Source organism: Rousettus aegyptiacus, unplaced genomic scaffold (assembly GCF_014176215.1).
Source record: "Rousettus aegyptiacus isolate mRouAeg1 unplaced genomic scaffold, mRouAeg1.p scaffold_m13_p_9, whole genome shotgun sequence".
NCBI lineage: Eukaryota > Metazoa > Chordata > Mammalia > Chiroptera > Pteropodidae > Rousettus > Rousettus aegyptiacus.
The window spans coordinates 38718358-38862536 of NW_023416312.1; the positions used below are offsets into that span (position 1 = coordinate 38718358).

Sequence of the window (144179 nt, forward strand, 5' to 3'; positions counted from 1 at the left end):
TATTAAAAAACATTACGAGGAGTGATCAGATAGAAAATACAAAAGAGTTTGGATCAAGATGGTGGACTGCACACAGGCTTTTTCTTCTCCAGTCTCATATCCCTTTAACTGAAAGAAAATAATTTGTATGTACAAATTCTGTGTGTGTGTGTGCTGAATATTATTTTTTAAAGGCTTTGTGAGGCATTCCTGGAAGATAGAAAGCAGATGGAGCGGCTGTGGAGGAGTCTGGCGGGAGGCAGGCGGCCAAAGAGGGAGGAGGGGAGCTGGCCAGTCTGGCTCGGGTTTGAGGGAAGAGATCGGGGGCGCGTGAGGAAATGAAGGAGTGAGGGCCTGTAACTCTGCGGACTGAACACAAGCGCGCGCACTGACCCGCCCTGCAGCTGTGGACCAAGCGGAAGGGAGAATGGTGGAGGGCGGGGCCGAGTCGCAGGCGGGCTCAGAGGGGTCGTGTTCCCGAAGCGGCAAAAACCTAGGCGCCAGAGCTAGGCCGAACAGTGCAGCGCTGCGAACCGGAGGCCGCACAGACTCATCAGAGACCCGCCACCGCGGGTGCCTTTGCCACTGCAGCCATCCCTCTGGTTCTTTGCCTGCCTTTCCCGTCGTCTCCTTCTCCATCGCCATTTCACAGCCGCAGCACCAGCAGTAACAACTAAGCGGTCAGTTCGGGACTTGGGGCTGGAAATCCGGTCGGGAGCCAGGCGCGGGCAGCACAAGAGCGCGCGCCATCTCCTACGGCAACCGCCACTGCTGCAGACACCCCTCCCTGGCGGGATAGGCCCACGCTGTCCCAGTGCCCACGGTGAGAGATAGAGCTTTTCTACCAAGCATTGGTGAGAGCCTTGTGTTCGGTGAAGGGAGGATTGACGGGGAATCAGAGATCACGAAAAAAGAACTCATATTGGAAAGCATTGACTTTTTCTCAGCTTAATCGAGCAAGTGGCAGCTTTGCCTAAGCCGCCTTAAATCTCAAGCTATGTCGCCCCCAACTGTGCCTCCAATGGGTGTAGACGGTGTGTCTGCATACCTGATGAAGAAAAGGCACACCCACAGGAAGCAGCGACGCAAGCCCACTTTCCTCACTCGTAGGAACATCGTGGGTTGTCGCATTCAACACGGCTGGAAGGAAGGCAACGAGCCAGTGGAGCAGTGGAAGGGCACCGTGCTCGAGCAGGTTTCCGTGAAGCCCACTCTCTATATTATCAAATATGATGGCAAAGATAGTGTGTATGGACTGGAACTGCACCGAGATAAGAGAGTTTTAGCGCTAGAGATCCTTCCTGAGAGAGTGCCAACTCCTCGCATTGATTCACGGCTGGCAGATTCCCTGATTGGCAAGGCAGTGGGGCATGTGTTTGAGGGTGAGCACGGTAGGAAAGATGAATGGAAGGGCATGGTCCTGGCGCGAGCTCCTGTGATGGACACTTGGTTTTACATCACCTACGAGAAGGATCCAGTTCTTTATATGTACACGCTCCTGGATGACTACAAAGATGGTGACCTGCGCATCATTCCAGATTCCAACTACTATTTTCCTACAGCAGAACGGGAGCCTGGAGAAGTGGTCGACAGTCTCGTGGGCAAGCAGGTAGAGCATGCCAAAGATGACGGGTCCAAGAGAACAGGCATTTTCATCCATCAAGTGGTGGCCAAGCCTTCTGTCTACTTTATTAAGTTTGATGACGATATTCACATTTATGTCTATGGTTTGGTGAAAACTCCCTAAATTCATTGCACTCTTTGCCAAAATTGTGGAACTATTAAATGTAAAATATGTCGTGTTCATGTAATTGTGAAATTTTGAAAACAGTTTTGGTGTCTGAGATTCAGGAATTTATTATTACTTATTGTGCCTCCAACTCTTACATTGACTAGTTCCACAGTTTTGCCTTTGTATTCTGGTACCTATGATATTGCCTTGTTCTGTAACTGAAATTTTAAATTGGGTGCTAATAGAAAAGTGTTCACGACCATTGGAATAATGAAAAACTAGATAAAGAAAAATTAATGGTGTCACTCTGCACCATGCCCTTCCCCCCATTTCCTTACTTTCCCTCTTCTCTCCAGGTAACAAGTGTTAACAACATAATGTGTGTATACACACACATCCTTCCATGTTTTTCTCATCCTCTTGCAAAATGTTTGTTGTAGTTGTTTCTGTAAAAATGTCAAGCCACATCATTTCTCTGTAATTGCTTTTCTTACTTAGCATATCCATGAAATTCCTTCTGATCAGTTGTTGCGGATATCTCTCCCTCTCCTCTCCCACTGTCTCTTCCCCTTTTCCACCCTTACCCTCCTTTCACTTCCCTCTGGCTCTCTCGTTCTGGAATTTATTTTCGTACATAGTTTAAGATACAGGTCCAATTATACTTTTTGTTCACATTATATACCAGATTATGCCATCACATTTATTAAATCACCCATTACCCTTTCCCTCTGAAATTTATTTTTGTATATGGCATAAGACAGAGGTCCAACTATACATTTTGTTCACATTGAATACCCGATTGTGCCATCACATTTATTAATTATATCACCCACTTCCCTTCTCTCTCTCTCTCCCCCAAAAGGTATTCAACCATTCCATTATTGATGGTCATTTAAGTTATTTCCCTTCTGTTTTTTCACCATAGCACTGTTTTAATACATATTGGTGCTTTTATTTCTATAGAGTAGATACCCAGAAATGGATCTCTAGGTTGTCATATATTTAATTTTAAAAGATATTACGAAATTACCTTTCCAAAAGAAAGTGCTCATTTTCCAGCATCTTCTCCAGCACTCTTAATGTTTGCAAATCTAGAAGGCGAAAAATTACATAGTTTTGTTTCTTTAATCGACAAACTTAATGAGGTCTATTTTGGGGGGATTTTTTGGGAGGAGTGGGTTTTTGCTGTTTGGACTTTTTTTGTGGTTTGCCAGTGTTTATCCTAGGCTCATTCATCTATTGAATCTTTGATATTTTCTTATAGATTTGTAAGAATTCTTACTATATTTGCTATATGGTGCATAGTAATCATTTTAGCCCATATGTGTTATAATTTTTTCCATCCTATCATTAATCTTTATTGATGGTATCTTATTTTACAGGGTTTTTTAAAAATTTAGATAACTACTATTTCCTTTTTGCTTTTTGATGTTCTGTCTTTTTCAGATGAATGCCCCACCCAAGTCATACAAATATTCACCTGCATTTTTTTTCAAAAAACATTAATTTTAAGGTTTCAAATTTTGATCCATCCGGAATTTAGTTTTGTATATGGTGTAAGATAGATGTCAAACTATACATTTTGTTTACATTGGATACTTGATTGTGCTATTACACTTATTAAATAAATCATCCATGTTCAAGTGTCTGGGCCAGGTCATATTGTTTTAACTATAGTGGCTTGACCTTAAATTTTCGACTCTGGTAAAGCAAGTTACCTCTCATTGGTATTTTTTTCTTCTTTTATATAACTTGTCCTAGACATTCATTTTTTCATATGAAAATTAAAAGCATTCTTTCTACATTAAAAAAAATTGGATATCTTATTTAGAATTGTGCTAGAGTTTTGCATATATATTTAGAGGATTGTTTTGATAATATTAATTCTTAACACTCAAAAGTTTGGATACAGCATTAAAATCTTTTGCTTTTGTTTTCATAATGTTCTCCATCTAGGTTCATATTAGATTAAAATTATTTCTAAATATTTTTACAGTTTTTGTCACATTTTGACATTTTGAATTGAGTATTTTTTTTACTGCTCACTTGTAACTTGTTATTTTGGACAATATAGACAAACTATGAATCTTTATTTTTACCTTCAGTTTAATCAATTTACTAAATCCTATAAATTACTCTGGGTGTTTAAAATAGTGTATCTTGGACTTCCTGGATATACAATCACTTCACCTGCCAATAGAGATAATTTTATTTCTTCTAATGTTTATAATGATTATATTACATTAGCTGGATTCTCTAAAACAATGTTGAATAATGATAATGACAGATATCCCTGTCTGGTTCATAGAATTATCTTTAGTATTCCCTATTTATATGACATTTGCTGTTGGTTATTGGTAAATAGTCAGTAACTATTAACATGTTTAGGGAATTTAGGAAGTTTCTTCTATTCCTGTTTTCATAGCATTATTACTAAAAGTGATTACTGAATTTTATCAATTGTCTTTTCAGCATCTATTAGTAAAATTATATGATTTTTCTCCTTAATTCGTTGACATAATGAATTCAAGTGGTAGGTATTTAATGTTGAACCAAGCTTGTATTTCTGGAGTAAATCCTACTTAGTCATGTTGTAATAATCATTTGATTCATTCCTGTATTTTATTTACCCATATGTTATTCAGAATTATTGCATTTACATTTCAAGGTGAAATTATATTTGTTTCTTTCTTACACTGTCTTTATCAAGTATCTTTATTAAAATTGTGCCAGCTTAAAAAATTAATTGGTGAATTTTCAATATTTGTCTGTGGTCTGGAATAGTTTAAATAGCATTGGAATTACTTGTTCTTTAAAAATTAGCTAGTACTGAGTTGTAAAACCATCTAATCCCAGTGATACTTTTGATGGTAGATCTTTAATCAGCTTTCTTATCTCTTCAATGTAATTGGTTTATTTAAGCTTTCTATTGAAAAGGAATACGTAGTCCCAGTGACACACAAACTGTAAAGTTTTCTCTTTTATCGATCTTCAATTGTATTATTTAGATGCTTTATGTCATTATGTGTTGCATATGCGTATGTCCTAGATATGTTAAATTCTGAAAACATTGTAATAAATAAAGTCAGCAGCTATAATGGTGTTTTAAATTCTCTTCATATTTTGCTTTAAAATTTAAAACAATGTAGAAAGTATAAAAGATAAAAAAAAACATTTGTTTAACTACTTAAAATTAACAAATGTCAACATTTTGGCATCTTTGTTTTAGATATAGATTTATATTCTTAAAAAGTCAGAGCATTACAAATAATAAATATCTTTCCCAATACCATAATTTTTCCTTCTTCTGCATTTGGTGTGTCTTGCTTATGTTTTACATATTTACTGCAAATATAACCATAATCAATAATAGTATTGATTTTTGTCATTTTTTTTTTGTATTTCAACATCAGTGGTAAACTTTAAGCCATGCAGAATTTATTTTAGTTTTTGTTGTAGGAATCTTCTTTTATTCCAATTAGGAAACAAATTGCAACAGAAAAAAAAAACAGTGAATAACATTGACCTTAGAAGACTAGTTGCTGTTTTAGGTACTTTCACTACTCTTGACACTCAAGAAATTTGGCCCTAGCGAAAGCGCTGACAATTGACTTAAAAAAAAGACAAAATTTCAGCTCTTGTAGAGATTGTATCTTGGCTGTGGCAAAGTAGATATCTACCACCTTACCCCTGCCTCCAGACCAAAAATAGGTCTTATATTTCCCTATGATAATATTGGGGTTATCCCACATTTTGACACTCAGAGGGAGTCTGGCCCTAAGCTTTGCACTGTTTTAAGAGTTTAGGACACAAAAGTGGACAAAACAAAACCTTCCTTTCTTAACACGTTTTTGTTTGTTTGTTTTAAACCTTCAAGTAGCCTTCAGACCATTAACAAAGATAAAAGGTAAGTATAAAAGTATACATAACAAGTTTACAAGAATGTGAATATCATTAAAAGATTAGAGGGATATGTATGTACTATCACATATGTACTATGTGACAAACTATACACTATATAGTTTGTCTTTAGACAACAAAAAATACAAATGTGTAAACAGTTTAGATAAATAATGCTTTTTAGTTCCTACTCTCCAACTAGGCCTCAAGTCCTCATTGTTTTATATTGTTTCTTGATGACATTAGGCTATTAACACAGTAGGGGAGAGAGGCCCAGTGCTGGTCTAAAATCTGGAGATAGAACAATGAACAATCTAGAAAAAAGATCCCTGCTCTCTAGAAACATATATCCTAATGGGGGTGGTAGGGAGAGCCACCACCACCCTATACACATGGGCCTCGGTCTTCATATTGTTTCATAGTAATTTGGGAATAACCCACAATTTGTTAGAGTAAAGGTTCATCCTAGTTCTAACTCCGTTTTAGAGGTCAAATACATAGCAGTGAGCAAAATGTAGAACTCTGTGTCAGTGGGAGGAAGATAAAAAAATTAATGTAGAATGTCATGCTCACCAGCCAAGTTTCAGATCATTACATGGTAATATTATTGCTTTCTTTGAATCATTGGGGGGCTCAGTCTTGACCAGTGTAACACAGAAACCCCAGACCTGGAACTTGCACCTGGGTTTGGATATTCTGGAAAAACCAGAGGGGTTAGGAATGCCATTTATTACTCATGAGGCGGGGAAGCTTCAGGAGAAAGTAGCTGCTCCTGACCAAGTGCAAGCAGTTTTTTTATGCACACAAGCAGAGGGAGGGGTTATTGCCTTGCGGGAGCAGCCTCCTCAGATAGATGGGAGCAAGATGTGCTGCTTGGTTACAGGAGCAGAGAACGTCCATGGGAGCAGCAGAAAATGTCCTTGGGAGTAGGCACTGCTGAAAATTCCTTATGTACTACCTTCCTTGGCTGTTGGCTGAGCAGCTATCAGTGTTATGAATATGTGGAGGGACTATGTTCTGAGTTAGCCCTACAACCAAGCAGTAAACAAAACTCAAAGTTCTCTATTGTCTTGAAGCTTACATCCTATTGGGAACAGACAGATAGTCATACCTTCTTCCTTGGGCCACCAGTCTAGAATTGGGTCTTATATTGTTTCAGGGTGATATTGGAGTTCTCTTATATCCTAGTGCTAAATCAGAGGCAGGACTGACAGTGGTTATATCACTGTTTTAGGAGAGAGAAATAACCAGAAACGAAGTCCTGTTTCCATAATGCTTACAGCTTATATCACGCAGGGTGGGAACAGATTCCTATCTCCTTTCTCCTAACACTTTATACACATATCAGACTGTGATGATTGCTCTGATAAAAATATAAAGCAGGGTAAGTAAAGTGACAGGTTACTTTGGTTACTTAGATCAATGCTCATTTATTTTATCATTCATTTATTCTTAGAAGTAAACAAAATTTATAAAACATTTTTCTAGAGGTTCTGGGATACCAAGATGAATGCTACATAGTCTTCTATCTTTCAAGTAGCCATCAGACCAATAACAGAGATATAAGGTGGATACAAAACCTTACAAAACAAGAGAAATGTGATAAATACTATTAACAGGTTAGAGGGGTACATATATACTATTTAAATTCAGATGAAGAGACAGTGAGAGATAGAAAAAGAGAGATGGATTATTCCACAGAAATTGATCTTCATTATGCTAAGCAAGTTAGGACTCTTCATATAAACAAACCATAAAGATCAATTAATTAATTCGTTCATTCATTTACACTTTCATTGTAAGAATTGTCTCATGAGATTATGAAGATCAAGAAGTCCCATGACTTTTCTTGGTTGTAAGAGGTCCAGATACAACAACTTCACTTTAAAAGGAGTAACTTTTTTAAGCATTTTATTTTATTATTAGTTTCAAGTATATACTACATTGGTTAGTCATTTATGTAGTTTATACACATATCAGACTGTGAAACAATCCCCCTGATTGCACTATCACCCCTCTGGCTATACACATAGCCATTACATTACTAATGGGATATCTTGATATGTTCCACACCACTCGGACCTTAGAAATTTCAGAGGTAGAAGGCCCCTGAATTTTAATTATGTTTATTTGCCACCCTCTGACACACAAATGTATTACCAATAAGCCTAGAAACTGCTACTTTTCACTCACTAGGTACAATCAACATGATGTCATCAATGTAATGGACCAGGGTGATACCTTGGGGAAGGGAAAAGTGATCAAGGTCCCTGTGAACAAAATTATGACATAGGGCTGGGGAGTTGCTATGCCCCTGAGTTAGGACAATGAAGATGTATTATTGGCCTTGCAAGCGGAAAGCAAACTACTTCTGGTGGACTTTATGGACAAGGATGGAGAAAAAGGCATTTGCCAGATCAATGGCTACATATTAGATACTAAAGAATATGTTAATTGGCTCAAGAAATGAAACCACATTAGAGAAACCAACTTTAGTTGGTATCACCACCTGCTTAAGCTTTATAATAATCCTCTGATAACATTCCTTAGGATATATCTTCTGCACAGGCCAAATAAGAGAGTTGAATGAAGATGTGGGAATTAATATCACTGCACATTTTAAGTCTTTGAGGGTGGCACTAATTATTGCAATCCTTCCAGGAATGTAGTATTCCTTTTAATTTACCAGATTCCTAGGTAAAGGCAATTCCAATAGCTTCAACTTAGCCTTTCCTACTTTTAAATTTCTCACTCTACAGGTCAGGAAATCTATGTGGGGATTCTGCCAACTGCTAAGTATGTCTATTCCAATTATACATTCTGGACCTAGGTAAATAACCATGGGATGAGTTCAGAGACCTACTGGAACCACTGTGAGACAAACTTGAATTAAAACTCCATTGGTCACCTGACCTCCATAAGCCCCTACTCTGACTGAAGGGCCACAGTAATGTTTTAGGTTTCCTGGAATCAGAGTCAGTTCAGAGCCAATGTCCAGTAGTCCTCAAAGGTCTGATTATTTCCTTTTGTTCAATATATAGGTACCCTGGTATAAAGCCAGAGGTTCCTTTGGGGAAGATTAACAGTATAAATTTTTTATAGTGAGTCATGGTGTCACGGTCCGAGGTATTGCTGACCTGACCCAGAAAGTTTGACGGTGTGAGGCTCATTTGGAAGAATGCACAAGAGGCAGACATACGGATGAAACAGCAGGCACCAACTTTATTGTGCGGAGCGCACTTCTGTTGGGAAATGCAGTTCTATTGGGGAGTGCAGTCTATTGCAGGGGGCACGCAGTCTTGCGTGCACTTCTCCTGCTCCCTTTTCTTGTGCTCCCCTTCTTCTCTTCCCTTCTGCTCTCTTCTTCTCTCTGCTCTCCAGGGGACTGCATGGCTCCTCACATAGCAGAGTACAAAAGTGGCATTCAGCCACACACATGTGATACAATAAACTGAAGTATGTTTACGTATTTTCTAAGTCTGTAGTCCTATTCTTACCTGTGGGCCTGGATTACAGCCAGACCTTGGACTAGCCAGACTTTGGGCCAGTCAAGCCTGGTGCCCACACATGGTTTTTCCTTAAGGAGACTTAGCCTCCCCTGGGTTCAAGAGATTCTTGATATGTTAACTGGTTCAATTCTGGGAGTCGATTAAGGGCCTGACACCCTCTGTTTTAATGATTCAGGTTTACTTTTGTTCACTTATCTAGAACTTTTCTGCTTATACAGACTGAGTGAGAATTTAACAGGCTTCCTATCTACTTTACTTTTAGGAAAACCATGATTAATTAGCTGATGCAATAAGTTAGCATGAGTCAGACTATTCCGATTACCGCTTTGACTCTCCCGTCTATTACAGTAATTATGTTCACTTTACCTTTGGTGGCTGAATGTCACCACTAGGCCTCTGACACCCCAATCCAACTACCTCAATTATATTTACATTTTGCAATTGAGTGTCTGTGGTTCACACTGTAAGGTCTGGCCTACAAAGAATGGTCAAGGTTGCAAGGGCTCTCCTCACTGATTTATTTCTCATAGTATTAGAAAAAAGTATGCCTTCTGTACTCTCAATGTGTGTGAATAGGTCTTAAATGACAAATCCGATTTAAAATTCTGATCTACCTATGCCTCTGAATCCCTTCTTCTACACTGAACCAAGGGAGGTTATTTCCAATTCAGTCGTGATAGGCTTCTCTTGGTTCATGTTTTACTCAACTAATCAAATAAACTATTAGAGCCCTTTTCAAAATTCCTAAGCTTCAACATTAAACACAGAATCTCTGCTTAATGAGCCTATATCTATAATTTATTGATCCAACTTTATTTTTCTTCCACCATTGCCCCACACTCATAGTATTTATTCCCCAAAATGTTCCCAGTATTTGTGCTTGTACAGTTAGAAAAATCAAGTAGTTCTTTGTAGTGTAGGACACTTCCTCATAAGTCATACTTTGTACCTCACTTTCAGAAGCCTACTGACACTTGAATGTAGTTGTCGGTCTAGAAGCAAAAGGGGTGGCAGAGGTGAATCCTGAGAAATATTCCATTATTATTTCCTCAGGCAATGCAGGGTAAATCTTTTCAGACAGAGGTGGAAAGGCTGATACCACTCTTAGTGGTAGACTGATACCACTGGGGATGGGGACACCCCTACTAGTCACGGTCAGGAAGACACTTTTACTAAGGTTGTGGAGGCCATTTTTTCTGGGGGTAGAAAAGTTGTGGAGAAACCTCTTCTATTAGCAATAAAAACTCAATAGAATTTCAGTGTTCAATGTCCTCTGCTTCATTAGGATTTTCCCATACATCTCCATCCCAGTTTATAGGATCCCATTCTTTCCCAAATATGTCTGCACATTAACAGTAGACATGCTCAGCAGGTTGGGAGTTCAACTTGCATTGTAATTTACCCCATATAGGATGAGGTTCTACATGTGATTTTCAGCAATTTCAGGCCTGCAGCTACAGGAGATGACTCTTTCAGGAAAAACATAGAAGCAATTAGGTCATTGTGGGGCTTATGAGATGAAATTTGAATCCCTGATCTCATCCTTCTCTTTCACCACTTTATCCAGAAACATTTGGAGCAATTAGTTTTCCAAATGTTTGAAAGAATCACATATAGAGTCGCTTAGCTCCTGGTTTATAATTAACAGTTGATTAGGACTATCTGGTGAAGATATTTTATATATCTCTATAAATAGTTCATATTATAAACTATCACTACTCTTTTTATTACTGTAAATAGTCATTAGCTTATTTAAATCTAATCAGATTGCACAGTCAATTCTAGAAACTCCAAAACTATTTCAGAAGACTCATACTTAAAATTTGGTTACTCTAGAACCACTCTTCATACTAAAATCTGTTTTACTCAAGATCTCCAGAGAAACAGAATTAATAGGATATCTATCTATCTATCTATCTATCTATCTATCTATCTATCTATCTATTTGCCTATCTATCATCTATCTATCATCTTTTTTATGTTGTTGTTGTTGTTGTTGTTGTTGTTGTTGTTATTGCCCTTGGTGTTGTTGTTAAAAAAGAAACATATCCAAAATGAAGTTACTTTTGTTAAGCCCCACCTAAACTTAATATCTAACCTAATTGCAGTTTTAGGCTCTCTGAAGAATGAGATTTTAAACCAATTGGTGTAGAATTTTTTGTCCATCCCTAATGAGGCAATCTGCCTGATAAAATGTCTGCCTCCCTTCCCCCAAAGACAGATGATTTTGCCTGAAACAATCCTTTATTTCCTTTAATTATTTTTCTTGTCCCACCCAGTTTCCTATAAACACTTGCCATTTTGTAAAGTCTCTTGGATTATCTCTCTGCTGGCTAGATGAGATGGTGTCCAATTTATGAATTGTTCAATAAAGCAAATTAGATTTTAAAATTTACTCTGTTGATTTTTTAAACAGATTTGGTGGCAGAAGTGAGATAAAAATGAATTTCTGATGCTATTCAGAGTTAACCAGAAACACAAAAATGGTCCTCATGAATCTCATTTTGAATTCACTGTCTTTTTAAACATTTCTGAGGACCATTGGTAAGTCCCTCTCAAACCAAGCTTCACTTTTTTTGTGTTTGAGCTTCTGATCTAGTTGCCTTTTTTTTTTACAGTGCAGGTCTGCTTGAGCTAGTAGACAGTTCTGCTCAAAGCCCAATTGAACTGGCAGACATTTCTGCCTGGTGTCATGCTCCTACACATTTAGACTGCAATCCCCTGGGTGGAAAACCCAACTCTTTAGCTCTGTCCCTAAATTCCACATTGGGAACTGATGACAATTTAGGCTGCAGTTCCCCATTTGATGGAATCCTTCTCTAGATTCCATATTGGCAGCTGCAGTTCTCCATTTTGTTTGAAATCAAACAGCAGTCTACTTCACTTGGGGTTTGCTGGTTCAATTCTTTCCCCAGCCCAAGGTTTCAACAGAATTGTTGGTCATGTGCACAGGGCCTTCTTGTGGCCAGGATGCAGTAACATTTCTTGGTTACTGCCAATGTATTAAGGGGCACATGTTTGTTTTTTGTTTTCTGTAGATAAAGGTTAGTTTCTAATGAGAATGATGGAAAAAATTACTGCAAAAATTAGTAGGCATGGATTGAGCATTTAAGATATATTTTAGTGCTCGTCACCTAATCCAAAGACTACAGTATTAGGATGAGTTGGTCACGGAATGGATTAAATTGACAATAGGTCACCCACCAACCTCAGGAAAATTCCCACCCAATAAGGTACACTGTAAAACTTTCCACAATTCCTAACATACAGTACATCCCTCTTGAGAATTAGTTTGGCTCTAAGAAACCCAAAGACTTAGCTTAAAAAAAAAGGGGAGTCCTTAAAATCCACAGTTAAGTGTGCCACCTTCCAGGATAACTGTTTCTTTTATTTCTAAAAACTATAGTGCAAGAAACTGCAGCAAAAATGACAGTGTTTTACTAAAAACAACTTAGAATTATAATAAACATTATTGGGAAAGATCTTCATTGAAAGATGCATTGCAAAATACTAATGAACAAAAAGAGAAAAAGGTAGCTCAACAAATCTTTAAGACTGACATAACTCTTATTGCTCCTATCTTCCTTCAGTTGAGAACTGTGGATGAAAAAAGTGGTTCTATGGAAAGTAACCTCACAGAGTGATCTGATCATAAATTTCTAGCTCGGAAGGTCATAGTGGGTAGTAATATACCAGGCATATAACTTATTTAGTAAAAGGTTTATCTTTGCCTTAAGTAAGCCTCATTCATTGTTTCTGTGCATCAAGGTTTAACACACCTTTGAAATAAGCCATAACCACCCTCAAGAGAGCTCATAATCTTTTTAACTATCCTATAATACAATCTCCACTTTGCTTTCTCCTGCCTCCATGTAATCTTTCTTACTTTCCTCTTTTAATTTCAAATGAACAAAATAAATTGCAAAGCGTTATTCTCTGAAGCATTTATCTCAGTCTATTGAGATTTTGCTTCCAGGTGTATCCACATTTTGGCTCAAATAAATTTTTACAAAAATTCTCTACAGGTTTGGACATTCTTACATTGATAGTACTCATTCTAGTAATTTTTTATCTGAACTGCCTTTCCACTCTGAAGACATTATTGAACAATTACCTTTTTAAGAAATATAACTGCCTGCTTGGTCTTGTTCTTATGGCCATTGCAGCGCTTTGAGTTCCATAGAGATAGTGCTGGGGTAAGTGCAAGCTGAACTAAGTGACTCTGTGTTCTCTGGGGAAAAATAATTAAACATGGGCAAGGGAGGTCCTAAGAAGCTGAGAGGCAAAATGTCACTCTTGGTGCAAATTGCCAGGAAGAGAATAAGAAAAAGCACCCAGATACTTCAATCAACTTCTCAGAGTTTCTAAGAAGTGCTCAGAGAGGTGGAGGACTATGTCTATTAAAAAGAAAGGAAAATGTAAAGACATGACAAAGTTGGGCAAGTTCCATTAAGAAAGAAGTGAAAATGGAAAACGAAAATGTTCAAGGATCCCAATGCACCTAAGAGGTCTCCTTCAGCTTTTCCTTGTTTTGTTCTGAGTATTGCCCATAGATCAGAGGAAAGCATACCAGCTTATTCATTGATGATGTTGCAAAGAAGCTTGGAGAGATATGGAAAACACTGCTGCAGATAACAAGCAGCCTTGTACTTAGAAGGCTGCTAAGCCAAAGGAAAACATACATAAAGGATATTGCTGCATACTGAGCTTAAAAGAAAACCTGATGCAGCAAAAAGAAGGTCGTCAACCCTGAAAAAAGCAAGAAAAAGAAGGACAAAAAGGAAGATGAGGAAAATGAAGAGAATGATGAGGAGGAGGAGGATGAAGAAATAGAGATAAGAAGATGATGATGTTGGAGAAAACATAGTTACTAAACTCATGGACCTTGAATTTAGAGAGGATTTTATGAATTTGACCTCAAAGGCAAAGGAAGTAAAAGTAAAAATAAGTGAATGGGACTATATCAAACTAAAAAGCTTCTGCACAGCAAAAGAAACCATCAACGAGACAAAGAGGCAACTGACTGAATGGGAGAAAACATATTTTCAAATTTTGGGGGTAAATACCCAGAAGAGGGCTTGCTGTCATTTGGTAATTATATTCTTAATCTTTTGGGAAAATACCATAGTGTTTTCCACAGTAATTGTATCAATTTACATTCCCACCAGCAGTGTATGAGGGTTCCTTTTCTCCCACAATGTCTCCAACGATTGTTATTACTTGTTCCATTGATGATAGCCATTCTTATAGGTGTAAGGTGGTATCTCATTGTGGTTTTGATTTGTATTTTCCAAATAGCTAACGAACTTGAGCATCTTTTCATATGTCTGTTAGTCATTTGTATGTCTTCTTGGAAGAAGTATCTGTTCAAGACCTCTGCCCATTTCATAATTAAATTGTTCTTTTGTTGTTGAGTTGTATAAGTTCTTTTTATATTATGGATCAGAGGTATTGTTTGTAAATATCTTCTCTCGTTCATTTGGTCCATGCGGTTAGTACCCATGTCTTTTTCTATGTAATGCATTGTTTCATGTCTTATATTTAGGCCTTTGATCCATTTTGGGTTAATTCTAGTTGCATTCTTTTGCATGTGGATTCCCAGTTTTCCCAGCACCATTTATTGAAGAGGCTTTCTTTTTCTCATGCTATGTTTTGGCTCCTTGGTCAAAAATTATTTGCCCATATATACAGGAGCTTATTTCTGGGATCTTAATTCTATTCCATTGGTCTGTGTGTCTGTTTTTATGTCAATATTATGTCATTTTGATTATTGTCACTTTGTAGTATAATTTGAAGTCAGGCTGAGTGAAACCACTGGCCACGTACTTTATTTTCTCAGTATTGCTTTGGCTATTCAGGGTCTTTTGTGTTTCCATACAAATTTAATGATTTTTTGTTGTCATTCTATTTCTTTAAAAAAATGCCATTGGGATTTTGATGGGGATTGCATTAAATTTGTGTAATAATTTAGGTAATAAGGTCATTTTAACAATGTTGACTCTTTCAATCTATGAACACAGAATATCTTTTTATTTCTTTGTGTCTTCTCCAATTCCTTGTGATAATGTCTTACAGTTTTCAGTATATAGGTCCTTCACATGCTTCATTAGGTTTATCCCTACGTGCTTTACTCTTTTTGATGCTATTGCAAAAGGAATTGTTTTTTTTTTTCTTTTTCTGACCATCAATTATTACAGTATAGAAATGCTATGGATATTTGAACATTGATTTGATTTTTGTATCCTGAAACTTTACTGTATCTGCTTATTATTTCTAATAGTGCGTTAGTGGAGTCTTTAGGGTTTTCTATATAGAGAATCATGTCATCTGAAAAAAGTGACAATTTGACTTCTTCATTCCTTATTTGGATGCCTTTTATTTCTTTCTCTTGCTTGATCAATCTGTCTAGGACTCTAGTACTATACTGAATAATAGTGGTGATAGCAGACAGCCTTGTCTTGTTCCTGATCTTAGAGGGAAGGCTTTTAGTTTTTCACCATTAACTATATTAGCTGAGCCCTTTTGTACCTCATGGAGGTAAAATTCACATAACATAAAATTTACTCTTTTAAACATTTTAAATTGTATTTTTGTAATACATTCACAAATTTGTGTAACTATCCCAATACATAATTTCGTAACATTTTTATCAGTTGATGGACATTTAGAGTGTTTCCACTTTTTTTGTTATTATGAATAGTTTTTTGAGTATTATACAATTTTTTTAACATCTGCTTTTGATGATCTTGGGCATATAACTAGGAGTGGAATTTTGGAGTCATAAAGTAATTTCATGTTTAACATATTGGGTAACACCTAAAGTATTTTCCACTTAGCTGCATCATTTTACATTTCCACCAGCATTGTGTGAAGTTTCCAATTTTTTCACATTTTTGCCAATCATTATATTTTACTTTTCTTTAAATTATAGTCATTCAGTGGGTGTGAAGTGGTAGCTTTCTGTGGTTTTTATTTACATTTCCCTAATGATTAATAAGATTGAGCATTTGTATATATTCTTTAGGTAAGTTCATATTCAGATTATCTTGTCATTTTCAATTCATTTGATATTTTTGTTGTTGTTGATTTGTAAGAGTTCTTTACATATTCCAAATACTAAACCTGTATTAGATATATGAGTTGCAAACATTATTGCCTTCTCGCTTTCTATATAGTTTCCTTTAATGCACAAAAGTTTTATATGGCAATTGAGTCCAATTTATCTGTTTTCTTTGGTCGATTATACTTTTAATGTCATATTTAAGAAACTGTTTTCTGGTCCAATGTCATGAGATTTTTGAAGAGTTTTATTGTTTTAATTTTACATATAGGTCTCATATTAATTTTATATGAGATGATAAGTAAGGGTCCAAAATTATTTTTCTGCATTTGTATTGATGTTCCTACACAATATGTTTTAAAAAACTATTGTTTCCCTGTTGAATGTACCTTCGATGAAAATCAATTGATTATACAAATACAGGCCTATTTCTTGAACCTGAGTTGTAGTCCATTAATCTTATCTATCCTTATGCTGGTAGAACACTGTTTTGATTACTGTACTACTGTACTAAGGTTTGAAGTCAGGAAGTGTGGAGCATCAAAATTTGTTCTTCAGTTTCAAGATTGTTTTGGCTATTTGGGGTCACTTGCAATTCTATGTGAGTTTGATAATGGGCTTTTCATTTCCACAAAAAATTAAAAAGGACATTGAAACTAATGAAAGAATCGTAATGGATCTGTAGGTCACTTTGAGTAGTGCTATAATCTCAACAATATTTAGTCTTCCAATCCATGAACATAAGATGCCATGCATTTTATTCAGAAATTTAATATGTTGTTTTTTTAACAATATTTTGCCATTTTCAGTGTACATGTCTTGCACCTTCTTGGTTAAATTTATTTTTAAGTTTTTTTATGTTATTGTAAATAGAAATGGCTTTGTATTTACCTTTTTGAATTGTTGATTGCTAGTTCACAACTAATTTGGGGGCGTTTGGCTTAGACTCCAATTTCACTGAATTTATTTATTAGCTTGAGTGCTGTGTGTGTGTGTTAGAATTTTTTTTAGAGATGAACTCTCCATGGCAAATGGGCTGATGGCTGCTATTCCCAAATCTAAGGCGGAGGACATGGTTACAGAGACAGGTGGAGTATAGCAACATTCCAAGTACAGGAGGCCAGTAGAAGGAGCAGTGAAAGGCAGAGGTGGCAGTTAATACAATGACTCAGTAAAGGTTTGGAACAGCCATTCTCAACAATTTCTGCACACCGGAGTCATTTGAGGAAGCCTCAAAACATCCTGATACCTGAGTCTCACTCCTAGAAATGCTGATGTCATTGGTCTGAGGTGGATCCCAGGCACCAGGACATTCAAAGCTCCCTCAAATGATTCTAATTGCAGCCAGCCAAATCCAAGAGCCATTACTTCAGGGAAAGGGGGATGGGAATATTTAAAATATTTTTTTTCTTCTGTACTCTAAGATTTCTTTACTGAGTGTATCTGCTATACCATAAATTGCTCTAGAAAATTCTCAGTTACTGCTATGTAAATAATTGTCCATCTGCTCACCTTGGAGCCTGAGCCTTCTACTCCCAGTGGGGTCTGAGGACTACCACCACTGATACCACCCCAAAGCTTGTTAGAAATGCAGACTCTCAGGCCTAACCTAGATCCTGAATCATGATCCCTGTGCAATTTGTATTTATTTGAGAAGCTCTGAGTGTAAAGCAGTTCCACTCAACTTAAAACTTGTAATCTGGAGTGTCTGCCTGTGTGGTTGTATCTTAATTCATCTTAATATCAAAGGCACATCCCTAATGGTCAGCAGTCACCCTGGCATCTTACACCTAAGCTCTGCTACCCTGGAGGATGACTGACTATTCCTTGAAGAAGACTCCAGTGTTCACAGGTTGAATTTTTCAAAGACCGGTTAGTGAATATTTTAAGTGAGGCAATCCCAAATTGGTGGAAAATCTATCTAGCTTTGTTCCCCTGATGTGATAAAAGCAGAAAAAACAACAGAAATGTATTTTTATCTGTATGGATGACAAATGATGTCAGCAATGTTTCTTTTCCTTCTTTGTTTTGGATTAAATGAAGAATGTGGGGGAATCAGAAATGTAAGCCCTAAGAGATTAGCCAAGTCATCCAAATGATTTTGAGCCAGGTATAAAATAGTCTGCTATTCCAGTTGTTCCTGGAGAGCTAAAATGGATGAAAGAAGAGAGAGGAGTTAAGTAGAACCCCTCAAGTGCCAGAGGTTAACTTTTAATTGTAAAAGGTTGTATTAGCATATCTAACTCTACCATAATATATGATCACAACCTGCCCCATCAATGAGTATCTTAGAGTTTAAGTCTAAGTCTCCTGGTGTGTGTGCTTGTTACTTTAACAGAAGGATTTAATTGTAAACTTTCCTTACAATGAATAACAAACATACCTAAACAGCTTTATACTTTTGTAATGAGGAGATGTTCTGGATCATCAGCCCTGTTTTTTCCCTCTCCATTACCAAGTTCACAGAAGATCTGTCATTCCAGGATGAACACAAGTGGCTGATTCCCTATTCTATTCTGGTAGACTGCTTGTGCATTGACTCATTAATTAGCTCCCTTGTTCATTCATTCAACAAACACTTATTATCTACTGTTTCCTGGGAATATTATTAGGCATGGGGTGTAAACATGCTTTAGTCTGAAATTCAGAGAAGAATATGGTGGTTAAACTGTTGAACTAAAATATTCTAGGGAGAACTTTGTGTTAGAAGGTGAAACTATAATACACTGTTTCCTCAGTAGAGAATACTAATTTATTAATCTAAATGATAAGATTATTATAAGATGTTCTGGCATATCTATTTTACATAGAAGATGAAAATTTGACTCGTGTATAAATTCAGTCATCCTGAAGACAACTTCTTTTCCTCTTTCCAGAATACATCGTCAGCCCTGAATCTGATGCTGGTAACTTTAGAAGCAATGTAGCATGTCTGGTACCTGCACGTTCCTTTAAAACTCTGCCATCGCAAGTTGTGTCGTGGCATAATAATTAGACCAAATGTGGCCAAGTGGCTGTCCAAGCAGCATAGGATTGTGCAAAAATTGATAAAAACATGCCACCTTGAGGACTGGGAGAGTAATATTAGTTGACAGTGATGCAACAAAAGCCAAGGGAGAAACTTGTGTCTAGTTTTAGTCAGGTAATTACTCAAAGAAATGAAATGGAAAATCAAGGTTCTTGGTTACAAACCAAAGACCCTCTCCTGGCTAGCTTATGCAGGTAAAGAATTCATTGACAATATATTTGGTAGTTCACAGAATCAACAGGAAGTTTGCAGAACTAGGCTTGGAAAATTGGAGGCTAGACAGGGGAAGCCAGTGAGGGTTATGTCTCAGGAGCCATCTGGTCAGCGCATTGCCACTGGTGCTGCTCCCGCCAGAGCCAGTATTTGGACACCAATGCCACCATCACCATGACAACCACAAGTCAAGTCTTTCTAAAGCTCTAGTCAGGGTCATTCAATTAGCCCAGCCCAGGTCACATTTTGACAGACTACATTGCTTCTAAAGTTTGCGGAGAAAAGCATCATTTAGCAAACTCGAGCTAATGCAATAGGAAGTAGTCCTGGTCTCCCACCAAGAGGCATATTCTGGAAGGTTTATTCCCAGATAAGAAAGAGTGTAGGTGCTAGGCAGCCAAAAATATGGCAAATGCCCACTAAAGATGGCAATTTTAAGGTTGTGTTCATCTGAGTTTCCTTATCCCATGCATTTTGCCTGTGGTCAGTCTACAGAAGGTTAGGTACTTCTGGCCTTCTGTACAGGAAAGAGACCTGGAGAAGTTAGTGCATATGGCCAATGTCATGAAACTAGTATGAAAGCAGGTATAGGCCTGGAACCCGTACCCATGACTCTCACCACATTACATTCTCCTGCATCTGTGCAGATAATTGTCCTCTTTCCTTCAGTTCCACAGACCCTGAGTTTCACACCTTCTCTTTATCAGCGCAGGAAGAGATCACACCTTCCTGTGTCCCAAGTCCAGTCTCTCAAGGAAACAACTGTGATTGGCCAGCTTGGGTTAGAGTCACTCCAAGTAGCTCTACCATAACCAAGTAGAAAGGATGAATGAGAGCTAAGGTTTTAGGGACAGAGCAACTGTTTTCAGAAAATAAGGAGGGTTATTGGCAGTCAAACAATTGTTAACTACAAGTTTCAACCTTGCTTCCTGTGTGACTTTTCATTTTTGACTTACTTTCCAGCAATTTAGAAATAAATTTAATTTTCAAAGGCAATGACTAACTCATCCGCATGTCTGGGAACGTCTATTTCTCTGCTCTCTTTTACAGAACTGCTTTCTTCTTTTACTTGTTTATCCTTATTTTTTTTCAATTTTCCTATTTCACACTGAGCTAGACTTTTTGGTAAGTCACTTTAGAGCCTTTATAGGAGATAAGGTATAAATCATAGATTGAAAAAGAAAACGACTACAGAGTTGTACGGTCAAACATAGTACCCCTTAGCCACATATGACTATATAAATTTAAATTAAATTAACTAAAATTAAAATTTAAAATCCATTTCTTAGTTGCACTAGCCATATTCAAAGTGCCTGGTAGAAAGTACAATATAGCTCTATATTTTGGAAGGTTCCCATCATTGCAAAACATTCTACTGGACAGTGTTGCTGTAGAGGTTTCCAACAATGGAGTGGACTGTCTTCTAAAATAATGAACTCTCTAAGGGAAATGGCTTGCTGACCTGGAATGCCTTCAAACTCCCAGGAGCCATGAGCTCTAGTTTTCTTTCCCATTGCTGTGGTTCCTGTTGATTACTTTCTGACTTGATTCCATATTCATTTTCTCAAAGCAAAGATTTACATAACATAAACTTGAGTTATTTCTTTTCTATAGTAGAAAATGTTTACAACTGTAATAGAAATTTCCTGGGCTGGAGGAACATTTGTCACTGATATTGAACTTTTAATGCACTTGCTTAATTGGAGGTGGTACTAAAGAAATGTATGACCTATAAATGCTGGTTAACTAAATGACATGTTTAGCTGTGGAAATGTTTCAATAACCAAACAGCAGAGACTCCATGTTCTCCATGGTGGGAATCTTCCTATTCCTCCTTTTTATTTATAACTGTCCAGAAAAGATGGACTATTCTTGATCAAAGCAGCTTTGAATCTTTAGTATTACCTTGTCTCCATCAGAACAACATTTATTTCCAAACAGTTCCAATCTCAAACTATTTCTACTACCACTTGGTTCTGAGGAGGGTGGTGGGTCTGTCTGAAAGGATTTACAGCTATCACTGTTTACAGTGAATTCACCTCTGGAGTGGGAAGGAAAAGATGTCTCTCTTGGAATTTTTAATATATAAGGCCCTGTCATCTTTGAAGAGAGTTTTATTTTTTATTTGTAGTTTGGACACATTTATTTCTTTTTCTTGCTGAACTATTCTTGCTACAACTGCTAATACAATGTTGATTAGTAGTGATGTAATAAGGTATCCTTGTCTTATTTTTTTATCTTAGGGGAAAATCTTCTAGTATTTCACTACTGAGTATCATCCTGTGCATTTTATCATAAAAAGCTGTTACATTTTGTCAAATGTTGTTTCTGCATATTAAAATTATCATGTATTTTTTTCTTTATTCTATTAATATTGTATGTTATAGTGTTTGACTTTATGTTGAAATACCTTTCCATTCCTGGGACAAATACCATATGGTTTTGGTATACAATCCTTTTTTTCTCTCTTTCTTTCTTTCTCTCTCTCTCTCTCTCTTTCTTTTTTCTTCATTCAGCCATTCTATGTATGTTACCACATATTTGACCCATTTTACACCATCTAATACCCTCCTTCCCCCTCCCCCTACCCTCTGGTAACCACTAGTCTATTGTCCATGTTTATGAGTCTCTGTTGGCGTGGCCTCTTCATTTGTCACTTTTAGGTTATATCCCACATATAGGCGATAGTCTGGTTTTCAAATTTTTCTGTATGGCTTATTTTGCTTAGCATGATTATATCAAGGTCCATCCATGTTGTCACAAATGGCAGTATTTCGCAGTATTTCATCTCTTCTTATTGCTGAGTAAATATTCCATTGTGTGTGTGTGTGTGTATATATATATATATATACACACACACACATACCACAGATTCTTTACCCAATTGTCTATCGTAGGACACTTTGGTTGCTTCCATGTCTTGGCCACCATGAATAATGCGGCTAAGAATATCGGTGTACAAATATCTTTTCGGATATGAGTTTTCAAGTCTTTGGGGTAAATATCGAGTAGAGAGATTGCTGGATCATATGGTAAATCAATTCTTAGTTTTTTGAAGAAGTATTTTTTATAGTGGCTGTACCAACTTGCAGTCCCACCAGCAGTGTATGAGGGTTCTTTTTTCTCCACATCCTCTCCAACATTTGTTATTACATGTCCTGTTGATAATAGCAATTCTAACGGGTGTGAGATGGTATCTCATTGTGGTTTTGATTTACATTTCCCTAATAGCTAGCAATGATGAGTATCTTGTCATATATTTGTTGGTCATTTGTATGTCTTCTTGGGAGAAGTGTCTGTTCAGGCCCTCTGTCCATTTTTTGATCGAATCATTTGTTGTTGTTGTTGTTGTGTCGTATGAGTTCTTTGTATATTTTGGATATTAAACCCTTATTGGAGGCATTGTTGCAAATATATTTTCCCATTCAGATGGTTGTCTCTTTATCTTGTTGACAGTTTCTTTTGCTGAGCAGAAGCTTTTCAGTTTGATGTAGTCCCTTTCATTCATTTTTGCTTTTACTTCCCTTGCCTTTGAGGTCAAATTCATAAAATCCTCTTAATGTCCAAGGTCACTGAGTTTGGTTCTTATGTTTTCTTCCACGCATCTTTTTCTTTCAGGTTTTACATTCAGGTCCTTAATCCATTCTGAGTTAATTTTGGTGTGTGGTGATAGACAACAGTCTATTTTCATTCTTTTGCAGATGGCCTTCCAGTTTTCCCAGCACCATTTATTAAAGAGGCTTTCCTTTCTCCACTGTATGTTTTTGGCTTTTTTTGTTGAAACTTATTTGCCCATATAAACATAGGTTTACTTCTGGACTCTCAATTCTGTTCCACTGATCTTTGTGTCTGTTTTTCTGCCAATGCCATGCCATTTTGAAGTCGGGCAGAGTGATGCCTCCAGCTTTGTTCTTTTTTCTCGGGATGGCTTTGGCAACTGGGGGTCGTTTGTGCTTCCATACAAATCTGATGATTTTTGGTTTTATTTATTTTTAAAATGCTGATGGGATTTTGATAGGGATTGCATTAAATCTTTATAATGCTTTAGGTAATATTGTCATTTTAACTGTATCGATTCTTCCAATCCAAGCACATGGAATATCTTTCCATTTCTTCATATCTTCCTCGATTTCTCTTAATAGGGCCTTCTAGTTTTCATTATATAGGTCCTTCACATGTTTCGTTAGTTTTATTTCTAGGTATTTTATTCATTTTGCTGCAATTTCAAAAGGAATTATTTTTTTACACTTCTTTTTCTGACACTTCATTAGTAGAGTATAAGAATGCTATGGATTTTTTTACATTGATTTTGTATCCAGAAACTTTAACGCATTTCCTTATTGTTTCTAGTAGTGTTCTTGTGGAGTCTTTAGGGTATACGATTCTTTAATATGCTCTTGAATTCAGTGTACTATTATTTCTTTAAGGATTATATCATTTATATTCATAAGAAATATTGGCTTGTAGTATTTTTTCCTGTACTACTTTTATCTAGTTTTGTTATCAGAGTAATGATGGAATTGTATATGTTTGAAAGTGCTCTACTTTTTTAGAAGATTTTTAGAAGAATTTGTGTTAATTTTTCTGTAAATGATTGGTAGGATTCTCCAGTGAAGCATTGAGGTCCTCGTGTTTTATTTATTTATTTTTTCTTGCTGGGATATTTTTAATTACTGATTTAGTCTCTGTACCTGTTATAAGGGTCTGTACTGATGTTTTATTTCATTTTGAATTAATTTTGATAATTTCTTCATTTCTAAGAATTGGCTACCTCATCTAAGTTATATAATTGACTAGAATGCAATTATTTTTAATATTCTTATAATCATAATTTTTAAGTTTTCTGTAAATCAATAATGTTGCTACTTTCATTTCTGATTTAGTTACTTGAATCTTCTTCCATTTTTAATAAGTAAATTTAACTAAAGTCTATAAATTTTGTTGATCTTTTTAAAAAACATATTTTGGTTATATTGATTCTCTCTGTATACATTTTTTCCTCTTTATGTCATTTATAACCACTACATTATTGTTTTATTATTCTTGCTAGCTTTGTGTTTAGCTTGCTATTTCTATAGTTACTAAACATGTAAAGTTATATTTCCCATTTTAAATTTCACTCTAAACACTACATTTAATAAATCCTATAAGTTTTTGGTATAGTTTGTTGATTTTCACTTCTCTCAAAGTACTCTGTAATTCCCCTTGTGATTTCTTTTTTTTTCTTCTTTTTCTTTTTTTTTTACTCATTGGTTGCTGAGGAGTTTGTTATTTAATTACTATACACTTAGATATTTTCTGTAATATATTTATTATTGTTATCTGGTCACAATTTATTGTGTTTTGCATATATAAGTCATAAGTATGATATCACTCATTATAAAGTTAGAAGACATGTTTGATGGCCTGAAATATGGAATTTACTGGAGAATGTTCCATATGTACTAGAGAAGAACGCGTATTCTGCTGTGTTTTAATGGATTGTTTTATATGTGTCTGGTAGGTGTACTTGATACATAGTTTTGTACAACTTCTCTTCTTACTTATTGATTTATTGCATGTATGTTATTTATTATCGAAAACAGAGTGGACTTCACCTATTATTGCAGAACAGTACATATCTCCCTTCAAATCTGTCAGTGTTAACTCCATATATTTTGTGGCTCTGTTGTTTGATGCATAAATGTTTATAATTATATCTTCTTGATTAATAGACACTTTTATCATGATTGAATGAACTTTTGGTCTCATAACAATTTTTGTCTTAAGTCTATTTTGCCTGTTAGTATAATCACTACAGCTCTCTTTGGGATACTATTTCCACAGTATATATTATTCTAACTTTTTACTTATGACTTATTTTTATATTTGGATTGTAAAAGAGAATCTGAGGAATTTTAAATTACACAATTAGATACAAAAAAAGAATTAAAGATCTATAAGGTTCTTTGAAAAAGACAAAATATAATAGTTAGAATTCCAGAAGAAGTTTAGTCAAAAGGTTATATAAATAAATAACTGAAAACTTTCCAAAATTGTAAAAGTCTTGGACATTTAAGTTTACAAAGCTAATAAATTACCTTATGATCCCAATGACAAAATATATTATCCAAGACACATTATAATTGAACTATTATGTATCAAAAATAAAGATAGACTCCTAAAGGCAATCAGAGGGGGGAAAAAGTGTTATTTACAAAGAAACCCCCATTAGGCAACCAGTAGATTTTAGCAAAAACCATACAGATAAGGAATGCGGAATGACATAATCAAAATGTTGAAAGATAAAAATTGCCAGCCAAAATTACTATGTCAGGCATAGTTATCTTTCAGATATAAAGGAGAAATGAATACTTTCAAAGACAAAAATAAGCTGAAGGATTTTATCACCACCAGAACTTCCTTGTAAGAAATACTGAAAGGAGTTCCTAAGGTTGAACTGAAAAGATTCTAATGAAAATATATAAAAGTATACAACACACTAGTAAAGGTGAAATTACACACACACACACACACACACAGAGTCAGATTTAGAAAAGTCTAATTTTATAATAGGATAGTGTGTTAACCTCTTACCTATAGTGTAAGGTCAAAGGAAAAGTATATAAAAATTATACCTACTATAATATGTTAACAAATACACAACATAAACAGAAGTAAACTGTGATATCAATAAAAAATGGGGCAAAGTAAAAGGGTGGCACCTCTATAGTCAGTCATAGATAAGTTGCTATCAGCTTAAAATGGACTATATTGTCTACGAGGTGCTTTATGTTATCCTCATAGCAATCACACAAAAAAATCTAGAATAGACTTATAAACGATACAAAAAGGAAACAAAACATTCCACCATGAAAAATAGCAAATATACACAATACGCAGAAAAAATAAATAAAATAATAGAAATAAAAAACATACAGAAAGCAATAAGATGACTTTAGTAAGTCTTTACGTATCAATAAGTACTCTAAGTTTAAATGAATTAAATTTACCGATCAATGGCACAGAGTGGCAGTATGGACAAAACAAAAATCAACTATGTGCTACCTACAGGAGACTCACTTCAGCTTTATTGATTTATAGACTCCAAGTAAAGGGATAAAAAAAGATATTTCACTTAAATAGAAATCAAAATAAAGTAAGAGTAGCTACTTCCTTATTTTTTTCCTTTCTTTCTTTCTTTCTTTCTTTCTTTCTTTCTTTCTTTCTTTCTTTCTTTCTTTCTTTCTTTCTTTCTTTCTTTCTTTCTTTCTTTCTTTCTTTTTACAGAAGTCTGCATAATATTTCTTATAATACTGGCTTGCTGGTGATGAATTCCTTTAGTTCTTTCCTTTCTGGGAATCTCTTTATCTCACACTCAATTTTAATTGATAGCCTTGCTGGTAATGTACTCTTGGTTTTAGGTTCTTAGTTTTCATCGCTTTAAATATTCCATGTCAATATCTTCTGGCCTGCAAAGTCTCTGTTGGAAAATCGGCCTACATTCTCATAAGAGTACCATTGTAGATAACTAGCTGCCTTTCTCTTGTTGCTTTTAAGATTCTTTCTTTGTCTTTAACCTTTGGGATTTTAATGATGACATGTCTTTACGTGAGTCTGTTTCAGTTCCTCTTGTTTGGGACTCTTTGTGCTTCCTAGACTTATATATTTATTTCTTTTGATATGTTAGGAAAGTTTTCAGTCATTTCTTCATATAAGTTCTTGATCTCTTGCTGTCTCTCTTCTCCTTCTGGTACCCCCATGATGCAGATGTTGGTACATTTGATATTGTCCCAGAGGTCTCTTAAACTTTCCTCATATTTTTTATTCTTTTTATTTGCCCTTATTTTGCTTGGATGTTTTCTGCTACCTTATCTTCTAACTCACTGATTTAGTCTTCTGCTTCATTTACTCTACTGTTGATTCTTTATAGTGTTTTCTTAATTTCAGTTATTGTATTTTTTATTCATGATTGGTACTTTTTATGGTTTTGATGTTCTTTTTTATGCTTACTATCTCTCTCTTGATGTCCTCACTGAGATCATTTATACTCCCCTAAGTACATTGAGTATCCTTATAACCAGTTTATTGAACTCTGTGACTGGTTGCTTGCCTCCATTTCATTTAGAGTCTTTTCTGGAGTTTTCTCCTGTTGTTTCATTTGTGGCATGTTTCTTTGTTGTCTCAACTTAGTTGCTTCTCTGTGTTCCTTTCTAAGTATTAGGCAGATGGGTTATTTCTCCCAGCCTTCTCCAGGTGGCCTTATGTAGTAAGAGTTTTGTGTAGCCCAGTAGCACAGTCTCCCTGATCACCTGCACTGGGGACTCTGAGTGTATTTCTTGTGTGGATTGTACATGTTCTCCTATTGTAGCTAAGTCTTGATTGTTGTTAGCACGTCATTATATGGGACTGGCTTTTTGAGCTGACTGGCTGTCTGCAAAGATTGGCCACACCCACAGGGTATGAACTGCTGTTTGTGGGTTGACTTCCTAAAGTGAGATTTGCCCCAGCAGGCTTGTGTACCTGTTGAGACCACCCTTTGGATGTGCCATTTATAGGGCTAGTCAGGTGGTGCTTTGTTGTGGTCTGATGCCATTTTCCAGGTGTTTGGTTTTGGGGCCTCTTGGGAGAGGCTCTCTAGTATTCCAAATTCAGCCACTGCCTTTGATTGTTTGAGGTTACCTGGTAGAAGCTACAAATTGATCCACAAATGGTTTCTGCTTGTGCTGGATCTGGAGGTAAGTGGGAGAGACCACACCAAGAGTTGAGGTCAGTTACTCTCAGTACCAGGCCTGTGGTAGCTCAGCAAAAGGACCAGTGCATCTCAAGGCCTGAGGCTGTCTGCCAGTTGCCCATAAGTCTTCACAGCTGAAAGAACCCTTGTTCGGTGTGAGAGTTGGGTGAGTCAGGGACCCAGGGAGTCATCAGGGTAAAGCGTGCAAATTTCACCTTACCAATGCAGAATCAGGTTTTGTTCCCATGCTGAATCTGTGGCTCCTATAAAAGTCTTAGATTGCAGCAAGGCCAACTGCTGCCTGCCTCAGGCTTGCTGATACCTGAGATCTGTTAATGAAATACTGTAGGTCAGGACAGGATTTGTGGCCTTCCATAGAAAGTCTCTCCTGGCATTCAGTGACTGTGCACAGGCTGCACAAGCTGAGGGATTTTGTTTGCTATCAAATTCCTGGTCCAGGAGAAGCACAGGGTGGTGCTGGTTGCCTGGCAATGGGTTAGCCATGGCCAACTTGTAGGTTGGGTGGTATAGGGGTATGGGGTCTCAAGGAGATGCAGGATGAAGGAAACCAATTCTGTCAGGCCAATAGAGATTACTGTCAGAATTTAGCTTGCAGGCTCCAGTCTCGATATGGCTTTTTCTCTATATCCTCAGATGTATGTGCTATGATCAGCTAGACTTCAGGTGGTTCTCCAAGTTGTTTGTTTTATCATTTAGTTGTAATTTTAAAGCAGTCTGGTTATTTTGACTATACTTCTACTTAATTTTTATTTTATAGTTGAGTGATTATTACACTATCCTAATATAATTAGTTTTCTAGTTCGGACTATTTTTCACCTTTACAAGTGTTTTTTGTACTTCCATACATTTTCATGTCACTTCTTAGCACTGTTTTATTTCAACTCGAGTAATTCTTACAGTATATCTTGTTAGGCAGGGCTAGTGGTGTTGAAAACCCTCAGCTTTTGTTTAAGAAAACCTTTATTTCTCCTTCATTTATGAATGAGAAATTTTCTGGATAAAATATTCTTGGTCAACAATGTATGTCTTTCAACACTTTTAATATGTCATTCCAATCTCTCCTGGCCTGTAAGGTTTCTGCTGAGAAATCTTCTGATAACCTAATAGGGATTCCTTTGTAGTTTATTTTTCCCTGGATGCCTTAAATATTCTTTCTTTAACATTGATTTTTGACAGTTTTATTATAGCTTGTACTGGAGAAGCTATTTTTACATTCAAAAAAATATAGTGTTCTATTAGCTTTGTAAACTTCTGTATCCAAATCCTTCCCTAGGTTTGGCAGTACTCAGCTATTATATTTTTTAAATAAATGCTCCACCCCCTTTATTCTCTCTTCATCTAAAACCTCAATCATTCTTACATGTGCCTTTCTGATGGATTTTGATAGTTCTCATTGGCTTTCTTTACTCTTTCTTAAGCCTTAGGTCCCTTACTTCTTCTAAATGTATTATTTTTATCCTCCAACTCATTTTTGTCATCTATATGGTCTGCCCCACTGCAGATGATCTCTTTTGCATTCTTCATTTGATTCATAAAAACATTGTTTGGTTTATTTTTATAAATTCAATCTCTGAACAAGAACTTCTGTTTATTAACTTAAAATTTTTTTTATTAACAGTTTTTTGCCTTTATTGAAATATAATAGACAAGTAGTTCCTTGTGTTTACATTGAACAATTCAATTAGTTTTTTTTCAATTATACTTGGCATAAAATAATATACCAGTTTTAATTGCATAGCATAATGATCAGAGATGTACATAACTCACAAAGTGATCATCCCACTAGATCTAGCACCAGTCTTCCTGTCTGGGAAGCTCTTTATCTGTCTACATATTTATTACAACATTATTAACCATATTCCCCATGCTACATTCTACATCTTCATGTCTATTCTGCAACTATCCATTTGTACCTCTTAATCCCTTTGCCTCCCCCACACCCCTCCCATCTAGTATCCCTTTGGATATTCTCTGTATCTACGAGTTTATTTCCACTTTTGTTGTTGTTGATTTCATTCTTTAGATTCCACATATATCCGAGATCATGCAATATTTGTCTTTCTCTATCTGACCCATTCAATTCAGCATAATACCTTCTAAGCCCATCAAGGTAATATATTCTTCCATCCACTTCCTTTCAGTCTGTATGTGTCTTTTAATCTGAAGTGAGTCTCTTGTAGGTAGCATTTTCTTGTTTTCTTGTCTATTTAGGCACTCTATCTTTTGGCTGGAGCACTTAATTCTTTCCCATTTGAGGTAGTCGTTGATAGATATGTAGTTATAACCAATTTTTATTCATGATTTTGATGCATATTTTTTTCTAATTAAAGTAGTCTCTCCAACATTTCCTGTAATACTGGCTCAGTGTTTATAAATTCCCTTAGCTAATTTTTTTCTGGGAAGCTCTTTATCTGTCTTCCACTCTAAATGATAGCTTTCCTGGATAAAGTACTGTGATTGTAGATCCTGGGTTTTCCCCACATTGATTATTTTGTGCCAAGCCCTTCTTTTCTGCAATGTCTCTTTTGAGAAGTCAGCTATCAGTTTTATGGGTACTCACTTGTAGGCAACTAACTGCTTTTCTATTTCTACTTTCAAGATTCTCTCTTTGTATTTAATCTTTGGCATTTTAATAATGATGTGTCTTGGTGTGGGCCTCTTTGGTTTCCTGGTTTTGGGGACTCTATGAGCTTCTTTGGGTTTTATGTCTATATCCTTCACCAAGTTAGGGAAGTTTTCCATCATTACTTCTTCAAATAGCTCTTCAATGTCTTGTTTTCCTTCTGGTAGCCCTATGACATGAATATTTTTACCTTTAATAGTGTTCCATAGGCCCCTTAAACTATTAGTATAGTCTTGGCTTCTTTTTTCTTGCCATACTGATTGAGTGTCCTTGGCTTTCCCATCCTCTATATAGGTCATTTGATGGTCTTCTTTATTCACTTTATTTATTCCATTTAATGTACTCCTCATCTCGGATAATGTTTTCTTCATTTCTGACCGGTTCCTTTTATAATTTCCATTTTATTTTTTATGTTTTTATCTATTTGTTGAAGTTCTCACTGAATTCATCTACACTTCCCCTAAGTTCATTGAGCATCTTTATAACCAGTGTTTTGAACTCTGCATCTGTTAGGTTGCTTGACTCCATTATTCCTGGATCTCTGTTCTGTTCTCTCATATAGGTTCTGCTTCTTTGTCTTCTCATTTTGGCTGCCGTGTGTGTCTGTTTCTATGTACTAAGCAAAGTTCTTAAGTCTCCTGGTCTTATTAGTGTGGATTTGTTTAGTAGGTGTCCAGAGGCACAGCTGAGAGGGATTCAGCTGCAGGCCAAATTTAGCCCAAGACTGTGCCCCTCCAGTGCCACCTGTTAAGATTCAGCAAGCAATCTACAGATGCTGTACTTATAGTTGCCTCAAAAGGCCACACCAGAAACCGAGGCCAGCTGCCACCAGTTTAAGTCTAGGTGCTCCTCAGCAAGGAGCACCTGACTAACTGAGAATACACCTGGATATGGCTTGGGTGGAGCTGTGAGTTGGGAGAGGCAGAATTTCAGGGAATCCTCTGGGTTGAATGACCTCTGTTATCCAGTTTGATGACATCTCCACTATGGTGGCACTGCCTCAGCACACTGGGAATGGGAAGGGCTCAACAGAGGAACAATGTATACTGCTGGCACTTCTGTACAGAGCTAGTCTTGCCTCAGCCCTCGTTCTGACAACTCAGTGTCTCCTTGTAAGTCTCTGGTGCCCCCCAAACAGCTGAACTAGAACTGGTGCTCAAGATGAGCAGGTCTGTCACCACAAAAGTCTGCTTTCAGACATGGCCTCTTTCAGAGGCATCTGCATCTGCCAGGGGGTCCCTGCCACTGCTGCAGCCTCTGTACCACTCAGCTGCTCGGACAGGGCAGCCTCACATCCTCACCCTGTCTTACCTTCTGACACTGCAGAGTGATTTCTTAGATTTCTCCCTAGTCATATGGCTTGTTCATCTAGATCCCAGGTGATTTTTCCTTGCTATTTGCTCCTTATTTCTGTCACAACTTTGATTTGGTCGCCAGAGAGATGAACAGAACCTCCATCACCTATGCCACTTTTTTCTCTCATGCTTATTAATTTTATTTCTGAGTTCATTGAATACTCTCTGAGTTTTCTTGTATATCATTCAATTTCTTCATAACAGCTATTTTGGATTATCATTTAGATTGTAATATTTCGCGCTTTTGATTTCAGTTGCTTAAATATTATTATTTTCTTTTTGTAATACCATATGACTTGATTTTTTATGTCGTTTGAATTTATTCCCTTCTGCTTTTGCCTTGAGGTAACAGTAATTTCCTTAACTAAGTTTTTATTTCTGCTTTGGTTTTTATAATTCACCAGGGTGACTGTTAGAAGCCTTTCTTTTGTATTCCAGAAGGTGGCACTATAGCTGAAGTTTGTGTTTTTCTGTCTTGCCTACTGAAGGTGGCCTATTTTCTGAGCACACTCCCTTAACACTGCAGCTGGCTCCTGCAGATTTCTTTGAGAGTGTGTACAAAGAGCCAGCAGAAGAGTGCCGGAGATGTGCGGAATTAGCACATAGGACTCTAGGGTATGCCCACAGATATGGTGCCGTTTCACCCAGTAGAGTACACTGCAAAACTGTAGTAGCTGGGAAGTTATTGTTTTCCACCTCCTCCACAGGAGAGGTTACGCTTTCTATCTCTTCTGTGGTAGAGGTCGCTGCTGCCCCTGACAGCTTATTCCCGTGTAGTGTGGCCTTGGGGAGGGGGCAGCTCTGACTGAGATCCTCCCTCTCTTCTGCATACAAATTACTCTCAATCCCACTCTGGTGGCGTACTGGAATCTCCCCTAAGGCAGGCCGGACTTCTACAGAATTTCTCTCATCCCTTTGGTACATACCCAGGTCAGTACTCTTCGGTTTTTTTTTCGCCAACCATGGTAAGGGGGTATGGGACAGTTTTCTCAACTCCCTTTAAGCCTTAGCTCTTATCGAGGTCTTGTTTGTTCATTTTTCAGATGCACAATTGAGCAAGAGTCCTCCCAGATCCTTTGGCATAGAATGCTGAGGCATATTTGTTTATATATAGATATCTAATTAGTTGTTTATAAAGGGGGGAGAAAGAAAGGACAAACAAGTTAAGTCACCAAGATGCTCTATTTGTCTTATTAAAAAATATATTTAATGTGTAAAAATGTGATTTTGGTGCTGTCATATTTTTGAGCTCAGTCCCAGCTTGCAGTGAAGAAATAAACAACCTAGAAGTCAATATGCAGAGGTCATCTTTGGCTAAATTATATTAAAATCCACTCTTTTACCACAAGTTTTTGTAATATAAATTGTATTTTATTTCATAATGCCTCAGTTTGGAGATAGCGAATTAATTATTTTCAAGTCTCAAAATCATATAAGTACACAAATTAGGATTTCAAAACCAATTTCCAACCAGCCTCTTCATTTAATGGGGAAAGCCAGGAAAATAGAGCACAAATATACTAATTTTGATTTTTCCTATTTGTTTAGACTGTAAGGTAAAATCATGGTTCCTTTGGAGCATGTTTCTGGCTATCTGTAAAACATGATGAGTGTTTTCTACACACACACACACACAGCAGTTTCGTTAATAAGTGCATGAAACCCTCCTTTAGCAGCCAGTACCTAATCTAAGGCTGGGCTGATATATTTGAAGATATGTTAACACTGGCAATGTGTCGGTAATGGCAAGGGTAAGAACTTCTCAATTAAGAAAGAGGCACAGAAACAGTGTAGGTGTTAATGTAAGTAGGTATCACCTACAACTGGAAGTAGAGGTCTGATTATAACATGGGCATTTAGTTCCATCTCCTGGATGTTGGGAGCAGGTCCAGGTTTGTTCCACGGTACCTTTAATGGAGCAAAGTACATGAGAATTAAATAAGAATACCTCTCTCCTATTAATGTGTTACTAATTAAAACATGTTAGTGAAATCTATAACTTCAAAAACTTAAACACGTTGTTTTTTAATGGCATCTATTAATGTAATAGTGGTAGAAGTACTCTAATAAATGAAATAGTCTTGTTTAGCTCCCTACAGTTTATAGTTAGAGTGTATTCATTTGTAGTGGCATTAAGCATACAACATACCGGATGATTGAAAAGTGAGATGGCAGCAATCACTACTCCTTTTTCAAGTTACTAAGTGAAAAAACTAGAGTCTCAATTTAAAAAATGAGCTAAAGACTTTAATAGGCATTTATCCAAAGAAGACATACAAATGACCAACAAATATATGGAACAGTGCTCATTGTCATTAATAAGCAGGGAAATATAAATCAAAATCACAATGAGATATCACTTTACACCTATCAGGATGGCAATAAATGACAAGAACAACAAAAGATAAATGCTTGCAAGGGAGTGCAAAAGTTGAAACCCTTGCAAACTCTTGGTGGGAATTCAAAATGCTGCATTTCCACTATGGAAATTAATATAGAAGCTTATCCAACAAAAAATAAAACTACCATATGATCCAGCAACCATAAACCATTTATTTCTGGGTACCTATGGAAAAGTATTAAAATCAGGAAGTTGAAGAGATATCTGCACTTCCATGTTTATTGCAGCACTATTCTCAATAGCTATAATGTGAAAACTACCTACATTTTCATCAATGGATTAATGAATTAAAAAATGTGGCATGTATTTACAGTGGAATGCTATTCAACTCTACAAGGAAAAAATTCTATAATATGTGACGACACAAATGTATATTGTGGACATTGTTAAGTGAAATAAGCCAAACACAGAAAGACAAGTACTGCATAATTCTATTTACATGAGGTATTTAGAAGAGTCAAATTTATACAAATTGAAGCCTAAAATTATTGTTACCAGAGGCTTGGGTGAGGGAGAAAGGAGAAGCTATTAATCAGCTGGCATAAAGTTTTAGTTAAGCAAGATAAGCTTTAGAGATATACTGTATCACATTACATCTATACTCAACAATAAATTTTGTTAACAGGCTAGATGGCATATAATTATTTTACCACAATAAAATATAAATATTAAAAAAGTTACCAAAAATCCATGGTCTTTCCACTAAACTGAAACATGGAAGACAGTTCCTAAACTTACTCATTGAAGCAATTGTTAACTTAATACAAAACCTGAATAAAGAAATCACTAGAGAGACATCAGAAACATGTAAGACATTCCTTGTTTATTTCCCCCTTTTTGATCAATAAATTACATATTCATACAGGAACAAAAGAGCCTTGGTGTGTGTTTTAGTACCTAGCACCTTATGTCAAAGGGACATTGAGTAATCTCTCCTTCCAGTATTGATAAGAGACAGAGAAACTTCCACATGGACTGCAGAGCTAGTGAAGACAGCAAAGCCACCAAGACACTTCTAGCCACTGTTGGGGCAGGGAGGAGGATATCAGGTGAGTATTCTCCAGGGCAGTCACTCATGCATAAGAGAACTTCCAGAAATCCAGGCTTCCCTAGAAAGGAGATTCTTGCCCACCATCGGAGAAAAACATAAAAGAAATATATGACTTTTGGCATAACAAGGGAACTACATCTCCCCCTAATTTATCTGGGGGAGGCAAAATTTCCCACAAGAAAAAGGATAGTGATGAGTGAGTGTATGGCTATCTTAGCTGGGCATAATACAGTTAGAGAAAACGTTTTTTCTTTATGACTACCTGGAGTACTAAGGTGAGACCTCTCCACTGGGGGCGGGAAGATATTGAGAAATAAGCAGATAAGAATTTTAAAAGGCAGAGCAAAGACAAATGTCATAGATGATAGAGGCTTTGTTCATCTGCTCTTATGACTACAGCGAAGTTGAGACAGAAACACAGAGCAAACAGCAAGCAGAGTCACCTGTGGTCTAGATAAATAAGCCTTATAACTAGGTAGATAAATAAGAAATCACCATGAAACAGGAAGAAGTAGGACGGGGTGATAATGCAAAGTTGCCAAGTCCTGAGTGGCTGAGTGGGACAGAAGCTGCAGCAGCTGGCAGCTGCAGACATTCCTCTTAAAGGGTCCATGTCTATGACCAGACTTTTGCAGTGATATGCTCACTCACTTTGAGCACCAGTGCCAAGTGGACTGCTCAAGTGTCATCATGGACTTAAAGGGAGATGCTGAGTAGTTGGAGTGAGGGCCAGAGGTGAGGCTTTCTTCCAAGCAGAAGTGCTGGCAGTATCCATTGTTCCTCTGTTGAGGCCTCCACCAATCCAGTATGCAGACACAGGCACCACCATAGATGAGAAATCATCAAACTGGATAACAGAGGGTGCTCCACCCACAGGATTCCCTAACACTTGGCCTCCCCAACTCATAGCCCTACCAAAGCCACAACCAATTGTGACCTTGGTGAGTCCTGTGCAACTTGTTGAACAAGCTCTAAGACCAACACTGGTGGCAGCTGGCCCTGGTTTCTGGTGTGGCCTTTTGAGGCAACTATAAGCACAGAATCTGTGGATTGCTTGCTGAATCTTAACAGACTGGGATTAATGTGGTCTGCTGCTGAGCCTCTCTCAGGACTATGCTCCTGGACACCTACTATACAAAGTCATGCTAATAAGACCGGGAGACTTAGGAGCTTTGCTTAGTGCATAGAAACAGACACAGAACAGCAATCAAAGTGGGAAGACAAAGAAGCAGAACCCATATGAGAAAACAGAACAGAGATCCAGGAATAATGGAGTCAAGTAATCTAACAGATGCAGAGTTCAAAACAGTGGTTATAAAGATGTTCAATGAATTTAGGGGAAGTGTAGATGAATTCAGTGAGAATTTTAACAAAATGATAAAAAAAATACAAATGGAATTGGAAATCATAAAAGGAACCAGTCAGAAATGAAGAATCCATTATCTGTGATGAAGACCATATTAGAAGGAATCGATATAGTGGAGGAAGAAGAAAATTGAACCACCGATATAGAGGATGGAGAAGCCAAGACCATCTAATCAGAGTGGCAAGAATAAAGAAGCTAAGACTATAATAATAATTTAAGGAGTCTTTGGGACAAAAGTAATTGTAAAAATATCCGTGTAATAGGGGTACTTGGAGGAGGAGAGGGAGAACAAGAGGAAAAGCTATTTGAAGAAATAATGATGGAAAACTCCCCTAACCCGGTGAAGGAAAAAGACACACACCCTCAGGAAGCTCAGAGAGTCCTAAGAAAGTGAATCCCAAAGAGACCCACACCAAGACACATCATCATTAAAATGCCATAGGTTAAATACAAAGAGATAATCTTAAAAGCAGCAAGAGAAAAGCAGTTAGTTACCTACAAGGGAGCACCCATAAGGCCGGCAGCTGACTTCTCAAAAGAAACATTGCAGGACAGAAGGGCTTGGCAAAAATATTTGATGTAATGAAAACCCATGATCTACAAGCAAGAATTCTTTATCTAGTAAAGCTATCATTTAGAGTTGAAGGGAGGATTAAAAGCTTTCCAGAGTAAAACAAGCTAAAGGAATTTATCAACACTGAGCCAGTATTATAGGAAATGTTGGAGGAACTTCTTTAAGAAGAAAAAACATGTATCAAAATCATAAATAAAAAATGGTTTATAACTACATATCTATCAAAGACTACCTCAGATGGGAAAGAATTAAGTACTCCAACCAAAGGATAGGGTGGCTGAACAGATAAGAAAACAAGACCCCTACATATGCTACCTACAGATGACTCACTTCAGATTAAAAGACACATAGACTAAAAGGAAGGAGGTGGAAAAATATACTGCCTCAATGGACCTAGAGGATATTGTACTGAATGAAATGGGTCAGATTGAGGAAGACAAATATCACATGATTTTGTGTACATGTGAAATCTAAAGAACAAAATAAACAACAATAACAACAAAAATGGAAACAAACTCATAGATACACAGAATATTTTGAGGTCTACTAGACAGGAGTGATGTTTGGGGAAGTGGTAAAAAAGGGCAAAGGACTTAAGAAGTACAAATGGATACTTACAAAATAGTCATGGAGATATAAAGTGTAGAGTAAGGAAAATAGTCAACAATGTTGAAATAAATATGTAAGGGGGAAGAGGAGTAGTAGATTAAAGTGGTGATTACTTGCTCTCTAATCACTATGCTGTACAATTGAAACTAATATATTATTTCATGCCAACTATAATTGACTTGTACGATGTAAATATGAACAACTAATTGTCTATTATATCTCAATAAACCTGGGGAAGAAAAAGAATTTAAAATGGCATTAAAGAGATTGTGCTCAACAGGTCTACTCAGGTACCTCTGGGAGTACCATCCCAATGCACTGAATGCTAAACACAGACTTCCCTCTATTCTGCTGCCCACTCATTCTGTGTGCTCCCAAGTGCATCCAGGAGAGCAACCTCAGGGAGCACTCTTAGAAAACAGGCCACAGTCATTTAGTAAGAAATAAACCACAAACATGAACTATAGTGCCACATCTGGAAAATAATAGCCACAAGATGTAAGAACCAGAGGCAACATAAAAGCTTAAAAATTGGGCCTCAAGAGAGCAAAAGAAGTGAAACAGGTCTACCTTCACATCAGATAATAGCAGTACCATAGAACATAACATAACGTCACATCTACTGAAGGCAAAGAGCAAAGAGTGTAGGAGATATCTGCTATTCAAAAGCAAAAACACAAACACATAACTATGTTGGGAGATAAAAATTGCCAGCCAAGAATAGATTATCCTACCAATATATCCCATAGATATGAAGTGACAAATGTTTACTGGAATTGGGAGGGAGGGGTTAATCACATTGTAAGGTATAATATGTTGAATCACTATATTTCCACCTGAAACTAATATAATTAATATACTATTGTATACCAACTATTCTTAAATAAAAAAGGAAGAAATAAATACTTGCCAAGACAAAAGCCGAGAGACTTTACCACCACTAGGCCTGCCTATTATGATATACTAAAATGAATAGATAATAATAATAGCATGAAACATATAGAAATACATAATGCACTGTTAAGGATATAAAATATACAGTCAAACTTAGAAAACTGAAAATCTATATTAAGATGGAAAATTAACCACTCAACTATAATATAAAATTGAAAGGAAAAATTAGTTAAAGTAACAACATGTACCATAAATAGTTAACTAATATTCAACATGAAAAGAGGTAATAAAATTAAAAGGAGGAATAAAAGGGTAGAACCTTTATGGGTGAACAAAGATAAGGTGCTATCAACATTAAGAGGACTGTTTTATCTATGAGATGTTATATGTAAGCTTCATGGCAACCTCAAAGCACAAATCTAGAATAGATATGCAAAACATTTTTAAAAAGGAGAAATAGAGCATACCACCATGGAAAATTATCAAATCAAAAATGTAGGCAGAAACAGAGAAAAAAATTAAAAAAGGAAAATATAAGACAACCAGAAAACAATAAGGTGGCATTCATAAGAACTTATCAATAATTACATTACTCTAAATGTAAATAAATTGAATTTGCCAATCCAAAGGCACGAAGTGGCTAAATGGATAAAACAAACAAATAAATAAACAGAAACAAGAGCCAACTATAAGCTGCTTACATGAGACACAATTCAGCCTTAGGACACACATCGACTCAGTGAAAGAATAGAAAATGATATTACATGAAAGTGAAAAATAAAGAAAGTGTAAGGAGTTACACTTATACCAGAAAAAAATTATTTTAAGCCCTAAATGGTAACCAGATACAGGGAATATCATTATATAATAATGAGGGGGCGAATCCATCAAGAAGATGTAACAATTGCAAACATATTCATATCCAGCATTGGAACACTTAAATATATTAAGCAAAAGAAAACAGATATGAAGGGAGAAACAGACAATAATACAATAATACTAAGGGACTTCACTATCCTACTTTAAATGATAGAAAAATGATCCAGACAGAAAATCAAAAAGGAAACGATGTACTTGAGCCATACTTTAGACTACTATTGGGTAAAATGTTCTATAGATGTGTTAGGTTAATGTATGTTTCAAGGCCATTTCTCTTTATCTTTTTTTAAAATTTATTTTTATGGTGACATTGGTTAAAGAAATCCAGTAAGTTTCAGCTGTACATTTTAACAGTAAGGCATAAATATATTTACATTGTGTGTTCACCTCTCATAGTTAGATTTCATTCTGTTACCACACATCTGACTACTTTAACCAGATCTATCTCCTACTTTCCCCCTTCCTCCTCCTCTCTGGTAACCACTAGTCTATTGTCCATGTCCATGATTCTCTGTTGGTTTGTCCTCTTCATTTGTTGCTTTTAGGTTTATACCCCATGTATAAGTGATATCATGTGATTTTCAACTTTTTTTGTCTGACTTATTTCGCTTAGCATGATTGTCTTAAGGTCCATCCATGTTGTCACAAATGGCAGTATTTCATCTCTTCTTATGGATGAGTAATATTCCACTGTATATATGTACCACCACTTCTTTAGCCAATCATCTACCATAGGACACTTGGGTTGCTTCCATGTCCTGGCCTCTGTGAATAATGTTGCTATGAACATCGGTATGCAAATATCATTTCGGAAATGGGTATTTAGGTCTTTGGGGTAAATACCCAGTAGAGGAATTGCTGGGTAATATGGTAGATCAATTCTTAGTTTTTTGAGGAACTTCCATACCATTTTCCATAGTGGCTATACTAATTTGCAGTCCCACCAGCAGTGTATGATGGTTCCTTTTTCTCCACATCCTCTCCAACATTTGTTATTACTTGTACTGTTGGTTATAGCTATTCTAACAGGTGTGAGATGGTATCTCATTGTGGTTTTGATTTGCATTTCCCTAATAGCTAGCGATGTTGAGCATCTTCCCATATATTTGCTGGCCATTTGCATATCCTCTAAGGAGAAGTGTCTGTTCATGTCCTCTACCTATTTTTTGATTGGATCCTTTGGTTTTTCATTGTTATTGAGTCGTATGAGTTTTTTGTATATTTTGGATATTAGGCCCTTATTGAACATGTTGCTTGCAAATATATTTTTCCATTCAGATGGTTGTCTCTTTACCATGTTGAAGATTTCTTTTGCTGAGGAGAAGCTTTTTTAGTTTGATATAGTCCCATTCATTTATTTTTACTTTTGCTTCCCTCACCTTTGAGGTCAAATTCATAAAACCCTCTTTAAGTCCAAGGTCCTTGAGTTTAGCTCCTATGTTTCCTTCTATACATTTTATTGATTCCAGTCTTATATTCAGATCCCTAATCCATTTTGAGTTATTTTGGTGTGTGGTGATAGACAACAGTCCAGTTTAATTCTTTTGCAGGTGGCTTTCCAGTTTACCATTTATCGAAGAGGCTTTCATTTCTCCACTACATGTTTTTGGCTTTTTTGTTTCAAATTATTTGCCTCTATAAACATGAGTTTACTTAGGACTTTTGATTCCATTCCACTGGTCCATGTGACTGTTTTTCTGCCAATACTACACTGTTTTGGTTATTGTCACTGTGTAGTATAATTTGAAGTCAGGCAGAGTGATACCTCCAATGTTATATTGAATAACAGTGTCCATTAGGGGAAAGCCTTGCCTTGTTTCTGATCTTAGAGGGAAGGTTTTTAGTTTTTTATCATTAAGAATAATGTTGGCTGAGGATTTGTCATAGATGGTCTTCATTATGTTAAGGTACTTTCCTTCTATACTGATTTTGTTAAGTGTTTTGATCATAAATGGATGCTATATCTTGTCGAAAGCTTTTTCTGCATCTATCAATATGATCATATGATTCTTATTTTTTAATTTGTTTATGTGGTGTATCACATTAATTGATTTGCATATGTTGAACCATCCCTGTGCTTCTGTTATGAAGCCCACTTGATCTTGATGTGCAATCTTTTTAATTTGTTGCTGTATTCGATTCACTAGTATCTTATTTAGGATTTTTGCATCTGTGTTCATGAGAGATATTGGTCTGTAGTTTTCTTTTTGTGTGTTATCTTTACCAGATTTTGGTAGCAAGGTAATATTGGCCTCATAAAATCAGTTGGGAAGTACTGCCTCCTCTTCAATTTTTTGGAAGACTTTGAGGAAAATAGGTATTAACTCTTCTTTGAATGTCTGGTAAAATTCACTGGTGAAGCTATCTGGTCATGGACTTCTACTTTTTGGTAGGTTTTCGATGATTGTTTTAATTTTCATACTGCTGATTGGTCTATTTAGGTTTTCCAGGTCTTCTTGGTTCAGTGTAGGAAGACTGTATTTTTCTAAGGACTAGTCTATTTCTTCTAGGTTATTAAATTTCTTATTATATACTTTTCCATAGTATTCTTGTAAGATCCTTTGTCTTCCTGTGGCATATGTTGTAATTTTCCCTCTTTCATGCCTGATTTTGTTTATTTGTGCCTTTTCCATTTTCCCTTTAATGAGTCTAGCCAGAGTTTATCAATTTTATTAACCTCAAAGAACCAGCCCTTTTTGCATTTATTTTTTCTATTGTATTTTTTGGTCATTTTCAATTTCATTTATTTCTGCCCAAATTTTGATTATTTCTTTTCTTCTGTTGACTTTAGGCTTCATTTGTTCTTTTTCTTATTTTTCTCTTTTTTTATGATGAAGTGTTAGGTTATTTAGGCTCATTCTTGTTTTTAGAGATAGGCTTTTAATGATATGTACTTTCCTCATATAACTGTATTTGCCAGTCTCAAAAGTTTTGATATGGTGTACTACCATTATCATTCATTTTTATGTTCTCTTGATCTCTCTTTTTATTTCTTCTCTGACCCAGTTATTCTTCAGTAGCATGTTGTTTAATCTCCATGTATTTGTGGTTCTTCCTGCTTTCTTTATATGGTTGATATCCAATTTCGAAGCATTATGATCAAAGAATATAGTGGGTGTGATTTCACCCCTCTTATATTTGTTGAGGCTATCTCTGTATCCCAGAATGTGGTCGATTCTTGAGATTTTAGTACCATGTGCACTAGAGAAGAATGTATAAGCATCTGTTTGGGGATGGAAGGCTCTGTAAATGTCATTTATGTCCGGTTGGTCTAATGTGTCATTTAAGGATGTCATTTTCTTATTGATTTTCTATTTGGATGATCTGTCCACATTTGACAGTGGGGAATTTAGGTCACCTACTACAATAGTGATTTGGTCTTTTTCTCTTTTTAGTTATGTTAGTAACTGCTTTACATATCTCATCACTCCCTGATTGGGACCATAGATATTAACAAGTGTTATGTCTCCTTGGTGTATGATTCCCTTTATCATTATGAGGTGTCTCTCAGTATCTTTCTTTACCTTTTTTACTTTGAAGTCTATTTTGTCTGATATTAGTACCCTTACACCCACTTTTCTCTGAATGCCATTTACTTGAAATAGCATTTTCCACCCTTTCACTTTGAGTCTATATTTGTCTTTGGAGTTGAGGTGTGTCTCCTGGAGGCAGTATATGGTTAAGTTTTATTTTTTAATCCATTCTGCAACTCTGTGTCTTTTTATTAGTGAGTTCAGTCCATTTACGTTTAGTTTTATTACTGAAATATGAAATCTTCTTATAGCTGTTTTATCTTTTGCTTTCTCATAGCTTGGCATTTCCATTGCTTCCTCATCCTTGTGTTTCTTTTTTTTTTCATTTTGGTTGGGTTTTGTGGGCTTTCCCTCTGGTCCTTTTTGTTTTATGCTATATACTTCAGTTCTGAGTCTTTAGCGTGTGGTTACCATTATGAGCATATAGAGGATATATAGAGGATAGCTATATATACATTTTTTTTCTTCTGCGTGTGCCTTGTATCCATTCTGCTTTCTGAATCTGAATATTTGGATCCTCCCCTTTTCTGTTATTGTTGTCTTAATCTCTCCCTATGTATACTGAACATTCATTACTATCTTGCAATAGCATATCTCTTCTTATGATTAAACTTATAATGCCCTGTTCTTAGTAAGGATTGCACTCCTCTTCTAACTGCCTGCTAGTCGCCTTGCTCCTAGTTAAGTATTTCTTTTGTCATTTTATTTTAGGTGAGCTGATCCCTTTTAGTATTTTATTTAATACAAGCCTCATAGTAGAGAATTCCCTCAATTTTGGATGTCTGGAAAGGTCTTTATTTCTCCTTCATATCTTAAGGAAAGTTTTGCTGGGTAAATTATATCCTGGTAGTTTCTTTCATTTAATAGTTTGAATATTGGATCCCACTCCTATCTGGCTTTTAAAGTTTATGCCGAGAAGTCCAATGATAAGTTAATGGGTTTTCCATTATAAGTTACCATCTTCTTTTCCCTGGCAGCCCTGAGAATTCTGTCTTTGTCATTGATTTTGGACCATTTTAATACAATGTGACTTAGAGAAGCCCTTTTTGGGTGAGATAATTGGGTGTTCTGTTGATTTCTTGAATTCCAAGCTCCAGTCCATTCTTTAGATTTGGGAAATCCTTGTCAATTATTTGTCTGAAAATGCTTTCTAGTCCCTGCTCCTTTTCCTCACCTTTAAGAATGTCCTTTTTTATTATGTTTCCTCTCCTGCTGTTATCAGCTTATTCGTGTATATCCATTTCATTATTTTTCATTCTTTAGTTTCGTTCTGCTTCATTCTGATTTTTTTCTAGATTTCTGTCTTCAATATCTCTGATCCTTTCCTCCATTTGGTCAACTCTATTTCCCAAGCTTGCTATTTCATTTTTCACTTTTTTCAGTGTGATCTTCATCTCCAGAAATTCTACTTGGTTCTTTTTGAGGTTTTCAATCCCCTTGGTAAAGAACTCATTCTGCTCATCTAGTTGTTTTTTTCAATTCCTGAAATTGTTGATATGGGTTTTTTTGGATCTCATTGAGTTTTTTCAGAAGTACCATCCTAAATTCTCTGTCTTTTAAGTCACATATTTCTATATTTTTAGGCTTATTTTCTAAAGATTTTTCTCTTTTTTTCTGAGCTGCCTCGTCTCCTTGTTGTTCATGGTGTTTAATGGACTATTTCTCTGCTTGGGCATCAATAGAAATATATACTGCTTTTTCTCCAGAATTAAGATTTATTATATAAAGATCTCTTTTTAGCCTGTTGCATAGAATGTGTCTTTCTTTTGGTATCCAGTAGGTGGCATCTTGAATCCCTGATTTACATAAAACCTTAATGATGACATTTTTTTCCTTATAGATATCTAATTATGCTCACTACTCTCAGTCTCAGTCAGTGTCAGTATTAGTAACAATTTTGGTAGTGTTTTCTGAGATTCCCCTGGAGCTTGGCAATATGTGGTCTTGAAGATATGGAAGAAGGAGCCCTCTGGGTTTGTGGATGGGGCCTGCCGCTCAGCCTTTCATTTTGCAACTGTGGCATATCATAAACAACTGTTGTTTCTCCACCATTCCCACTTCTCTGCTATCTTCCATGATTCCTGGGCACAGCCACTGGCTTCAGGGAGCTCACAATTCCCCCAGGCAGGGTTGTTGAGGGAACACACTGTACCTTCTCTCCTCTTTTTCCTTCTACAAGGTTCTCCAGCTGTGAGATTCAGCATCTTTGTTTCTCCCAGTCAACTGCCTGACTCCCCAGATTCTGACCTGTGGTAGCTCTTATGCACAGATCCCATGCTCAGATATGCTAGTGTGCATTTGGGGTGTTTTTTGTTGAGTTTTAGATGTTTGGCTTATTGTTGTTTTATGGAGAAAGATTTGGGAACATTTCTCACTTCACCACATTTCTGAAGTCCATTTTTTTCTGACAACAGTCGGATGCAACTAGAAAGCAATATAAGGAGAGCTTAAAAAAAACCCTGCAAATATGTGAGAAGTAAACAACACATGCTTGAACAACCAATTGATCAAAGATATAATAGAAAGGGAAATAAAATATTATCTCAAACAATTCAAAATTGTAATGCAGCATACTAAAACATATCAGATGCTGTAAAAGGAGAGAGAAGTTTATAGTCATAAATGCATATATTAAGAAATGAGAAAGTTCACAAATAACCCAATTCTTCACCTCAAGGAACTAGAAAATGAAGAGCAAATTAAATCCAAAGTTAGCAATAGACTGAAAATAAAGATCAGAATGGAATTAAAATAGACAAGAAAAACATTTTAAAATGTCAATGAAACTAAAAGCTAGGTTGTCAAAAAGATAAACAAAACTGACAGACCTTTAGCAATACAAAGTATGAAAAACAGAAAGGGTCAAATAAAATCAGAAATGAAAGTGGAGAAATTACAACTGACACTACAGAAATAGTATCATAAGAGACTACTATGAAAAGTTATACACTAACAAATTAGGTAAGATGCAAGAAATATATAAGTTCCTAGAATTATTCAACCTACTGAGACTGATTCAGGAAGAAACAGAAAGTCTAAATAGACCAATAATGAGTAAGGGGATTGAATGATCAAAAACCTCCCAGTAGAGAAAATTCAAGGAATAGATGGTTTCACAGGTGAATTTTATCAACCATTTAAAGAAAAATTAATGTCAATCTTTCTCAAATTCTTCCAAAAAACTGAAGAGAAAAAAAACCCTTTAAATTAATTATGCAAGGGAGCATTACCCTGATACCAAAGCTGGAGAAGGAAACTGTAATAAAACTATAGATCATTATGCCTAAGGAACATACATCCAAATTTTCTCAACATAATATTAAGAAACTGAATTCATGAATTCATTAAAAGGTTTATACACCATGACCAAATGGAATTTATTCCTGGGATGCAAGGATATTTCAACTTATGGATATCAGTAAATTTGATACAGAACATTAATAAAATGATAAAAAATCATGTAATCCGATCATGTAATCAGTTAATAGATGCAGAAAAAGTTTTTTTCTGGTTTTATTGAAATATAATAGAAAATTAGTGGCTCATATTTATATTGTACAACTCAATGAGGTTCTTTTTTCAATTAAGTTGGCATATAATAATACGCCATTTCAGTTGTATAGTGTAGTGATCAGAGATCCACATAATTCGAAAGTGATAACCCCACTAAATATAGTTCCCCTCTTCCCCCTTACATATTTATTACACTAGTAACCATCTTCCCCATGCTACATTCTATATCTCCACATCTATTCTGCAACTATTTATTTGAACCTTATAATCTCTTTGCCTTTTTTTCGTCATCCCCCAATCTCTCTTCCATCTAGTATCCCTTTAAATATTCTCTGTATCTATGAGCTTGTTTCTGTTTTTGTTGTTATTATTGTTTATTTTGTTCTTTAGATTCCACATGTATGTGAAATCCTGCAATATTTGTCTTTATCAATCTGACCCATTCATTCAGCACAATATCCTCTAGGTCCATCAAGGCAATATCTTTTTCCATCCCCTTCCTTGTAGTCTGTGTGTATCTTTTAATCTGAAGTGAGTCGCTTGTAGGCAGCATTTGTAGGGGCTTTTTTTTCTTATCCATTCAGCCACCCTTTCCTTTGGCTGGAGTACTTAATTCTTTCCCATCCGAGGTAGTCTTTGATAGATATGTAGTTATAACCATTTGTTTTATTTATGATTTTGATACATGATTTTTCTTCTTAAAGAAGTCCCTCCAACATTTGCTGTAATACTGGCTTGGTGCTGATGAATTCCTTTAGATTATTTTTGTCTGGAAAGCTCTTTATATGTCTTTCAACACTAAATGATAGCTTTGCTGGATACAGTATTCTTGGTTGTAGATTTTGGGTGTTCGTCGCGTTGAATATTTTGTGCCAAGCCCTTTTGTCCTGCAAATTTTCTTTTGAGTAGTCAGCCACCAGTCTCATGGGTGCACCTTTGTAGGTAACTAACTGCTTTTCTCTTGCTGCTTTTAAGTATCTCTCTTTACAGTTAACCTTTGACATTTTACTTATAATGTATCTGGATGTGGGCCTCTTTGGGTTCCTGGTTTTGGGGACTCTCTAAGCTTCCTGGGTTTTTATACCTATTTCCTTTATCAGGTTAGGAAAGTTTTCCATCATTATTTCTTCAAATATATATTCAACTTCTTGTTCTCCTTCTCCTTCAGGTACCCCTATGACCTGGATGTTTTTACATTTAATTTTGTCCCATAGGCTCCATAATTATTATTATAGTCATGGCTTCTTCTTTCTTGCCATTCTGATTGGGTGTCCTTGGCTTCCCCATTCTCTATATTGGTGGTCCAATCCTCTTCTTCATCCACTCTGTTGAGTCCTTCTAATATACACTTCATCTCAGATAATGTATTCTTCATTTCTGACTGGTTCCCTTTTATGATTTCCATTTCCATTTTTATGTTTTTTTATCTTTTTGTTGAAGTTCTCACTGAATTCATCTACACTTCCCCTAAGTTCATTGAGCATCTTTATAACCAGTGTTTCGAACTCTGCATCTATTAGGTTTCTTGACTCCATTATTCCTGGATCTCTGTTCTGTTTTCTCATATAGGTTCTGCTTCTTTGTCTTCCCATTTTGGCTGCCATCTGCATCTGTTTCTATGTACTAAGCAAAGTTCCTAAGTCTCCCGGTCTCATTAGTGTGGATTGGTTTTGTAGATGTCCACAGGCACAGTTGAGAGGGGTTCAGCTGCAGGCTAAATTTAGCCTCAGCCTGTGTCTCACCGGGGCCACCTGTTAAGATTCAGCAAGTAATCCACCGATTCTTTGCTTATAGTTGCCTCAAGAGTTAATTCCAGATGCCAAGGCCAGCTGCCACCAGTGTGGGCCTTGGAGCTGCTCAGCAGGGAGCACCTGACTTACTGAGGATATAACTGGATGTGGCTTGGCTAGGACATTGGGTTGGGGGAGGCAGAGTTTTAAGGAATCCTCTCAATGGAGCAACCATTGTTATCCAGTTTGATGATGTCTCAGCTATGATGGCATTGAGTCACACGGTGGGAGTAGGGAAGACTCAACAGAGGAATAATGGATACCTCCAGCACTTCTGCACAGGAGAAAGCCTCACCTCCAGCCCTCATTCCAACAACTCAGTGTCCCCTTGTAAGTCCCTGGTGCCCCAGAGCAGCCGACCAGGTTCTGGTGCTCAGAGTGATTGAGTCTGTCACTGCAAAATCCAGTTGCGAACACAGCCCATTTAAGAGAAGTCTGAAGTTGGCAACTGCAGCTGTCCTAGCTGCTGGCCCACTCAGCTGCTTGGAACCCGGTAGCACCATGTCTTCTCTCCCTCCCACCTCCTACTTTTGCAGAGTGATTACTTATTTCTCTCCCGAGTTGTAAGGTTTCTGTTCATCTAGACGCCAAGCAACTCTGCTTTCTGTTTGCTCTGTATTTCTGTCATAATTTTGATGTGGTCACAGTAGGGGATGAACAAAGACTCTATTGTCTATGCCATTTTGCTTGGGCTCTAAAAGTTAAAAAATTTTAAAGATATAAAGCTTGGCATCTATTACAAATATTTAAGAGGGTAAAATTATAGTTTTTATATGGGATTAAAATTAATTTGTTACCAGCTTAAAATAGACTGTTATAACTATAAGATATATAAGTGTCAGATATATAACCTCAAGAAAATAAGTATAAAATATGCATGAAAGGAAAAGAGAAGTGAATCAAAGTACATCACTACAAATGTTCAAGAAATCACAAAGAAATACAGCAAGAGAGGAAAATGGGTACAAAAGAACTATATGATCTATATAGAAACAATTAACAATAATTACTTTAAACCTAAATTATTAAACTCCCCAATCAAAATAGAGTCACAGAATGGATAAAAGCAATGAAAAGAAAAACACAATTCCTGCAAGAATCAACCACCTACTGTCTAAAAGAGATTCATTTTAGATTTAAGAATACACATAAGTTGTAAGTGCAGGGGTGCAAAAATAATGAACAAAAGAGACCAGGGATGTTTATGCTTATATTAGAAAAATTCATCTTTAAGTCAAAAATGATCACAAGTGGCAACAAAGATCACTATGCAATGGGAGAAGGAAGACTTCATCAAGAAGATAAAACAATTGAAAATATATATGTACCCATGTATATTACCCAAATCTGTAAAACATTGACAAATCTTAAAGAAAAAAAGTAGACATTAATAAAATAATAGTAGAAGTCTTCAATTCTTCATCTTCAACAATTGATAGACTATTCACTTAGAAAAATATATCTAGAAATAACACAGGGATCTAAGAGGACTACAAAGAACATTCCACAAAACAGCAACAGAATATATATTCTTCTGAAAAATATAGGGAACATTCTACAGAATAGATCACGTTTTAGGCCACATACCAATCTTAACACATTTAAAGATTGAAGTCATACCAAGAATGTTTTGTGAACACAATGAAATAAAACTAGAAGTCAATAACAGGAGGAATAGTGGGAAATACACAAATGTGTGGAAATTAAGCAACACACGCTTGTGCAATCAATGGAGCAAAGAAGAAATCAAAAGTCAAATCAGATAACATATTGAGACAAGTTAACATGAAAACACGATATACCAAAACTTATGATATGCTGCAAAACAAGTTCTAAGAAGAATCTCTACAGTAATAAACACCTACATTAAAAATATAAATATCAAATAAACAACCTAAGCTTACACCTCGAGGAACTAAAAAAGAACAAACTAAGACCAAAGTTGTCATAAGGAAACAAAATAATAGACATGAGAGCAGAAATAAATTAAAGAATAGAGAAGCAAAATAAAAATAATTGTTGAAACTAATAGTTTTTTCAGTTTTTTTTTATGAAGAAGAAAATTGACACACCCTCAGCTAGACTAAGGAAAAGAAAACAGAGAAGACTCATGTAAAATGAGAAACGAAAGAGGAGACATTACAACTGATGCCACAGAATTATAAAAGATCAAAAAATTTACTGTGAATAATAAAAGAACAAAACAATTGGATAACCTAAAAAAATGAATAGATTCTTAAAAACATACAACCTACCGAGACTGAATCATGGAGTAACATATCTGAACAGAACTGTAACGAAGAATATTGAATCTGTAATCAAAACCTTGCCAACCCAATGACATCAGCTAGATGGTGGAATAAGAAGTCTCCTGTTTATGTCCCCGTCAACAACAATAATTTGACAGCCATTCAGAGAAAAAAGTGTATTTATGGGAGCGTTGAGAGCAAGGTGGGAGATTGTAAAGCTCAGGTAGAGCCAAAAAATGGAAATCCACCCCCAGGTGACTGACTCACTGATTGTGATCCTGGCTACAGATCTGGAAACTGTTCCATACTCCTGTAGACTCAGCTTGGGAAGAGTTATGTCCACTAGTGTATAGGGTGAGTAGCTGGAAGACTTTGGGTCCTGGGAGTGTACCGTGAAGTGGCCTGTGAACCAGCTCTAGCCCCTCATGGCTGCAGTTCAGGTGGAGGTAAGCTCACTAATTATGGTCTGACTGCAGATCCTGAAAGGGTCCTGTAACTTGGCTCATCCCCCACCATCTATAGTCAAAGAGTAGTCCTGCCTGCTCAGGGACCTGATGGGAGCCACACCTCTTAGCTCACCTGGCCACAGATCTACATTCAAATAACCTGATTGCAGTCCCTGAAATGAACACTTGTCCAAGTGTCACCCTAGTGAACAAAGTCATGGAGGCACTCCACTCAAACCAGGGAGTAGACAAGATCTACACCTGTACAATTCCCTGCTAAGAGGTTTGCAAAGTATGAAACGCACTTCAGATGCAGTAACAGTCTCATGACCAACCCAGTAAAACTGCAATTTCAGAAAGAATCCTCTTAACTCAGGAAACTGAGTTGCCTGCCCAAACCAGTTTGTAAAGACTAGAAAGGATGTTTCTTCCTTCAAATATGCAGACACCAGTGGAAGTCTGCAAGGATCAAAAAGAACTGTGAAAACAAGACACCACCAAGGGAAAATAATACAGCTCCAGAAATACAGCACTAAAGAAATGAATGTATGTGAATTATCCAACAAATAGTTCAAAATAATTATCTTAAAAACTCAATGGAATAAAAATGAATACAGATAGACAAACAAAAGCAGGAAAACAATGCATGAACAAACTGAGATTTTAATGAAGAAATAGAAACCATAGAAAAAGAACCAAACAGAAATCCCGGAGCTAAAGAATACATGGAAAGAACCGAAAGGATATATAAAATTAGTTACTTAAAAGAATAAAAAAAGAAAGAAAAAACTATAAAGAAGAGTAAAGAAAGCCTACATGAATTATGAAATACCACAAAATAAATAAATATTTGCATAATGGGAGGTGCAAATGAGAAGAGAGATAAAGGAGCAGAAAGCTTATTAAAAATAATAGTTCAAACTTATAAAATATTGGAGAGATATGGATACCTAAGTACATGAAGCTCAAAGGATCCCAAGTACGACCAACCCAAATGAGATTACCTGGAATATATTATACTCAAAATGTTAAAAGTTAAAGACAAAAGCAGAAATTTAAACAGAGCAAAAATAAAACAACTTACCGCATGCAAGGGAACTCATACAAAGCTTTCAGTAGAGTTCTCAGCAGAAATCTTGCAGGCCAGGAGGGAGTAGTATTGTGGGGAGAAAAAAGGGGCTCTTTAATAAATCTTACAAGTCCAGTGACCAAAAATAACTTCACAAGGTGATCTGATTAGAAATTCCTAACTGGGCAGGTCCTGGTGAGTAGTCACACCCCAGGCATATAACTTCTTTAGTAAAGCTTTATCCTTGACTTAAGCAAGGCCTGTCCATTGTTTTTGTGCATCTAGGTTATCACACCTTTGAAATGCCTCCTTTTCAGATCCCGAGGTAGCATAACCACTCTCCAGAAAGAACATAATCTTGTTACCTTTCCTATAATTCAATCCCAGTCTTGTTTTCTCTCACCTTCATGAAATCTTCCTTCTCTTTTTAATTCCAAATTCATAAAAGAAACTTTAAGTTGTCATATTGGGAAGCGAAAATATATTTGCAAGCAACGCCTCTGGTAAGGGCCTAGTATCCAAAATATACATAGAACTCATACAACTCAATAACAAACAATCAATCAAACAAACAAACAAACGATCCAATCAAAAAATGGGCAGAAGTCCTGAACAGACACTTCTCCCAAGAAGACATAGAAATGGCCAACAAACATATGACAAGATGCTCATCATTGCTAGCTGCTACTAGAGAAATACAAATCAAAACCACAAAGAGATACCATCTCACACCTGTTAGAATAGCTGTTATCAACAGGACATGTAATAACAAGTGTGGTAGAGGATGCATAGAAAAAGAAACCCTCATAAACTGTTGGTGGGACTGCAAATTAGTACAGCTGTTATGGAAAACAGTATGGAGGTTCCTCAAAAAACTAAGAATTGATCTATCATATGATCCAGCAATCTCTCTACTGGGTATTTACCCCAAAGACTTGAAAACACATATCCAAAAAGATATTTGCACACCGACGTTCATAGCAGCATTATTCACAGTGGCCAGGACATGGAAGCAACCAAAGTGTCCTACAATAGATGATTGGATAAAGAAGCGGTGGTACGTATGTACAATGGAATATTACTCAGCCATAAGAAGAGATGAAATGCTGCCATTTGCAACAACAGGGATGGACCTCGAGATAATCATGCTAAGTGAAATAAGCCAGACAGAAAAAGCTGAAAACCACATGCTATCACTTATATGTGGGCTATAAACCTAAAAGCAACAAACAAACAGGACAAACCAACAGAGACACATGGGCATGGACAATAGACTAGGGGTTACAAGCAGGTGGGAGGGAGGGAGGAGGAGGGATGTAGATGGGGTAAAAGGGGTCAAATATGTGGTGACAGAAAAAAATCTAACTATGGGAGGTGAACACACGATGTTTATATATATATATATATATATATATATATATATATATATATATACACATACATACATACATACATACATATATGCCTTACTGTTAAATTGTACACCTGAAACTTATCAGATTTCATTAACCAATGTCATCATAAAAAGAAAGAAAGAAAGAAAGAAAGTTAGTTATACAACACAAAAATAAACAAAAACAATATGTGCAAAGGGGAAAACAACAACAACAACGACAACAACACTCCATTGCCCTCCTGTGACTGCTGTGTCAAGAGAATGGCACTTTGTAGATTATCTGAATCACTTCATGGATCCCCCTTCGCGTGGGAGGGCACACAACCACAGGTGCCAATTGGGATTTCTTTTTCCTCTTCTGTATTTGGAGCTATCTGCTCCCACACTATTATTGATTGTTTTGAAAAATTCTGTTATTTTGCTTTTTGTTTCTGGGTAGAGGCAGAGAGCATTTGGATTGCTGCGACATGTTTAATGAGGCTTTAATTACCCCCAATTTTGCAAACATGTTCTCTTCTGCAATAATTTTTGGGATTAATTTTGTTTGTTTCAGACCCAGGAAACTAGTGTCAACCTACAAATAAAAGGACTTTCAAAGTGAGAGGCAAGGATCATTTATGTGAGGTTAAAAAAAGAAAGAACACCTGCTCGGGAAGCACTGATTCAGGCAGAAGCCCAAATAGTGTTCTGATTAGGAGATAAAGGCAAGGGGTATTTATGAGAAAGGGAAGGGGGAAAATTACATGAATAGAAGGAAGGGATTTATTCTATTGGTGCACATGAGCTACCATGGCGATGCTAATTCTAAACAATATAAATTTAAAAAAAAATTTCAGTCCGGTAACCATCAGTCTGGTAGTCATAACATCTGTTTTTTTGTTGTCTTTGCAAACAGTTCTTTGGGACATAACGTCGTTTTAGGCACAAGCCAAACATTATTTTGTTCTGTTTTAACATTCCAAGGCACTTCCTCTGGGGTGGCAGCTCTGGCTCCATTTTAAAGTGGTTCCATTTATATTATTATTATAAATATTACTATTATTATTATTATTCTAATTTTTTCCCCTTTAGATCAAGATCTTTCCTTGAAAGCATCGCTGATCAATCATTGGAGAGCAGCATTGATCAGTTATTAAAAGCATCATTGGTCTTTCATTGTTGGGATGGCTCATTCAGGGTGTGTTATATCCTCATCGGTCCTTTGTTGTCAGGAAGGTTCATTTCTGGTATGTCATGTGCCACACAAGAGGGGAAGTGGTTTTCTTGGGAAGTGGGAGCCTTAGGCCACATTTGAACCACAAGAGTGCCAGAACAGAGGAAGGCTTTATTATCATGTTTCTTTAAGGGCAAACACCTTCTGTAGTTTCTTGAGGCTTCTCATATGAAGCCTCATAGGCCGTAGTGATCATCTCAAAATGTTGAGCAACGATTATTAGAGTAGCGCCTTTATAACATCGAGCTATGCAAAACAAAGTTTTATAACAGCAACAAATTTCTATAATAACAAACAAAATGCTAAGTCCAATTTACAGAATGGATCTGAACCAGTAGGCAATACCTGAGGGCAGTATTAAAGAATCATGAGATGTCAGCGGACATTGTATTTAATCATTTGGTTTGTGCCAGATTTTATTTAGTTCCATCTTCATTTCACCAGAGGTGTTTTATCTGAGCACAGCAAGAAGTATTAACAACAAAGCAAGTCCCACCTTGCTTAGCTAGGATATGGTCAATCAAGAGTAATTTTATTGTCTAATATAACTCGTGCCAGAAAATTTAAATACTTTTCCTGGCTGGCTATTGCAGTGGTAGTCCTTGCAGTACCGCTAAGGTTTTTGAAAAGTTTCTAATCATGTATTTATTCATCGAAATGTCTGCCCAAGAAAAAAGTATGGTTTCAAATCTGGTACCTTTACTGGGTTTGACATCACCAGATTGAGTTATTTTTTTCCTGTCAGAAATTAAGGGGGGGGGGTGGGGGAGAGAAGAAAATAATATTTATTTTAAGTGTGTGGTTGGCCTCTCATATTATTTGTGAGATTGGAAGCAACAGAAGTAAAGGGGGGGGGAAGGAATAATGAAGGTGTAGGTTATACAGGACTGGTCTGGAATTTGGAGTTAGTTGTCCACAACAGATGTTATCTGCTTCAGTTCCTAGTAAATTTAAATTTCAAATCTTCTGTTGGTTGAACAGCCCAGTTGGGTTCAAGAGCTCTCTTTAAATGGGAATCATGAATCCAAGAGTTCACATTTTTAAATTTAGTCATAAATGGCTTAGTTACGATACCTGAAATTTTGGAGTTTTCGACTCCAGGGGCTCCCTGGAGGCCTGAGTGAATGGAGTTGCAGCAGGCACTCCCTGAGTCGGCCTGGGGCACAAGGCTCTCGGGGCACCCTGGGGACTGGCAGGCTGGTGCTACAGCTAATGCTGGGTGCCCTCGTGGGTCGGCTGACTGGTGCTGCAGCTAATGCAGGGCGAGGTGGCCCGGGTGCGGGTGCGCTGTGCAGGGTGGCTGGAGCACTGGGACTAGGCTCCCATAGCGCTATCTAGGTGGAGGAGGAATGTAGACCAGGGCGTTTGCCAGCTTCTCAGATCCAGGAGAGTTCCCGCAGTATCCCACACATTTGGCAGGCGCTTTGGTGTTAGAAAATGGATTGTTTTCACATATAGTCTGGGTGCCCTTTAAATCACTGTTTTATTACTGTGCCTCAGCAGGCAAGTCTGGCCTGCGTGCCCCTCAATGATATCCCTCCCCACTGCAGCTTTCCCCATAGGGGTGGGGTTCCCGTGGCTACCTCATTTCAGTCTAATATAATACTCCTGTCCTTCTCTATGTGGTCCCTCTCCAGTTTGCAGTGCAGAAGCTGTTCAGTGTGTGTGTGTGTGTGTGTGTGTGTGTGTGTGTGTGTGTGTGTGTGTCAGTGGAAGAGGTGAGCTCAGGGTCTTCCTACCCCACCATCTTGGACCCAGCTCCAAGACGTTATTTTAAATTCAGGTATCCAAGTACTGGTTCCTTTAACCGGGAGCCAACCCCATCATTATCTAGGTCACCTGTGTTTCCTCTCTCAGCAGAGCACTCACTCCATTGTGCAGTCATTGCCAGTTTTGTCTCACTCTCCATTAGATTGTGGGCTCCTTGAGAGAAGGGACCATCTTCTTCGCCATGATGCAACTCCTTGATAAAAGAAACCATCTTCTTCACCATGAGTCTGGCACAAACGGGCGCTCAAATATTTGCCGAGTGAGTAATCTCTACTGCTTCTGCTCCAATCGATTGAGGATATTTAGCCATACTGAATGATTGAATAGACACTTTTCAAATCCCTTATGCTAGTCGATAACATGGTTTAATTTGCCTCAACATTAAAACAAGAATATTACTTTGATTTTGCTATTGTTAATCTAATTTCCTTAATTTGTAAAATGAGGTTTTAAAGACCCACATTGGCTTCAAATTTGTTAATTACCTCCCCCCTCCCCCGCAAGCCCAACCCTTGCTTCCCATCCACAACCCCCACTACATGTTCAAATGAAAAACCAGGATAGGGAAGTCAGAGCTTCTTTGATGGGAAAGGGCCAGAGTTGGGCTGAATTTCACTTGCTCGGCCTTCCAGGAATCCTCCACAGACCCCCTGAATGGACTCAGCATAAAAGACAGATGGTACCTGTGGTCCAGATGTTTCCTTTCAGCTCCAGAGACACTCATGACAACAATTATACCTGCTTCCATGCCCATTTTCCTTTTTTCCCTTTTCACCCCCGTTTTTTCCCCGGCTTTATTGAGATATAATTGACATATAGCGTATAAATTTAGAATGTACGATATGGTTTTTTTGATGCATGTATTTACTGTGAAATGTTTACCAAGATAAAGATAATTAACACATCCTATACCTCATATAATTACTATTCTGCTGTTGTTGTCATGGTGAGAACATTGAAGTTGTACTCTCATGGCCACTTTTGAGTATGCAAAACAGTACTGTTAACTATAGTCGCCATGCTGTACATTAGGACCCTGGAACTTATTCATCTTATAACCGAAGGTTTGTGCCTTTGACTGACATCTCTCCATTTCCCCCATCCTCTAGCCCCTCATGTCCATTTTCTTTAAAATACTTAAATGGTATTATTGAAAGAAAAAAAATTAAAAGGCAAAATCTGTTTCCAGAGAGCCAAGTTTTCTTGCTTGTCATGGTGTTTTGCTCAGTTTTTTTGTGTTTTGCCTCAGAGAGTACCTAAGCAGTAAGTGTGGGTAGATGGGCCCACCCTCCAGACTTATTGCTCAAATGGCAGGACAGGGGAAAAGGATGAGAAAGAAAACGATGGGGACACTTCTTCTCTCTGTGTGTCTTCTAAGCCTTTAGAATAACTTGAGAAGTTCAATCCATAAGCCCGGAATTAGTCTTAAGTTTGTGACTTGTGAAAAGAAGAAGAGGTATGATGTTTGCGAAGCCCAGTTCTGGTGGGAGGGGGGAAGGGGGGAGTCCGAACGGACTGTCTCAGTACAATTATGTGCTGGCAGGCTTTAAAAAATCAGACAACTGCGATAACAGAAAAAATCACTGCGAAATGATTTATTGAGAAAATGACCACTTGGGTGAGTAACATCACACGGCAATGTCAGATAATCTTTGTTTTTGCATTAAATATAAAAATATGTTTAAAAATACTTCAACTAATTCACCTGGGGATGCAGAACAGCTGTGGTCCTGGTCAGGTGTTTAAAAAGAATAGATTCAGAGGCATGTGTGCTTGTCTGGATGTGTGCGTGTGAGAGAGTGTGTGCACAGAAAGTACTGAAGCAGCTGGTAAGAGGGAGTTTAGATATAGATGTTGTAGTTTACCCCCAAACCTTGGGGCAGGGGCATGCAGTTTTTTCTCAGGGCACAAGTCTGACAATCAATAATGGATGTTTGGACTGCGTAGTGCCAAGGGGCACCATCTCCTCAAGGGGACATCGCCTGCAGCCCAGGCCAGGGAGTCCCTGGGGAGGGAGTCGGGCTGTTACTCCGCCTGAGCCGTGGCGGGGGCATCCACGACTGCGGGGCTGCTCTTCTTCTTGGCAACACGAGCGGGTGCAACGCGAGCTTCGGCAGGGCCCTGGCGGATCTTGCCCTCTGCTCCTTCCGGGATGGGGAGGCGGGATCCGCAGCATGGCGGGGGCCTCTGCTGCAGGCCTCCAGCAACGCGGCCGCTCTCCTTGTCCTTTGATGTCAGCTCCTCGGAGATGCCGGGTGAGGGTTTAGGACCAGGAGCGCGGCCTCGGCCCCTAGGGCGACTCAGCCGGTAGCTGAGGCCGGGCCTCCGCGCCGGCGGTGCGCCCTGGGGCCTTGCGGCAGGGGCGGGCCCAGGCAGGTGGGCGGCCTGCAGGCCGCGGTCGGGAGCGAGGATCGAGGGGAGGCCGGGCACGGCCTGGGCCCTGCGGAAGGGCGAGCAGCGCCGCCGTTGGTCTGGGGAGAGGCTGGGCAGGCGGCGCCTCGGACCCCGGGTCACGGTGAAGCCGTCGCCGCCGCCCTCGCCTTCATCGACGTCGTCCTCGGCGCCCTGGTGACGGCGAGGCTGAGGCGTGCGGCGGCAGATGTAGAAGCCGCGGCGGACGCCGGAGCGGTTGGCGGCGAAGCGGCTGCCCTCCACTGGGGCGCCCGCTGGCCCGGTCACGTTAGCGGCCTCGGTGCCTCGCTCGCCCAGCACCACGTCGAACTCCACCGTCTCGCCGTCGCCCACGCTGCGTTGGTACTTGTGAGGGTTGTTCCGGGCGATGGCCGTGTGGTGCACGAACACGTCCTCCTCCCTATCGTGTCTGCGGATGAAACCGTACCCTTTCTTCACATTAAACCACTTCACGGAGCCACGCACCCCCTTGGAGACGACCTTCTCGGGCGCCTTTTTCCTGGCGCCCGCCGCCGTGGGGGCCTCAGAGGTCGCGTCGCCGCTGAGGTTGCTGGCCACCACGGCCCGGGGAGAATCTCCACTTCCCAAGGGCAAGTGATCTTTCCGCGTGGCTTGAGGGGAGACTGAGGTGGCCCCCTTCCAGAGGGTGGCCTCTCCTGCTTCACTCATGAGGCCTTCTTTTCTCTTATTTCTCAAAGAAATATGCGGGAACTCTGTCCCGGGGCGGGGCGTGGGGGGGGTTGGGCGGGGTGGGGATTTGAGGGAGGGGATAGTTCTGCAGGCGGGAGCCTAGCTCTGGGCTGAGGCGTCTCCTGGGGCAACAGGGCTGCTGCGGTGACGTCTCAATGGGGGGGGGGGTGGGGAGATGGCGGGGGAGGGGAAGGTCCTGGACCGGGCTTTAATGGGGACGGAGCAGGTGGGCTCTGCCACGTACACCTGGCACTACGTCACAGCACCTCTTGGTCCCCCATTGGAGAAGGGGCACACACGAAGCTCTAGCGAGTGGTCTTCTTGAAGACCCTGTTGCTTGCTTGAGTGGATGTGAAAGAGGACACACCTTCCATCTCTCTCCCTTGGTTGGGGAGATTCACAACCTCCTAAGGGCACTGTCTCACAAAACCCTGGTCCTCTTCCAACCCCTTGTGTGCAATCTATATGAGTGAGACATTTTGTGTCACTTGAGACAAAATAACAACCATGTGAAATTAAGACCCAATTAAAGAAGCCAGCTGTGTTTTATTTTTGTTTGTTTCTTTGTTTTGCTTTCCTGCAGAGGGACAGAGGAAACCTGCCAGGCCTAGAACGCTAGTACTGAGAGGACACTAAACTAGCGCAGGTTTATCTAGACTCGTGTCAGGCTTGTAAAATAGCGAAGCTGAGTGAGAACACTGCAACTACAATGTTCTGAAAACCCTGTTGAACTCTGTGTTCTTGCCTACATAGAGCAAATGATCAGGAAGCATAAAACGGAGCTCAGGCAATTCGCCCTTGTGTTTACCTGTAGATCCCTTTTTAAATAAATTTTTCACATAGCTCTAACCCTGTGATCTTCATCCTAAATTGGGGTTCCGATTTAATTATATACAAACCGTGAGAATTCAGCCCTACTTCCCTGCTGATACTGTGCTAAGGTACGGCTAGTTCTTTGAAGTATAGTCTTCCTGAAGTGATGATAGAGCATGCTAAAGTGGTCGATTGTATCTGGTCAGAAAACTGGTTTTAATGTATTAATAACGGAAATAAGCTAAGTTGGCCTACCATTTTAGAGTTCACAGAAACCTTTCACGTGTTATGCATTTGATCCTTGCAACAACCCACTCTATGAGGAAGTGGGTCAGGTGCTGTTTTTACTTCAGTTTGACAGATGAGAGGTCCTGGGCCCAGAGATAGGACGTTGCTTCCTTATGTTCACATATTTAGCATGGTGTGAACCCTTAACTCTCATCGCAGATAAATGTCACTCCGGGTCCAGGTCTCTTTCCACCACACCTCACTGGCCTCTATGTAGAGTTCTGTCACTTGCTTCATCTGATGTCAGAGTCCAGCGACCTCTTTCAGAGAGGTCATGGTCTCATACAGCCCAGCAAAGAATCCGGGAAACATTTCTCCATGGCTGATCTGTCTCTCCGGTGTCCAGGCTCCTAGGCCTGATACTTTCCAGGAGTAAAACTTGCCTTTGTATCAGTTAATCAGCACCCCCTGTCCCCGACGCCCACTAACCTTCTGCCTGCAGCCAACCGGAGAGCAAAACCTACTTATTGTAGACTTGGGAGCCATTTCTTCACCATGTTGCTGTAATACAAAATGGAAAAAGGGGTCTTAATTTTTATTTGACTCTTTAAAGAAACACTTCTCTGGGCATCATCTCTTATAGTTTTTACAACAAACGTGGGAGAGCAGCAGGCTACGGTCAGTATCCTCACATAACAGCGAGTAAGCAAGAGCAGTGAATAAGGGCAGGAAGCAGCTAACCAAGCTATCCAAGGCCACCCACGTAGTAAGTGCAGAGCCAGGATGATATCTCTGGGCATCCATGCATTCTGATTCCCAGTCCACTGTGCCCTCCATGGCTCCATGGGGCCACTTCTATGATGCCAGCAACAGTTCTTTCTTTCATGTCCCAATTACTCTCCTTGCTGCTTCCCACGTTTGCCATGCCCATTCCGATCTCTCTGCCTATGTTCGCCTTTTTCTCATTCTCCTAGGAACAGTTTTTCTCCTCTCCTCTGTCTGTATAAATCTTGCACGCCCTTCCAGTCCCAGTTTTGCAATCCTCTCCTACCTCCTTTCCAGATGCTCTAGTCCACCTCAACCTCTGTCTTCTCAGAAACCAGTTGCACATACAGCCTGACTATGAATGGCTACTCTACCTCTTTCCTATGTGTGAGGTTTTCTGTCTCGCTGTTATTCCCTACTGGGTTTTAAGGTCACTAATGAGTGAACACTTTAAGTTTCTTCTCTCAGTTTCCTCTCTGGGTACCCTAGTGCCTGGAACGATGCCAGCTGTATAAAGGGCCACCGCACATGCGTGCTTGTGGATTAAGTCTATGCCTCTTCTTTCCCCTCGACGTGGCTACGTCCTTGAATTCCTTACAGTTGCTAGCACAGTGCCAGGCACGAACAAGATTCATTAAGCTGGACCGAATATGTCCTCTTGAATCTCCTAGTGTTTCCATGATACGCAGGAAAGTGCTTTGGATCCATCATGGAGATCTATTAAACTTTCCTAGTTTGTGTGTATTTATTTTATGCAAGAAGATAGGCTTTGTCAAAAAAAAATATGCCATGAATTATTAGTTCAAGCTCAAGGTTTAATTTTCTGAGGCCATTGTATTATTTTTATTGAACCCATCAGTTTCTGTATATCTCTTTTTCTTTATTTTGCACTTCTCTCCATCCATCCTGGGAAGCGTATTGTTTAATTCCTATTACTTAAGAACTCTCAGTAAAATGGAGATTAATTCAGGTTTAAGGTATACCGTCCGACCGATGAGATTATCATTTAAAAATAAAATCTGCCTGCTACTTCAGCCACAGAATGGGGCTGAACCCAAGACAGCAGAGTCCATCCAGGCCCAGGATGGCAGGTAATCACATTATCTGAGCTGTGGCGTAAGCAACTGGGCAGCCTTATGAGGGGAGGAAAATATTCCAGGCCCTCTTCTCTTACCAATTCACTCATGGTTCCTGTTTGAAAGGTCAATGGGCTGAATGGAAAGGAGAAGCTTATCCATCTTGCTCCTTCTAGAACCACACTGTCAATTCCAGCATCTCCTGAGTGCCTCTTACTGTCCAAGACAACAGAATGCTAATATAATACATGCAGAAATAATGAAAGGAGATATAGAAAATGGCACTGAGAATGGAATGCCTACCCTTGCCCCGCACCATTGCAAATGACACATCATAAAAGCCAGGGTGACTCCTGGAATACTATGGATGTCAATAAGTGGTTTAAAATGTGGGCAGTGTTGCAATCTTCTGTGCACTGTCAGCTGAGGTTTGGAGAGCTAAAAATCATTCAAAAGATCCAGGATTCTTAATTCAGAATGTCTGGTTTGACTCCTGAAATGGCCAAATTTTGGCTGTTTAGCCTTGAGCAAATCACGTTGCCTTTCTGAGATGTAGTCTTTTCGCAAGTAGAAAGGAATACAAATGTTTTCCCTATCTAGTTCATAGAGTTCTGGTACCAATTACATAGAATGACGGTATTCAGACCTGAACTTCAGCCTTGGCTCTCCCTCCAGTCTCCAGCCTGTGAGTGCATCCTGTAGATTTTGGACTTGTCAGTCTCCATAGAAGCATGAGCCAATTCCTTGAATTAAATCACTCTGTCTCTCTATTGCGCTCCCTCTGCGCGTGCGCGCGCACACACGCGCACATACACACACACTCATACATCTTATTGGTTCTGTTTCTCTGGAAAACCCTGACTCGTGCAACCTTTTGTAACAGGGCTGGTTCTAAAGAGCAGACTCTTGGGGATGAGTTTTCTGAATGGGTGTGGATTTTCTGGATTTGACTCTTTAATTTGATTATATTTAAAGGCACTAATGACTGTTTCCAGTAGTAAAGAGCACCCTGATAGACCATGATGTGATGTGGCAATAGAGATACACAGAATCTCACCACTGGATACTCTTAATCAAATACTTATAAGAGGAGAGGATCTGGGTGACCATGCATACAATACCTTCAAACATTTTTGTCAAACTAAAGGGTACAATGGGAATTTATGGTTGTTCCTAATGACAATCAGCAAAATGAGAAAAGAAAAGGATGGCTCAGAGATTTCAGTTCCCTGCTCAAGCACTGCATAAATGACCCGAAAGCTTCTATGTCTGCCTTGAAAGAGACCCTTCTCATCCGTAGCCAGGGGGGCTGAAGTTGCTGAAAAGAAAACATGGAGTCTCATGCTGTGATTCTGGCTGAATTACAAAGCAAATTGAATTCCCCACCTCACTGCATATATCTACCCTTAAAGTGAAGGCACTGATTAAGAAGGAATGGGATTCTGACTGTTGGAATGGGAACATGTGGGAAGACCTTGATGAGGCTGGGAACATTGAGCCCCTAAACACTTATAAGTCACCTACCGAATCAAGCAGAAGCAGCCTCTCCACCCCAGGCTGTGGAGGTTAACCCTGCCTTGCCCAAGGAAGGTGTGGTGGCCTCCCCTGAGGAAATGTCCCTGAGAGACACTCCTCAGGTCCCGGCCCCACCACCCGTCTCTTCCTCTAGACCTATAACAAGACTCAAGTCTCAGCAGGCCCCTTAAGATTAAGTAAAAAGTGTAACCCATGAGAAAAGTGTGCTGCACTCCAAAATAGCTACTAGATTTTCCTACTTTATACAGACAGAAATAGAGAGATGTGTGGGGATGGATCTCAAGGGTGTGGGGTAACAGTGGAAGGAAACGTAAAGTTGGATCAGTGCAAATATATTGATGTGGCCCCACTAAGCAGAGATCGTGCATTTATTGTTGCAGCTTGGAGAGTTAGAAAGGGCTCTAGGAGTTTGTTTGTTTGTTTGTTTGCTTGCTTGCTTGTTTGGCTAACACATGGCCCAAAATGTGGTCCACAGCAAGTGAGCTATAGATCACAGACCTTCCCTTGGTTTACTGTAGAAGAAAGGGTTTGAAGGCTTAGGGAGACTTGAGTGTTAGAATGCATTTGTTATTTAAGGCCTTCTCACCCACCCTGGGAGGGTCTGCAGGACATACCCTTGGCACCTGCTGTGAGGAATAAATTTGCGAGGGGATCCCCAGCATCCTTGAATATCTCCATGATTGCTCTTCTCTGTAGACCAGAACTTACAGTGGAAACCTAAAGGCAGTAGGAGTGATATAGGGAAGAGGCACGAGAACTACACAAAGTAACTAAATAGCAAACCAGGTTGTATTCAGAGCCTGCTAAGTGCTGCTGGAAATGGAAACCTGGTTGATCAGCCATATGGCCAGACCAGGAGGGACCTACAAAACAAAGGACGATTCCTGAGGAGACTACTAACAACTGTTTACCCATCATACCATTAATGATGATCCATACTGTAAAAGGAAAATGAAGCTGTACCTTATACAAAGATAAACCTAACCATTCATTCCATTCTTTACTCCCTGTAATCAGTAATTTTTCATAGAAACTAAGAAGCAGGTATAAACCCAATTGCTCAAATATTCAAAGTCTCATTCTCTGACTCTGAGAGGAGACCATGCTCTGTCTATGGAGTGTTATTCCTTCTCTAATAAACTTTCCTTCATCTCTAACTCTGGCCCTCTCTTGAATTCTTTCCTGTGTGGAAGCCAAGGACCCTCTCTCTCTCTCTCGGCGTAGGACTTGAGTCCCCATTTGGGGGATTCGCCCCATCCTGTACCAGGAGTAAATTGTACCCCCAGGTTGGCAGGGACCAGCCAAGTGGCGTCACTCAAACTCCAAAGGTAAGGTGGGCATGGTTACCATAATGGACAGCAAAGTCAAAGCAGCAAGCAGAATAGTCTGACTCCCAGAGACCCATGGAGTTGGCTAGTTGATCATGATGTTGTTCCTAGAAGAGAAATATATAGGAAGCCTACTAAATTATTACTTGATCTGCATAACCAGAAAAATTCTAGGTCAAGTGAACAAAAGTCTAATTTGGAAGACGAATAACCAAAATCACAGCCCCTGAATCAATTCCCAGACTTGAGTCAGTACACTAAACCCAAAACCTCTTGAATGTAGGGGAGGCTGGGTCTTTGCAAAAGACCTTTTGGAGACTCAGTTACAGAGCCAGCTAGGTGGCAATACCTTGCAGGGCTGGGGCAAGGTTCTCCGGGAGGCTGTATATACTCTGATTCGTCATCCCATATGCGGTGCTGTCTCTCCCATAGCTAGGGTTCACAGGTCCAGGAATCAAGGGGTGCAAATGGGTTTGGGACTGCTCACTGACCACTAGCACATGCTTCTCATGCCTGTGAATCAACAGGCAAAGAAGGGAGTTACTGTGCTGGCTGAAGTTTTCTATCTTGACCACCATGGGGAAATAGGACTGCCAGTCCACAGTAGAGGTATGGCAGAGTATTTCTGGAATACAGGAGATCCCTTAAGGCACCCCTTAGTAATAACATGCCCTGTGATTAAACTCGGTGGAAAAGTATAACAATCAAATTTAGTCCAGACCCTTCAGAAGTGAAGGACTGGGGCACCCTACTGGAGAAAGAACCGCAACCAGCTGAGGTGCCTTGCTGAGGACAAAAGGAATATGGAATGGGTAGTAGAAGAAGGTAGCTATAAATACCAGCTATGAAGGGGTGACCAGCTACAAAATGGATGATTTTAATTGTTATGAGTAGTTCTTCCTTGTTTTGTTATGAACATGTTCCTATACCTATAACCTGCCTGTCTATCTAATAACTTTTCCTTCCCTCTGTTTCCCCCTATCTTGTAACATAAGGTCTATTGACTTGGTATCATATTATTTAAGCATGGTCAAACTTGCACCAAACTTGCACTTTGCATCCTCTTGTGGTGAAAGAGTTAGGGTATTTTCATTGGTACGCAGGATAGTTGTGTCATCATAGGTGCAAGTATGCCTTTGTCATTGTCTTTGTTTGGAGATTAAGTACAGTTTAAGGAGATACATATGGGTACCAAGATGACAAGGGGTGAACTTATGATAGTTAATCTTGTATGTCAACTTGGTCCCTAGATATGTGGTCAAACTTTATTCTGGATGTTTCTGAGAGGAAATTTTGGATGAGATTTAACACTTAAATAAGTGGAACTTGAGTACTATAGATTGCACCCCTTAATGCATGTGGGCATCATCCAATCAGTCGAAGGCCTGAACATACCTCCCCCCGATCAAGATGGACTCTGCAGCATCGGCTCTCCCCTGGTCTCCAGCCTGCCAGCCCACCCTACAGGTTTTGGACTTGCTGGTCTCCTGTTTAAAAAAATATGCCCAGGATTTGTTTTAATTAGGTATGATAAGATGACAGAAAGGAGGACAACTGCCTTTGAAAGAAGAGTTTATTACTCACAGTTCCTCAGAGGATGGAAGGCATGGCACACCACCCACTGCCACATGGGATCACTCGCATGGAGAGGCAGAGAGAGAGGAACTTGGACAAAGCCTTTATTACTATGGTAGCAGGGAGTAGCTAAGTGGAGATGTCCCCTATTGGGCAGGAAGCCAAACACAAATGTCGAAGGCTTGTGGATGGAGGGTTTGTAATAATAAAGGTTTTTACACACCTGCAAGGACATTGGAGTGGCACAGGTGCGAACAGCCTTGAGCCATTAGCACAGCCACATGACCCCAAGATGCCAAAACATCAATTACAGAATATCGAAAGTAGTTATCACATCCTCATAAATGTGTGAGCCGACCATGTAAACCTCTCAGTCTCTCTTTCTCTCTCTAGACCTATATCTATCTTTATCTCTCTCTGTTTCTATCTGGGGCTCTCTCTGTGCCTCTGTCTTAAATATATATGACTTCATATATATAAGGAATGAAAGAAGAACAGTAGTAGGTGCTGTGGCATAGAGTTTTATATAAATATAAAGACAGCTGGAGAAATGTGATTCCAGTATTAAATCACCTATCTATAGTAGGTTTAAATTACTTTATTTCACCTTATTGACTTTATATACATGGTGGCTATTCAATTCTACCATTTTCCAGTAAGGGTGATCAAAGAATCATCCATAGGACTAATCTACTATTTTGCCAAATTCTAAAATGTTGCAAATAAGGTCAATGCAAAATTACGCCTTTTTCCTCCCTTTCCTTTCCTTTTCTTTTTTTACAATTGGGAAGAAATTCTACAAGTTACTTTCAAAGCACACACAAAAGTGTGTGTTTATTTATGCAGCAGGGATATGCTAGAGCTGGCTCAAACCAGCTGATGATAGTCCATCATTAAAATTTTAGAAAATTTTGTGAGCCAGTTAGTAAGCATACCATTAGTAAATATGAATTATATAAAATTACAATAAAATAAATTACCTTAAAACTGTGTACTCTCTGAAAGAAGATATGTACTAAGAAGGGCTCCCGGTGGGTAACAGGGCTCAAATTTAAAAACAGCCTAGTAGCCATTTCAAAACAGAGGCCTCTCATGCAAGCCATGCTTTATAGGGAGAAGCCTGCACTAAACTGTCTGCCTCACACATTGAACTGCCCGCCTGCACTGTGTTCCTGTGGTCGGAACTAATCCTTACAATGGAGTTCTTGGAATTATATTTCAACCAACAGGACTGAGGCTTTTCCCATCCAGTCGGACCTACACAACTGTTCCGTCAGCATCTCCGCCAATCAGAGCGGCTCCATTCTGATCAATCAGGACAGCATCTTTTGAACAAGTCAAACTGTGAGGATTTGGATCCCTCATTTGCATGAGGACAGACACCAGAGGCGGGGACCTCTGTCTACATAAATCAGCTCCCTTCTGGTTCAGAGGGTGCATTTTCCCTTTCAAACAAAGGCAGAAGACGGTGTTTCCCCAGCTGGAGCTGTCACACCAAAGAAATCTCCCTGGACCAGAGCAGAGAAGACCAGAGCAGGTGGAGCCCACCTGAGCAGAGCAAAGCTACCTCTTTCTCCAGGGCAGCCTCGTCCCAAGACCACCTCTCCCCAGGGCCATCTCACAGCCTCACAGCCATGCTGTATCACAATTGAGCTGTTTGCACTGAATAAAGTTTTCTCCTTCACTGCACCCCAAGTTGGAGGTTACTGTTGGTGGTGAATGGGGTGCAAATGACCATTGGCCGATCAAACCAAAGTCAGTAAACACTCAAAACATGGTTTTCCTGGTTAATTTACTACATTTTACTATTAAGCTGTGCCGTTGGGGTTATTTTCATCTACTGTATCTGTGTGATGAAAAAAACAATAAGTGGCATTTTACTGCCCATCTCTTCCAAAACTCTGCATTCAGTGACAGCACATTTGTAGCTTGAAATCAGTCGTGGTGGGAGAAATTAGATCAGAGAAATTGGTAAGCGTGTGCTGCAAATTTGCCCCTCCTCCTACAGAGTTGGTTGTTAAACATTAACAGCACACCATGTATGTATGTATGTATGTATGTATGTGTGTGTGTGTGTATGTACATGTTTATATATGTATGTAGACATACTTCTATTTGCGAGGGGGCAGAGGATTTAACTGAAGTCACAGAAAGAGCTAGCTCAAGAGATGAGAAAAGGAAGGTGGAATAATGAAAAGAGCACTCCTGTGGTAGTAAGGTGGCTCAAGTCTTAGTTGTCAGACCCGAGGCAAGTCCTTTCACGATTCTCCCTGTAAACTGAGAAGTTCACAGTCAGTAATCACAGTGCTCCATCCATCTCTAATACTGTATGAATCTCTGGTCTACAATATAACTCTATAGTTATAGTTAAATGAAATATATATATATATATGTATATATAATTTTCATGATTTAACATGTATTTTCTAAATGTTTTACACATGGAAAGGTATACATTGTAATTTGTACATTAATCAGGCATAATGCGTGATTAATGTACATATTACAATATAATTTTATTATACTGCCTTCCATAAGGACTAGAATTTTGTCAGTAGGTGGGAGGCACTGTTGTTGTCCCACTTCATTGACCTTTCCTTTCACACACACACCCTCCAAGGGATAACTACTAATGTGCTGTTTCGCTGTAATAAATTTCCTTGTCTTGCTCCTTTGTAATCTTTGCCCCCAGTGACTCCTAACTCCTACCAGTCCCCAGGTGATCTCTGGCCTGCTTTCTGTCAATATATATTAGTTAGCATTTTATGGAATTTTACATAAATTTGATCATAGAGTATATACTCATTTTGTCTGGCCACTTACACTCCACATACTGAGATATTTTTTAAGTTGTAGCATTCCCGTCCATGAATTCCCGTCCATTGCTAGGTGTATTCCATTATATGGAAATACCACTTTTTTTTTAGTTTTAATTTCTCAATTACAGTTGACATTCAATACTATTTTATATTAGTTTCAGGTGAACAGCATAGTGGTTAGACACTATGTATCTTTTCATGTGTCGATGGACTTTAGGGGTGTTTCATTATTTGGCCATTACAAATAAAGCTTCTCTGAACATTCCAAATACAAGTTTCTGTCTGTACATATGCTTTCCATTCTCTCGGGCAAATTCCTAGGACAAGCATGTCTGGATTGTATGGTAGATGTATGGGCAATAGTTTAAGAAACTGCCTGCTATGATCTGAATGTTCGTTTCCCTCCAGAATTCTTATTTTGAAATCCTAATGTTCCATGTGATGGTATTAGGAGGTGGGGCCTTTGGGAGGTGATTAGATCATGATGCAAAACCCTCACGGATGGCATTAATACCCTTGTAATAGAGACTCCAGAGAGCTAGCTCACCCCTTCCATGATGTGAGAACGCGGTGAGAATGTGCCTGGCACCAACCAGGAAGAGGGCCCTCACCAAACCGCGACCATGCTGGCTCTTTTATCTTAGACTTCCTGGTCCCCAGAACTGTAAGAATACATTTCTGTTGTCTATCAGCCACCCAGTCTGAGCTATTTTGTTACAGCAGCCTCGATGGACTAAAACTGATTGCCAAACACTTTTACAATGTAGTCCTGCCATTTTACAGTCCCGTCAGCAGTTTAAGTTTTAGTTCCTCCACATCCTTGCCAGGACTTGATAAAATCAGCATTTTAAACTTTAGCCATTCCAATAGGTGCGTAGTGGTACAGTGCACTTTAAAAATTTAACCATTAAAAATATTTCTTTTCAAATTATTACACTGTAAAATGCATGCTTTTTTTTTTGCATAGTTGTATGAGGTTTAACAAAGGTATAGGTTAGTGTAACCATCACCATAACCAGGATATGGAACTGTTCCATCACACCACTACCTTGGCCCCAAATCTCGGCAACCACCAATCTATTTTCCATCAGTATAATTTTGTCATTTTGAGAATGTTATATAAATGAAATTATAGTGAACCTTGTAATCTATCCAAGTTGTTGCATGCATCAACAGTTCATTCAATTTAAACGTATGAATGTACCATGGTTTGTTTTATCCATTTATCTGTTGAAAGACAGTGTTTGTGAAATATGCATAGACCTGTCATAAACATTTGCATACAGGTTTTTTAGTAAAAATAAGTTTTTAATTTTTTAGGTTAGATACCCAGCAGTTGGATTGCTGGATCATGGGAAGTGTAGGTTTAGTTTGGAAGAAGGATTTCCAGTCGAGGTGGCAGAGTAAGTAAATGCTGTGCTTGCCTCTGCTCACAGCCACACCAAAATTACAACCGAAACACACAACCACCATCATTGAGAATCACCTGATGTCTAGTTGAGCAAAAGTCCTACGACTAAGAACATATGGAAGAAGCCACCTCGAGACTGGTGGAAAGGTGGAGATGAGGAACAGGCTGGCCCCACACTCGCATGTGGTAGTTAAAAATCAGGAGGGATCTCTCAGCTGCGGAGTGAGGTGTCCCAGCCCCACAGCAGGCTCCCGAGCCCAGGGTTCCAGCGCCTGGAAGAGAAGTCCCCACGACATCTGGATGTGAAAATCAGTGGAGATTGTGTCTGAGTGAGAACCAGGGCTGCGGGAGTCCCAGGCCTTTCTCTTAAAGGGCCAGTGCACAGATGAACCTGCTGAAGAACTCATTCGCTCTGAGATCCAGTGCTGGGGCAGCAGCTCAAAAGGTGCCAGGGCCATACACAGAGGAACTGAATTGTCTGGCTTCAGGGCGAGGGCTGGAAGGGCAGCCTTCTTCCAGACAGAAGTGCTGGAAGAGGCCACTGTTCTTTTGTTGAGCCCTCCCCCTCCACATACAGTGATCAGGCCGCCTCGATATCTGAGTCTCCATCAACCTGACTAACACTGGTCACCCAGCCCTGGTGAAATCCTGAGACCCCCACCCTACCCAACTTGCAGGCCCACCCAAGCCACTTCCAGTGGCTTTTCCATACAAACAGTCTGTTTCGGTTCATGCTGCGGACTTCCCTAAAAATCTCTCAAAGGTTCACAAAACCCAAACACACATCATCTGGCCTGGCATGTGCCCTTAACCTCATGCTGTGCAGCCCCGAGTCCGGCGCTAGCGGCAGTAAGCCTCAGTTCGAGGCTTACCCTCTAGAGGCCCCTCCCAAGCACAGTGTGGGTGGAGGCTATCTGAAGATTACTTGGTGGCTCATGCCAGGTAGCCCCGGACAGGGTACAGGCTGCGACTGAACTTGGCCTGAGGCAGGGTCCGTCCCAGGAGGTCCCAGGGCCAGCACGCCCAGTGGCTGGCTTTGGACGCAGCACCAAGGGGCTGCATCCGAGGATGACACACCCAAGGGGCAGACTGGGAAAGCACCAGAGCCCTGTTTAAAGCAAATCCTTCCCTGTGGGGTCAGCCCCTGCACAACAGCTCCTCCACTATAGTCAACAGCCAGTCCTCACAAACAATCAGCCTGAGGGTCAATCCCTTGACATGCAAACAGCAACCAAGGCACAACTACAGCAAGAGGGCACACACAACCCATACAAGGGACACACCTGGAGCACCTGGCTCAGGCGATCAGGGAGACTGCGCCACTGGGCCTCACAGGACACCTACTACATAAGGCCACTCTTCTAAGACTGGGAGTCATAGCAGCCCTACCTAATGCATAGAAACAAATACAGAGAAGTGGCCAAAATCAGGAGACAAAGACACATGTCCCAAATGAAACAACAAACAAAGCTCCAGAAAAAGAACTAAACAAAATGGAGACAAGCAATCTACCAGATGCAGAGTTCAAAACACTGGTTATAAGGATGCTCAATTAACTTAGGGGAAGAAGAGATGAACTCACTGAGCACTTTAACAAAGAGACAGAAAACATGAAAAAGCCAGTCAGGTGTGAAGAATACAATAACCGAAATGAAGAATACATTATAGGGAATCAACAATAGATTAGATGAAGCAGAGGATCGAATCAGCGATTTAGAAGATAAAGTAGCAGAAAACACCCAAACAGAACAGCAATAACAACGACAAATTCAAAAAATTGAGGATAGTTTAAGGGGCCTCTGAAACAACGTCACACATATACCAACGCTCGCAGCATAAGGGTACCAGAAGGAGAAGAGAGAGCGAGCAAGGAATTGAAAGCCTATTTGAAGAAATAATGATGGAAAACTTACCTAAGCAGGAAAAGGAAATAGACATCCAAGCCCAGGAAGTGCTGAGAGTCCCAAACAAGATATATCCAAAATACATTCAGAAGACATGTGCATTCTTATGTCCATTGTAGCATTATTTACAATAGCCAAGATATGGAAGCAATCTAAGTGCCCATCAATAGATGAATGGTTAATGAAGTGGTACATATATACAATGAAATATTACTCAGCCATTAAAAAAAATGAAATATTGCCATCTGCAACAACAACGATGGTCCTCTAGGATGTTAGGCTATGTGAAATAAGTCAGACAGAGAAAGGCAAATGTCACGTGATTTCACCTACACGTGGAACCTAAAGAACAAAATAAACAAACAAAACAGGAACAAACTCATAGATTCAGAGAACAGTTTGTTGGTTGCCAGATGGGGGCAGGTGGGGATGGGTGAAAAAGGGGAAGGGATTAAGAAGTATAAATTGGTAGTTACCAAATAGTCAAGAGGATGTAAAGTATAGCATAAGGAATATTGTGATAAATATGTATGCTGTCAGATGAGTACTAGATCTATCAGGGCGATCGCTTCATAAGTTATATAAATGTCTAATCACTATGTTTTACACATGAAACTACACCTAATATAATATTTACATATAATATGATATAATTAATATAATATAAAACATAACATAACATGATATTGTATAATATGATATGATATAATGTATGCCAAGTGTAATTGGAAAATAAATATATATATATATATATATATATATATATATATAGCTTTTAAATAGATAGATAGATAGATAGATAGATAGATAGATAGACAGACAGATAAATTTGGAAGAAATTGCCAAACCACTGTCTTCCAAATTTATTTATTGCTAAAAGTGGTTCCAACTTTTAGCATTCACATCAGCAATGTCTGAGAGTTCCAATCGCTCCACATCATCCCCAGCACTTGATGAGGTGTGTGTGTGTGGGTGGAGGGGGAGTGTGTGTAAGTGTGTGTATATAATTTTAGCCATCTGAATAGGTGTGTATTAGTATCTCAGATTTGTTTGGATTTCCTAATAGCTAATGATGTTGAACACTGTTCATGTGCTTGTGTGCCATCCTTATATCATCTTTCTTGAAGTCGCAGTGTCTGTTGCTCACATTACAACTAGGTTGTTCATTCACTTACAGAGTTCTGAGAGTTGTTTTTCTGTTTCTCTTTCATTTGCTTTTTTTTGAGATTTATTTTTTAAATAATTTTCTTCAATTACGGTTGGCATACCATATTATATTAGTTTCGGGTGTACAACATAGTGATTAGACATTTACATAGCTTGCAAAGTGATCACCTCAATAGCTCGAGTACCCATCTGACACCATACATGGTTATTACAATATTATTGACTATATTCCTTATGCTATACTTCACATCCCCATGACTATTTTGTAACTACCAATTTGTACCAAGAGTTCTTTATATATTATGAATACAAATCCTGTTTCAGATATTTGAGTTGCAAACATTTCCTGGGCTGTAGCTTATTCTTTCCTTCTTTAATAGTGTCTTTAGAAGAACAAAAGTTTTTAAATTTGAAGTCCAACTTATCCACTATCTTATTTATGGATCATGATTTTAATGTCATATCTAATAAGTCCTTGCCAAACCCTAATTTATAAAGATATTCCCTTATGCTTTTTCTCAAAGTTTCATAATTTTACAGTTTACCTTTAGACCTTTTATCCACTTTGGGTTAGCTTTTACATAAGGGGTCAGGCTTATGTGGAGGTTCATTGTTTAGCATACAATTGAACATTTCTAATGCATAGATATAAGTTTGATTTTTGTGTGCTGACCTTGTATTCTGCTGCCTTGTTAAACTCCCTTATTGGTTTTAGAGGTTTTCTTTTATAAATTCTTTGCGTTTTCATACGTAGACATTTATGTTGACTGCGAGTAAGAATTATTTTACTTTTTACTTTCCAAGCTGCATATAAACTCATTTATTTTTCTTGCCTTATTTCATCAGCTCAGACTTTCAGTGCGATGTTGGTATAGAACTTCATTACATGGTACCTGATCTCAGGGGAAATGCTTTCAGTAATTCAACAGTAAATATAATGTTGGCTGTAGGTTTTGTTTTTGTTTTCTTTTTGTAAATGTGTTTTATCTGTTTGAGGCAGTACCAGTCTATTCCTACATTTATGAGAGTTTTAATCATGAGTGCATGTTGGACTTTGTCAGAATGCTTTCTTTGCATCGATTGTGATGGTCTTGTGGTTTTTCTTCTTTGTTAATATGGTGGATTACATTGTTTACTTTCCAAATGTTGAACCAGCTTGGCATTCCCATGATCTATTTCTCTTGATCAGGGTGTATTATTCTTTTTAATATGTTGCTGGACGTGATCTGCTAATATTTTCTTCACAATTGTTTTTCATCTATGTCTTTTAGGGGTATTGGACTGTAGATAACTTTTTCAGTAATGTCTTTATCTGGTTTTAGTGTCAAGGTAATCTCAGCCTCATAACATGAGTTGTGGAATTCTGAAGTATTCCTTCCTCTTAAATTTTCTGCAAGAATATGTATACAGTGTAAATTATTCATTCTTTAACTGTTTGGAAAGATTTTCCAATGAAATCACAAGTACCTGGAGATTTTCTTTTTGGAATGTTTTTGACTACAAATTCAATTTATTTAACAGTTATAAGGATATTCACACTGCCTATTTAATCTTAGGGGTATTTCTTTTTTTAATAATTAGTCTATCTTTACCTAAATTGTCCAGATTTCATCATAGAGTCATTTGTACTATTTCATTTTAACTAAACAACAAAAAAAATTTTTTTAGGCCAGGCAACCCTTGGTTGACCTCACAGATTGCAAGGACCTTGTCAGCTTACAACCCCTTACTTTTTTATATTTTATGTCTACAGCACCTGGTCTTCTTGGGTGGTCTTCCATCCAAGTACTAACCAGGCCCGACCCTGCTTAGCTTCTGACATCAGACGGAATCGGGCTTGTTCAGGGTAGCATGGCTGTAGACTTAACTAAACAAACTCTTGATCAGCAAAATCAGAGAATTGGTGAAAAAAATCTAGATAACATGGATTAATGTCTTGTGGCCCAGTGTTGTCTGTCCTTGGCCATTAAGGGTACTGAAAGGGAGAAAAACAAAAACAAAAACTTCTGACATCCAGGCTAGGACTTGCCATTCTATCATTGGACATTTAAAAAATCTCACAGAATGCCAACTTCAGATGAGGTCATTCTGAGGCCACGATTAAGTGAGACAAAACAAAGGCACATCAAAATTTCTTTTCAAAGCACAGACAAAAGCAAGACCACTGTACAAGCCACCACGCACCCCTTTCTTAGCTTATATGAGTGACTGCCAGTTTTGTTTTTGCTTTCTTTGATTCATTGTTTTTAGCAGTTACATCTTTAAACTCTCTCTAATCTGTTCTCTCTATACAAGAGGGTTATTAAGATACTCAGTGACAGGCATGCTTGCTATTCCTGACAGCATCCAATCCAGATCAAAACTCTGCTTCCTTAAACCCTCACCCAAATCACCTAACACAAACCCAAATCCTTTAATATGCCTTTCCATCACCCTCTTACTTATACTGCCCATCTTTCCCCATTGTGTGCATGTTCCCTCATGGCAACAAATGATAAATCCAACTTGTTCAGTACAAATGTGTTCCTGGTGGTCTTTAGCTAGAAGGCATTGACATACTGTATCACATTAAACTTGATGACAAACCAAAACGAAGAATCAAATATGATTACTACAATAACCCCATATGCTAATATTTATAAAGTAATTTTCAGTTCACAAAGACATTTATTTTGTATGCTTTCAACCAACAATTCCAAGGCCTTGAGACTGAGAAGAGGGCCAACATAATGGTGGTGATCTTGACAATAAAAAGAGCGAAAACCAAACATAAAATATATTGAAAATGGATTTCCATGCTAGTGGAACAGGAGAAGAAAAGCAAAGTTGTGTTTTAGACAATGAGTTTGAGATGAGGACCTGACAACCAGGTGATACCCTATGGGCTACAGAAGGCAAGTCCCAAATTCTTCAAGTTCCAGAGCATAGGGCTTCCGAACAAACCATCCCTTTGGACTGTTACCAAACTTTCCCAAGCCCAGTCCCTAGCCTCCACAATGTTTCAACAAGCATAATGAGACTAATGAGACCCTATAAATCTAAATGTGACCTCTGTGTACTTCTATTTTTTTAACTCCTCCCCACCACAACAGACAACACCAACCCACTTAGAGGTTATCCAAACGATCTATATATTCGGAAGTAGAAGGAAAGGTAAAATTCACTCGAGGGAACTGATTACAGAACAGCACTATCTAACAAACAGCACTACCTAACAGAACTCTGCACTGATAGAAATGCTCTGTATTTGCGCTGTGAACAGTACAACAGCTGCTATTCACATGTAGCTCTTGAGCACTTCAAATGTAGCTGGTGAGACTGAGAGACTGAATTTTCAATTTTACTTATTTTTAATCTATTTAAATAGTCACATATGACTAGTGGCTACCATATTAGAGAATGCAGCTCTAGCAGAAGTCTCCTCTCCTACTGGTGGACCAGACTCAATCACGTGTCTTCACCACCAAACGTGACTGCTTGGAAAATTTTAATTCACTTAGAGCCACAGTTCTTCATAAAGTCCCACATACTTCAAACATGCTAATCGAAAGCAATAGTTGCTTTTAGTTTCTTATTTTACCATTGCCTTCTTTTATTTTTAATAATTGACAGGTATTGCCGATGTATTGCATTGTGCCTATGTGATGAATGCTTCTCAGAGAATTAAGGATCTTTCGAGGGAAGGGCATGAAGGCCCACGTAACTGATCTTAGCATGAATTTGTCCAAGTCGTTTTCATCCTTTCCACTGTGTCGTGTTACCCTGATCCTAGGCCTTAAGCCAAATTCGATAGTTGAATTTTGCTAGAATATGGAGTGAATTCATCCTGTGGTGTCTAACCTGGGGATATAATCACAGCAATTGATGTGGAAAATGTTTTCACAGTCAAAACCAAACTTTCCCCTGCACCGTTAAATCAAATCATTCCTAAAGACTGTTCCTATATCGATTAGTTATTTATTTTCTAAATATGAAGTGAATTTCAGTTCTCTTGCCTACTGGAAAAAAATGCTGCTTACCTTCAGAACAGCATGAACAAATATTCCTCCGCCCCTGATATATTTCTACACCCTATAAGGCATTAGATGATCAGAAAACATATAGAGGCAAATTTTATTTTTGAAACACACACACTTGAGGAAGTATAGCTTTCTGCAAACATCTCAGTTATTATCCCTTTATCACTATCAATGTCTTTCTACTCACTTGTTCAAATGAAGGAGGAAGCTACACTTATATTAAAATTTGTTGCCTGGAACATAAATTCTATTTTGTCCCTTTGTAGATTGTAGCACCTTTGAGATTTCCGGGTTGTGGAGCAGACTGTTGGATATAGGTCTGGGGTCAAAAGAGGACTGTGCATGGGATATGAATTTCAGTGTCTATAGCATTTAGATGGTGACTGCAGTTAAGCAAGTAAACCTTGGGATATTGGGAAGATTACACACCCCCTTCAAGTGATTCGCCTTGAATAAAGGGAAGGGCATGAAGGCCCACGTAACTGAGCAGATAAGAAAAGGGCGGACTCTTATGCGGGCTCATAAAATACAAATGTCTTAGGAGTCATGTCCCTAGCTGAATAGGTGATGACATTGAAACTTTGGGTTTTGCTTCAATGTGTTTTTTAAAGACCCCAATTTAGTTTTTGTCATGCACTTATAGAATAGGTACATCTTACTATTTTAACCCTCATAAGGCATCTTTATTTCCAACTCTGTGGTTGAGACATGCTGAGCACCTTCCTGGAGACCTTATGGATAAACACTTCCCCATCTTCTTCTTTTCCTCTTAAAAAGATGCTTTTCTTTTTCTAGCACATTGATTGACATTTCATCAAAATTCCAGTGTCATCTTTGTGTTGTTTATATATAGACCCCTTCCACAATAGCATACTTTACACTTGTCTGCTGTTTGTGTCTACCACACCTATATCCTTGGGACACCTATTTCTCCTTCATAGGCCATTGTTTATTTAGGTCTCATATCTTTGAACGTGTGCCCTAAGACAGTTAACCTCTCTTTTCTTACAGACTACTGAATCTTTCTCAGGGTCACGAATGAAAGGGAACATAACAGAAGTATTTTGTGTACTAAATCGTAATCACATTTCAGTCCTGCCTCCTTAAGACAGGCAGAGGATAGAGACAGAATAGCAAAAGATCTAATAGAACCAGAAACAGAAACAGCGGGAGACAGGACAGCCTGACAGACTGGCAGCGGGTTGGACAGACAGAGAAAGGCCAAGAGATGGACAGAGCCAGATATAAGCCCCCTCCCTCCACACACAGAAAAGACAGGTAGACAGGGATACACAGAAAGAAAAGGCAGATCTATAGATAGATGATAGATTGATGATGATGATGATGATGATGATGACGACGACGACGACAGATAATAGATAGATAGAGACAGAGACAGAGATATAGTGAGACAGAGAGCAACAGAGAGACAGGGACATGTACAAATGAGGACAGACAAGGGCAGTTACCAATAGAGACAGGGAGACAGGCAGAGGCTGACAGACACAAGTAGGGAGGACAGAGACAGACAGACTGTGAGGCAGAGACAGTAAAATACAAACAGAAAGAGAGAGACACACAGAAAGAGAGGTAGAGGTAGTGACATAGGGGGCATGTGTGTGTGTGTGAGAGAGAGACAGACAGACAGACAGACAGACTGAGACAGATACAGACAGAAACAGAAAGAGAAAGACAGAGACAGACAAAAAGAAAAAGAGGGACAGAGCCACAGAGAGATACAGGTAAAAACAGGCATAGTCAGAAGCCATAGAGAGACAGAGACAGAAAGATAGAGACCCAGACAGACAGACAGACGTAGATCGACAGAGATAGAAACAGAAAGAGATGATAAGACAGAGACAAAGAGTGACAAAGATAGACAGAAAGAGACAGAGGTAGACAAAGACAGATGGACAGAGATAGACAAGGATGCAGACAGAGACAATAGAGACAGAGATTGGGAATGACAGAGAGACTGTGACAGATACACAAAGAGAGAAAGACAGAGACAGGGATAAATCCTCATCATTGTCAAAGACTGCATGGCATCTCATAAAGGTACCCATCCTTTGGCGTGCCATTTAGTTTGTAGTCACTTAGTCACTTAGTCTGATTGTTTCCTGTAGCATTTCCATGACCATACATCTTGTCCTTCCTCCCCTTCTCCCCATTCCTTTATCGGGAAGCTGTAAAACAAAGTGAGTGTTAATGTGGGAAGCTCTGTCTCTATTGTCTCTGTCTGCATCCTTGTCTATCTCTGTCCACCTGTCTTTGTCTACCTCTGTCTCTTTCTGTCTATCTTTGTCACTCTTTGTCTCTGTCTTATCATCTCTTTCTGTTTCTATCTCTGTCGATCTACGTCTGTCTGTCTGTCTGGGTCTCTATCTTTCTGTCTCTGTCTCTCTATGGCTTCTGACTATGCCTGTTTTTACCTGTATCTCTCTGTGGCTCTGTCCCTCTTTTTCTTTTTGTCTGTCTCTGTCTTTCTCTTTCTGTTTCTGTCTGTATCTGTCTCAGTCTGTCTGTCTGTCTGTCTGTCTCTCTCTCACACACACACACATGCCCCCTATGTCACTACCTCTACCTCTCTTTCTGTGTGTCTCTCTCTTTCTGTTTGTATTTTACTGTCTCTGCCTCACAGTCTGTCTGTCTCTGTCCTCCCTACTTGTGTCTGTCAGCCTCTGCCTGTCTCCCTGTCTCTATTGGTAACTGCCCTTGTCTGTCCTCATTTGTACATGTCCCTGTCTCTCTGTTGCTCTCTGTCTCACTATATCTCTGTCTCTGTCTCTATCTATCTATTATCTGTCGTCGTCGTCGTCATCATCATCATCATCATCATCAATCTATCATCTATCTATAGATCTGCCTTTTCTTTCTGTGTATCCCTGTCTACCTGTCTTTTCTGTGTGTGGAGGGAGGGGGCTTATATCTGGCTCTGTCCATCTCTTGGCCTTTCTCTGTCTGTCCAACCCGCTGCCAGTCTGTCAGGCTGTCCTGTCTCCCGCTGTTTCTGTTTCTGGTTCTATTAGATCTTTTGCTATTCTGTCTCTATCCTCTGCCTCTCTTAAGGAGGCAGGACTGAAATGTGATTACGATTTAGTACACAAAATACTTCTGTTATGTTCCCTTTCATTCGTGACCCTGAGAAAGATTCAGTAGTCTGTAAGAAAAGAGAGGTTAACTGTCTTAGGGCACACGTTCAAAGATATGAGACCTAAATAAACAATGGCCTATGAAGGAGAAATAGGTGTCCCAAGGATATAGGTGTGGTAGACACAAACAGCAGACAAGTGTAAAGTATGCTATTGTGGAAGGGGTCTATATATAAACAACACAAAGATGACACTGGAATTTTGATGAAATGTCAATCAATGTGCTAGAAAAAGAAAAGCATCTTTTTAAGAGGAAAAGAAGAAGATGGGGAAGTGTTTATCCATAAGGTCTCCAGGAAGGTGCTCAGCATGTCTCAACCACAGAGTTTGGAAATAAAGATGCCTTATGAGGGTTAAAATAGTAAGATGTACCTATTCTATAAGTGCATGACAAAAACTAAATTGGGGTCTTTAAAAAACACATTGAAGCAAAACCCAAAGTTTCAATGTCATCACCTATTCAGCTAGGGACATGACTCCTAAGACATTTGTATTTTATGAGCCCGCATAAGAGTCCGCCCTTTTCTTATCTGCTCAGTTACGTGGGCCTTCATGCCCTTCCCTTTATTCAAGGTGAATCACTTGAAGGGGGTGTGTAATCTTCCCAATATCCCAAGGTTTACTTGCTTAACTGCAGTCACCATCTAAATGCTATAGACACTGAAATTCATATCCCATGCACAGTCCTCTTTTGACCCCAGACCTATATCCAACAGTCTGCTCCACAACCCGGAAATCTCAAAGGTGCTACAATCTACAAAGGGACAAAATAGAATTTATGTTCCAGGCAACAAATTTTAATATAAGTGTAGCTTCCTCCTTCATTTGAACAAGTGAGTAGAAAGACATTGATAGTGATAAAGGGATAATAACTGAGATGTTTGCAGAAAGCTATACTTCCTCAAGTGTGTGTGTTTCAAAAATAAAATTTGCCTCTATATGTTTTCTGATCATCTAATGCCTTATAGGGTGTAGAAATATATCAGGGGCGGAGGAATATTTGTTCATGCTGTTCTGAAGGTAAGCAGCATTTTTTTCCAGTAGGCAAGAGAACTGAAATTCACTTCATATTTAGAAAATAAATAACTAATCGATATAGGAACAGTCTTTAGGAATGATTTGATTTAACGGTGCAGGGGAAAGTTTGGTTTTGACTGTGAAAACATTTTCCACATCAATTGCTGTGATTATATCCCCAGGTTAGACACCACAGGATGAATTCACTCCATATTCTAGCAAAATTCAACTATCGAATTTGGCTTAAGGCCTAGGATCAGGGTAACACGACACAGTGGAAAGGATGAAAACGACTTGGACAAATTCATGCTAAGATCAGTTACGTGGGCCTTCATGCCCTTCCCTCGAAAGATCCTTAATTCTCTGAGAAGCATTCATCACATAGGCACAATGCAATACATCGGCAATACCTGTCAATTATTAAAAATAAAAGAAGGCAATGGTAAAAATAAGAAACTAAAAGCAACTATTGCTTTCGATTAGCATGTTTGAAGTATGTGGGACTTTATGAAGAACTGTGGCTCTAAGTGAATTAAAATTTTCCAAGCAGTCACGTTTGGTGGTGAAGACACGTGATTGAGTCTGGTCCACCAGTAGGAGAGGAGACTTCTGCTAGAGCTGCATTCTCTAATATGGTAGCCACTAGTCATATGTGACTATTTAAATAGATTAAAAATAAGTAAAATTGAAAATTCAGTCTCTCAGTCTCACCAGCTACATTTGAAGTGCTCAAGAGCTACATGTGAATAGCAGCTGTTGTACTGTTCACAGCGCAAATACAGAGCATTTCTATCAGTGCAGAGTTCTGTTAGGTAGTGCTGTTTGTTAGATAGTGCTGTTCTGTAATCAGTTCCCTCGAGTGAATTTTACCTTTCCTTCTACTTCCGAATATATAGATCGTTTGGATAACCTCTAAGTGGGTTGGTGTTGTCTGTTGTGGTGGGGAGGAGTTAAAAAAATAGAAGTACACAGAGGTCACATTTAGATTTATAGGGTCTCATTAGTCTCATTATGCTTGTTGAAACATTGTGGAGGCTAGGGACTGGGCTTGGGAAAGTTTGGTAACAGTCCAAAGGGATGGTTTGTTCGGAAGCCCTATGCTCTGGAACTTGAAGAATTTGGGACTTGCCTTCTGTAGCCCATAGGGTATCACCTGGTTGTCAGGTCCTCATCTCAAACTCATTGTCTAAAACACAACTTTGCTTTTCTTCTCCTGTTCCACTAGCATGGAAATCCATTTTCAATATATTTTATGTTTGGTTTTCGCTCTTTTATTGTCAAGATCACCACCATTATGTTGGCCCTCTTCTCAGTCTCAAGGCCTTGGAATTGTTGGTTGAAAGCATACAAAATAAATGTCTTTGTGAACTGAAAATTACTTTATAAATATTAGCATATGGGGTTATTGTAGTAATCATATTTGATTCTTCGTTTTGGTTTGTCATCAAGTTTAATGTGATACAGTATGTCAATGCCTTCTAGCTAAAGACCACCAGGAACACATTTGTACTGAACAAGTTGGATTTATCATTTGTTGCCATGAGGGAACATGCACACAATGGGGAAAGATGGGCAGTATAAGTAAGAGGGTGATGGAAAGGCATATTAAAGGATTTGGGTTTGTGTTAGGTGATTTGGGTGAGGGTTTAAGGAAGCAGAGTTTTGATCTGGATTGGATGCTGTCAGGAATAGCAAGCATGCCTGTCACTGAGTATCTTAATAACCCTCTTGTATAGAGAGAACAGATTAGAGAGAGTTTAAAGATGTAACTGCTAAAAACAATGAATCAAAGAAAGCAAAAACAAAACTGGCAGTCACTCATATAAGCTAAGAAAGGGGTGCGTGGTGGCTTGTACAGTGGTCTTGCTTTTGTCTGTGCTTTGAAAAGAAATTTTGATGTGCCTTTGTTTTGTCTCACTTAATCGTGGCCTCAGAATGACCTCATCTGAAGTTGGCATTCTGTGAGATTTTTTAAATGTCCAATGATAGAATGGCAAGTCCTAGCCTGGATGTCAGAAGTTTTTTGTTTTTGTTTTTCTCCCTTTCAGTACCCTTAATGGCCAAGGACAGACAACACTGGGCCACAAGACATTAATCCATGTTATCTAGATTTTTTTCACCAATTCTCTGATTTTGCTGATCAAGAGTTTGTTTAGTTAAGTCTACAGCCATGCTACCCTGAACAAGCCCGATTCCGTCTGATGTCAGAAGCTAAGCAGGGTCGGGCCTGGTTAGTACTTGGATGGAAGACCACCCAAGAAGACCAGGTGCTGTAGACATAAAATATAAAAAAGTAAGGGGTTGTAAGCTGACAAGGTCCTTGCAATCTGTGAGGTCAACCAAGGGTTGCCTGGCCTAAAAAAATTTTTTTTGTTGTTTAGTTAAAATGAAATAGTACAAATGACTCTATGATGAAATCTGGACAATTTAGGTAAAGATAGACTAATTATTAAAAAAAGAAATACCCCTAAGATTAAATAGGCAGTGTGAATATCCTTATAACTGTTAAATAAATTGAATTTGTAGTCAAAAACATTCCAAAAAGAAAATCTCCAGGTACTTGTGATTTCATTGGAAAATCTTTCCAAACAGTTAAAGAATGAATAATTTACACTGTATACATATTCTTGCAGAAAATTTAAGAGGAAGGAATACTTCAGAATTCCACAACTCATGTTATGAGGCTGAGATTACCTTGACACTAAAACCAGATAAAGACATTACTGAAAAAGTTATCTACAGTCCAATACCCCTAAAAGACATAGATGAAAAACAATTGTGAAGAAAATATTAGCAGATCACGTCCAGCAACATATTAAAAAGAATAATACACCCTGATCAAGAGAAATAGATCATGGGAATGCCAAGCTGGTTCAACATTTGGAAAGTAAACAATGTAATCCACCATATTAACAAAGAAGAAAAACCACAAGACCATCACAATCGATGCAAAGAAAGCATTCTGACAAAGTCCAACATGCACTCATGATTAAAACTCTCATAAATGTAGGAATAGACTGGTACTGCCTCAAACAGATAAAACACATTTACAAAAAGAAAACAAAAACAAAAACCTACAGCCAACATTATATTTACTGTTGAATTACTGAAAGCATTTCCCCTGAGATCAGGTACCATGTAATGAAGTTCTATACCAACATCGCACTGAAAGTCTGAGCTGATGAAATAAGGCAAGAAAAATAAATGAGTTTATATGCAGCTTGGAAAGTAAAAAGTAAAATAATTCTTACTCGCAGTCAACATAAATGTCTACGTATGAAAACGCAAAGAATTTATAAAAGAAAACCTCTAAAACCAATAAGGGAGTTTAACAAGGCAGCAGAATACAAGGTCAGCACACAAAAATCAAACTTATATCTATGCATTAGAAATGTTCAATTGTATGCTAAACAATGAACCTCCACATAAGCCTGACCCCTTATGTAAAAGCTAACCCAAAGTGGATAAAAGGTCTAAAGGTAAACTGTAAAATTATGAAACTTTGAGAAAAAGCATAAGGGAATATCTTTATAAATTAGGGTTTGGCAAGGACTTATTAGATATGACATTAAAATCATGATCCATAAATAAGATAGTGGATAAGTTGGACTTCAAATTTAAAAACTTTTGTTCTTCTAAAGACACTATTAAAGAAGGAAAGAATAAGCTACAGCCCAGGAAATGTTTGCAACTCAAATATCTGAAACAGGATTTGTATTCATAATATATAAAGAACTCTTGGTACAAATTGGTAGTTACAAAATAGTCATGGGGATGTGAAGTATAGCATAAGGAATATAGTCAATAATATTGTAATAACCATGTATGGTGTCAGATGGGTACTCGAGCTATTGAGGTGATCACTTTGCAAGCTATGTAAATGTCTAATCACTATGTTGTACACCCGAAACTAATATAATATGGTATGCCAACCGTAATTGAAGAAAATTATTTAAAAAATAAATCTCAAAAAAAAGCAAATGAAAGAGAAACAGAAAAACAACTCTCAGAACTCTGTAAGTGAATGAACAACCTAGTTGTAATGTGAGCAACAGACACTGCGACTTCAAGAAAGATGATATAAGGATGGCACACAAGCACATGAACAGTGTTCAACATCATTAGCTATTAGGAAAATCCAAACAAATCTGAGATACTAATACACACCTATTCAGATGGCTAAAATTATATACACACACTTACACACACTCCCCCTCCACCCACACACACACACCTCATCAAGTGCTGGGGATGATGTGGAGCGATTGGAACTCTCAGACATTGCTGATGTGAATGCTAAAAGTTGGAACCACTTTTAGCAATAAATAAATTTGGAAGACAGTGGTTTGGCAATTTCTTCCAAATTTATCTATCTGTCTGTCTATCTATCTATCTATCTATCTATCTATCTATCTATTTAAAAGCTATATATATATATATATATATATATATATATATATATTTATTTTCCAATTACACTTGGCATACATTATATCATATCATATTATACAATATCATGTTATGTTATGTTTTATATTATATTAATTATATCATATTATATGTAAATATTATATTAGGTGTAGTTTCATGTGTAAAACATAGTGATTAGACATTTATATAACTTATGAAGCGATCGCCCTGATAGATCTAGTACTCATCTGACAGCATACATATTTATCACAATATTCCTTATGCTATACTTTACATCCTCTTGACTATTTGGTAACTACCAATTTATACTTCTTAATCCCTTCCCCTTTTTCACCCATCCCCACCTGCCCCCATCTGGCAACCAACAAACTGTTCTCTGAATCTATGAGTTTGTTCCTGTTTTGTTTGTTTATTTTGTTCTTTAGGTTCCACGTGTAGGTGAAATCACGTGACATTTGCCTTTCTCTGTCTGACTTATTTCACATAGCCTAACATCCTAGAGGACCATCGTTGTTGTTGCAGATGGCAATATTTCATTTTTTTTAATGGCTGAGTAATATTTCATTGTATATATGTACCACTTCATTAACCATTCATCTATTGATGGGCACTTAGATTGCTTCCATATCTTGGCTATTGTAAATAATGCTACAATGGACATAAGAATGCACATGTCTTCTGAATGTATTTTGGATATATCTTGTTTGGGACTCTCAGCACTTCCTGGGCTTGGATGTCTATTTCCTTTTCCTGCTTAGGTAAGTTTTCCATCATTATTTCTTCAAATAGGCTTTCAATTCCTTGCTCGCTCTCTCTTCTCCTTCTGGTACCCTTATGCTGCGAGCGTTGGTATATGTGTGACGTTGTTTCAGAGGCCCCTTAAACTATCCTCAATTTTTTGAATTTGTCGTTGTTATTGCTGTTCTGTTTGGGTGTTTTCTGCTACTTTATCTTCTAAATCGCTGATTCGATCCTCTGCTTCATCTAATCTATTGTTGATTCCCTATAATGTATTCTTCATTTCGGTTATTGTATTCTTCACACCTGACTGGCTTTTTCATGTTTTCTGTCTCTTTGTTAAAGTGCTCAGTGAGTTCATCTCTTCTTCCCCTAAGTTAATTGAGCATCCTTATAACCAGTGTTTTGAACTCTGCATCTGGTAGATTGCTTGTCTCCATTTTGTTTAGTTCTTTTTCTGGAGCTTTGTTTGTTGTTTCATTTGGGACATGTGTCTTTGTCTCCTGATTTTGGCCACTTCTCTGTATTTGTTTCTATGCATTAGGTAGGGCTGCTATGACTCCCAGTCTTAGAAGAGTGGCCTTATGTAGTAGGTGTCCTGTGAGGCCCAGTGGCGCAGTCTCCCTGATCGCCTGAGCCAGGTGCTCCAGGTGTGTCCCTTGTATGGGTTGTGTGTGCCCTCTTGCTGTAGTTGTGCCTTGGTTGCTGTTTGCATGTCAAGGGATTGACCCTCAGGCTGATTGTTTGTGAGGACTGGCTGTTGACTATAGTGGAGGAGCTGTTGTGCAGGGGCTGACCCCACAGGGAAGGATTTGCTTTAAACAGGGCTCTGGTGCTTTCCCAGTCTGCCCCTTGGGTGTGTCATCCTCGGATGCAGCCCCTTGGTGCTGCGTCCAAAGCCAGCCACTGGGCGTGCTGGCCCTGGGACCTCCTGGGACGGACCCTGCCTCAGGCCAAGTTCAGTCGCAGCCTGTACCCTGTCCGGGGCTACCTGGCATGAGCCACCAAGTAATCTTCAGATAGCCTCCACCCACACTGTGCTTGGGAGGGGCCTCTAGAGGGTAAGCCTCGAACTGAGGCTTACTGCCGCTAGCGCCGGACTCGGGGCTGCACAGCATGAGGTTAAGGGCACATGCCAGGCCAGATGATGTGTGTTTGGGTTTTGTGAACCTTTGAGAGATTTTTAGGGAAGTCCGCAGCATGAACCGAAACAGACTGTTTGTATGGAAAAGCCACTGGAAGTGGCTTGGGTGGGCCTGCAAGTTGGGTAGGGTGGGGGTCTCAGGATTTCACCAGGGCTGGGTGACCAGTGTTAGTCAGGTTGATGGAGACTCAGATATCGAGGCGGCCTGATCACTGTATGTGGAGGGGGAGGGCTCAACAAAAGAACAGTGGCCTCTTCCAGCACTTCTGTCTGGAAGAAGGCTGCCCTTCCAGCCCTCGCCCTGAAGCCAGACAATTCAGTTCCTCTGTGTATGGCCCTGGCACCTTTTGAGCTGCTGCCCCAGCACTGGATCTCAGAGCGAATGAGTTCTTCAGCAGGTTCATCTGTGCACTGGCCCTTTAAGAGAAAGGCCTGGGACTCCCGCAGCCCTGGTTCTCACTCAGACACAATCTCCACTGATTTTCACATCCAGATGTCGTGGGGACTTCTCTTCCAGGCGCTGGAACCCTGGGCTCGGGAGCCTGCTGTGGGGCTGGGACACCTCACTCCGCAGCTGAGAGATCCCTCCTGATTTTTAACTACCACATGCGAGTGTGGGGCCAGCCTGTTCCTCATCTCCACCTTTCCACCAGTCTCGAGGTGGCTTCTTCCATATGTTCTTAGTCGTAGGACTTTTGCTCAACTAGACATCAGGTGATTCTCAATGATGGTGGTTGTGTGTTTCGGTTGTAATTTTGGTGTGGCTGTGAGCAGAGGCAAGCACAGCATTTACTTACTCTGCCACCTCGACTGGAAATCCTTCTTCCAAACTAAACCTACACTTCCCATGATCCAGCAATCCAACTGCTGGGTATCTAACCTAAAAAATTAAAAACTTATTTTTACTAAAAAACCTGTATGCAAATGTTTATGACAGGTCTATGCATATTTCACAAACACTGTCTTTCAACAGATAAATGGATAAAACAAACCATGGTACATTCATACGTTTAAATTGAATGAACTGTTGATGCATGCAACAACTTGGATAGATTACAAGGTTCACTATAATTTCATTTATATAACATTCTCAAAATGACAAAATTATACTGATGGAAAATAGATTGGTGGTTGCCGAGATTTGGGGCCAAGGTAGTGGTGTGATGGAACAGTTCCATATCCTGGTTATGGTGATGGTTACACTAACCTATACCTTTGTTAAACCTCATACAACTATGCAAAAAAAAAGCATGCATTTTACAGTGTAATAATTTGAAAAGAAATATTTTTAATGGTTAAATTTTTAAAGTGCACTGTACCACTACGCACCTATTGGAATGGCTAAAGTTTAAAATGCTGATTTTATCAAGTCCTGGCAAGGATGTGGAGGAACTAAAACTTAAACTGCTGACGGGACTGTAAAATGGCAGGACTACATTGTAAAAGTGTTTGGCAATCAGTTTTAGTCCATCGAGGCTGCTGTAACAAAATAGCTCAGACTGGGTGGCTGATAGACAACAGAAATGTATTCTTACAGTTCTGGGGACCAGGAAGTCTAAGATAAAAGAGCCAGCATGGTCGCGGTTTGGTGAGGGCCCTCTTCCTGGTTGGTGCCAGGCACATTCTCACCGCGTTCTCACATCATGGAAGGGGTGAGCTAGCTCTCTGGAGTCTCTATTACAAGGGTATTAATGCCATCCGTGAGGGTTTTGCATCATGATCTAATCACCTCCCAAAGGCCCCACCTCCTAATACCATCACATGGAACATTAGGATTTCAAAATAAGAATTCTGGAGGGAAACGAACATTCAGATCATAGCAGGCAGTTTCTTAAACTATTGCCCATACATCTACCATACAATCCAGACATGCTTGTCCTAGGAATTTGCCCGAGAGAATGGAAAGCATATGTACAGACAGAAACTTGTATTTGGAATGTTCAGAGAAGCTTTATTTGTAATGGCCAAATAATGAAACACCCCTAAAGTCCATCGACACATGAAAAGATACATAGTGTCTAACCACTATGCTGTTCACCTGAAACTAATATAAAATAGTATTGAATGTCAACTGTAATTGAGAAATTAAAACTAAAAAAAAAGTGGTATTTCCATATAATGGAATACACCTAGCAATGGACGGGAATTCATGGACGGGAATGCTACAACTTAAAAAATATCTCAGTATGTGGAGTGTAAGTGGCCAGACAAAATGAGTATATACTCTATGATCAAATTTATGTAAAATTCCATAAAATGCTAACTAATATATATTGACAGAAAGCAGGCCAGAGATCACCTGGGGACTGGTAGGAGTTAGGAGTCACTGGGGGCAAAGATTACAAAGGAGCAAGACAAGGAAATTTATTACAGCGAAACAGCACATTAGTAGTTATCCCTTGGAGGGTGTGTGTGTGAAAGGAAAGGTCAATGAAGTGGGACAACAACAGTGCCTCCCACCTACTGACAAAATTCTAGTCCTTATGGAAGGCAGTATAATAAAATTATATTGTAATATGTACATTAATCACGCATTATGCCTGATTAATGTACAAATTACAATGTATACCTTTCCATGTGTAAAACATTTAGAAAATACATGTTAAATCATGAAAATTATATATACATATATATATATATTTCATTTAACTATAACTATAGAGTTATATTGTAGACCAGAGATTCATACAGTATTAGAGATGGATGGAGCACTGTGATTACTGACTGTGAACTTCTCAGTTTACAGGGAGAATCGTGAAAGGACTTGCCTCGGGTCTGACAACTAAGACTTGAGCCACCTTACTACCACAGGAGTGCTCTTTTCATTATTCCACCTTCCTTTTCTCATCTCTTGAGCTAGCTCTTTCTGTGACTTCAGTTAAATCCTCTGCCCCCTCGCAAATAGAAGTATGTCTACATACATATATAAACATGTACATACACACACACACACATACATACATACATACATACATACATACATGGTGTGCTGTTAATGTTTAACAACCAACTCTGTAGGAGGAGGGGCAAATTTGCAGCACACGCTTACCAATTTCTCTGATCTAATTTCTCCCACCACGACTGATTTCAAGCTACAAATGTGCTGTCACTGAATGCAGAGTTTTGGAAGAGATGGGCAGTAAAATGCCACTTATTGTTTTTTTTCATCACACAGATACAGTAGATGAAAATAACCCCAACGGCACAGCTTAATAGTAAAATGTAGTAAATTAACCAGGAAAACCATGTTTTGAGTGTTTACTGACTTTGGTTTGATCGGCCAATGGTCATTTGCACCCCATTCACCACCAACAGTAACCTCCAACTTGGGGTGCAGTGAAGGAGAAAACTTTATTCAGTGCAAACAGCTCAATTGTGATACAGCATGGCTGTGAGGCTGTGAGATGGCCCTGGGGAGAGGTGGTCTTGGGACGAGGCTGCCCTGGAGAAAGAGGTAGCTTTGCTCTGCTCAGGTGGGCTCCACCTGCTCTGGTCTTCTCTGCTCTGGTCCAGGGAGATTTCTTTGGTGTGACAGCTCCAGCTGGGGAAACACCGTCTTCTGCCTTTGTTTGAAAGGGAAAATGCACCCTCTGAACCAGAAGGGAGCTGATTTATGTAGACAGAGGTCCCCGCCTCTGGTGTCTGTCCTCATGCAAATGAGGGATCCAAATCCTCACAGTTTGACTTGTTCAAAAGATGCTGTCCTGATTGATCAGAATGGAGCCGCTCTGATTGGCGGAGATGCTGACGGAACAGTTGTGTAGGTCCGACTGGATGGGAAAAGCCTCAGTCCTGTTGGTTGAATATAATTCCAAGAACTCCATTGTAAGGATTAGTTCCGACCACAGGAACACAGTGCAGGCGGGCAGTTCAATGTGTGAGGCAGACAGTTTAGTGCAGGCTTCTCCCTATAAAGCATGGCTTGCATGAGAGGCCTCTGTTTTGAAATGGCTACTAGGCTGTTTTTAAATTTGAGCCCTGTTACCCACCGGGAGCCCTTCTTAGTACATATCTTCTTTCAGAGAGTACACAGTTTTAAGGTAATTTATTTTATTGTAATTTTATATAATTCATATTTACTAATGGTATGCTTACTAACTGGCTCACAAAATTTTCTAAAATTTTAATGATGGACTATCATCAGCTGGTTTGAGCCAGCTCTAGCATATCCCTGCTGCATAAATAAACACACACTTTTGTGTGTGCTTTGAAAGTAACTTGTAGAATTTCTTCCCAATTGTAAAAAAAGAAAAGGAAAGGAAAGGGAGGAAAAAGGCGTAATTTTGCATTGACCTTATTTGCAACATTTTAGAATTTGGCAAAATAGTAGATTAGTCCTATGGATGATTCTTTGATCACCCTTACTGGAAAATGGTAGAATTGAATAGCCACCATGTATATAAAGTCAATAAGGTGAAATAAAGTAATTTAAACCTACTATAGATAGGTGATTTAATACTGGAATCACATTTCTCCAGCTGTCTTTATATTTATATAAAACTCTATGCCACAGCACCTACTACTGTTCTTCTTTCATTCCTTATATATATGAAGTCATATATATTTAAGACAGAGGCACAGAGAGAGCCCCAGATAGAAACAGAGAGAGATAAAGATAGATATAGGTCTAGAGAGAGAAAGAGAGACTGAGAGGTTTACATGGTCGGCTCACACATTTATGAGGATGTGATAACTACTTTCGATATTCTGTAATTGATGTTTTGGCATCTTGGGGTCATGTGGCTGTGCTAATGGCTCAAGGCTGTTCGCACCTGTGCCACTCCAATGTCCTTGCAGGTGTGTAAAAACCTTTATTATTACAAACCCTCCATCCACAAGCCTTCGACATTTGTGTTTGGCTTCCTGCCCAATAGGGGACATCTCCACTTAGCTACTCCCTGCTACCATAGTAATAAAGGCTTTGTCCAAGTTCCTCTCTCTCTGCCTCTCCATGCGAGTGATCCCATGTGGCAGTGGGTGGTGTGCCATGCCTTCCATCCTCTGAGGAACTGTGAGTAATAAACTCTTCTTTCAAAGGCAGTTGTCCTCCTTTCTGTCATCTTATCATACCTAATTAAAACAAATCCTGGGCATATTTTTTTAAACAGGAGACCAGCAAGTCCAAAACCTGTAGGGTGGGCTGGCAGGCTGGAGACCAGGGGAGAGCCGATGCTGCAGAGTCCATCTTGATCGGGGGGAGGTATGTTCAGGCCTTCGACTGATTGGATGATGCCCACATGCATTAAGGGGTGCAATCTATAGTACTCAAGTTCCACTTATTTAAGTGTTAAATCTCATCCAAAATTTCCTCTCAGAAACATCCAGAATAAAGTTTGACCACATATCTAGGGACCAAGTTGACATACAAGATTAACTATCATAAGTTCACCCCTTGTCATCTTGGTACCCATATGTATCTCCTTAAACTGTACTTAATCTCCAAACAAAGACAATGACAAAGGCATACTTGCACCTATGATGACACAACTATCCTGCGTACCAATGAAAATACCCTAACTCTTTCACCACAAGAGGATGCAAAGTGCAAGTTTGGTGCAAGTTTGACCATGCTTAAATAATATGATACCAAGTCAATAGACCTTATGTTACAAGATAGGGGGAAACAGAGGGAAGGAAAAGTTATTAGATAGACAGGCAGGTTATAGGTATAGGAACATGTTCATAACAAAACAAGGAAGAACTACTCATAACAATTAAAAATCATCCATTTTGTAGCTGGTCACCCCTTCATAGCTGGTATTTATAGCTACCTTCTTCTACTACCCATTCCATATTCCTTTTGTCCTCAGCAAGGCACCTCAGCTGGTTGCGGTTCTTTCTCCAGTAGGGTGCCCCAGTCCTTCACTTCTGAAGGGTCTGGACTAAATTTGATTGTTATACTTTTCCACCGAGTTTAATCACAGGGCATGTTATTACTAAGGGGTGCCTTAAGGGATCTCCTGTATTCCAGAAATACTCTGCCATACCTCTACTGTGGACTGGCAGTCCTATTTCCCCATGGTGGTCAAGATAGAAAACTTCAGCCAGCACAGTAACTCCCTTCTTTGCCTGTTGATTCACAGGCATGAGAAGCATGTGCTAGTGGTCAGTGAGCAGTCCCAAACCCATTTGCACCCCTTGATTCCTGGACCTGTGAACCCTAGCTATGGGAGAGACAGCACCGCATATGGGATGACGAATCAGAGTATATACAGCCTCCCGGAGAACCTTGCCCCAGCCCTGCAAGGTATTGCCACCTAGCTGGCTCTGTAACTGAGTCTCCAAAAGGTCTTTTGCAAAGACCCAGCCTCCCCTACATTCAAGAGGTTTTGGGTTTAGTGTACTGACTCAAGTCTGGGAATTGATTCAGGGGCTGTGATTTTGGTTATTCGTCTTCCAAATTAGACTTTTGTTCACTTGACCTAGAATTTTTCTGGTTATGCAGATCAAGTAATAATTTAGTAGGCTTCCTATATATTTCTCTTCTAGGAACAACATCATGATCAACTAGCCAACTTCATGGGTCTCTGGGAGTCAGACTGTTCTGATTGCAGCTTGGACTCTGCTGTCCTTTACAGTAACCACGCCCACATTACCTTTGGAGTTTGAGTGACGCCACTTGGCTGGTCCCTGCCCAACCTGGGGGTACAATTTACTCCTGGTACAGGATGGGGCGAATCCCCCAAATGGGGACTCAAGTCCTACGCCGAGAGAGAGAGAGAGGGTCCTTGGCTTCCACACAGGAAAGAATTCAAGAGAGGGCCAGAGTTAGAGATGAAGGAAAGTTTATTAGAGAAGGAATAACACTCCATAGACAGAGCATGGTCTCCTCTCAGAGTCAGAGAATGAGACTTTGAATATTTGAGCAATTGGGTTTATACCTGCTTCTTAGTTTCTATGAAAAATTACTGATTACAGGGAGTAAAGAATGGAATGAATGGTTAGGTTTATCTTTGTATAAGGTACAGCTTCATTTTCCTTTTACAGTATGGATCATCATTAATGGTATGATGGGTAAACAGTTGTTAGTAGTCTCCTCAGGAATCGTCCTTTGTTTTGTAGGTCCCTCCTGGTCTGGCCATATGGCTGATCAACCAGGTTTCCATTTCCAGCAGCACTTAGCAGGCTCTGAATACAACCTGGTTTGCTATTTAGTTACTTTGTGTAGTTCTCGTGCCTCTTCCCTATATCACTCCTACTGCCTTTAGGTTTCCACTGTAAGTTCTGGTCTACAGAGAAGAGCAATCATGGAGATATTCAAGGATGCTGGGGATCCCCTCGCAAATTTATTCCTCACAGCAGGTGCCAAGGGTATGTCCTGCAGACCCTCCCAGGGTGGGTGAGAAGGCCTTAAATAACAAATGCATTCTAACACTCAAGTCTCCCTAAGCCTTCAAACCCTTTCTTCTACAGTAAACCAAGGGAAGGTCTGTGATCTATAGCTCACTTGCTGTGGACCACATTTTGGGCCATTGTGTTAGCCAAACAAGCAAGCAAGCAAACAAACAAACAACAAACTCCTAGAGCCCTTTCTAACTCTCCAAGCTGCAACAATAAATGCACGATCTCTGCTTAGTGGGGCCACATCAATATATTTGCACTGATCCAACTTTACGTTTCCTTCCACTGTTACCCCACACCCTTGAGATCCATCCCCACACATCTCTCTATTTCTGTCTGTATAAAGTAGGAAATCTAGTAGCTATTTTGGAGTGCAGCACACTTTTCTCATGGGTTACACTTTTTACTTAATCTTAAGGGGCCTGCTGAGACTTGAGTCTTGTTATAGGTCTAGAGGAAGAGACGGGTGGTGGGGCCGGGACCTGAGGAGTGTCTCTCAGGGACATTTCCTCAGGGGAGGCCACCACACCTTCCTTGGGCAAGGCAGGGTTAACCTCCACAGCCTGGGGTGGAGAGGCTGCTTCTGCTTGATTCGGTAGGTGACTTATAAGTGTTTAGGGGCTCAATGTTCCCAGCCTCATCAAGGTCTTCCCACATGTTCCCATTCCAACAGTCAGAATCCCATTCCTTCTTAATCAGTGCCTTCACTTTAAGGGTAGATATATGCAGTGAGGTGGGGAATTCAATTTGCTTTGTAATTCAGCCAGAATCACAGCATGAGACTCCATGTTTTCTTTTCAGCAACTTCAGCCCCCCTGGCTACGGATGAGAAGGGTCTCTTTCAAGGCAGACATAGAAGCTTTCGGGTCATTTATGCAGTGCTTGAGCAGGGAACTGAAATCTCTGAGCCATCCTTTTCTTTTCTCATTTTGCTGATTGTCATTAGGAACAACCATAAATTCCCATTGTACCCTTTAGTTTGACAAAAATGTTTGAAGGTATTGTATGCATGGTCACCCAGATCCTCTCCTCTTATAAGTATTTGATTAAGAGTATCCAGTGGTGAGATTCTGTGTATCTCTATTGCCACATCACATCATGGTCTATCAGGGTGCTCTTTACTACTGGAAACAGTCATTAGTGCCTTTAATATAATCAAATTAAAGAGTCAAATCCAGAAAATCCACACCCATTCAGAAAACTCATCCCCAAGAGTCTGCTCTTTAGAACCAGCCCTGTTACAAAAGGTTGCACGAGTCAGGGTTTTCCAGAGAAACAGAACCATAAGATGTATGAGTGTGTGTGTATGTGCGCGTGTGTGCGCGCGCACGCGCAGAGGGAGCGCAATAGAGAGACAGAGTGATTTAATTCAAGGAATTGGCTCATGCTTCTATGGAGACTGACAAGTCCAAAATCTACAGGATGCACTCACAGGCTGGAGACTGGAGGGAGAGCCAAGGCTGAAGTTCAGGTCTGAATACCGTCATTCTATGTAATTGGTACCAGAACTCTATGAACTAGATAGGGAAAACATTTGTATTCCTTTCTACTTGCGAAAAGACTACATCTCAGAAAGGCAACGTGATTTGCTCAAGGCTAAACAGCCAAAATTTGGCCATTTCAGGAGTCAAACCAGACATTCTGAATTAAGAATCCTGGATCTTTTGAATGATTTTTAGCTCTCCAAACCTCAGCTGACAGTGCACAGAAGATTGCAACACTGCCCACATTTTAAACCACTTATTGACATCCATAGTATTCCAGGAGTCACCCTGGCTTTTATGATGTGTCATTTGCAATGGTGCGGGGCAAGGGTAGGCATTCCATTCTCAGTGCCATTTTCTATATCTCCTTTCATTATTTCTGCATGTATTATATTAGCATTCTGTTGTCTTGGACAGTAAGAGGCACTCAGGAGATGCTGGAATTGACAGTGTGGTTCTAGAAGGAGCAAGATGGATAAGCTTCTCCTTTCCATTCAGCCCATTGACCTTTCAAACAGGAACCATGAGTGAATTGGTAAGAGAAGAGGGCCTGGAATATTTTCCTCCCCTCATAAGGCTGCCCAGTTGCTTACGCCACAGCTCAGATAATGTGATTACCTGCCATCCTGGGCCTGGATGGACTCTGCTGTCTTGGGTTCAGCCCCATTCTGTGGCTGAAGTAGCAGGCAGATTTTATTTTTAAATGATAATCTCATCGGTCGGACGGTATACCTTAAACCTGAATTAATCTCCATTTTACTGAGAGTTTCTTAAGTAATAGGAATTAAACAATACGCTTCCCAGGATGGATGGAGAGAAGTGCAAAATAAAGAAAAAGAGATATACAGAAACTGATGGGTTCAATAAAAATAATACAATGGCCTCAGAAAATTAAACCTTGAGCTTGAACTAATAATTCATGGCATATTTTTTTTTGACAAAGCCTATCTTCTTGCATAAAATAAATACACACAAACTAGGAAAGTTTAATAGATCTCCATGATGGATCCAAAGCACTTTCCTGCGTATCATGGAAACACTAGGAGATTCAAGAGGACATATTCGGTCCAGCTTAATGAATCTTGTTCGTGCCTGGCACTGTGCTAGCAACTGTAAGGAATTCAAGGACGTAGCCACGTCGAGGGGAAAGAAGAGGCATAGACTTAATCCACAAGCACGCATGTGCGGTGGCCCTTTATACAGCTGGCATCGTTCCAGGCACTAGGGTACCCAGAGAGGAAACTGAGAGAAGAAACTTAAAGTGTTCACTCATTAGTGACCTTAAAACCCAGTAGGGAATAACAGCGAGACAGAAAACCTCACACATAGGAAAGAGGTAGAGTAGCCATTCATAGTCAGGCTGTATGTGCAACTGGTTTCTGAGAAGACAGAGGTTGAGGTGGACTAGAGCATCTGGAAAGGAGGTAGGAGAGGATTGCAAAACTGGGACTGGAAGGGCGTGCAAGATTTATACAGACAGAGGAGAGGAGAAAAACTGTTCCTAGGAGAATGAGAAAAAAGGCGAACATAGGCAGAGAGATCGGAATGGGCATGGCAAACGTGGGAAGCAGCAAGGAGAGTAATTGGGACATGAAAGAAAGAACTGTTGCTGGCATCATAGAAGTGGCCCCATGGAGCCATGGAGGGCACAGTGGACTGGGAATCAGAATGCATGGATGCCCAGAGATATCATCCTGGCTCTGCACTTACTACGTGGGTGGCCTTGGATAGCTTGGTTAGCTGCTTCCTGCCCTTATTCACTGCTCTTGCTTACTCGCTGTTATGTGAGGATACTGACCGTAGCCTGCTGCTCTCCCACGTTTGTTGTAAAAACTATAAGAGATGATGCCCAGAGAAGTGTTTCTTTAAAGAGTCAAATAAAATTAAGACCCCTTTTTCCATTTTGTATTACAGCAACATGGTGAAGAAATGGCTCCCAAGTCTACAATAAGTAGGTTTTGCTCTCCGGTTGGCTGCAGGCAGAAGGTTAGTGGGCGTCGGGGACAGGGGGTGCTGATTAACTGATACAAAGGCAAGTTTTACTCCTGGAAAGTATCAGGCCTAGGAGCCTGGACACCGGAGAGACAGATCAGCCATGGAGAAATGTTTCCCGGATTCTTTGCTGGGCTGTATGAGACCATGACCTCTCTGAAAGAGGTCGCTGGACTCTGACATCAGATGAAGCAAGTGACAGAACTCTACATAGAGGCCAGTGAGGTGTGGTGGAAAGAGACCTGGACCCGGAGTGACATTTATCTGCGATGAGAGTTAAGGGTTCACACCATGCTAAATATGTGAACATAAGGAAGCAACGTCCTATCTCTGGGCCCAGGACCTCTCATCTGTCAAACTGAAGTAAAAACAGCACCTGACCCACTTCCTCATAGAGTGGGTTGTTGCAAGGATCAAATGCATAACACGTGAAAGGTTTCTGTGAACTCTAAAATGGTAGGCCAACTTAGCTTATTTCCGTTATTAATACATTAAAACCAGTTTTCTGACCAGATACAATCGACCACTTTAGCATGCTCTATCATCACTTCAGGAAGACTATACTTCAAAGAACTAGCCGTACCTTAGCACAGTATCAGCAGGGAAGTAGGGCTGAATTCTCACGGTTTGTATATAATTAAATCGGAACCCCAATTTAGGATGAAGATCACAGGGTTAGAGCTATGTGAAAAATTTATTTAAAAAGGGATCTACAGGTAAACACAAGGGCGAATTGCCTGAGCTCCGTTTTATGCTTCCTGATCATTTGCTCTATGTAGGCAAGAACACAGAGTTCAACAGGGTTTTCAGAACATTGTAGTTGCAGTGTTCTCACTCAGCTTCGCTATTTTACAAGCCTGACACGAGTCTAGATAAACCTGCGCTAGTTTAGTGTCCTCTCAGTACTAGCGTTCTAGGCCTGGCAGGTTTCCTCTGTCCCTCTGCAGGAAAGCAAAACAAAGAAACAAACAAAAATAAAACACAGCTGGCTTCTTTAATTGGGTCTTAATTTCACATGGTTGTTATTTTGTCTCAAGTGACACAAAATGTCTCACTCATATAGATTGCACACAAGGGTTGGAAGAGGACCAGGGTTTTGTGAGACAGTGCCCTTAGGAGGTTGTGAATCTCCCCAACCAAGGGAGAGAGATGGAAGGTGTGTCCTCTTTCACATCCACTCAAGCAAGCAACAGGGTCTTCAAGAAGACCACTCGCTAGAGCTTCGTGTGTGCCCCTTCTCCAATGGGGGACCAAGAGGTGCTGTGACGTAGTGCCAGGTGTACGTGGCAGAGCCCACCTGCTCCGTCCCCATTAAAGCCCGGTCCAGGACCTTCCCCTCCCCCGCCATCTCCCCACCCCCCCCCCATTGAGACGTCACCGCAGCAGCCCTGTTGCCCCAGGAGACGCCTCAGCCCAGAGCTAGGCTCCCGCCTGCAGAACTATCCCCTCCCTCAAATCCCCACCCCGCCCAACCCCCCCCACGCCCCGCCCCGGGACAGAGTTCCCGCATATTTCTTTGAGAAATAAGAGAAAAGAAGGCCTCATGAGTGAAGCAGGAGAGGCCACCCTCTGGAAGGGGGGCCACCTCAGTCTCCCCTCAAGCCACGCGGAAAGATCACTTGCCCTTGGGAAGTGGAGATTCTCCCCGGGCCGTGGTGGCCAGCAACCTCAGCGGCGACGCGACCTCTGAGGCCCCCACGGCGGCGGGCGCCAGGAAAAAGGCGCCCGAGAAGGTCGTCTCCAAGGGGGTGCGTGGCTCCGTGAAGTGGTTTAATGTGAAGAAAGGGTACGGTTTCATCCGCAGACACGATAGGGAGGAGGACGTGTTCGTGCACCACACGGCCATCGCCCGGAACAACCCTCACAAGTACCAACGCAGCGTGGGCGACGGCGGAGACGGTGGAGTTCGACGTGGTGCTGGGCGAGCGAGGCACCGAGGCCGCTAACGTGACCGGGCCAGCGGGCGCCCCAGTGGAGGGCAGCCGCTTCGCCGCCAACCGCTTCCGGCGTCCGCCGCGGCTTCTACATCTGCCGCCGCACGCCTCAGCCTCGCCGTCACCAGGGCGCCGAGGACGACGTCGATGAAGGCGAGGGCGGCTGGCGACGGCTTCACCGTGACCCGGGGTCCGAGGCGCCGCCTGCCCAGCCTCTCCCCAGACCAACGGCGGCGCTGCTCGCCCTTCCGCAGGGCCCAGGCCGTGCCCGGCCTCCCCTCGATCCTCGCTCCCGACCGCGGCCTGCAGGCCGCCCACCTGCCTGGGCCCGCCCCCTGCCGCAAGGCCCCAGGGCGCACCGCCGGCGCGGAGGCCCGGCCTCAGCTACCGGCTGAGTCGCCCTAGGGGCCGAGGCCGCGCTCCTGGTCCTAAACCCTCACCCGGCATCTCCGAGGAGCTGACATCAAAGGACAAGGAGAGCGGCCGCGTTGCTGGAGGCCTGCAGCAGAGGCCCCCGCCATGCTGCGGATCCCGCCTCCCCATCCCGGAAGGAGCAGAGGGCAAGATCCGCCAGGGCCCTGCCGAAGCTCGCGTTGCACCCGCTCGTGTTGCCAAGAAGAAGAGCAGCCCCGCAGTCGTGGATGCCCCCCGCCACGGCTCAGGCGGAGTAACAGCCCGACTCCCTCCCCAGGGACTCCCTGGCCTGGGCTGCAGGCGATGTCCCCTTGAGGAGATGGTGCCCCTTGGCACTACGCAGTCCAAACATCCATTATTGATTGTCAGACTTGTGCCCTGAGAAAAAACTGCATGCCCCTGCCCCAAGGTTTGGGGGGTAAACTACAACATCTATATCTAAACTCCCTCTTACCAGCTGCTTCAGTACTTTCTGTGCACACACTCTCTCACACGCACACATCCAGACAAGCACACATGCCTCTGAATCTATTCTTTTTAAACACCTGACCAGGACCACAGCTGTTCTGCATCCCCAGGTGAATTAGTTGAAGTATTTTTAAACATATTTTTATATTTAATGCAAAAACAAAGATTATCTGACATTGCCGTGTGATGTTACTCACCCAAGTGGTCATTTTCTCAATAAATCATTTCGCAGTGATTTTTTCTGTTATCGCAGTTGTCTGATTTTTTTAAAGCCTGCCAGCACATAATTGTACTGAGACAGTCCGTTCGGACTCCCCCCTTCCCCCCTCCCACCAGAACTGGGCTTCGCAAACATCATACCTCTTCTTCTTTTCACAAGTCACAAACTTAAGACTAATTCCGGGCTTATGGATTGAACTTCTCAAGTTATTCTAAAGGCTTAGAAGACACACAGAGAGAAGAAGTGTCCCCATCGTTTTCTTTCTCATCCTTTTCCCCTGTCCTGCCATTTGAGCAATAAGTCTGGAGGGTGGGCCCATCTACCCACACTTACTGCTTAGGTACTCTCTGAGGCAAAACACAAAAAAACTGAGCAAAACACCATGACAAGCAAGAAAACTTGGCTCTCTGGAAACAGATTTTGCCTTTTAATTTTTTTTCTTTCAATAATACCATTTAAGTATTTTAAAGAAAATGGACATGAGGGGCTAGAGGATGGGGGAAATGGAGAGATGTCAGTCAAAGGCACAAACCTTCGGTTATAAGATGAATAAGTTCCAGGGTCCTAATGTACAGCATGGCGACTATAGTTAACAGTACTGTTTTGCATACTCAAAAGTGGCCATGAGAGTACAACTTCAATGTTCTCACCATGACAACAACAGCAGAATAGTAATTATATGAGGTATAGGATGTGTTAATTATCTTTATCTTGGTAAACATTTCACAGTAAATACATGCATCAAAAAACCATATCGTACATTCTAAATTTATACGCTATATGTCAATTATATCTCAATAAAGCCGGGGAAAAAACGGGGGTGAAAAGGGAAAAAAGGAAAATGGGCATGGAAGCAGGTATAATTGTTGTCATGAGTGTCTCTGGAGCTGAAAGGAAACATCTGGACCACAGGTACCATCTGTCTTTTATGCTGAGTCCATTCAGGGGGTCTGTGGAGGATTCCTGGAAGGCCGAGCAAGTGAAATTCAGCCCAACTCTGGCCCTTTCCCATCAAAGAAGCTCTGACTTCCCTATCCTGGTTTTTCATTTGAACATGTAGTGGGGGTTGTGGATGGGAAGCAAGGGTTGGGCTTGCGGGGGAGGGGGGAGGTAATTAACAAATTTGAAGCCAATGTGGGTCTTTAAAACCTCATTTTACAAATTAAGGAAATTAGATTAACAATAGCAAAATCAAAGTAATATTCTTGTTTTAATGTTGAGGCAAATTAAACCATGTTATCGACTAGCATAAGGGATTTGAAAAGTGTCTATTCAATCATTCAGTATGGCTAAATATCCTCAATCGATGGAGCAGAAGCAGTAGAGATTACTCACTCGGCAAATATTTGAGCGCCCGTTTGTGCCAGACTCATGGTGAAGAAGATGGTTTCTTTTATCAAGGAGTTGCATCATGGCGAAGAAGATGGTCCCTTCTCTCAAGGAGCCCACAATCTAATGGAGAGTGAGACAAAACTGGCAATGACTGCACAATGGAGTGAGTGCTCTGCTGAGAGAGGAAACACAGGTGACCTAGATAATGATGGGGTTGGCTCCCGGTTAAAGGAACCAGTACTTGGATACCTGAATTTAAAATAACGTCTTGGAGCTGGGTCCAAGATGGTGGGGTAGGAAGACCCTGAGCTCACCTCTTCCACTGACACACACACACACACACACACACACACACACACACACACACACACTGAACAGCTTCTGCACTGCAAACTGGAGAGGGACCACATAGAGAAGGACAGGAGTATTATATTAGACTGAAATGAGGTAGCCACGGGAACCCCACCCCTATGGGGAAAGCTGCAGTGGGGAGGGATATCATTGAGGGGCACGCAGGCCAGACTTGCCTGCTGAGGCACAGTAATAAAACAGTGATTTAAAGGGCACCCAGACTATATGTGAAAACAATCCATTTTCTAACACCAAAGCGCCTGCCAAATGTGTGGGATACTGCGGGAACTCTCCTGGATCTGAGAAGCTGGCAAACGCCCTGGTCTACATTCCTCCTCCACCTAGATAGCGCTATGGGAGCCTAGTCCCAGTGCTCCAGCCACCCTGCACAGCGCACCCGCACCCGGGCCACCTCGCCCTGCATTAGCTGCAGCACCAGTCAGCCGACCCACGAGGGCACCCAGCATTAGCTGTAGCACCAGCCTGCCAGTCCCCAGGGTGCCCCGAGAGCCTTGTGCCCCAGGCCGACTCAGGGAGTGCCTGCTGCAACTCCATTCACTCAGGCCTCCAGGGAGCCCCTGGAGTCGAAAACTCCAAAATTTCAGGTATCGTAACTAAGCCATTTATGACTAAATTTAAAAATGTGAACTCTTGGATTCATGATTCCCATTTAAAGAGAGCTCTTGAACCCAACTGGGCTGTTCAACCAACAGAAGATTTGAAATTTAAATTTACTAGGAACTGAAGCAGATAACATCTGTTGTGGACAACTAACTCCAAATTCCAGACCAGTCCTGTATAACCTACACCTTCATTATTCCTTCCCCCCCCCCTTTACTTCTGTTGCTTCCAATCTCACAAATAATATGAGAGGCCAACCACACACTTAAAATAAATATTATTTTCTTCTCTCCCCCACCCCCCCCCTTAATTTCTGACAGGAAAAAAATAACTCAATCTGGTGATGTCAACCCCAGTAAAGGTACCAGATTTGAAACCATACTTTTTTCTTGGGCAGACATTTCGATGAATAAATACATGATTAGAAACTTTTCAAAAACCTTAGCGGTACTGCAAGGACTACCACTGCAATAGCCAGCCAGGAAAAGTATTTAAATTTTCTGGCACGAGTTATATTAGACAATAAAATTACTCTTGATTGACCATATCCTAGCTAAGCAAGGTGGGACTTGCTTTGTTGTTAATACTTCTTGCTGTGCTCAGATAAAACACCTCTGGTGAAATGAAGATGGAACTAAATAAAATCTGGCACAAACCAAATGATTAAATACAATGTCCGCTGACATCTCATGATTCTTTAATACTGCCCTCAGGTATTGCCTACTGGTTCAGATCCATTCTGTAAATTGGACTTAGCATTTTGTTTGTTATTATAGAAATTTGTTGCTGTTATAAAACTTTGTTTTGCATAGCTCGATGTTATAAAGGCGCTACTCTAATAATCGTTGCTCAACATTTTGAGATGATCACTACGGCCTATGAGGCTTCATATGAGAAGCCTCAAGAAACTACAGAAGGTGTTTGCCCTTAAAGAAACATGATAATAAAGCCTTCCTCTGTTCTGGCACTCTTGTGGTTCAAATGTGGCCTAAGGCTCCCACTTCCCAAGAAAACCACTTCCCCTCTTGTGTGGCACATGACATACCAGAAATGAACCTTCCTGACAACAAAGGACCGATGAGGATATAACACACCCTGAATGAGCCATCCCAACAATGAAAGACCAATGATGCTTTTAATAACTGATCAATGCTGCTCTCCAATGATTGATCAGCGATGCTTTCAAGGAAAGATCTTGATCTAAAGGGGAAAAAATTAGAATAATAATAATAATAGTAATATTTATAATAATAATATAAATGGAACCACTTTAAAATGGAGCCAGAGCTGCCACCCCAGAGGAAGTGCCTTGGAATGTTAAAACAGAACAAAATAATGTTTGGCTTGTGCCTAAAACGACGTTATGTCCCAAAGAACTGTTTGCAAAGACAACAAAAAAACAGATGTTATGACTACCAGACTGATGGTTACCGGACTGAAATTTTTTTTTAAATTTATATTGTTTAGAATTAGCATCGCCATGGTAGCTCATGTGCACCAATAGAATAAATCCCTTCCTTCTATTCATGTAATTTTCCCCCTTCCCTTTCTCATAAATACCCCTTGCCTTTATCTCCTAATCAGAACACTATTTGGGCTTCTGCCTGAATCAGTGCTTCCCGAGCAGGTGTTCTTTCTTTTTTTAACCTCACATAAATGATCCTTGCCTCTCACTTTGAAAGTCCTTTTATTTGTAGGTTGACACTAGTTTCCTGGGTCTGAAACAAACAAAATTAATCCCAAAAATTATTGCAGAAGAGAACATGTTTGCAAAATTGGGGGTAATTAAAGCCTCATTAAACATGTCGCAGCAATCCAAATGCTCTCTGCCTCTACCCAGAAACAAAAAGCAAAATAACAGAATTTTCAAAACAATCAATAATAGTGTGGGAGCAGATAGCTCCAAATACAGAAGAGGAAAAAGAAATCCCAATTGGCACCTGTGGTTGTGTGCCCTCCCACGCGAAGGGGGATCCATGAAGTGATTCAGATAATCTACAAAGTGCCATTCTCTTGACACAGCAGTCACAGGAGGGCAATGGAGTGTTGTTGTCGTTGTTGTTGTTGTTTTCCCCTTTGCACATATTGTTTTTGTTTATTTTTGTGTTGTATAACTAACTTTCTTTCTTTCTTTCTTTCTTTTTATGATGACATTGGTTAATGAAATCTGATAAGTTTCAGGTGTACAATTTAACAGTAAGGCATATATGTATGTATGTATGTATGTATGTGTATATATATATATATATATATATATATATATATATATATATATAAACATCGTGTGTTCACCTCCCATAGTTAGATTTTTTTCTGTCACCACATATTTGACCCCTTTTACCCCATCTACATCCCTCCTCCTCCCTCCCTCCCACCTGCTTGTAACCCCTAGTCTATTGTCCATGCCCATGTGTCTCTGTTGGTTTGTCCTGTTTGTTTGTTGCTTTTAGGTTTATAGCCCACATATAAGTGATAGCATGTGGTTTTCAACATTTTCTGTCTGGCTTATTTCACTTAGACTGAATATCTCGAGGTCCATCCTCGTTGTTGCAAATGGCAGTATTTCATTTCTTCTTATTGCTGAGTAATATTCCATTGTATTTCATTATCCAATCATCTATTGTAGGACACTTTGGTTGCTGCCATGTCCTGGCCATTGTGAATAATGCTGCTATGAACATCTGTGTGCAAATATCTTTTCAGATATCAGTTTTCAAGTGTTTGGGGTAAATACCCAGTAGAGAGATTGCTGGATCATATGATAGATCAATTCTTAGTTTTTTGAGGAACCTCCATACTGTTTTCCATAACAGCTGTACTAATTTGCAGTCCCACCAACAGTTTATGAGGGTTTCTTTTTCTATGCATCCTCTACCACACTTGTTATTACATGTCCTGTTGATAACAGCTATTCTAACAGGTGTGAGATGGTATCTCTTTGTGGTTTTGATTTGTATTTCTCTAGTAGCAGCTAGCAATGATGAGCATCTTGTCATATGTTTGTTGGCCATTTCTATGTCTTCTTGGGAGAAGTGTCTGTTCAGGACTTCTGCCCATTTTTTGATTGGATCGTTTGTTTGTTTGTTTGATTGATTGTTTGTTATTGAGTTGTATGAGTTCTATGTATATTTTGGATACTAGGCCCTTACCAGAGGCGTTGATTGTAAATATATTTTCGCATTCAGATCGTTGTCTATTTACCTTGTTGACTGTTTCTTTTGCTGAGCAGAAGCTTTTTAGATTGATGTAGTCCCATTCATTTATTTTAGCTTTTACTTCCCTTACATTTGAGGTCAAACTCATAAAATCCTCTTTAAGTCCAAGTTCCATGAGTTTAGTTCTTATGATTTCTTCTATGCATTTTATTGTTTCAGGCCTTATATTCAGGTCCCCATTCTTCTGCAGGAGGCTTTCCAGCACCATTTATTGAAGAGGCATTCTTTTCTCCACTGTATGTGTTTGGTCTTTTTGTTATTGGAGTTTCTGCCTCAGGTTCTCGACCCACCTTTTTCTTAGGAAAGTGAAGAATCTCATCCCCTAACTTGATACTCAATTATAATAGGACACTGGGGTTTCTGGGATAATGCTTTAATGTGCAAACAGCATTCCTACCCACACTGTCTGGAACATGCCCTGCCAATCAAGGACATCCAAGGAAACCTGCTCTTATTAAAGTCTTTGGGATGGAGCATGCCAACTTTCAATGACCTAAACAGAGATCATTGCTAAAGTCACATTTTCCAGCCAAGAACACCAAGTCATATCTGCTACATGCAGTGGGCAGGAAAGAGGGGAAAGAGGATTAGCTCAGAGGATATAGGAGACAGTTCAGAAATCTATCTGTTGTGTCTTAGGTGATGCTCTCTGGTTTATGTTTGGCTGTTGGAGTTGCCTTTAATTAAGTATGCCTAAATCCCAGAGCAGCTGGAAAACAACAGAATATTCCTGCTTTCAGTAGGATATATTCACCCCCAGATATGCGCTTCTGTGACCTGCCTCTGTATCCTTCAGTCTCCCTCCCCTAGCCAGCAATCACCTGGTCAAGTCCATTTAATGGATCCTGTTAGGCACCTATGTGAGCAGGGAATATTCCAGGTCCCTTAGTCTGGCCCTTGATGGTCTCCAATCCCCCAAAGTGAAACCTCCATGGACAGGCTGAGCAAACCACTGCCTTCTGATACATACATGTCACACAGCAGAGAGAAAAATGGGAACCCGACTTCTTTCTACAGAAAACACTTCCCCTCTACATATCCATGCTTGACGTTGGGCAGGAAAAGGCATCTGGGAGGGATCTGAATTATTTACTAATCATTTCAATTTTGGTTTGACTTCAGTTCTTCCCCATTTCCTCTTGGTGCTGTGTTTCAGTATGAATTCTTAGGCTTAGTGCTTTGTAGTGCACTCTATCAGTCTATGAAGTCAGCTGATATAGTGGGAAGTACACTGGACTAGAAATCTGAAGGAACAACTTCTAGCTGTTATGTTAAAAGTAAATATTTTCAGATCTGAGCTCTAGATATAATTGCTAGATATAATTTCATTTTTAAAATTTATTTTGCATTAAAATATAGTTGGCATACATTATAATATTAGTTTTATGTGTATAACGTGGCGACTCTACATTTATTTGCCTTAAGATATGATCAAAAGTCTATTGACCATCTGTCATCATACAAAGTTACTAGGATATTATTGACTATATTCCCTGTGCCGTACATTATATCCCTGTGACTTATTTACTTTATAACTGAAAATTTGTAACACTTATTCTTCTTTGCCTTTTTCACCCATCCCCCGACCCCTTCCCTTCTGGCAACCATCAATTTGTTCTCTGTATCTATAAGTCTGTTTCTGTTTCTTTTTTTTTTCATTCGCTTTTTTTTTTTTTTATTCCATATATAAGTGAACTCATGTGGTATTGGGCTCGTGTTAGGTGATTTGGGTTAGGGTTTAAGGAAGCAGAATTTCAACCTGGATTGGATGCTGTCAGGAAAATGGCCATGCCTATGATTGAGTGTCTTAATATTCTACTTGTATGGAGAGAACAGATTAGAGAGATCTTGAAGCTGCAGCTCGTAAAAACGAAGAAACAACAAAGTGAAACCAAAACAAATCTAATCTAGCAGTCACTCATATTAGTTATCTTTCTAGTTTCTATTTTAAATCATATGTTTTAAAACTTTAAATTCCAGTTGTTTATTGGTAGTAGATTGGAAAGCAATAAACTTTTAAATAGACATTGGAACTTGAAATATTGTTATATATGCTCATTAGCTACAGGAGACTTTTTATACAATCTTCATGGTTTTCTACATAGATGATATATAATATGTGAATAAAGAGTTTTATTTCTTTTTCTATAACTTCTATACCTTGGATTTCATTACCTTTTCTTATTACAGTATGTAGAAGTCATAGGGGAGAGAGAGAGAGAGAGAGAGAGAGAGAGAGAGAGAGAGAGAGAGAGAGAGAGAGAGAGAATGAATGAATGAATTCTTAGATTTTCTACCATAGGAGGAAAGTTCCCAGTCTCTCAGCATTAAGTATTATGTTAGTTCTATGTTTTTAGTAGATGCTCACTATCAAGTTGAGGAATGTGTCCTCTGTTACTAGTTTGGTGAGAATTATTGATGATGTTAAATACTGATAAATGGCTTTTCTGCATTAATTGTTGTTTCTTTAGCCTGTTGCTATGTTGGATTATACTGAATGATTTTTCCATTGTCAACTCAGTCTTTCATACTTGAAATAAATACCAATTGTTCATGGTGTTTAATTATTTTTATACATTGTATTCAATTTGCACACATTTTATTGAAGAGTATTGCATCTATATTCAAGAAAGATACTAGCCTGCACTTTTATTTTCTGGTAATTTCTTTTTTACTGAGGTATAATTATGTATAACATTGTATAAGTTTAAGGTGTAGGCTATATTGACTTGATACATTTATATCACAATATGATTGCCATTGTAGCATTAGCTAACACCTCTATCATGCCATATAATTATAATCTGTTTAATTGTAATTTGTTCTAGTGGTAGAAACGATTAAGATCTAGTCTCTTGGCAAGTTTAATATTTATAATTTTGTTGTCTATAATCACTGTACTGTGTATTAGTTCTCCAGGACTCATTCATCTACTGGTTGCAGGTATGGACCCTTAAACAACATCTCTCTCATTCTACCACTCCCAAGTCCCTGACAACCACCAATCCACTGGTTTCCCAGGGTTTTTTTCCAGATTCCATGTGTAAGAGATATCATATAGTATTTGTCTGCCTCTGTCTGACTTATCTCACATAGCATAGTTTCCTGAAGGTCCTTCCATTTGGTCACAGATGGCAGGATTTCATTTTTCTCTCATGGTTGAATAGTATTCCATTGTACACATATGCACCGCATCTGCTTTAACCATTCTTCCACTGATGGACCCTTAGTTTGTTTCCATATCTTGGATATTGTGAATAATGTTGCAATAAACATAGGCGTGCATATATCTACTGAACAACTTGTTTTCATGGATATATACCCATAAGTGAGAATGCTGGCTTGTACGGTAATTTTCTTTTTAATTGCTTTTTGTGGCCAGCTGGGTTTGTATGGACAGACTTGTCTATCTGTAATTTCATTGAGTGTTGGAATATGTACTATTTTATTATTTTTGTTATTTTTAATTTTTAATTTTTCAATTACAGTTGGCATACAACATTATACTAGTTTCAGGTGTGCAACATAGGGATTATAGATTTATATAACTTATGAAGTGATCTCCCTGATAAGTCTAGTACCCGTCTGGCACCATACATAATTATTATAGTATTATCGAGTATATTCCCTGTGCTGCACTTTATATCGCCATGACTATCTTGTAACTGACAATTCGTATTTCTTAATCCCTTCACCTTTTTCACCTTGCCCCCCACCACTCCTTCCACCTGGCAATCATCAGTTTGTTCTCTGTATCAATGTTTGTTTCTGTTTAGCTTGTCCATTTATTTTGTTCTTTAGATGTCACAATTAAGTGAAATAATGTGGTATTAGTCATTCTCTGCCTGACATATTCCACTCAGCACAATACCCTCTAGGTCCATCCATGTTGTTGCAATTGTAAGATTTTATTCTTTGTTATGGCTGAGTAATATTACACTGTATATATTCACCACCTTTTCTTTATTCCGTCATCTATCTATGGGTACTTAGGTTGCTTCCATATCTTGGCTATTGTAAATAATGCTGCAGCAAACATAAGGGTGCATATACCTTTTCAAATTAGCGTTTTGGATTTTCTTGAATAAATACACAGAAGTGGAATTGCTTAGTCATGTGGTAGTTCTATTTTAATTTTTTTGAGGAATCTCCATACTGTTTATCCTAGTGGCTGCACTGATTTGCCATCCCACGAACAGTGCATGAAAGTTCTATTTTCTCCACACCCCTGCCAACACTAGTTTGTTAATTTATTGATCATAGCAATCAATTAACAGGTGTTGATCTGACAGGTGTTTCTCTGATGATTTCTGGGATGTTTAGTGATGTTGAACATCTATTCATATTTCCATTGGCCATCATTATGTTCTCTTTGAGAAATGTCTCTTTGGTTCCTCTGCCCATTATTTAATTGGATTGTTTGTCTTTTCAGTGTTAAGTTGTATGAGTTCCTGATATACTTTGGATATTAATCTCTTATTAGATGTATTATTGGAAAACATCTTCTCCCAATCGGTAGGCTGCCTTTTCATTTTGTCAGTGATTTCCTTTACTGTGCAAAAAAAAAAAAAAACAAAAAAAAACAAAACGAAAACCAAAAAACAACAAAAAAAAACCCTTTAGTTTGATATACTCCCATCTGCTTATTTTTTTCCTTTTATTTCCCTTGCCCGAGGAGATAAATGCAAAACAAAACAAAACAAAACATGTCTAAGAACAATGTCAGACAGTTTACTGCCTATGTTTTCTTCTAGGTGTTTTATAGTTCGGGGTCTTATATTTAAGTCTTTAATCCATTTCAAATTTATTTTTGCATATGATGTAAGAAAGTTGTCTAGCTTTAATTTTTTTTTGCATGCGTGTGTCCAGTTTTCCAAACACCATTTGTTGAATAGACTGTTTTTACTCCATTGTGTATTCTTGCCTCCTTTTTCATAGATTAATTGGTCATATAGACATGGGTTTATTTCTGAGCTCTCTATTCTGGTTCATCAAATCTATGTATCTGTTTTTATGCCAGTAATGTTTTTTTTTTGTTTACTTTAGCATTGTGGTTTAGTTTGAAATTGGGTAGAGTGATACCTCAGACTTTGTTCTTTTTCAAGATTTCTTTGGTTTTTTTTTTTTTGAGGTCTTTTGTGGTTCCGTATGAATTTTAGGGTTGTTTGCTCTATTTCTGCAAAAAAAAATGCCATTGGTATTTTGATAGAGATTGCATTCAATCTATGGATTCCTTTGGTTAGTATGGTTATTTTAACCATGTTAAGTCTTTCTATCCATGAGCATGATAGATGCTTCCAATTATTTGTATCTTCTTCAATATTTTTCTTCAATGTTATAATTTTCCAAGTGCAGGTTTTTCACTTCCTTGGTTAAATTTATTTATAGGTATCTTTTGATGCAATCGTAAATGGGATGGTTTATTAATTTCCATTTCTGATAGTTTGTTATTAGTGTATAAAATGCAACTGATTTTTTAAATATTAATTTTGTATCTTTCTGCTTTGCCAAATTTATTAATGTGTTCTAATAGTTTGTTTTTTGGTGGACTCTTTAGGGTTCTTTGTACATAGTATGTCATATGCAAATAATGAATGTTTTCTTTCTTTCCAATTAGAATGCCTTTATTTATTTTTCTTGCCTGTTTCCTGTGGCTAGAACTTACTACGATGAATAGAAGTGGTAAAAGTGGGCATCCTCATCTTTTTCTTGATCTTAAGATAAACATTTTTATGTTTTCACTGTTGAGTATAATATTAGCTGTGAGTTAGTCATATATGACTTCTATTATGTTGAGTTATATTCCCTCTATCCCCACTTTGATGAGAGTTTTTATTATAAATGGACGCTGGATATTGTCGAATGCTTTCTTTGCGCTTACTGATATTTATCATTTGACTTTTATTCTTCCATTTGTTAATGTGGTCTATCACATTAATTGATTTGCAGATATTAAATCAACCTTGCATACCTAAAATAAATCGCAGTTGATCATGGTTTATGATCTCTTTAATATATTGCTGAATTTGTTTTGCTGATATTTTGTTGAGGATTTTTTCATCTATATTCATCAGGGATATCAGCCCATAATTTTTTTGTAATGTCTTTGTCTAGTTTTGGAATCGAGGTACTGTCGGCCTTATAAAATTATGTTGGAAGTCTTATATCTTCTTGAATTTTTTGAAATAGCTTAAGAAAGATAGGTGTTATTTCTTTTTTGAAGGTTCAGTAAAATTCACCTCTGAAGCCATCTGGTCCAGAACTTTTGATGGGAGTCGATTACTAATTTTATTTTATTAGTAGTAATCTATCTGTTCAGATTTTCTGTTTCTTCTTGATTCTGTCTTTATCTATTACTTCCAGATTGTTCAATTTGTTGGCATATAAGGCAAGAACAGCGTTACCTTCTCCACCATCTTGCCTGTATCTCTTTTGATCTTTTCTATATTTCTTCTTTCATCCAGTAATTGATGTTATTTAATCTTCACACATTTCTTTTTTGCACTTGATTTCCAGTTTAAAATCATTGTGGTCAGAGAATATGCTTGGTATGATTTCAATCTTCTTAAATTTGTTGAGAGTAGTTTTAAGCCCTAAGATAGGGTCTATCCTTGAGAATGTTCCATGTGCACTAGAGAAGAATATATATTCTGGTGTTCTGAGATGAAAAGATCCATAAATATCAATAATTATGTCCATTTTGTTTAATGTGCCATTTAAGGCTGATATTTCCTTATTGATTTTCTGTCTGTACAGTCTATCTATTGCCGTCATTGGTATTTTTGTTTCCTGTTATAATTGTTTTAGTCTCAGCTTCTCACTTTCGTTCTGTTAGTAATTGTTATATATTTTGGTGCTCCACTGTTTGGTGCATATATATTGATGTTATGTCTTCTTGATGTACTGTCCTCTTTATCATTATAAACTGTTCATCTTTGTCTCTTGTTACCTTTTTTTTTTACCATGAAATCTATTTTGTCCGATATTCGTAAAGGTACGTCCATTTTTTTCTGGATGTCATTTCCTTGGAGTATCCTCTTCCACTCCTTCACTTTGAGTCAATTTGTCTTTGTAGCTGAGATGGGTCTCCTGAAGACAGCATATAGTTGAGTTTGACTTTTCATCCATCTTACTTTTCTGTGTCTTTTAGTTGGTGAACTCAGTCCATTTACATTTAGGGTGATTTTGGGGTATGAGGATATCCTATAGCCATTTTTATTTTGTTTTCTGGTTTATCAGGTTCTCCACTGTTTCTCTTTTCATGTGTTTCTGTGTGCGTTTAGCTTGGTGGTATTTTATGAATTTTCTCCTTGTTTCCTCTTTTTCATGTTATGTGTCTCAGTTATAGATATTTTTTTGAGGTTACAATTATGTTTATTCAAACAAAAAAAAAGGTTTTGTTCAATAGTCCTTTTTCTTCTGATTGCATTTTATCTTCATTCATCCGTACAAGTGCAGTTCCTTCCCTCCTCTCATTTTATGTTTTCGTTGTCACAAATTATCCCTTTTTATGTTGTGCACTCATTTCCAAATTGCAGTATCTACTGCCTTCTTTTTAAAAATGTTTTACCTCCTTTAAACTTTATGATATATGTAAGCTTTTAACACCCTATTGTGAAGAAGAGTTGCAATTTCCTACCTGTTTGTTATCTTACTCAGAGTTTTGTATTCTTTTGCCTTTTTCTTTTTGGCAGAAGAGCTCCTTTTGTTGTTTTTTTGGTAATGCACATCTTGTGGTGGTAAATTTCCTAAGCTTCTGTTTGTCTGGAAAAGTCTTTATTTCTCCATCATATCTAAAGAATAACTTTGCTGGATATATTATATTGATTGGTAATTTCTCTCTTTCAATAGTTGGAATATTTAATTTTACTCTCTCCTAGCTCATAAGATTTTTGCCAGAAGATCCAATGATAATCTAATGGGGTTTCTTTTATAGGTTACTGTTACTGAATTCTTTTCCCTGGTTGCCTTGAGAATTTTTGGTCATTAACTTTTGACAGCTCTAATATAATGTGCCTTGAAGGTCATTTTGCATTGAGATAATTAGGTTTTCTGTTAGCTTCTTGGATTTAAGGTTCCACATTTTGCATATACTTGGGAGATTCTCATTTATTATTTGTATAAATTGGCTTTCTGTTCCCTTCTCCTTCTTTTCCCCTTCTGGTATACCCATTATTCTTCGATCATTCTTTCTCGTGGAGTCAGATAGTTCTCATAGACTTCTCTCATTTTTTTTTACTCTCAAATCTCTTTCTTCTTCCATCTGAGTCATTTCTACTTATTTTTATTTGATATCACTAATTCTTTCCTCCATCTGGTCTGCTCTATTTCCTAAGCTCGCTAGTCTATTCTTCATCTCATTTATTTAGTTATTTGGCTCCAGAATTTCTGTTTGGTTCCATTTATAGTTTTAATCTCTTTAGTGCAGTACCCCTTTTGTGCATTGATTTTATACCTGAGCTCATTGAACTGTCTTTTTGAGTTCTTGTATCACCTTGTTGAGTTTTTTTTCAAAAGAGCAGTCTTGAATTCTTTCATTTAAATCAGTCTTACATTTCTTTAAGTGTATTTTCTGGATATTTTTCTTTCCTTTTTGAGCTACCTTGTTACCTTCATTATTCATGATACTTGATAGTTTATTTATCTGCCTGAGCATTTGAGGGAATGAAATGTTTTGTTTTATTTTGTTTTGTTTAAGTAATTTCACTTTTAATTGCTTATCAGGTTGATAAGGAGAAGCCTTTCTTTTCTTTTTCAAAAGGTGGTGATATAGCTCAAGTTTTGTTTTCTCTTATCTGGACTACTGGGACTTCTGGGATCTGTGTGTCCTCAGTCATCAAAAATACAATTAAAAATCTGGAGGGATATATCAGCTTCAGAAGGGAGCTGAATGAGGGGACCCAGCCCCACACCAGGCTCCCCAGCCAAGGGCTCCAGTTCTGGGAAGAGAAATCCCCATAACTTTGGCTGAAAAATGGAGGTGATTACAGCTGAGGGGGGTAAAGGGCTGCTGGAGTACAAGATTTTCCTCTTAAAGTGACAGTGCACAGACTCTCTTACTGAAAAACTTACTTTCCCTGAGCACCAGTAGTGGGGCAGCAGCATGAAAGGCACAAGGGACATATGAGGAGGAACTGAATTTTTTGGTGAGGGCGAAGGGCTGGAGGGGCAGCTTTCTCTCAGAGAGGAGTGCTGACAGATGCCATGGTTCCTTTCTTTGAGACCTTCCCTCACCCAGGCTAAACATTCAGGTGTGCTTCATATCTGAGTCTCCGCCACCCTAGCTCACATAGTTCCATCAAATGATTCCCTGAGACCTCGCCCTACCCAACCTGTGGGCCCACCTGAGACACTTCCAGTGACTTTTCCATACCAAAGACCTGTCTTAGATCATGCTGCAGACTTTTCTAAAATCTCTTAAAGGTTCATAAACCCAAAACAAGGAGCATCTGGCTTCAGCATGCCCTGTACCCCTTGCTAAGCAGCCCAAGACAAGCTCTAGTGGCAGCCGATCTCAGTTCACAGCCCAACCTCACCTAGGCACTACAAGCTCACCACAAGTGGCAACCATCTGGTGATCACTTTGTAGCTCATACCAAGTAGCCCAGAGCAGGGCACAGGCAGCAGCTGACCTTGGCCTGCATCAGACCCCCTTTCAAAATACCTCAGAATCAAAACACATGGTGGCTAGCTTCAGACAACACCAGAGTACCACCCAATCACCTCTACAAATGGCACACCCCAAGGGCAGACTCAGCAGGCATGAGAGCCTGCTAAAGCAAATGCTGCTCGATAAGTTCAACCCCCGCGCGACAGCTACTCCACTGGTCATGGCCAGTTATCATAACCAATCAGCCTGAGGGGCAATCTCTCCCATTGATGTGCAAATAGCAATCAATGCTCAACTACAACAGGAGAGTACACACAACCCACACAAGGGACACAGCTGGATCACCTGGCTCAGTTAACCAGGGACTACTCCACTGGGGCCCATGGGACACCTACTACATAAGGCCACTATACCAATACCAGGAGACATAGAAACTTTACCTAATACATGGAGCAAGCACAGAGAGGTGGCCAAAAAGAGGAGACAAAGAAAAATATGCCATTAAACATAATGTAGACAGCCAATCTATCAGATGCAGAGTTCAAAACACTGGTTAGAAGGATGCTCATTGATCTCAATGAGAACATCAACAAAGAGATAAGAAAAAACATAAAAATAGAAATAGACACAAGAAGTAGTCATAAATGAAGAGTAAAATACCTAAAATGAAGAATACATTAGACCAGTAATTGACAGTAGATTAGATAAAGCAGAGGATCAAATCAGTGACTTAGAAAACAAGGTAGTAGAAATCACCTAATCAAAATAGCAACGAGAAAAAAGAATATAAAAATGAGAATAGTTTAAAGGACCTCTGGGACAATGTTGAATATAAAAACATTCACATCATAGGAACACCAGAAGGAGAAGACAGCAAGGGATTGAGAACCTATTTGAAGAAACGATGACTAAAAACTTTCTTACCTTGGTGAGGGAAATAAATATACATGTCCAGGAAGCACAGATAGTCCTAAATAAGATGAACCCAAAAAGGCCAACACCAAGATACATCATAATTCAAATGCCAAAGGTTAAAGATGAAGAGAGAATCTTAAAAGCAGCAAGAGAAAAGCAGTTAGTTACCTACAAGGGAGCTCCCATTAGACTGTTAATTTATTTCTCAAAAGAAACTTTGCAGGCCAGAAGGAATTGCCAGGAAATATTCAAAGTGATGAAAAGCAAAGACCTACAACCAAGATTATTCTACCCAGCAAAACCATCACTTAGAACCAAAGGACAGACGAAGAAATTCCCAACACAAGAAAAAGCTAAAAGAGTCTATCATCACCAAGCCATTATTACAGGGAATTTTGGGGGGACTTCTTTAAGAAAGACAAATTTTTAATTAACAAAATGGCAATAACTACATATCTAGTAACAATTACTTTAAATGTAAATGAATAAACGTTCAAATCAAAAATCATAGGATGGTTGAATTGATAAGAAAGCAAGACCCTTACACATCCTACTTACAAGAGACTCATCAAATCGAGAGACACACACAGACTGCATATGAAGGGATGGAAAAAGATATTTCATGAGAATGAAAACAAACAAAAAATCACTGGCATAGCAATACTTTTACCAGACAAAAATGGATTTTAAATGAAGGCTATAACAAGAAGCAAAGAAGGACCCAGATATCCCTTTTTCAGGCATTTATCCAAGAAACTCAAAACACTAACTTGAAAAGACATATATTCGTTGCAGCATTATTTACAATAATCAAGATATAGAAGCAACTTAAGTGTTCATCAGTGGATGCATGGAGAAAGAACAAGTGATGCATATATATAATGGAATAACTCAGCCATAAAAAGAATGCAGCCTTGCCATCTGCAACAATATGGATGGACTTAGAGGGTATTATGCTAAATGAAAAAAATGAGACAGAGACAGTATATGATTTCACATATACATAGAATCTAAGAAAAAAGAAACAAATTCATAGGTACAGAAAACATTTCGGTGATTGCCAGATGGGAAATTGTTGGGAGATTTGGATTAAAAAGGGAAAGTGGTGAATAAGTACAAATTGGCAGTTAAAAAAATAATCATGGGATGTTCAGTATAGCATAAGGAATGTAGTCAATAATAGTATAATAACTATGCATGACATCAGATGGATACTAGATAACTTCCTAACATATAAATATCTAATCACTATGTTGTACACCTGAAAGTAAAATAGTGTTCTATATTGACTGTTGGGAGACATTTTGAGGAAAACAAGAGTGTTTGTTAAGCAGGATGTTTTTGCGAAGTTGGCTAGCTATGCAGTGTGCTGACTCAGGAGGAAGTGCACCTGGTGTGGGGGCGGGAAACAGAATGTTACAGAGTTTCCATGATTGGTTGTTACTTAGAGGTGTTTTGCTTCTTACGCACTCAGTAGGGTATAAATATGCGTTGCAAAATAAACTCGGGCCTGCTGCAGTATTGACTGTGAGTCCTCCCGAATCTATCTCTTGTCTGTCTTTTTCTTCAATCCTCACTCCCCATCTCGGATGCTGTTCGACCTAGGCCGGCTGGCTCTGGCAGGTGGCGCCCGAACAGGGACCTGAGAACTGGGGACACAGTGGAGGACACCGTGTTAAGTGAGCGCTCAGAAAGGTAAAGGTTTCAGTGAATAATCTTTGGGAGAAGAGGAGAGGAGAGGAGGGGAGGGGAGAGGAGGGGAAAGGAGAGGAGAGGAGAAGGAAAAAAAGAAATAAAATAATAATAATAATAAATAAAAGAATAAAAGAAAATGGGGAATGGAAACAGTCACATGCTTTTTGACAGTTTTGATCCTAGGCATGAGAGAGAAAATCGGGGGGCAGCCCTTAGATCATACAAAAGAAAAGAAGGGGCCAAATTGTCCGGGGGATGCCCCGGCAGTTTGGAAAGAAAGTGTGGAAAAGAAAGACGAAATCTTAAATAATCTTAAATGATGTAATGTTTAAAAAGTTAAGGTTTTTATTTTTCCTTTTCTTCTGGTTATAATGAGAGGGCCCCAAACCTCTATAGTTCCAATTTAAAATATGTTATTTCTGTTTACTATGTGTAAAGTTTGTATTTAATGAGGAGATTCTTTACACTGTACTGTTTGGTGTCTTTTGGAAAAGTTACATTTAGATCTATTCTGTTTACTTCACTACCTCACAGATGTGTGTTATGCATATTAAGTTCCATGGTTTGATAAAATTGGAAAACTTAACGGTTGACACCTACTCAGAGTTTATTATAGCTACTGCTCAAACTGGAGAAGCTACTAAACACGTTATCTCTCACTGCCTCCAATGCTTCGCTATAGTAGGTCAACCCTCGATAATAAAAACTGATAATGGTTCAGGGTATACGAGTCAAGCATTCCAGCGCTTTTGTTCTCAGCTCTCTATAATGCATAAAACAGGCATTCCAGATAACCCTTAAGGTCAAGGAATTGTAGAGCGAGCCCATGGTGCTCTTAAAAATCAATTACATAAAATAAAAATGGGGGAGCTGTACCCTACTTCCCCACAAAACAGTTTAAATCATGCTCTTTTTATTTTAAATTTTTTAACTGTGAATGCTCAGGGACTTTCTGCTGCAGAGCGTTTCTGGCACCCAAAGACTCAGACTACATATGTGCAGGTGAGGTGGAAGGACCCCCCTCACAGGCTCATGGAATGGCCCCGACCCGGTGTTAATATGGGGATGAGGGCATGTTTGTGTTTTTCCACAGGATGCTGAAAATGCCAGGTGGCTGCCAGAAAGATTGGTTCAGTTCGCAGGGTCCTCCCCTACCACAAAGGCTGCTCCTGATGATGATGCCAATAGGCCATCTTCTGATGGTTGAAGGAGAGCTGTATTGGGCCTATGTACCTGCCATATGGGAAGGTCTAGAAATTATGGTGAGAGTAAATGAGATCACTCATTGATGGGAAAAATGCAAGAACAAACTGAAAAAGGGTTTAACTATACAGGCTCTGGAATCAGGCTACCAATCTGTTTCTCCAAAAATGAGACAACACCCGGCTGTTTAAATGTTTCTAGGATTTCTTTATCTGAAGGAGCTCAGGTCGTGCACCTTTGTGCACCAGGTGAAGGAGAAAAAGTTGAGGAAGCCCTTCCCCACTCCACAGTCACTCTCCCTGTGCGGGAAGAAGACACATGTCAACAACAAGACTCTGTTATGGAGGAACTGTTATATGGACAAACCAGTCAGGTATAATGTGTCAGGGGCAGATCGACATGTTATAGACTGGTCTAGGAACCAGGGTAACAGCACAAGGGAAAAGAGTCTGCCGGTTTATGATGGACAGATGATGTACTTCCACAGACTTACATATGGAAGCTTGTCGCTGCTATGGGCATGGTTACTTGTAATAACTGTACTTTGACCAATTGTGTTTCTTCTGTTTTTGATGAAACTACTGTAATGATGCTCCATCAACCCTCTTTTGTTATGCTTCCAGTTAATGTCACTGGGCCTTTGTTTATGTCTGCTTCCTCCTTTGTTAAAGTATTTCCTCAACTCCTTCTTGAGGATCCATGCAGAAATGCATGGTCTCAGGCTCCAAGCTCAGGTTTGAGCAGGATTGATCTCCCCGCTAGCAGAGGCTGGTAGTCAGTGATGGGTAAGAATCCTCCAGGGCTGGGACCAACCTAAGACAGGGCATGGATGCGAGAGATTCATGTGCCGATGACGGGTAAGGCTCAGGCCTGTGGAGGGTCGCCTAAGGCAGGCACAGTCTATCTGCTCCATAGCCGGGAAGGCTATGGCATTTATAAAATAAAAAAGTGGGAGATGTCGGGAGCCATTTTGAGGAAAACAAGAGTGTTTGTTAAGCAGGATGTTTTTGCAAAGTTGGCCAGCTGTGCAGTCTACTGACTCAAGAGGAAGTGCACCTGGTGTGGGGGTGGGAAATGGAATGTTACAGAGTTTCCATGATTGGTTGTTATTTAGAGGTGTTTTGCTTCTTACGCACTCAGTAGGGTGTAAATATGCGTTGCAAAATAAACTTGGGCCTGCTGCAGTATTGACTGTGAGTCCTCCCGAATCTATCTCTTGTCTCTGTCTTTTTCTTCAATCCTCGCTCCCCATCTCGGATGCTGTTTGACCTAGGCCGGCTGGCTCTGGCAATTGACTATAATTGAAAAAAAATTTAAAAATATATTAAAAATATTTTTTTAATGTATCAGGCAACTCCATCTCAGAAGTAATTGATGGGTGCTTGAAGCAGGTAAGTGTGTTGGAAAGAGATTTAAAAATAATAATAAATAAAATACATATGTTCCTTTTGAATTTTCAGCCTAAATAAGATAATATCCTTGTCTTGTCTGGGCAGTGTCCTTCTATGGCAGGGCATGATTCTCTTTATAACAGACACCTAGAAGCTTTGACTGCTGGGGAAGCCCAGAATCTAACTACATAGCACTTTTAAATGGGGACAGACTATCCCTGGTTTAGGGAAGTCTCTCTTCACCTTTTTAGGCTGGGCAGGTTGTTGGAGACTGCCTATAGCTTTCCTACTCAGAGGGCACCACCTGCCAGAAAATCACAAATTGAATGTGCTCTGCACATGTGTATGTTGCCTGATATTATGGTAACTGGGATCAGGAACAATAGGCAGGTATTGGGAAAGTTCAGGAGTCCTAGGCCTTGGCATTGGAGTACAATGTAGATACCTAATTTTATGCCCTAACCTATTCAAATGTACATGTTCCTTATGATGTCTGAGCTAAAACACAAAGTAAACATATTTGCCTTGCCAGGGCAAGGCATTTTGGCTGGCATCCATGGCTCCCTCAATAAAAGACACCTGAATATATTGACTTCTGGGCAAGCCTGGGACCTTACCACACAGCACTTCCAAATGAAAACTGACTATGCCTAGATGGGCAAAAAAAAGCTCCCACAATTCCTGGGAGTTGTGCCAGTTTTTAAAAACCACCTCTATCTCCCCTGCCTAGAAAGCACCAACTGCCAGAGGATCATTTATGGAATGTAAATTGTGCATCCCTCTGTTACCTTGAGTCAGGCAACCCAGGACCAACAACAAGAGGTAGATATTGGCAGAGGCTGGGGTTCCCAGACCATGGCTTTTCAAGGACAATGCAGATGCCTAAATTAAAAGCTTAATTGATTCAAATGAGCATATTTGAATATGAGCAAAAACCAAAATATTCTTGCTTTGTAAGGATGGGGCCTCTTTGATTCCCTGGCATGTTTTTCTCAATAGAAGACACCTAGGCATCTTAAATGTTGAAGTCTAAGAACTTACTGGGCAGAACTTCCAAATAGGAACTATATATAAGTTGGGGAAGGATTCATCCAACACAGGAAGCTATGCTGGTGGTTAAGGACCATTCCAAACTCCCTGCCTGGATACTTAGCCATGGATACTGTTGATGTAAAAAATGTCCAAACATGTAGAGAATTTTATTGAGTTTATTTGAGCCAATCTGATGACAATTTCCAGGGAGCTAAATCTCAATGGATTAAGAAAATGGTTGAGAGAACAGCAGATTTGCAGCTTATACAATAGAATCAAAGGAGGATACATAAGTAGGGTTCATTGGTGGTATTTTAAGGGGGTGGGTACTAGATGTATTGGGATGATCATTTTACAAGTTATGTGGATCTCTGATCACTATACTGTACAACCAAAACCGGTATATTATTATATACCAACCATAATTTAAAAAAATCTTATTGAATTGTATAATGTGAATAAAAGCAATTATCTATTATGTTTCAATAAAGCCAAAAAAAGAAGAGGGAAAATAAATAAATACAAATAGGAAAACAGCAACAACTATGTACCTATCAGTAATTACTTCAAATGTAAATGTGTTAAATACTCCAATCAAAAGACATAGAGTAGCTGACTCAATAGAAGGACAAGACCCGTACTTTTGCTGTCTATAGGAGACCCACTTGAGATCAAATAACACATATAGACTAAAAGTAAAAAGAATGGATAAAGATATTTCATGCAAATGAAAAATTTTAAATCAGCTGGAAGAACAATACTTATATCAGACAAAATAACTTCAAAAAACAGAGGCCATAGTAAGAGACAAAAGGACATTACATAATGATAAATGGATCAATACAACAATAGGATATAACCCTTGTAAACATATATGGACCAAATATAGGAGCACACACATATATAAAGCAATTATTTACTGACATATAAAGAGAGAAAGATAGTAATACACTCATTAACACCTCATTGACACCAATATATAGATATTTTAGGCATAAAATCAACAGGGAAACAGCATCCTTAAATAACACATCTGACCAGTTGGATTAATTGATATTTTCAGAGCATTTCATTCTAAAACAGTAGAATATACATTTTTCTCACGTGCACATGGAACATTTTTCAGGATGGACCATATGTTAGGCCACAAAAGAAGTCTTAAAAAAATAATAAGACTGCAATTATAGCAAACATCTTCTCTAACCGCAATGGTATAAAGTGAGAAATCAACTACAAGAAAAAAACTGCAAACTACACCAACAAATGGAGGCAAAATAATATGCTATTAAACAATAAATGGGTTTACAATAACAACAAGGAGGCAATCAAAAGATACCTAGATACAAATGAAAATGAAAACACAATGACTCAAAATCTATAGGAGACAGCAAAAGTTATCCTAAGAAGAAAATTCATAGCAATACAGGTCTATCTCAGACATAAGAAAAATCACAAATAATCAATCTAGTTTTGCACTTAAAAGAAATAGAAAAGAACAGAAAACAATACCCAAAGTGAGTAGAAGGCTGGAAATAATAAAACAAAACAGAAATATATGAAATAGAGTCTAGAAAAATAATACGAAAAAATCAATAAAACCAAAAGTTGTTTTCTTGAAAAAAGTGATAAGTTGATAAACCTTTTACCAGAATTCTCAGGAAAAAAGAGAGAGGATCCACATAAATAAAATCAGAAATGAAGGCAGAGAAATAACTGTGGACTTCATAGAAATACAAAGGATCATAAAAAAGTATTACAAGCAATTGCATGTCAACAAATTGGACAATCTGGAAGAAATAGATACATTCCTAGAAACATACTATCTCCCAAGACTGAGTCAAGAAGAAACAGAAAATCTGAACTGCCCCATTATCACCATCAAAATCAAATCAATAATCAAAAACTCCCAAAAAAACAAAAGTCCTGGACTAGATGGCTTCATAGGTGAATTTTATCAAACATTCAAAGAAGAATTAACATATATTTTTCTCAAACTATTCCAAAAAATTTATGAAGAGGGAAGGCTCCCTTACTCTATTTACAAGGCTACCGTTACGCTGATTCCAAAACCAGACAAAGATATTACACACACACACACACACACACACACACTCACTCACTCACTCACACACACAACAACAACAGAACAACAACTATAAGATGGTGTTTCTTATGAACATTGATGTAAAAATGCTCAACAAAAATTAGCAAACCAAATTCAGCAATACATTAAAAATATCTTACACCATGATCAAGTTGGATTTATTTCTGGGATGTAATGTTGGTACAATATCTGCAAATCAGTTAATGTGATACACCACATTAACAAATTGAAAGATAAAAAAAACATGTGATAATATCAATAGATGCCGAAAAAGCCTTCGACAAGGTATAGCATCCATTTATCATCAAAACACTTAGCAAAATTATTATAGAAGGAAAGTGCCTTAACATAATTAAGGCCATATATGACAAACCTATAGCTAACATCATACTCAGTGGAGATAGGCTAAAAGTGTTTTCATTAAGATCAGGAACAGGACAAGGATTTCCACTTTCACCACTTCTATTGAAAATAGTATTGGAGGTCCTAGCCACAGCAATCAAACAAGAAAAAGAAATAAAATGCATCCAAAATGGAAAAGAAGAAAGAAAACTGTTGTTATCTGCAGATGACATCACTCTCTATATAGACAACTCTGAAGATTTCAACAGAAAACTGTTAAAACTGATAAATAAATTCATTAAAGTAGGCAAACACAAAATTAATATTCAGAAGATGGTTGTATTTTTATACACCAATGATGAATTTTCAGAAATAGAAATTAAGAAAACAATCCCATTTACAATTGCATAAAAAAAACAATAAAATACCTGGGAATAAAATTAACCAAGGAGGTAGGAGAACTCTTCTCAAAAAATTATGTCATTGACTAAGAAATTGAAGAAGATGTAAAGAAATGGAAGCATATGGTGTGCTCATGGGTAGGAAAAATCAACATCATTAAAATAGCCATACTACCCAAAGCAATCTATAGAATCAATGCAATCCCTATCAAATAACCAATGGCATTTTTCAGAGAATGAGAAATATATATATATATATATATATATATATATATATATATAAATTTATATTTAACTATAAAAGACTCTGAATATCCATGACAGTCTTAAGAAAGAAGAACAAAGTTGGAGGTATCACATTATGATATCAACTGTCCTACAAGGCTATAGTAATCAAAACAGCATGGTGCTGGCATAAAAACAGATACATAGATCAATAGAACAGAATAGAGAGCCCAGAAATAAATCCACACTATATAGTCATTTAATCTATGACAAAGGAGACATGAATATACAATGGGGTAAAGACAGTCTCTTCAACGAATGGTTTTGGGAACACTAGACGGATACATGGGAAAATGAAACTGGACCACCTTCTTACATCATATACAAAAATAAACTCGAAATGGATTAAAGACTGAAATGTAAGACCTGAAACCATAACATTTCTAGAAGAAAATATAGGCAGTAAACTCTGATATTGCTAATAGTAATTTTTTTCTGATATATTTCCTAGAAAAGTGAAACAAAAAATAAACAAATGTGACTGCATCAAACTAAAAGTTTTGCATAGAAAAAGAAACAACAAACAAAACTAAAAGGCAACCTAGTAACCTACTGAATGGGAGAGGATATTTGCCTATGATATATCTGACAAGGGGTTAATATCCAAAATTTTTAAAGAACCCATACAACTCAACAACAGAAAAACAAACAATCCAATTAGAAAATGGGCATAAGACATGAATAGGCATTTCTCTAGAGGAAATATATTGCCAATAGACATGAAAAGATGTTCAAGGTCACTAATCAACAGAGAAATGCAAATTAAAACTACAATGAGATACAACACATCAACCTGTCAGATTGACTATTATCAATAAATTAAAAAACAACAAGTGTTAGTGAGGATGTGGAGAAAATTGAACCCTCATAGTGTTGTTGGGATTGCAAATTAGTACAGCCATTATGGACGACTTGGTGGATCTTCAGAAAATTAAAAATAAAACTACCTTTTGACCCAGCAATTGCAATCTTGGGTATTTATCCAACCCCCCCCCCCCGCACTAATTCATAACTTCTATGCACTCCTATGTTCACAGCAGTGCTATTTACAATAGCCTAGATACAGAAATAACCCAAGTGCCCATCTATGGACGATTGCATAAAGAAGTCATGGTACATAAATACAAGGGAATATTAGTCAGCCATAAAAATGAAATCTTACCATCTGCAATGGCATGGGTGGGTAGAGGGTGTTATACTGAATGAAATAAATCAGAAAAAGATAAGTAGAATATGATTTCACTTATATGCAGAATCTAAAGAACAATAGAAATGAATAAACTAAACAAAAACAGACTCACAGATACATAGAACAAACTGGTGATTGTCAGAGGGGAAGGAGTTGGGAGGCCAAGCGGAAAAGGTGAAGGGATGAAGAATTACAAATTAGTTACAAAACAGTCATGGCAATGTAGAGTATAGCATAGAGAATATAGCCAATATTATTGTAATAGCTGTGTGTAGTGCCAGATGGGTGCTAGAGTAATCGGGGCAATTGCTTCATAAATTATATAAATGTCTAACCATGTACTGTATACCTGAAACTACTATAAAATAATTTTTAAAAGAGAGAGATACCCGGACATATTGACTGCTGGAGAAGCCTGAACCTAACCAACAGCACTTTTAAATGGGGACTGACTGTCCCTGGGTTGGGGGAAGCTCCCTCCACCTTTCTAGTCTATGAAAGTAGTTAATGATTGCCCCTAGCTTCCCTGCCTAGAGGAAATGGCTTCCAGAAGATCACTGACACTAAATTTATCAAGGATGTGCATGCCACCTGGTATCACGGTAATTGGGACAAGGAACAACAGACAGGTGTTGGGAGAAGCTGGGAGCCCCAAGCCCTGGCTTTTGGAGTACAAAGCAGATGCCTAATTATAAGCCCTTACCTACTCAAATTTTCATAGTCACCCTGAGGTCTGACTTAACAAAAACCATATGTGCCTTGCCTGACTGGGGAGGGGGGTCCTTTTGGCGGACCTTTAATTTCTCCCTCATACATGGATGTCTTGACTGCTGGAAAAGCCTGAGAACTTACCAGACAGCGCTTTCAACTGGGACTGACTACCTCTGGGTGGGAGGAAGCTCGTGTGATTTCTTGAAACTCTGGGATTTTGTAAACTTCCCCAGCTCCCTTCCCTGGAGGACACAAGTTGACAGAGGATCACTGAGGGAATGCTTATTGAGCTAGTGGGTGCTATCTTGGGTCAGGCAACTCAAGACCAAGAACAAGAGATAGGTCCTGGGAAAGACAAGGGTTCACAGGCCTTGGCTTTTTGAGTACAACACAGATGCCTAAATAAAAGCCTTAATCCGGGGGTCCCCAAACAGTTTGTCACCAGGGACCAGTGCTACTATGAGAATTTAATGCCTGATGATCTTAGGTGGAGCTGAGGCAATGATGCTAGCACTGGGGAAGGCTTGCAAATATAGATGAAGTTTTGCTCACTTACCCGCCACTCACTTCCTGCTGTGCGACCCAGTTCCTAACAGGTCATGGACTGGTACTAATCTACGGCCCAGGGGTTGGGCATCCCTGTCTTAACCTATTTCCATTTAGAAAAAAAAGTGCAGCTCACTTCCAGTGTTAATTTTATTTTACATAAACACGCTTTTTGAGGCTGAAGCCAATCTGACTCACTTTCAATGTGAAAATAAAATATAGAAACTGTTATTGGAGTTATTTCTAAACAGAACTTGTTTCTACACCTAATGTAACAGAAATGTATATATAAATTGGATTCATCAAACGAATCTTTTGCTAACAACTGTTGGAGAACAATGTTAACATCCCGTGTAGGAATGCTGCGTTTTCTAGGATTTGACATTTTCGGCAATTGAGAATTACTATATTTTGTAAATAGAAATAGTACTGCTAAAAACAGAATGCTTTAAATAGAATGATGTCATTTGTTTTCAAAGACTATTGACATGCTAGACCTATGTGAACATAATAATAAAAGTGAGATATTTTGTGGCAAAATTTGTGGGTAAGATTAAGACTGTAATCCACGAGTTATCTCAGGGTAAATGCAGGCTCAAGCACCCCTGGCGAGTATTCTCATGGCAAATGAGAAATGGGCTAATTTTTTTGAATGTGCATATTCCCTTTGAAATGTGAGCTAAAACTAAAGGTAATATACCTGCCCTGCAAGATCAGGGTTTTGTTGTTGTTGTTGTTGTTGGTTTTCTCATAAGAGATATATGGATGTCTTGAATACTGGAGAAGTTTTGGACCTTACCAGGAAGAACTTATAAATGAGAACTATCTTTAAGTGGGGAAAGGATCCTTCTAGCTTCGGAAGTTGTACTGTTGGTTGGGGACAGTGCCTAGCTCCCTCCCTGTGGGGCATCAGCTACCAGAGGTTCATTGAATATGCATACTGTGTACACATGTGCAGCTTTGTGTAAGGCTAGTTGAAATCAGAAAAAGAGGCAAGTCAATTGAGAGAGTCCTGGGATTCAAAGCATTGGCTTTTTAAGTACAATTCAGGAGCCACATAAAATTCCTTAACACATTCAAGTGCACATATTCCTCCTGTAGGTTGACCTAAATAAAATTAAACTCTCCCATGCCAGAATGGGACCCTTCGGCTGGACTGCCATTATTCTCTCAATAAAAGGCACCTGGAACTCTTGAATGCTGGCAAAGCCTGGAAACTTGCAGAACAGCCATCCAAATAGGGACCTACAGCCCTCAGGAGAGGTGAGATTTTAAGAATGGATGCTTTGTGAATGGTTGGGGACCACCCCTAACTTCCCTGCTTAGAGGACACAAGATGCCAGAGGTAGGTTGACTGAATACTGAGCATGTGGGTGCCACCTTAGGTCAGGCTAACCGGGAACTTAAAGAAGAGGTAGGTGTCCTGAGAAGCCCAGCATTTGAAGCTCTGGATTTTCCAGTACAATGCAGATTCCTAATTTAAAGTTTCAATCTACTCAAATACAAGTATTCCATTGAAATCTGAGCTGAAAAAAAATGGTAACATCCTTGTCTCCACAGGGCAGGGCCTTTCTATTGGCTGGGGACCGGTTCTTTTAACAAGAGAAACCTGGATGGTTTGACTTCTGGAGAAGCCAAGTATTTAACTAAAAAGCACTTTTAAATGGAAACTGACTATCCCTGGGTTGGAGAAGCTTGTCTCTACCTTTCTAGGATATGTAGGTGGTTGGGGACTCCCCCTAACTCCCTTGCATAGAGGGCATCAGGTTCCAGAAGATCACTGACAGAATGCATGCTGCCCATATGAGTGCCACTTAGGATCATGGTAACTGGGACCAGGAAAAAGATGCAGATGTTAGGAAAAGCCAAGAGTCCCAGGACCTGGCTTTTGGAGTACAAGGTAGATGCTGAAAAATATAACCCCTAATTTGTTCAAATGTGTGTATTTCTACTAAAGTCTGAGGTAAAGAAAGTTAAACATTTGCACTGCTAGGGCAGGGACTTTTGGGTGGCCTGCCAAATCTCCCTCAATAAAGGACACCTGGATGTCTGGTATTAAAGAAGAACAAGACATTACCTGGCAGTACTTCCAAATGAGGCCTGACTATACATGGGATTGGGGAAGACTTCTTCCACTTCAGTATGCTCTGCAGGTGGTTGGGGACCACCCTTAGCTTCCCTGCCTAGAGAGCATAAGCTGCCAGAATTTTTCAGATGGAGTGCATACTGCACATGTGATTATAGCCTTCAGTAAGGCTAACAGGGATGAAGAACTAGAAGCAGGTGTTAGGAGAGGCTGAGGTTTCTAAGCCCTGGCATTTGGAGTATACTACAGAATCCAAATGAAAAACCCTAACTTATTCAAATGGACATATTCCCCCTGAAGGCTAAGCTACAAATGTTAAACATTTAGCCCTGTTGGTGTGACACCTGTGGGCTAATCGCTCATGTTTATCTCAGTAAAAGACACCTGTACTTCTTGACTGCTGGAGAAGTTTGGGGTCATACAGAGAAGTGTTTCAAATAAAGACTGACTATCACTGGCTGGGTGATAGTTCCCAAGACCTCTGGAAGTTGTAGCACAGGTTGAGAACTGCCCCTAGCTCCCCTACCTTGAGGACAGCAGCTGCCAGAGTTATACTGAGGGTATACATACTACACAGGCACCTATTTTCCAAGATCAGGGTAATCTGGACTAAGAATAAGAGACAAGTGTAAAGATAGAGGGTACCCAGAACTGGCTTTACCAGTACAATGCAGATATCTAATTAAAAGCCCTAACACAAAGAGACCAGGAAAAATGGCATAGATAATAGATCCACCAGTCAGCCCTCTTGCAACCAAATCAAAGTTGTGACAGAAACACATAGCAAACAGCGAGCAGAGTTGCCTGGAGCCTAGATGAACATAAACCCTATAACTAGGGAGAAAAATAGGAAATCACCCTGCAATGGTTGGAGAGGCCGAGTGAGACAGGGGCTATGAGAACTGCAGCCAGCAGCTGCAGACAATACTCTTGAAGGGGCCGTGTCCACAACTGGACTTTCACAGTAACAGACCTACTTCCTCTGAGCACCAGCACCAGGTCGGCTGCTCAAGGGGAACCAGGGACTTTCAGGGGGACACTGAGTTGGAGCAAGGACCAGAGGCAAGGCTTTCTTTCTCCCATGGAGAAGTGCTGGCAATATCCATTATTCTTCTGTTGAGCCCTCCCCTCTCAGTGTTCAGACACAATGCCACCATATCTTGAGACTACATCGAATTAGATAACAGAGGTCACTCCGCTCAGAGGATTTCCTGAAACTTCACCTCCCTCAACTTGCAGCCCTACCCAAGCCACATCCAGTTGTGCCCTCGGTGAGTCCTGTGCCACTTGCTGACCAGCTCCACAACATACACTGGTGGCAGCTGACCTCAGTTTGTGGTGTGGCTTCTTAGGGACAACTATAAGCACAGCATCTGTGGTTTGTTTGCTGAATCTTAACAGGTGCTCTAGATGGGCACAGACTGGGGCTAAACTTGGCCTGCAGCTGAACCCCTCTCAGGACTATGCCATTGGACACCTACTACACAAAGCTATGCTAATAAGACCGGGAGACTTAAGAGCTTTGCTTAGTATATAGAAAAAAAAACACAGAAAGGCAGCCAAAATGGGAAGACAAAGAAGAATAAATCATATGAAAGAACAGAACAGTGATCCAGGAATAATGGAGTCAAGCAATCTATGATACAGACTTCAAAACCCTGGTTATAAAGATACTCAATGAACTTAGGGGAAATATAGATGAACTCAGTGAGAACTTTAACAAAGAAGTAAAAAATAACAATGGAAATGGAAATTGTAAAAGAGAATCAGTCAGAAATGAAGAATACATTATCAGAGATGAAGAGTATATTAGAGGGAGTCAACAGAGTAGATGAAGAAGAGGATTGAACCATCAGTATAGATGATGGGGAAGCCGAGGATACCCAATAAGAATGACAAGAAAAAAATAACTAAAAATATAATAATAATTTAAGGAGCCTATGGGACAAAATTAAGGGTAACAATATTTATGTCATAGGGGTATCTGAAGAGGGAGAACAAGAAGTTGAGCTATTTGAAGAAATAATGATGGAAAAGTCATAAACTGGAGAAAGGAATAGAGAGTCTCCCAAAAATGAACCCAAAGAGGCCCTCACTAAGACACACTATAATCAAAATGCCAAAGATTAAATATAAAGAGATAATCTTAAAAACAGCAAGAGAAAAGCAGCTAGTTACCTATAAGGCAGAGTTGATTTCTCAAAAGAAACTTGGTGGGACAGAAAGACTTGACATAAAATATTTAATGTGATGAAAACCCAGGATTTACAACCAAGAATATTTTATCCAGCAAAGCTATGATTTAGAGTCAAAGGACAAATAAAAAGCTTCCTAGACAAAAATAAGCTAAAGGAATTTATCAATGCCAAGCCAGTATTACAAGAAGTTTTGGAAAGACTTCTTTAAGAAGAAAAATATGTATCAAAATCACGAACAAAGAAAGGTAATAACTGCATATATATCAACGAGTACCTCAAATGGAAAAGAAGTGCTCCAACAAAAGATAATGTGGCTGAATGGATAAGAAAATAAGACCTGTACATATGCTGCCTACAAGAGACTCATTTCAGAGTAAAAGACTTACAGAGACTATAAGGAAGGGAATGGAAAAAGATATTGCTTTCATGAACTTAGAGGGTATTGCACTGAATGAAGTCAGTCAGAGAAAGAAAAATACCATATGATTTCATGTATGCATGTAATCTAAAGAACAAAATAAATCCCAACAATAAAAATGAAACAAACTCATAGATACAGAGAATATTTTGAGAGCTACTAGATGGGAGGGGTTTTGGGGGGATGGTGAAAACAGGCAAAGGGATTAAGAAATACAAAGGCTCATTACAATATAGTTATGGAGATATAAATTGTAGCATAAGGAAAATAGCCCACAATGTTATAAAAAATATGTAAGGGAAAAGAAGGATACTAGATTCAGTGGGGTGACCACTTCGTAAGTTATATTGATCTCTAATAACTATGCTATTAAACTGAAACTAATATATTATTGTATGCCAACTATAATTTAAAAAAACTCATTGAAATCTACAATGTAAATATGAGCAACTAATTGTCTATTATAATACAATAAAGGTGGAAGGTAAGCCCTAACATATCCAACTTTGCATACTCCCCATAAATGTTGACCTAAAACTAATTAAATTTTTAGCCTTGCCTGGATGAGTCCTTCAGCTGACCTGCCATGATTTTCTCAGTAAAAGAAACCTAGAGAATCATGGTGGGATGAGAGATGTTCCCAGATCTCAACCCTCTAAACGACAATAAATTGAACATCTAAAACACACACACACACACACACACACACACACACTCACAACCCGCACACAAGCACATTTGAGCGAGGGATCTGCGAAAAAGAGCTACCACAGATCAGAACTGCGAGAATAGGTGGTAGACTGGGAGAAATAAAAAAGCTGCCTTAGGAGAAGAAAGAGGAAAGAAAGTGCAGCAGGGTCCCTGAACAGCCTTGCCTGAGAGAGATTTGAGCTCCACGCAGCTGCAGTGCCCAGGGACCATGGGAGAAAGCAGAGACGTGAGGACACCAGAGAACAACAGCTGAGTATTATCAGTCACAGTTGCAAAATGCAAGGTTGCACCACAGCCCACATCCCATGACCAAGAGGGCACCTCCTCTCCCCCATGCTCCACAACTGAACACCATGGAGCCCCATGGGAATCTGAGCAAATACTACGGAAACTGGCACTAACACTAACAGGAACTGAGACTGAGGGTAGCAATTGTGATGGAATATTTATAAGAAAAAGAAGGCATTAATAAGACTATATAAAGCAAGGATCCAAGAGGCTTAGATGCCACTTAATGGAAACAAAAAAAAAAACTCCTTCTTAGCAACAGACTAAAAAGAGACATTTATATAATAAATCTTCTTTCTGAAAAAAAAAATGGCAGAATAGACTTCCACTAATACCCGGGGAGAGAAACTGTCCATGAACAACCTAGGTGACAAGGCAGCTCAGAAAGAGAAAAATCTCCAGAAAATAAGCTTACAGATATAGAAATATGAGATTTAAATGACAGAGAATTCACGATAGTACTTAGGAAAAAACACAGGGAGATCCAAAACCCTTTATATCAACAATTTCAGGAATCAGAAAAACAACTAGATGAGCAGAATGAGTTCTTTAGCAAGAAGATTGAAACCCTAAAAAAAGAACCAAATAGAATTTCTGGAGATGAAGAACACACTGCAAGAGTTGAAAATAAAATAGCCAACTTGAGAAACAAAGTTGATTAAATGGAAGAAAGAACCGGTGATATTGAAGACAGGAATCAAGAAATAAATCAGAAGGAAGAAGAAAAAAAACAAAGAATGAAAAATAATAAAATAAAAATACAATAACTACCTGATACCATTGGGAGAGGAATAAAGAAGTAATGGGAATTCTCAAAGGGAAGGAAAAGGAGCAGAGATTAGAAAGCATTTTCAGACAGTTTATGACAATTTTCCAAATCTAAGGAATGAGTTGGAGCTTAGAATACAAGAAGTCAACAGAACACCCAATTATCTCAGCCCAAAAAGGCCTTCTCCAAGATACATTGTATTAAAATTATCAAAATCGATGACAAAGAAAGAATTCTTAGGACATCGAGGTAAAAGAAGACAGTAATCTAAAAATAAAAACACATTATATTATCATCAGACTACACAGTACAAACCCTACAAGCCAGAAAGGAGTAGAATCAAATATTCGAACTATTAAATGGAAGGAACTACCAGCCTAGAATAATGTATCCAGCAAATCTCTCATTGAGATATGAAGGAGAAATTAAGACCTTTCCAGACTGACAAAAATTGAGGGAATTCTCCACTAAGAGGCCTGCATTACAAAAAAAAATACTGAAAGGGGTCACCCAATATGAAACAAAATGTCAAAAATATACATAACTATGAGTTAAGCGACTAGCTGGAAGAAAGAAGCTGGGGAGTGCAACCCTTATCAAGAATAGAGGATTATAACCTTAAATAATAAGAAGAGAATTGCTATTTCAAAATAAAAATTAATGTTCAGCATACATAAGGATAAATTTAGATAATAACATAAAAGAGGAGGATTCAAAGATCCAGATTTGCAAGGGAAATGAAGATAAGGCACACGTAGAAAAAAATAGACTACTATATATATGACTATTCTCTACACATTTATAATGGTAACAATAGGCCAGATTCCAGGACTGAAGTATACAAGATAAAACAAGAAGAACAGACAGAAAATCCACAAAACCAAACCAAAAAAAAAAGAAGAAGAACCACAAGGACAAGGAAGCATTAGAAATACCAAGCTACCAGAATGCAAAAGATAAAATGGCTATAAGAAGACCTCACATTTCAATAATCCTCCTAAGTGTAAATGGAATAATTTCACCAATAAAAAGACACTAAGTGGCAAGTGGATCAAAAAACAAAACTGAAGCATATGCTGCCTTCAAGAGACATATCTCAGTTTCAAAGACAAATATACAAATATAGACTCAAGATGAAATGGTGGAAAATGATATTTCAAGAAAATGGCATTCAGAGAAAAACGAGAATAGTGGTACTAATATCAGATGAAATAAACCTCAAAATAAAAAAGGTAAAGAAAGATACTGAGAGACACTCCATAATGATGAAGGGAATCATACACCAAAAACACATAACACTTATTAATATCTATGCTCCCAATTGGGGAGCCCCAAAATATGTAAAGAAATTACTAACAGAACTAAAGGGAGAAACAGACCAAAACACTATCATAGTAGGGAACCTAAATATCCCACTGTTGGATATGGACAGATCATCCAAACAGAAAATGAATAAGGAAATAACATCCTTAAATGACACATTAGACCAACTGGACATAATTGACATTTACAGAGCTTTCCATCCTGAAACAGCTGCTTATACATTCTTCTCTAGTGCACATAGAACATTGTCTAGGATTAGAGATAGCCTTAACAAATATGAGGGTTGAAATCATACCAAACATATTCTCTGATTGTAATGTATTGAAGATGGAGATCAACTGTAAAAAGAAGGCAGGAAGAACCATAAATACATGGAGATTAAACAATATCCTACTACAGAATGATTGAATCTGAGAAGAAAGGGAGAGATCAAGAGATACATAGAAATGAGTGAAAATGATAATACAACATATCACAACTTTTGGGACATGGCAAAAACAGTCACAAGAGGAAAGTTCTTTTCATTAACGTCCTATCTTAAAAACCAAGAATGATCCCAAATAAACAATCTAATATTTCATCTTAAAAAACTAGAAAAGGAAAACAAATTAAGCCTAAAGTCAGCGGAAGGAAAGAAATAATCAAAATCACAGCATAATTAAATGAAATTGAAAACAAAACAATAGAAAAAGTAAATGCAACAAGAAGCTGGTTCTTTGAGAACGTTAATAAAATTGACAAACCCCTGGCTAGACTCACTAAAGAAAAAAGAGAAAGAACACAAAGAAACAAAATCAGGGATGCAAGAGGAGACATTGCAACAGACACCACTGAAATACAAAGGATCATACAAGAATATATGAAACAGTAAATAACACCAAATTTAAAACCTAGAAAAAAATGAACAAGTTTTTAGAATGATAAAACCTTCCTAGATTGAATCCAGAAGAATCGTAAAATCTAAATAAACTCATCAGCAGTGTGGAAATTGAAACAATTATCAAATCCTACCAAAAAGTAAAAGTCTAGAACCAGATGGCTTCACCAGAAAATTCTATCAACATTCAATTATTTGATACCTATTCTTCTCAAACTCTTCCAAAAAAATCCAAGAGGAGGGCATACTTCCTAACTCATTTTATGAGGCCAATATTTCCCTGATATCAAAATCTGGTAAAAATAACACACAAAAAAAGAAATCTACACACTGATATCTCTCATTAATGCAGATGCAAAAATCCTAAATAAGATACTAGTAAATCGAATATAGAAGAATATTAAAAAGATTATACATCATGAAAAAGGGCTCTTCATCCCAGTGGCACAGGGATGGTTCAACATATGCAAATCGATTAATGTGGTACACCACATAAACAAATATTAAAAATGGGAATCATATAATGACATCAATAGATGTAGAAAAAGCTTTTGACAAATTAACATCCATTTATGATCAAAATACTTAACAAAATCAGTATAGAAAGACAGTACCTTAATATAATAAAGGCCATATACAACAAACCCTCAGCCAATATTATACTTAATGGTGAAAAGTTAAAAGCTTTTCCTCTAAAATCAGGAACAAGGCAAGGTTGCCCACCATCACCACTGTTATTCAGTATAACATATAAGGTTCCAGCGAGTGCAACCAGATAAGAGAAAGATATAAAAGGCATCCGAATAGGAAATGAAGAAGCCAAACTGTCACCATGTGCAGATGACAAAATTCTCTATATAGAAAATTCTCAAAATTCCACAAGAACTCTACTAGAAACAATAAGCAAATACAATAAAACTTCTGGTACAAAATCAATGTTCAAAAATTTATAACATTCCTATACTCTAATAATGAAGTGTCACAAAATGAAAAGGAAAAAATAATTCCTATTAAATTGCAGCAAAAAGAATAAAATAACTAGAAATAACTCTAATGAAACATGTGAATGACCTATATAATTAAAAATATAAGATCTTATTAAAAGAAATCGAAGAACATACAAAGAAGTGGAAAGATATTCCATGTTCTTGTATTGGAAGAATCAACATAGTTAAAATGAACTTATTACCTAAAGCATTATACAGCTTTAATCCAATCCCCATCAAAATCGCATCAGCATTTTTTAAAGAAATAGAACAAAAAAACATAAGATTTGTATGGACGCACAAAGACCCCGAATTGCCAAAGCCATCCTGAGAAAAAAGAACGAGGCTGGAGGCATCATTCTGCCCGACTTCAAATTATACTACAAAGTGACAGTAATAAAAACGGCATGGTATTGGCAGCAAAACAGACACGTGGACCAGTGGGATGGAATCAAGAGTCCAGAAGTAAATCCATATTTACATGAGCAAATAATTTTCAACAAAAAAGTCAAAAACATACAGCGGAGAAAGGAAACTCTCTTCAATAAATGGTGCTGAGAAAATTGGAAGGCCACCTGCAAAAGAATGAAATGAGACTTTTGTCTATCCCCATACACCAAAATTAACTCAAAATGGATTAAGGACCTGAATATAAGGCCAGATTCAATAAAATGCATAGAAGAAAACATAGGAACTGAACTCAAGGACCTTGGATTTAAAGAGGATTTTATGAATTTGACCTCAAAGGCAAGGGAAGTAAAAGTAAAAATAAATGAATGGGACACATTAAACTAAAATGTTTCTGCTCAGCACAAGAAATTGTAAACAAAGTAAAGAGACAACCATCTGAATGGAAAAATATAATTGCAAGCAACACCTCCGATAAGGGCCTAATATCCAAAATATACAAAGAACTCAAACGACTCAATAACAGCAAAAAAACACAAATGATCCAATCAAAACACGAGCAGAAGATCTGAACAGACACTTCTCCCTAGAGGACATAAAAATGACCAACAAATATATGAAAAGATGCTCAACATCAGTAGCTATTAGGAAAATATAAATCAAAACCACAATGAGATACCATTGCACACTTGTTAGATTAGCTCAAATCAACAGAACAAGTAATAACAAATGTTGGAAAGGATGCAGAGAAAAAAGAAATCTCATACACTGAGGGGCGTACTACAAATTGGTACAGCCACTGTGGAAAACAATATGGAGGTTCCTCAAAAAAACACTAAGAATTGATCTACCATATGGTACAGCAATCCTTCTACTGGGTTTTTACCCCAAAGACTTGAAAACACATATCTGTAAAGATATTTGCATACCAATGTTCATAGCAGCACTATGCAGAGTGGCCAAGACATGGAAGCAACAGAAGTGTCCTATTAAAGATGATTGGCTAAAGAAGCTGTGGTACATATATACAATGGAATATCACTCAGCCATAAGAAGAGATGAAATACTGTCATTTGCGATAACATGGACAGACCTCAAGATAATCATGCTAAGTGAAATAAGACAGACTGAAAAAGTTGAAAATCACATGATATCACTTATATGTGAGATGTAAACCTAAAAGTGACAAATGAACGGGACAAACAGAGACTCAGGGACATAGACAATTGATTAGCGGTTACCAAAGGGTAGGGAGTGGGAGAGGAAGGAAGAGGTAGACAGGGTAAATGGGATCAAATATAGAGGTGTTGGGTGAGGGTGAAGTCGGCAAAGGGTATGAAATATATGGTAGCTAAAGGAAACTGGACTCTGAGAGGAAATCACACAATGGAATAGATAGATGTCAAATAATAATGTACACCTGAAAATAATACAGTTGTGTTAAACAATGCTATCCCAATAAACTAAAAAATTATAAAACAAAAAAATAATATAAAATGAAAAATAAGGCAGTGATCTAAGCACCTATGCGCCACTTACTGGAAACCAAAAGAAAAGCGCTTCCTTTGCAGGAGGCTAAAGAGAGACCTTTATGTAATAAATCTTCTTTCTGGAAAAAAAGCAGAATACACTTCTATTAATTTCCAGGTGGAGAAATAGTCCATTTACACACTGAACAACCAAGATGACAAGGCATCTCAGAAAGAACGAGAAAAATCTCCAGAAAATAAGTTTATAAACATAAAAATATGCAATTTAATAACAGAGAATTCAGGATGGTACTTCAGAAAAATTCAGTGAATTCTGAAACAATTCATAATAACAATTTAAATAATTGAAAAAAACACCTAGATAAGCAGAGCAAGAAGATTGAAACCCTCGAGAAGAACAGAATAGATCTTGTGTTGATAAAAAAAATAATAAAACTCTAAAAGAATTGAAAAATTAAATAGCAAGCTTGGGAAATAGAGTCGACCATGTGGAGGAAAGGATCAGTGATATCAAGGACAGAAATCTAGAAATAAATCAGAAGGAAGAATTGAGAAATTGAAGAATGAAAAATAATGAAAGAGAAATTCGAGAACTAGCTGATTTCATCGGAAGAGGAAACATAAGAATAATAGGCATTATTGAAATTAAGGAAAAGGAGTAGCAATTAGAAAGTATTTTCAGACAAATAGTTGACAAGAATTTCCCAAATCTAAGGAATGAGCTGGAGCTTGGAATTTAAGAAGTCAACAGAACACCTAATTATCTCAATACAAAAAGGTCTTCAACAAGACACATTGTATTAAAATTATCAAAAATCAATGACAGAGAAAGAATTCTCAGCGCAGCCAGGGAAAAGAAGACTTATTTAAAAAAAACCCTGTTAGATTATACTCGGACTTCTCAGCGCAGACCTTACTAGCCAGAAGGAATAGAATCAAATATTTAAATTATTAAGTGAAAGGAACTACCAGCCTAGAATAATGTATCCAGCTAAGCTCTCCTTTAGATATGAAGGAGAAATTAAGATCTTTCCAGGCATAAAAAATTGAGGGAATTCTCCACCACAAGGCCTGCACTACAGGAAATACTGAAAGGAGTCAGCATACATAAAACGAAATGACAAAAAAAAACATAATTAGAAGTAAAGTAACTATCAGGCAAACAGAAGCAGAGGAGTGCAACCCTTACTAAGAACAGGGCATTATAAGCTTAAATATAAAGAAGAAAATTGGTATAACAACATAGTAATGAACATTCAGCATACAGAGGGACAAAATGATAGCAGTGACTGAAAACAGGAGGATTCAAAGATCCAAATTCACAAAAGGGAATGGAGATAAGTCACATGCAGAAGAAAATGGATGACTATATATATATATATATATATATATATATATCATTTACATATTTCTAATGGTAACCACACACAGAAGATTTGGAACTGAAGTATATAACATAAAACAAGAACAAGAGGCAAAACCCACAAAAGCTAACCAAAATAAAAATAAAAAAACAAACAGAAGCACAAGGACAAGGAAGCAATGGAAACACCAAGCTACCAGAAAGCAAAAGATAAAATGGCCATAAGAAGACCTCATATTTCAATAATCACCCTAAATGTAAATGGAGTAAACTCACCAATTAAAAGGCATAGAGATGCAGATTGGATCAAAAAACAAAACCCAACCATATGCTGTCTTTAGGAGAAACATCTCAGCTCCAAAGACAAATATAGGCTCAAAGCAAAAGGGTGGAAAATGATATTTCAATAAAATGGCATTCAGAGAAAAGCAGGAGGGAGTAGTGGTACTAACATCGAATGAAATAGACTTCAAAATAAAAAAGGTAAAGAAAGATACTGAGGGACATTTCATAATGATAAGGGGAATCATGCACCAAGAAGACATAACACTTATTAACATCTATGCTCCCAATCAGGCAGCCCCAAAATATGTAAAGCAATTACTAACAGAACTAAAGGGAGAAAAAGACCAAAACGCTATCATAGTAGGTGACCTAAATTCCCCACCGTCTGATATGGACAGATCATCCAAACAGAAAATCAATAAGGAAATAACATTCTTAAATGACACATTAGACCAACTGGACATAATTGACATTTACGGAGCCTTCCATCACAAAACAGCTGCTTATACATTCTTCTCCGGTGCACATGGAAAATTTTCAAGAATCAACCACACAGTGGGACACAGAAATAGCTTCGACAAACATACGAGGTTTGAAATCATACCAGCTATAATCTCTGATCATAATTCTTTGAAACTAGAGATCAATTGTAAAGAGAAAGTAATAAAAACCACAAATAGCTGGAGATGAAACAACATGCTACTGAAAAATAGCTGGGTCAGAGAAGAAATAAAAAAGAAGATCAAGAGATACATAGAAATGAATGATAGTGATAGTATAACAGATCAAATTTTTGGGACACGGCAAAAACTGTCATAAGACGAAAATTCATATCATTATAGGCCTATCTCCAAAAAGAAGAAAGAACCCAAATAAACAACCTAACACTATATTTTAAAGAACTAGAAAAGGTAGAACAGATGAAGCCTGAAGTCAGCAGAAGGAAAGAAATAATCAAAATTGAGCAGAAATAAATGAAATTGAAAGAAAAAAGAAACAATAGAAAAAATAAATGCAACAAAGCTGGTTCTATTCAGAAGGTATATAAAATTGGCAAACACCTGGCTAGA

General features: G+C 38.8%; 2 protein-coding genes and 3 pseudogenes across 2 annotated transcripts; 3 read left to right on the forward strand and 2 right to left on the reverse strand.

The window, feature by feature from the left end:
• The first annotated feature begins 329 nt into the window (after positions 1–329).
• Positions 330–4809, forward strand: SPIN4 (spindlin family member 4). The gene has a single exon (XM_016137260.2). The coding sequence runs from the start codon at positions 977–979 to the stop codon at positions 1724–1726; it is 750 nt and encodes a 249-aa protein (XP_015992746.1). The 5' UTR covers positions 330–976; the 3' UTR covers positions 1727–4809.
• An 8562-nt stretch (positions 4810–13371) lies between these two features.
• LOC107506548 lies at positions 13372–57205 on the forward strand (annotated as a pseudogene).
• Positions 57206–58911: 1706 nt separating this feature from the next.
• LOC107501732 (Y-box-binding protein 3-like) lies at positions 58912–59967 on the reverse strand. The gene has a single exon (XM_016128215.2). The coding sequence runs from the start codon at positions 59965–59967 to the stop codon at positions 58912–58914; it is 1056 nt and encodes a 351-aa protein (XP_015983701.2).
• A 16387-nt stretch (positions 59968–76354) lies between these two features.
• LOC118608288 lies at positions 76355–76473 on the reverse strand (annotated as a pseudogene).
• Positions 76474–84958: 8485 nt separating this feature from the next.
• LOC118608289 lies at positions 84959–85077 on the forward strand (annotated as a pseudogene).
• The last annotated feature ends 59102 nt before the right edge of the window (positions 85078–144179 follow it).

Coding starts and splice junctions, on each gene's coding strand:
- SPIN4 (XM_016137260.2), top strand. CDS start 977: ATGTCGCCCCCAACTGTGCCTCCAATGGGTGTAGACGGTGTGTCTGCA.
- LOC107501732 (XM_016128215.2), bottom strand. CDS start 59,967: ATGAGTGAAGCAGGAGAGGCCACCCTCTGGAAGGGGGCCACCTCAGTC.